This window comes from Coregonus lavaretus, assembly GCF_964263955.1.
Source record: "Coregonus lavaretus genome assembly, chromosome: 6".
Classification (NCBI taxonomy): Eukaryota; Metazoa; Chordata; class Actinopteri; order Salmoniformes; family Salmonidae; genus Coregonus; species Coregonus lavaretus.
In genome coordinates this window covers 25,704,227-25,848,405 of record NC_139993.1, presented here as the reverse complement: position 1 = coordinate 25,848,405, position 144,179 = coordinate 25,704,227, and the positions used below count along the sequence as shown (strand labels likewise).

Genomic DNA, 144,179 nt, shown 5'->3' with positions numbered 1-144,179 from the left:
GGATTTTTAAGCTTTGATACAAATGAGACATGGATTGTGTATGTGTACGAGGGTGAATGGGCAAGACAAAGATTTAAGTGCCTTTGAACGGGTTATGGTAGTAGGTGCCAAGCTGCTAGGTTTTTCACGCTCAACAGTTTCCCATGTGTATCAAGAATGGTCTACCACTCAAAGGACATCCAGCCAACTTGACACAACTGTGGGAAGCATTGGGCCAGCATCCCTGTGGAACTCCGACGAATTGAGACTGTTCTGAGGGTAAAAGGGGGTGCAACTCAATATTAGGAAGATGTTCCTAATGTTTTGTACACTCAGTGTATAGTAAGAATGGAATATAACAGAATAAATTCAAAAGATAATATATTCTTCCCACACAAACTTTTGTCTTGCCAGTGCTCACTTGAGGATTCCTGGTTATTTTCCAAAAAAGTGATCTTTTGAAATAGAGCACAGAAGCTTATTTTGTAGTTGTTTAGCAAGAGTAGGTGTTTTGAAAACATCAGAATCTACATAGAAATCAAAACGTCTTACCTGCATGTGACTCTGTGGGAGGATTTTAAAAAGATGCTATTAAAGAATGGGCTCCCTTTCGCTGCCTCTGTGTCAATTCCACCTTTTGCTATTAATAATCAGTCTCTTTTTATTCACAATTTGACAATAATATATGATAATATTGTCAGACAGATTCACAGACAGAACAAGGCCATGTGGGCCTCCCGAGTGGCGCAGCGGTCTAAGGCAGTGCTAGAGGTGTCACTACAGATCCGGGTTCGATCCCTGACTGTGTCGCAGCTGGCCGCGAACGGGAGACCCATGAGGCGGCGCACAATTGGCCCAGCATTGTCCGGGTTAGGGCACGGTTTGGCCGGCGCGCTCTAGCGACTCCTGTGGCGGGCTGTCCGCATGCACGCTGACATGGTCACTAGTTGGACGGTGTTTCCTCCGACACATTGGTGCAGCTGGCTTCCGGGTTAAGCGAGCAGTGTGTTAAGAAGCAGTGCAGCTTGGCAGGGTCGTGTTTCGGAAGACGCATGGCTCTCGTCCTTCGCCTCTCCCGAGTCCTTACGGGAGCTGCAGCGATGGGACAAGACTGTAACTGCCAATTGGGGAGAAAAAGGGATCAAAATTAAATAATGAGGCCACGTCTTAATTCATACTGGTCTCATTGACTAGACATAACATAGTAAACATAAATCCGGGACAATCAAATTAGTATGATATGTTATGTTTGGTATGGTTACATAACACAGAAGGTTACTTAAGGCAAAAATGAAAGTACGGTGGTTGTTCAGGGTGGATATGTGTGCGTTCAAATCTCATCACGGACAACTTTTGCATTTTAGCTAATTAGCTACTTTGCAACTACTTCCTGCCTTTTAGCTACTTTGCATATACTTAACATGTTAGCTAACACTTCTCCTAACCCTAACCTTAACCCTTTAACCTTATTCCTAACCCTAACCTTAACTGTAACCTTAACCCTAACCATAACCCCTAATCCCTAGCCTAGCTAACGTTAGCCACAACAAATTGGATTCGTAACATATTGTACGAATTGCAATTTGTAACATATCATACCAATTGTAATTCCTAACATATCATACGAAATGGATGATGGACATCCAAATGTTAGTACAACCTGTACTCAGGGGTAGACGTAACATAGTAAATGTAAATCTGAGACACTCCAATTTGCTTGATATGTTAGGTTTCGTATGATATCCACAAATTAATACATACCATACGAAACGTAACATATTATACTAGTTTGAGTAGCCAGGATTTACATTTACTATGTTACGTCTACCCCTGAGTCCAGGTTGCTTAATTTCGAGATGATGATTGAATAATTCCAAGCAGAATGAAAATAAAGTGTGATCAGGCCTCACTGTGACAACAGCTTGTAGGCTAATAAAACACCAACACATGAGATACTTTTTGTTCTTCAAAGCGGGGAAGAAATGTTTTCTAACCTTTCCAAAATAGCCTGAACTAAAGGCTACCATACAGGGTTACTTGCAGCCTCGAAATGAAATAAACCATACAAATAAATAACAACATTAGAAGGCCATATCAACTATGAATTTACTTACTGTGAAGACATTGTTTTAGAACATAAGGCCCATCTTTTCAGTAAGGCTACTTAGAGCAATCAATTTATAAGACAACAGGAAACGAGTTATAGCATGAATTCTGTAGAGACAAGGCTTTTCTTTTAATATAACATGCCGGTAGAGTTATGATTCTGAAAGTAACGCACTTGAAAAAGTAACTGTAATAATATTACCCAATTTAAATTTTGTAACGCATTACCCCCCGAACACTGTGTGTGTGTGTGTGTGTGTGTGCGTGCGCGTGTGCACATGTAATATCTATTTGAAGTAATGCAATATAGAGGCTTGATCCATAAAAGCCCAAGCTCAGCTTGACGGAGACCTCCCCAGTGTCTCTCTATGGGCCCTGAGGAATTTTTCCATTAAGAGACCAACACAATTGCCATAAAATTACCTCACAGATTAAGGCCCCATTGTCCCTACTTTAATCTAACCTTTAATGTCCTTAATCATTATTGTGCCTCTCAACCTCACAGTCTGAATTGGAGCAACAGAGACATAAAGCCACGCTCAGCAAGCTAGCCCAACACCCTGTGATGGCTTCCACTTTCTTTGTAGGATTACAGATTATAGATTCATTTTTGCGAGACGTGGTCGATTCCTCACTGAGAACCTTCCTCCCCTTCCTCCTTATTCTTCCTTTCATCTCCTCCTCATTTAGGGAATATTTAAGTGTCATAATCAACTTGGTCATGCTGAGAGGATTTGAAGAATCAGCCAAGGAGCCTGTAATCCCACACATTTCGGTAAGGTGCCCCATACCAGAATTGGTTTTGATGGTGAGTGCAGAGGGTGTGTGAGCCTCTGAAAGTGTGAGCCTTTGAAACCCTGCTCACATACACATAAAAGTACACACACACATACACATAACACACATATATAACACACACATATAACACACACATAACACACACACACACACACACACACACACACACACACACATCTGCAGTGGCAAACTATGGATTTAACTCCTGTTTAGTTGAGTCTGGTGAGAATCAGCTCCCAGAGACTGGCAGCATAATAGCTGGGGGACATTTCTATACAGGGATTTCATGAGTGAATTAATGTAAGAGAAAACCCATCAGACAGATGGGGTACCGTTTTCAAACAAGTGGCCGCTTTCACTTCGGCTTAGTTCAATGGCCGGCCAGGCTCCATTGTAGCAGAGGTGGTCGTTTCGTTATAAATGTATGGCTGAAGATTAATGAAAGTTAATGAAACACATACAATGCATTTGAACTTATTTCAATGCCGCTTGTGTGTACAAATATTTTTAAAACTCAACAATATCCATTTGTACTGTAGATAAAACCTGTATTATCCATACAATAATCATATTAGATTCACAAAGATCTATAAATGTAAGACATTAAAGTCGGCTCCTCATAAGTGGACAAATTATTTTAATGGGTTTTGCCGTTCTCCAGTCCCTATTCAAACAAATTATTTTTCATCTGCTTTGGATATCTGCATGACCCAGTTTACAGTCCCAAGCCATGGCATATATTGGGAGTTGTTGTGATGTATTCAAAAACAATGTTTTTTAATCAGGGTTGGGGTCAATTCGAATTGAAGGCAGTCAATTATTCAGGAAGTGATTTGAATTCAAAATAGAAAAATTGGCAACTTTTGAAATAAATATCTTCTACTTTTCAAAATAGATACCCTTTTTTCAATTACCGAATTGAAATTTCAGTTTACTTCCTGAATTGATTGACTTCGAATTGACCTGACCCTGTTACCAATAACCACACACTACATTTGACACAATATATTGGATCTTGGATGTAGATTTTTCTCCTAGCTGTCTGAGCCACAACTGTGCTGTTAAATAACCCCAAAATATGCCTAAAAGAACCCTTAAAGAACCTTTCCAGAACCCCTCCAGTCTGTACCCAGAAGATAATCCCAGGGAGTCAAGTGTAGCTGCTCGGAACTCCAGACTGACTCCTCTCCCTCTAACAGAAGGGACGAGAGCAAGAGGCCAAGCCACCCTGGACCGTGAGAGCACCACACAAAAAGCCAGCCTCTCTCAGTGAAGATGGCCTCTCCAGTCTCCATCTCAGAGCCCAGGGGCCCTCGCCAGACAGTGGCAGTGGAGGGGTCCGCCGTTGCCCCCTGTGGCCCCCCGCACTCTACCCTCAGGCATGGGAGTCTCCCCAGTGCTCACGTTCGCCCTCTCCAGCCGCACCTGGCCCCTCAGCCCCTCAGATACAGGCCGCTTCTCACACTCTGAAGAAAGGGAGACGAGATATTGTGCTCCCAGAGGCCTCCTCCTCCTCACTGCTCTATCACACAGGAGAGGAGAAGAGAGGAGAGGAGAGGGGCAGGGAAAAGGTAGGGTGAATTACCCCCAGACAGTGACAAGTAGAGAATGAGGGAGGAAGACAACAACTTCCAGGGGCCTCTTGTGAAAGAGAAGCAGATAGATAGGCCAGATGTGGGACGAGTAGAGGGATAGAGGGATGGAGGGATGGGGATATAGGGGTGGAGGGAGGGAGTGGGGTTTAGTAGCGGTTCTGCTAACCCCTTCAGTGAGTGGGCTCTCCCGTTGTTGTCATTCTCCCGTGTTCTCTCTCTCACTATCAAGCTTTAGCTTTCTTTGAGAGTGCTTTTCCGAGAGTGGGTAACTTCCCATAGCAACCTCTGAGGTGGGCCCGACTGCACCGGACCCTCCTCCCCCCTCTTCCTCCCCCCACCTCCCGGTGGCTCGGGCCTGCCCGGGTGAGCGTTTCTGCTCCAGCGGCCCTGGACAAGGGCACCATTAACTGCGGGGCTGTGTGGAGGGCACGTGGGACAATGGGCCCAACACGCTGTCCCGGCCCTCAGACAAGCCTGGAAACAAATGTTACAGGGCTGGCACAGAATAGAATCATCCGGCCAGTGTCACTGAATACATTTACCTACCTCAGAGCCCTTTCAGCACCCCGCTTTGTTTTACCCAGGGTAGAAGGGAAGACGTGAATGGAGGGCGGGAAGGGGCGTCAACCGGGAGCCGAGTGATGAGAAAGAGGGGGAAGAGCGGAAAAAGTGGAAAGAAGGGCTCCCAGGTCTCCACAGAGACGGACATAGCCCAGCAAAAACCCACAGCGTTTCTGAAGACAGGAGAGGGGAGGAGGAGGGAAGGATGAGAGGAGGGGGGGTTCCTCTATAACAATGACGCAGAGGTTTTGTTTATTGTTTTGTTTTTCTTTGGGACTCTTCTCTTCTCCTTTGTCTCTCCTCTATTCTTCCTCTTGCCCTTTTAGGCTAATTAGAAGATGTGGAGAGCAGTGCAAACTCAGGAGAAGTGCTGGTCTAATCTTCTCAACAAGAGTTTGGACAAATAATTAGGAGGTGAAAACCATTTGGTCAACAGGAATGACCAGAAGGCTCCTCTGTGGAGTGGACAGGTGTTGTGTCTTAATGTTTGTCCTGAGTTTGGACTCTTCAGTGATACAACAGAGACAGAGTGGCCAAACAGATATTGATCAGGAATTAGTATCAAAAGCAACTCATTCAAAAGTTTGCAGTGTTTGTCTTGGTATTGAAAAAGGTTAAATCCATTTTGGTTAGTAAAAAAGAAAGACTGGAAATTTGTCTGGAGTGTTTGGATATTTCTATGGTTGCCATTATAGATGTTTTTCTCTGACGATGCAACAAAAGTGCTTTGCTGACGATTTGTTGGTGTTGCTTCCTAAAGTGTTTGTTCCTAAATGTCATTATCAACAAACTAGGTTGAATACAGCACTGGACTAGAACAGAAGAGGATCTTGTAAAAAAAAAACAGATGTAAAAGCTTTCAGTCTTTTATAATCTGTGGGAGAAATTCAATCACTTTTATGCTGTATCGCCTGCATAACCAAGACAGTGTACATTTTTCACCACATAAACAAACATCAACTATTAATTGGAAAATAGGAAAGAAAACATTTATTTAAATCCAAATAAAAATAAATATTTGACAAAAACAAATGTATTTCTCCAAAATACATAGTGATGTTGTTAAAAACACAGAGGTCGAGAAAGCCCTTGAAAAAGTAACTTATAAATGTAACTCCACTCCCAAAGCAATAGATAGTAATTACTGTGTCATTGCTCATGTGAGCCCTTTCTCTCCCTCTAATCTCCCCAATCCACTGGGTTTGATTCAGTCATCTTTTCACTCATATTCTAATCCATTTTGCCTTTGAGTTTTTGTGTTGGTCGCAGTGCGCCGCCCAAGCCACAAAGAGAGGGCACTGGGCTATGACATTAAAGGTATTGTTAACCAGCCCTCATCCGAAATACACCTCCCCCCACCCCCCTATATAGGGTTTCTACCCAAGGAAGTTGAATGTTTTCATTCTTGTTGTCATGGAGATGTTTTTACCCCCTCCTCCCTCCTCCTCTCCCCCGCATCACCCTTCCCTTGTACAGATCTGGGTGACATAAATTCATTGTTTGTGTGTGACATGGCTGGCTATCTGCTATCTCCCACCAAGCAGCTTCTTTCACCACCTGTACTTTGAAATATGAACTGGGTAAGAGAGCACTATGTTTCTTTAATAGGGGGGTGAGAGAAGGTGAAATATGCTTCATGTTCTATTGCCTGGGGAGAGGAAGGTCTACAGTATAACTTAACGGTGCCAACGTAAACCACAAGCACTGTTCATCAGGCCCTTCAGCAGTCACAGGGCACAGATGGGGAATGGAGGAGAGTGCCACCCAACCGCAGTGCACGACTCATGCCCAAACCTCAGAAAAACATTCTCATGCACACACACACACACACACACACACACACACACACACACACACACACACACACACACACACACACACACACACACACACACACACACACACACACACACACACACACACACACACACACACACACACACACACACATACACATACACATACACATACACTTACACTTACACTTACACTTACACTTACACTTACACATACACATACACATACACATTCACACACACACACACACACACACACAGCCTTGGGACATGGGAGAAACCTCTTTACCACTGCCACACAGCTATAATGTTTCTGTAAATCTTATAGGGAAAAAACATCCATAGTGAAAGAACACAGGGTGTTTGAATGATCTTCTCTCCAGAGCTGGAAGGGGAACCCAACACTGACCCAACATTGAGGCTTATGTTGAACATGGTCTACATTTCTTAGGAATGCAAACCGAACCAGACGGCCACAAGTGCCTGTGATCTTCTGTCTCAGTCTCAGTCTCAGTCTCAGTCTCAGTCTCAGTCTCAGTCTCAGTCTCAGTCTCAGTCTCCCACTGTCTCTGTCTCAGTCTCAGTCTCTGTCTCCCACTGTCTCTGTCTCTGTCTCCCACTGTCTCTGTCTCCCACTGTCTCTGTCTCAGTCTCTCTCCCACTGTCTCTGTCTCTGTCTCAGTCTCTAATATGTAGAGCACACACAATCAGCTGGTAGAGATAGCTGGCATACATTTAGTTGCCTTTGACACCTCCTTCAAATCTTGATGCTTTCTAATTAAGTTTGTCTCTCTGAACGTGCATTCATCTGACAAACAGAGAGCTGCGTTCGAGACAGCAAAACCAGCGCCTCGTCATTCTTACCCCTGTGTCAACACCCAGGCAGACACGTCCCTGTCCCACTCTGTCCTACCCTCTCCCCCCCTCTCTCTGGTGACAATACACAGCTGAGGGGGATGAGGTACTCCTGCAGCTGACATCCTGCCCTGGCTTAATGGCCCTTGTGTCACTAAGAACAAATTAGGGCCCTTTTAGCCGAGGCTACCTGTGTGGGATCTGAATGTCCACGGTTTACTTTGGTGGCTAATTGGTTTTGTGTTGTCTTTGGGTTGTTTGGGTTGTGTCACGACTTCCTCTGAAGCTGCCTCCCCTCCTTGTTCGGGCAGGCTTTGGCGTTTGTCGTCACCGGCCTTCTAGCCACTGCCGCTCCATATCTCATCATTCCATTTGTCTTGTCTTGTCAATTACACACTCATGGTTCATATTCCCCTCATTAGTACGTGTTTAAGTGTTCCCTCTGCCCCCTTGTCCTTGTGGGTGATTGTTTATTGTGAGGATTAGTAGCTCGGTTGAGCTCAGTATTTTGTATTGCCGGGGTATTTTTCCCCGTGTGCGTGTTTGTTCCAGTGCGCCTGTTTTGCGCACTGGACTGGTTACGCTGTATTACGGAATAAACTCTGTATACTGTGATTTACCCTCCTGCGCCTGACTCCTTCAAATCACGCATCACAGGTTGTTTGGGTTGTTTGGGTTGTTTGGGCACTGTCTCGTCCTTCCCTTTCCCTTGCCCTCCTGTCTGTTGTGTTGTGCCTGGAGTGAGTTGGCTGGGGCTGGGTTGGCTGGATGTGTCCTGGGAACCTGACTGGTACAGCCTTGGCCCATGGCGCTGTATGACGGGGGACCCTTTAAAGACCAGCCCCATGAACTAGCCCTTATTAGTCTGCTGTCTGACACCCCGACTCACCGCAGCCTGTCAGGGAAGCACACACACCACACACTCACACACAGTTGACAATGGCAGCACTTAACAAGTAGAGCGCCAGCGAAGTCAGGAGGCATGGGAAGAGAGAAATTTGCCAAGAGACTGAGCATCCTCCCCACACAGACAGAAAGACACACACACAGTTCCGCTCACACACAGTTCCACACACACCCTCAAGCCTGAGTGCCTCTGCTCTGAGTGGTATACTATGAAGCTAGCCACCTTCAGTTAGCTTCACATTCCAGCTCAGGCTACATTCATATTATGATGGTGGATACTGCTTGTCCGCCTGCCGCTAAATCTAGCAGGTTTGTAACTGCGCATAAATGTCGGACGTGGCTAGTCGAATGCCGAACTCTTCATTGAGACAATGCGTAAATATTAATCCATGGGCGAGAGTGCCACATTTTCATATTTTCAGAAATCAACATGAAAGAAAAGTTATCTTGCAAATTCAGAAGGCTATGGTGTAAAATAGGCTATTAAAAGTGCCATCTTTATTTTATTACGTATCGTTAATGCCGTCTTTGGTGTGGTTTGGTGTGCTTATCAATGCACAAGCACATTTTTTCTCACTTCTATCGATCCTTTGTTTTATAAAGTCATACAAATGTTTTACTGTGCGTGAAGTTGAAAATGCTTCCTGTCACTATTTAATGTGTAATGTCATAGGGATTTTAATAAGGGGGTAATACCCAAAAAAGTGTTAAACAAATCAAAATATATTTTATATTTGAGATTCTTCAAAGTAGCCACCATTTGCCTTGATGACAGCTTTGCAGACTCTTGGCATTCTCTCAACCAGCTTCATGAGGTAGTCACCTGGAATGCATTTCAATTAACAGATGTGCCTTGTTTATTTGTGGAATTTCTTTCCTTCTTAATGCGTTTGAGCCAATCAGTTAGGTAGGGGTAGGGGTGGTATACAGAAGATAGACTTATTTGGTAAAAGACCAAGTCCATATTATGGCAAGAACAGCTCAAATAATCAAAGAGAAATGACAGTCCATCATTACTTTAAGACATGAAGGTCTGGGCAATTTCAAGAACTTTGAAAGTTTCTTCAAGTGCAATCGCAAAAACCATCAAGCGCTATGATGAAACTGGCTCTCATGAGGACTGCCACAAGAAAGGAAGACCCAGAGTTACCTCTGCTGCAGAGGATAAGTTAATTAGAGTTACCAGCCTCAGAAATTGCAGCCCAAATAAATGCTTCACAGAGTTCAAGTAACAGACACATCTCAACATCAACTGTTCAGAGGAGACTGTGTGAATCAGGCCTTCATGGTTGAATTGCAGCAAAGAAACCACTACTATAGGGCACCAATAAGAAGAAGAGACTTGCTTGGGCCAAGAAACACGAGTAATGGACATTATACGGTGGAAATCTGTCCTTTGGCCTTGTCTTTGTGAGATGCAGAGCTGGTCACTGTCGGTGATTATTTAAAAATTCAAGGCACACTTAACCAGCATGGCTACCACAGCATTCTGCAGCGATACGCCATCCCATCTGGTTTGTGGGATTCATTTGTTTTTCAACAGGACAATGACCCAACCCACCTCCAGGCTGTGTAAGGGCTATTTGACCAAGAAGGAGAGTGATGGAGTGCTGCTTCAGATGACCTGGCTTCCACAATTACCCGACCTCAACCCAATTGAGATGGTTTGGGATGAGTTGGACCGCAGAGTGAAGGAAAAGCAGCCAACAAGTGCTCAGCATATGTGGGAACTCCTTACATTTTACATTACATTTACGTCATTTAGCAGACGCTCTTATCCAGAGCGACTTACAAATTGGTGCATTCACCTTATAGCCAGTGGGATAACCACTTTACAATATGTTTTTTTCTTTCTTTGGGGTGGGGTAAGGGGGGGGTAGAAGGATTACTTTATCCTATCCCAGGTATTCCTTAAAGAGGTGGGGTTTCAAGTGTCTCCGGAAGGTGGTGAGTGACTCCGCTGTCCTGGCGTCGTGAGGGAGCTTGTTCCACCATTGGGGTGCCAGAGCAGCGAACAGTTTTGACTGGGCTGAGCAGGAACTGTACTTCCGCAGAGGTAGGGGGGCCAGCAGGCCAGAGGTGGATGAACGCAATGCCCTCGTTTGGGTGTAGGGACTGATCAGAGCCTGAAGGTACGGAGGTGCCGTTCCCCTCACAGCTCCGTAGGCAAGCACCATGGTCTTGTAGCAGATGCAAGCTTCAACTGGAAGCCAGTGGAGTGTGCGGAGGAGCGGGGTGACGTGAGAGAACTTGGGAAGGTTGAACACCAGAAGGGCTGCGGCATTCTGGATGAGTTGTAGGGGTTTAATGGCACAGGCAGGGAGCCCAGCCAACAGCGAGTTGCAGTAATCCAGACGGGAGATGACAAGTGCCTGAATTAGGACCTGTGCCGCTTCCTGTGTAAGGCAGGGTCGTACTCTCCGATTGTTGTAGAGCATGAACCTACAGGATCGGGTCACCGCCTTGATGTTAGCGGAGAACGACAGGGTGTTGTCCAGGGTCACACCAAGGCTCTTCGCACTCTGGGAGGAGGACACAATGGAGTTGTCAACCGTGATGGCGAGATCATGGAACGGGCAGTCCTTCCCCGGGAGGAAGAGCAGCTCCGTCTTGCCGAGGTTCAGCTTGAGGTGGTGATCCGTCATCCACACTGATATGTCTGCCAGACATGCAGAGATGCGATTCGCCACCTGGTTATCAGAAGGGGGAAAGGAGAAGATTAGTTGTGTGTCGTCTGCGTAGCAATGATAGGAGAGGCCATGTGAGGATATGACAGAGCCAAGTGACTTGGTTTATAGCGAGAATAGGAGAGGGCCTAGAACTGAGCCCTGGGGGACACCAGTGGTGAGAGCACGTGGTGCGGAGATTCTCGCCACGCCACTTGGTAGGAGCGACCGGTCAGGTAGGACGCAATCCAAGAGTGAGCCACGCCGGAGCCACGCCGGAGATGCCCAACTCGGAGAGGGTGGAGAGGAGGATCTGATGGTTCACAGTATCAAAGGCAGCAGACAGGTCTAGAAGGACAAGAGCAGAGGAGAGAGAGTTAGCTTTAGCAGTGGGGAGAGCCTCCGTGACACAGAGTAGAGCAGTCTCAGTTGAATGACCAGTCTTGAAACCTGACTGGTTTGGATCAAGAAGGTCATTCTGAGAGACATAGCAAGAGAGTTGGCTAAAGACGGCACGCTCAAGAGTTTTGGAGAGGAAAGAAAGAAGGGATACTGGTCTGTAGTTGTTGACATCGGAGGGATAGAGTGTTGGTTTTTTGAGAAGGGGTGCAACTCTCGCTCTCTTGAAGACGGAAGGGACATAGCCATCGGTCAAGGATGAGTTGATGAGCGAGGTGAGGTAAGGGAGATGGTCTGGAGAAGAGAGGATGGGATAGGGTCAAGCGTGCAGGTTGTTGGGTGGCCAGCCGTCACAAGTCGTAAGATTTCATCTGGAGAGAGAGGGGAGAAAGAAGTCAAAGCATAGGGTAGGGCAGTGTGAGCAGGACCAGCAGTGTCATTTGACTTAACAAACGAGGGTCGGATGTCGTCAACCTTCTTTTCAAAATGGTTGACGAAGTCATCCACAGATGACAGCAGGGAGGAGATGGTGGCAAAGAGCTTCCTAGGGTTAGAGGCAGATGCTTGGAATTTAGAGTGGTAGAAAGTGGCTTTAGCAGCAGTAACAGATGAAGAAAATGTAGAGAGGAGGGAGTGAAAAGATGCCAGGTCCGCAGGGAGTCTAGTTTTCCTCAATTTCCGCTCGGCTGCCCGGAGCCCTGTTCTGTGAGCTCGCAATGAGTCATCAAGCCACGGAGCAGGAGGGGAGGACCGAGCCGGCCGGGAGGATAGGGGACATAGAGAGTCAAAGGATGCAGAAAGGGAGGAGAGGAGGGTTGAGGAGGCAGAATCAGGAGATTGGAGGGAGAAGGATTGAGCAGAGGGAAGAGATGATAGGATGGAAGAGGAGAGAGTAGCGGGAGAGAGAGAGCGAAGGTTGCGACGGCGCATTACCATCTGAGTAGGGGCAGAGTGAGTAGTGTTGGAGAGCGAGAGAGAAAAGGATACAAAGTAGTGGTCGGAGACATGGAGGGGAGTTGCAGTGAGATTAGTAGAAGAACAGCATCTAGTAAAGATGAGGTCAAGCGTATTGCCTGCCTTGTGAGTAGGGGGGGACGGTGAGAGGGTGAGGTCAAAAGAGGAGAGGAGTGGAAAGAAGGAGGCAGAGAGAAATGAGTCAAAGGTAGACGTAGGGAGGTTGAAGTCACCCAGAACTGTGAGGGGTGAGCCATCCTCAGGAAAGGAACTTATCAAGGCGTCAAGCTCTCCAAGGGAACCTGGAGGGTGATAAATGACAAGGATGTTAAGCTTGAATGGGCTAGTGACTGTGATAGCATGGAATTCAAATGAGGAGATAGACAGATGGGTCAGGGGAAAAAGAGAGAATGTCCACTTGGGAGAGATGAGGATTCCTGTGCCACCACCCCGCTGACCAGATGCTCTCGGGGTATGCGAGAACACATGGTCAGACGAGGAGAGAGCAGTAGGAGTAGCAGTGTTTTCAGTGGTAATCCATGTTTCCGTCAGCGCCAAGAAGTCGAGGGACTGGAGTTTAGCATAGGCTGAGATGAACTCTGCCTTGTTGGCCGCAGAACGGCAGTTCCAGAGGCTGCCGGAGACCTGGAACTCCACGTGGGTCGTGCGTGCAGGGACCACCAGGTTAGAGAGGCAGCAGCCACGCGGTGTGAGGCGTTTGTATAGCCTGTGCGGAGAGGAGAGAACAGGGATAGACAGAGGCATAGTTGACAGGCTACAGAAAATGGCTACAATAATGCAAAGGATATCGGAATGAAATGAACTAAACATCTGGGAAAGCGAGAGAGTGGGGCCTACCTCACTTACGTTTCACTGAAACACCCAAATATAACTCTCCCAACTTCCACCTCAGAAACTATAATTGTTGTAAACTACAGCGGTTCAATGTTTTCTAGGAATAGACTAACTTAGTTTATTCAGCTAGCTAACTTGGTACAGTATTCTTCCGTGAAAACCGTCCAGGGCACCTAGTCATATGACGCCACAGCCAACTAGCATGCCGGGCTCCAACAACACGGTTTAGCACCAATACTCAGCCACAACAAACCACTAGTGTGTCAACACGCCAAGCAGATCATTCGTGTCCGTGTCTAACGTTGTGGGTTAGTCCCGACAGCTTGAGCGAGTCCGTCGTCAACTTATTCAGCTGTTAGTTAGCTAGAATAGTTAGCATACTAGCTAGCCATTGCTTTCTGCCAACGAAGAAACCCGTCCTCCCACGGCACGAACACACAGAGAGAGCCAAGCTAACGTTAACTAGTCACCCATGTCCCGAATTCCCTTGAACAACTCTGGCTACCAGTATGTAAAAACAAAACACAAATGTAGGTTATAACTTACCCCTAGCAGCTACTGTTAGCTAGCCAATTGCAAAGCTAGCCACTGAATCGATTCAGCCAGTTCGCGTCTGTTCGCTAGGTCGTTCCAGCTATTGTTTAGTAGCTATCTAGGTAGCAACAAGCTAGCTACATTTAGAGCACAGTAGCTACTTACTACCTAACGTTAACGCTTCAGACATGAGGTTAGAAAAACAGCTGAATGGTAGGCATTATTGTATGTAATTATTGTAGGCAGCTAGCTGGCGTAAATACAGGTACTCTCAAGCGTGAAACAACTATCCACAGTTGCTAATAGTTACCAGTAGCTACCCGCTAGCTAGTCCAGGTACTGGGTTAGCTAGCCTCGTGCAATACAATACCTAAAATAATTACATACAATAACCCACGATAACTACCTACGATAACTACCTACAATACCTAACTACAATCTAACTACATAGTTTAAGCTTTACTCGACACCATATAAGCCATATAAGCCAAGCTTACCTCCCGCCAGAGACACAACCTCACCCGACGACGACCTCAAAGCATTCCAGGTGAAGCTGGTTGAGAGAATGCTAAGAGTGTGCAAAGCTGTCATCAAGACAAAGGGTGGCTATTTGAAGAATCTCAAATATAAAATATATTTTGATATGTTTAACACTTTTTTGGTTGCTACATGATTCCATATGTGTTATTTCATAGCTCTGATGTCTTCATTATTCTACAATGTAGAAAATAGTAAAAATAAAGAAAAACCCTTGAATGAGTAAGTGTGTCCAAACTTTTGACTGGTACTGTATATAACAACAAATAGCTAAATATATATCACATATATTTAGCTCTTTAATTTTGAATTTTAGGACCCATGTTGCTATAATTGTTTTTGTAAAAAAAGATTTGATGAAATATTGAATTTGGTCTTTGAATAATACATTCATACATCACAAAACAGAAAAGGAAGTATGTTTTGAAGTGTCTGTCCTATATCTGAGAGATATAAGAAAGCAAAAAAATAGATAATAAGAATTATTATTATTATTAACCCCTTTGTTTTTGGCACATTCTACACACCATTCATTTTTGTTAATTTTTACCACCCAGAACCAGGTTACCTTCAGACAACTTGTGGAGGTCGAAGAGCAAAACAGCCCACATCTGCAGATTCTCATCTTTCAATAGTGGGGTCCAAATAGTTTGTAGCTCAAACCGTTTGGACTAGAAAGATATAATAGACAATAAAACAAACTATATATACTATCTACTTCTATGATGCCTATTCATGTTATAACATCTTTCATAAAACATTTCAGTGTGTTCAGTGTTTGTATAAATAACCCCAGGGTCATTCTCCAGGGGTGACAGCTGAGGCCCTGATAGATCCAGCTGGAATGTGGACAACACAATGAGGCTTGTTTCTCTGTTTCACTGCCCTCAGGTTCCAAGGTTCCCACAGGTTAACATACCTGGGTGTGGTGGTTGGACTGGGGGGACATAAACCATAAATCAGCAGGGGACCATTGGGGTAATCAGGGAGGAGGAGGTTGAACCGTGGACGCTATGCGTAGCGAGCAAGGGGGCGGTCGGGGACGGCTGCGTGCTGGGAGCGTGCCGGCCAGTAGGCCAGGAATCCCCCTGAGGCTGGTACTCATTACCCAGGGGTCACAGCCCATGCCTGGCCGCTTCCTGCCTGACGTCCCGCATGCAGCACGGCATGCTGGGCCATGGAACACACACGGGCCCCTGTCACAGAACAATCCCACATCCTGTCCCTGGGTTGCTGCTGGGGCCGGGGCCTGCTGCTACCTTCTCTACCGCTGCTTGCTGTGCTCACTTCCCCTGCTCTCACACGCTCTCCCTCTCTCTCTCTCTTTCATTCATTAAGCGCCCATTCATTCACCCTAGTCCAGTCCGGCACTGGTAACAGACTGAGGGCCTGTCGCAAATGGTTGATTATTCACCCACCACCAGGGAGGTGAGTCACGCTTCTCCAGCCACTATGAGAGGTCTTATACAGGAGACTGTGGTTCCTTTATGAACTTACAATAAATTATTTTAGTAGATGCTCTCCTACCCAGAATAACTTGTGGTCAGTGTGTATACAATAGAAACGTCACTAGACTAGAGTTCACTGGGTTTCCTGGATATGTCGAAAGCGTGGTTCTATATGAGTTGCAAAAATGCAACCTATGACTTGTGGGTAGTTGCTATAATAAATGCTTATGAGTGCACAGTGGTGAAAATATTTCTTACAGCCCTTCAAAGTCTTATATTTTGCAGTATTATGCAGATAAATAGTTTATGTACGTTCCAAAGAGTCTAGTTCATGTCATACTGATGACTGATTCATTAGTCTGTTACTGTTATATGGGATATACAGTATGTGGTTTACACAGTATGTGGTATTTCCATAGATGACAGTTACCGCACTCCTCAAGACTGAGAGACTCACTGAAACAACCATGAACAAAGGATGCCACAGGGATACATCATCACATTCTGACGATCTCCAATCTGAAGCATCTGTCACTCATGCAGATTCCGACAGTCATCTGGAAGGAATGTACGAACACACAGAGGGCCTTGTATCAAAAGACGCATTAAATGAAGACTGATGTTCTCAATAGCATCTCAGAATAGCTCATTCAGTCCAGATGGGCCCTGAGAGTGCTGGATCGGCCCCCAGAAAGGCCCCTGCACAAACATTATTGTGTGCCTGTGTGCCCGGCCATTGTTGGGCCCTGCCTCTGTGGACGCCAGGCCGGCATCCTGCCAAATTAGGCCCAAGCCACAGGGGTGCCCCGATCCCCTCGCTTTCACTCACTCTGGCCCACTTGGCCCCCTCGTCTTGACCACTGGCCCCCGAGGGCTTTTGTCAGTGGTCAGCGGCAGCTAACCAGCTACAATGATCCTCCATGAGCCCTAGTGGGCCCCCTCACAGCAGGGTGCCAGCCAGGCATGCAGAGGGCTGGGAGGAGAACACGGGGGGCGCGGGCTGGTGTGGAGCCCGTTCCTGGGTTGTTGACACTGGGGCCTGACCCTGGCCTCCCCCCCTGCGTGCGGGTCAGGCCTGGTGCTCCAGGCCGGTCTCTCCTGTGGCGAGCAGAGGGATCAGGTCGTATTCAACATAGGCTAACTAGAGCCCTGGACGGATGAGTGCTGATGGATGGGGACTCGACGGGTCATTCGGGCAATTCTCCAGCTGCTGTCCAGAGCTCTGGACGTGAAAGGAATCACACTCATTTGTAGCCGCGTCCAGACTGGAAATATGTGTGAAAAGTCCCAATTAGGTGCAATTATGTATCAAGTGAGAATATGGCCTCAGTGGTCCCAATATGGCCTCTTATTCATTGTGTTCATCGGGATTGATCACATTGATCCATATAAAAGTCCCAATTAGAAGGTATTACAACATGGTTGTGTGTGGGGTTGTTTGGTATGAAGTTATGGCCTACAGAGTGAAGAGCAGGCTGATTAGGCTGCCCTAATGGGGCTATGAACTGGGCCTTTGGTGTAAATAGAAGAGAAGTTCCATCTTTGGATGAAGGGAAACATAGTGATTGTGGAATTTGTTCATTAGACAATTGTAATGGTGAACAGAAAATGCCAATGCAACCCTTGGCTTACTATAGTTATGAGGCTGTGGTGTGGGCTATGGTCATGCACTGCTGGCTGAGGATGACCCTGGTAGAGAATAGAGAGGGAGAGGATGGAAGAGGCCTGCCTGATAAGAGTATGACTAGGACGGGTTTCACCTTGCCCCCTCGGCCCCCTCTTCAACCCCCCTCCTATACATCCATCTATCCCTGCCGACAGACAGTGTTTGACTGGGCTCAAACATTGGGAGGAAGCTGCTGTCGATATATGGCTGTTATCAGTACTGGGCCTTGCTGCCTACCTAGCTCCCTGCCTCCATCCATCAGCCAGAAAGCCGCCAGGAAGACTGAGTGCATCTCACCTCACCTTAGAAAGGCTCAACCTTGATTGGACTACCCATATCACAGAGAGAGACATGGGGAAAAAGAGAGAAGTGCAGGTCTGGTAGGCATTATACATGTATATACGAATACATACAGTGAGCTCCAAAAGTATTGGGACAGTGACACATTTTTTGATGTTTTGACTGTACTCCAGCACTTTGGATTTGAAATGATACAATGACGATGAGGTTAAACTAACCTGTACCCCCGCACATTGACTCGGTACCGGTACCCCCTGTATATAGCCTCATTATTGTTCTTTAATTTTTACTTTAGTTTATTTAGTATAAATATTACAGCACTTTTTGTACAGTGGGGAAAAAAAGTATTTAGTCAGCCACCAATTGTGCAAGTTCTCCCACTTAAAAAGATGAGAGAGGCCTGTAATTTTCATCAAAGGTACACGTCAACTATGACAGACAAAATGAGAAAAAGAAATCCAGAAAATCACATTGTAGGATTTTTAATGAATTTATTTGCAAATTATGGTGGAAAATAAGTATTTGGTCACCTACAAACAAGCAAGATTTCTGGCTCTCACAGACCTGTAACTTCTTCTTTAAGAGGCTCCTCTGTCCTCCACTCGTTACCTGTATTAATGGCACCTGTTTGAACTTGTTATCAGTATAAAAGACACCTGTCCACAACCTCAAACAGTCACACTCCAAACTCCACTATGGCCAAGACCAAAGAGCTGTCAAAGGACACCAGAAACAAAATTGTAGACCTGCACCAGGCTGGGAAGACTGAATCTGCAATAGGTAAGCAGCTTGGTTTGAAGAAATCAACTGTGGGAGCAATTATTAGGAAATGGAAGACATACATGATAATCTCCCTCGATCTGGGGCTCCACGCAAGATCTCACCCCGTGGGGTCAAAAAAAATCCCAGAACCACACGGGGGGACCTAGTGAATGACCTGCAGAGAGCTGGGAGACCAAAGTAACAAAGCCTACCATCAGTAACACACTACGCCGCCAGGGACTCAAATCCTGCAGTGCCAGACGTGTCCCCCTGCTTAAGCCAGTACATGTCCAGGCCCGTCTGAAGTTTGCTAGAGTGCATTTGGATGATCCAGAAGAGGATTGTGAGAATGTCATATGGTCAGATGAAACCAAAATAGAACGTTTTTGGTAAAAACTCAACTCGTCTTGTTTGGAGGACAAAGAATGCTGAGTTGCATCCAAAGAACACCATACCTACTGTGAAGCATGGGGGTGGAAACATCATGCTTTGGGGCTGTTTTTCTGCAAAGGGACCAGGACGACTGATCCGTGTAAAGGAAAGAATGAATGGGGCCATGTATCGTGAGATTTTGAGTGAAAACCTCCTTCCATCAGCAAGGGCATTGAAGATGAAACATGGCTGGGTCTTTCAGCATGACAATGATCCCAAACACACCGCCCGGGCAACGAAGGAGAGGCTTCGTAAGAAGCATTTCAAGGTCCTGGAGTGGCCTAGGCACTATCCAGATATCAATCCCATAGAAAATCTTTGGAGGGAGTTGAAAGTCCGTGTTGCCCAGCGACAGCCCCAAAACATCACTGCTCTAGAGGAGATCTGCATGGAGGAATGGGCCAAAATACCAGCAACAGTGTGTGAAAACCTTGTGAAGACTTACAGAAAACGTTTGACCTGTGTCATTGCCAACAAATGGTATATAACAAAGTATTGAGAAACTTTTGTTATTGACCAAATACTTATTTTCCACCATAATTTGCAAATAAATTCATTAAAAATCCTACAATGTGATTTCTGGATTTTTTTTCCCTCATTTTGTCTGTCATAGTTGACGTGTACCTATGATGAAAATTACAGGCCTCTCTCATCTTTTTAAGTGGGAGAACTTGCACAATTGGTGGCTGACTAAATACTTTTTTCCCCACTGTACATAGTCCCCCCATTTTAAGGGACCAAAAGTATTGGGACAAATTCTAAGTTTAGTATTTGGTCCCATATTCCTAGCACGCAATGATTACATCAAGCTTGTGACTCTAGTAGTGAGAAAGCTACAGACGCACCAATATCATACCCCCCAAAAAATGCTAACTTCTCCTGTTATTGTAATGGTGAGAGGTTAGCATGTCTTAGGGGTATGATATTTGTGCGTCTGTAACTTTCTCACTCATCATTATTCACCATTCATTCAGGACTATCTGTAATCATGGTAGCATCCACATTAATGTAGAAGTGTTTAATGTAGAAGTGACTCTGAAATGACACAATACATTATTTACCATTCATTTCTATTGGACACAAAATAAACAGCAAATGCATCCAACAAGTTTGTAGAGTCACAAGCTTGGTGTAATCATTGCGTGCTAGGAATATGGGACCATATACTAAACTTTAATACATATATGTAATAATTTTGTCACAATACTTTTGGTCCCATAAAATGGGGGGACAATATACAAAAAGTGCTTTAATTTCTAAACGGTTTAACCCGTTATGGATGAAAATACCCACAAATTAAAGCTGACAGTCTGCACTTTAACCTCATAGTCATTGTATCATTTCAAATCCAAAGTGCTGAAGTACAGAGCCAAAACAACACAACATTTGTCACTGTCCCAGTACTTTTGGAGCTCACTGTAGATGGAGATACACACACAACCTACACAATAATCATTAGATATACAATATACAATATACTCAACAAAATCTGTACAGCCACATAAACAATAGGCCAGGGGTACTCAAGTACTATTTGAGAAGGTCCAGTCACACAAATTACCTAGGTGGCAAAGGTCTGAATGGATATTGTCATTTCTCTGCATAGAATCAAACCCCCACCACGCAACCGATGCAACCCCAAACTGTTCAAACGGTTCACAACCCTCTTGTTGGCGGAGAGAACATTTTACAGTTTTAAAGCCCTTTCCTGTATTCTACACATTTTTGCCATGGGGCGGAGAGAACATTTGCCACTTTAAAGCAGATTTCCTGCAATTCTACACGTTACGATGTCTTATGTGTGTTCATATGATACTAGGGGTCAAAGCCCGATTGAGTTCTAAAAATATACATGTACAGTACCAGTCAAAAGTTTGGACACACCTACTCATTCAAGGGTTTTTCTTTATTTTATACATTGTAGAATAATAGTGAAGACATCAAAACTATGAAATAACACATATGGAATCAGGTAGTAAACAAAAAAGTGTTAAACAAATCAAAATATATTTTCTATTTGAGATTCTTCAAAGTAGCCACCCTTTGCCTTGATGACAGCTTTGCACACTCTTGGCATTCTCTCAACCAGCTTCACCTGGAATGCTTTTCCAACGGTCTTGAAGGAGTTCCCACATGTGCTGAGCACTTGTTGGCTGCTTTTCCTTCACTCTGCGGTCCAACTCATCCCAAACCATCTCAATTGGGTTGAGGTCGGGTGATTGTGGAGGCCAGGTCATCTAATGCGGTTATGGAACCCCTACCTGTCCCAGACCTGCTGTTTTAAACTCTAATGATCGGCTATGAAAAGCCAACTGAGATTTATTCCTGATTATTATTTGACCATGCTTGTCACTTATGAACATTTTTGAACATCTTGGCATGGTTCTGTTATAATCTCCACCCGGCACAGCCAGAAGAGGACTGGCCACCCCTCATAGCCTGGTTCCTCTCTAGGTTTCTTCCTAGGTTTTGCCTTTCTAGGGAGTTTTTCCTAGCCACCGTGCTTCTACACCTGCATTACTAGCTGTTTGGGGTTTTAGGCTGGGTTTCTGTACAGCACTTCGAGATATTAGCTGATGTAAGAAGGGCTATATAAAATAAAATTGATTGATTGATTGACTCCATCACTCTCCTTCTTGGTCAAATAGCCCTTACACAGCCTGGAGTTGTGTTGGGTCATTGTACTATTGAAAAACAAATGATAGTCCCACTAAGCCCAAACCAGATGGAATGGCATATCGCTGCAGAATGCTGTGGTAGCCATGCTGGTTAAGTGTGCCTTGAATACTAAATAAATCACTGACAGTGTCACCAGCAAAGCACCCACACACCATCACACCTCCATGCTTCATGGTGGGAACCACACATGCAGAGATCATCCGTTCACCTACTCTGCGTCTCACAAAGACACGACGGTTGGAACCAAAAATCTCAAATTTGGACTCATCAGACCAAAGGACAGATTTCCACCGGTCTAATGTCCATTGATTGTGTTTCTTGGCCCAAGCAAGTCTCTTCTTCTTCTTGGTGTCCTTTAGTAGTGGTTTCTTTGCAGCAATTCGACAGCGTTTCAAGAAATTCTACAAAATTAATAACGGAAAAGTGGTGAGTGCATATGTATTCACCCCCTTTGCTATGAAGCCCCTAAATAAGATCTGGTGCAACCAATTACCTTCAGAAGTCACCTAATTAGATAAATAAAGTCCACCTGTGTGCAATCTAAGTGTCACATGATCTGTCACATGATCTCAGTGTATATAAACCAGTTCTGAAAGGCCCCAGAGTCTGCAACACCACTAAGCAAGGGGCACCACCAACCAAGCGGCACCGTGACGACCAAGGAGCTCTCCAAACAGGTCAGGGACAAAGTTGTGGAGAAGTACAGATCAAGGTTGGGTTATAAAAAAATATCAAAAACGTTGAACATCCCACGGAACACCATTAAATCCATTATTAAAAAATGGAAAGAATATGGCACCACAACAAACCTGCCAAGAGAGGGCCGCCCACCAAAACTCAAGGACCAGGCAAGGAGGGCATTAATCAGAGAGGCAACAAAGACACCAAAGATAACCCTGAAGGAGCTGCAGAGCTCCACAGCGGAGATTGGAGTATCTGTCCATAGGACCACTTTAAGCCGTACACTCCACAGAGCTGGGCTTTACGGAAGAGTGGCCAGAAAAAAAGCCATTGCTTAAAGAAAAAAATAAGCAAACACGTTTGGTGTTCGCCAAAAGGCATGTGGGAGACTCTCCAAACATATGGAAGAAGGTACTCTGGTCAGATGAGCTTTTTGGCCATCAAGGAAAACACTATGTCTGGCGCAAACCCAACACCTCTCATTACCCCAGAGAACACCATCCCCACAGTGAAGCATGGTGGTGGCAGCATCATGCTGTGGGGATGTTTTTCATCGTCAGGGACTGGGAAACTGGTCAGAATTGAAGGAATGATGGATGGCGCTAAATACAGGGAAATTCTTGAGGGAAACCTGTTTCAGTCTTCCAGAGATTTGAGACTGGGACGGAGGTTCACCTTCCAGCAGGACAATGGCCCTAAGCATACTGCTAAAGCAACACTTGAGTGGTTTAAGGGGAAACATTGAAATGTCTTGGAATGGCCTAGTCAAAGCCCAGACCTCAATCCAATTGAGAATCTGTGGTATGACTTAAAGATTGCTGTACACCAGCGGAACCCATCCAACTTGAAGGAGCTGGAGCAGTTTTGCCTTGAAGAATGGGCAAAAATCCCAGTGGCTAGATGTGCCAAGTTTATAGAGACATACCCCAAGAGACTTGCAGCTGTAATTGCTGCAAAAGGTGGCTCTACAAAGTATTGACTTTGGGGGGGTGAATAGTTATGCACACTCAAGTTTTTGTCTTATTTCTTGTTTGTTTCACCCAAAAAAATATTTTGCATATTCCAAGTGGTAGGGATGTTGTGTAACTCAAATGATACAAACCCCCCAAAAATCTATTTTAATTCCAGGTTGTAAGGCAACAAAATAGGAAAAATGCCAAGGGGGGTGAATACTTTCACAAGCCACTGTACATAGGGCAGCAGTCTCTAAGGTGCAGAGTAGAGTACCGGGTGGTAGCCGGCTAGCAACAGTGACTAAAGTTCAGGGCAGGGTACTGGGCGGAGGCCGGCTATTGGAGACTGTTTAACAGTCTGATGGCCTGGAGATAGAAGCTGTTTTTCAGTCTCTTGTCCCAGCTTTGATGCACCTGTACTGTCTCCATCTTCTAGATGGTAGCGAGGTGAACAGGCCGTGGCTAAGATGGCTGAAGTCCTTCCTGTGACAGCGGGTGCTGCAGGCAGTGTGCCCCCGGTGATGCGTTGGGCTGACCACACACCCCTCTGGAGAGCCCTGCGGTTGCAGACGGTGCAGTTGCCGTACCAGGCAGTGATACAGCCCGACAGGATGCTCTCATTGGTGCATCTGTAGAAGTTCATGAGGGTCTTAGGGGCCAAGACAAATTTCTTCAGCCTCGTGAGGTTGAAGAGGCGCTGTTGTGACTTCTTCACCACACTGTCTGTGTGGATGGACCATTTCAGGTTGTCAGTGATGTGCATGCCGAGGAACTTGAAGCTTTTCGCCCTCTCCACTGCGGCCTTGTCGATGTGGATGGGGGCATGCTCCCTCTGCTGTCTCTACAATCAGCTCCTTCGTTTTGTTGACGTTGAGGGAGAGGTTATTTTCCTGGCACCACTCCTCCAGGGCCCTCAACCTCCTCACTGTAGACTGTCTCGTTGTTGTTGGTAATCAGGCCTACCACTGTTGTGTCATCTGCAAACTTGATGATTGAGTTGGAGACTTGCGTGGCCACGCAGTCATGGGTGAACAGGGAGTACCGGAGGTGTCTGAGCACTGACCCTTGTGGGGCCCCCGTGTTGAGAATCAGTGTAGCGGAGGTGTTTTTGCCTACTTTCACCAACTGGGGTCAGCCCGTCAGGATGTCCAGGACCCAGTTGCACAGGGTGTGATTCAGACCCAAGGTCCCGAGCTTAGTGATGAGCTTGGAAGGCACTATAGTGTTGAAGGCTGAGCTGTCGTCAACAAACAGCATTCTTACATACAGTAGGTATTCCTCTTGTCAAGATTGGATAGGACAGTGTGCAGTGCGATGGTGACTGCGTCATCCGTGGATCTGTTGGGGCGGTATGCAAATTGTAGTGGGTGTCAGGTAAGGTGGAGGTGATATGATCCTTAACTAGCCTCTCAAAGCACTTCATGATGACAGAAGTGAGTGCTAAGGGGCGATAGTCATTTAATTCAGTTACCTTCGCTTTCTTGGGTACAGGAACAATGATGGACATCTTGAAGCAAGCGGGGACAACAGACTGGGATAGGGAGAGTTTAAATATGTCCGTAAACACTCCAGCCAGCTGGTCTGCACATGCTTTAAGGACTCTGCTAGGCATGCTGTCTGGGCCGTCAGCCTTGCGAGGGTTCACACACTTAAAAGTCTTACTCATGTCAGCCACGGAGAATGAGAGCTCACAGTGTGTTTTCATCGATGCGGTCGAAGAAGGGGTTTAGCTTGTCTGGGAGCAAGGCATCGGTGTCTGTGATGTAGCTGGTTTTCCCTTTACAACCTCTTCCTGACCCAGTATGTAATACCCACATGTTTCAAGTAGACCATTATAGTCCCTGTGCCCAAGAACACCAAGGTAACCCGTCTAAATGACTACTGCACCGTAGCACTCACATCTGTAGCCATGAAATGCTTTGAAAGGCTGGTCATGGCTCACATCAACACCATCATCCCAGACATCCTGGACCCACTCCAATTTGCATACCGCCCCAACAGATCCACAGATGATGGAATCTCTATTGTACTCCTGTCACGATCGTCTTGACGAGAAGTAGACCAATACGCAGCGTGTTGAGTGAACATTATACTTTATTACCGTCAGTGATAATAAGCACACTAAACAAAACAATAAACGACTCGTGAAGTCCACGGTGACAAAGACCGACAAGGAACAAAAACCCACAAACACAAAGTGAAACACAGACAGTTAAATATGGCTCCCAATCAGAGACAACCAGCCAAACAGCTGACACTCGTTGCCTCTGATTGGGAGTCACTCAGGCAAACATAGAAACAGACTAACCAGAACCCCCAACAAAGAAACAGAACACATAGAATGAACACACCCTGGCTCAACATATAGAGTCCCAGAGCCAGGGTGTGACAGTACCCCCCCTAAAGGCGCGGACTGCGACCGCGCCTAAATACGAGCAAAACAGGGGAGGGCTGGGTGGGCATCCTCCTCGGCGGCGGCTCCGGCTCCGGGCTTGCCCACCACCCTCCAACAAACCCCCCATAGCGCCCCTGGTCCGGTCTGGCCCCGCTGGCTGGAGCTGGACTGGACGTAGCAGGAGCGGTAGGCTTCAGCTCCTTAGTGGAGCAGTTGAGCGGTACCTGAATTGGCACCGATGACCCAGGCACGGGTTGTGCCGGACTGACGACTCGCACCCCTGGCTTGGTGCGAGTGGCAGGAACGGGCCGGGCCGGGCTGGCGACGCGCACCGTAGACTTGGTGCGAGTGGCAGGAACAGGCCGGACCGGGCTGGCGACGCGCACCGTAGACTTGGTGCGTGGAGCAGGGACAGGCCGGGCCGGGCTGGCGACGCACCCCGTAGGCTTGGTGCGTGGAGCAGGGACAGGCCGGGCTGGGCTGGCGACGCACACCGTAGGCTTGGTGCGTGGAGCAGGGACAGGCCGGGCTGGGCTGGCGACGCACACCGTAGGCTTGGTGCGTGGAGCAGGGACAGGCCGGGCTGGGCTGGCGACGCACACCGTAGGCTTGGTGCGTGGAGCAGCAACTGGCCGGACTGGGCTGGCGACGCACACCGTAGGCTTGGTGCGTGGAGCAGGAACAGGCCGGGCTGGGCTGGCGACGCACACCGTAGGCTTGGTGCGTGGAGCAGGGACAGGCCGGGCTGGGCTGGCGACGCACACCGTAGGCTTGGTGCGTGGAGCAGCAACTGGCCGGACTGGGCTGGCGACGCACACCGTAGGCTTGGTGCGTGGAGCAGCAACTGGCCGGACTGGGCTGGCGACGCACACCGTAGGCTTGGTGCGTGGAGCAGGAACAGGCCGGGCTGGGCTGGCGACGCACACCGTAGGCTTGGTGCGTGGAGCAGGGACAGGCCGGGCTGGGCTGGCGACGCACACCGTAGGCTTGGTGCGTGGAGCAGCAACTGGCCGGACTGGGCTGGCGACGCACACCGTAGGCTTGGTGCGTGGAGCAGGAACAGGCCGGGCTGGGCTGGCGACGCACACCGTAGGCTTGGTGCGTGGAGCAGGGACAGGCCGGGCTGGGCTGGCGACGCACACCGTAGGCTTGGTGCGTGGAGCAGCAACTGGCCGGACTGGGCTGGCGGCGCACACCGTAGGCTTGGTGCGAGTGGCAGGAACAGGCCGGGCCGGGCTGGCGACGCACACCGTAGGCTTGGTGCGAGGGGCAGGAACATGCCGGGCTGGGCTGGCGGCGTGCACCTTACACTTAGTGCGGGAAGCAGGAACGGGCCGGACCGGACTGGTGACGCACACCACTTGCTTGGTGTGAGGAGCGGGACTGGGTTTCGTCATAACCCCCCGCTCCCTCAGCTGCCTACCGAGTTCCTCTCGCCGTGCCTCATTTCTCACCCTTTCCCTTATCGCCTCCAAATGCTCCATCCTCTGCAACACTACCTCCTGCTCCCTCGTCGTCCCTGCCGTGTGCCCCCCCCTAAAATTTTTTGGGGGTTGCCTCTCGCCTGTCCGACGTTGACCCTGCTGACGCCGCTGCTCCTCTCTCCGTCGCCTCTCCACCGTCTCAATCCATGGCCGGCGATCCATCCCGGCCAGGATCTCCTCCCAGGTCCAGGACCCTTTCCCGTCTAATATCTCCTCCCATGACCAGGCTGCCTGCTCCTGGACACGCTGCTTGGTCCTGGTATGGTGGGTTTTTCTGTCACGATCGTCTTGACGAGAAGTAGACCAATACGCAGCGTGTTGAGTGAACATGATACTTTATTACCGTCAGTGATAATAAGCACACTAAACAAAACAATAAACGACTCGTGAAGTCCACGGTGACAAAGACCGACAAGGAACAAAAACCCACAAACACAAAGTGAAACACAGACAGTTAAATATGGCTCCCAATCAGAGACAACCAGCCAAACAGCTGACACTCGTTGCCTCTGATTGGGAGTCACTCAGGCAAACATAGAAACAGACTAACCAGAACCCCCAACAAAGAAACAGAACACATAGAATGAACACACCCTGGCTCAACATATAGAGTCCCAGAGCCAGGGTGTGACAACTCCACACTAGAGGTCTTCACGGGTCCAGAAAGTTGGACCTGTTCTGAAATTAACCTGTGGCTTTCACACCCAAACCCAATATGCATAAATAACATTTCTAAATATAGAGACCCGTTCCGAACGTACCCGAGCACAACAAGACCCATTCCGTATAGACCTAATCAGATCCAGACCCGGGCCGATCCAAGTGAGGGAAGCAGCAGAAAATTATTTTTTGAAGCTACTTTATTAACCGGATCTGATAAAGCGCGAGAAGCGGGAGAGAGGTGACGCTCTAGCAGGTGGGGGAGGGGCCGTTCTGTGATTATGTCTTGACTGCATCAAACCAGGAGAAGCTAGTTAAGCTCGCTAATGTTAGCTAGCTAGGCTAATTAGGTTCCAGCGCATGCACTTTCTCATCCTACAGTTACAAATAACAACAACTCCATTCAGAATATTAAGTAGCAACCTACCTGTTGGCTCTTGGTTGTTGTAGCCTATCCTTCTCCTTTAACTTTTAATTATGTCATTTTACACTGACAAAAATACGCAACATGTAACGTGTTGGTCCCATGTTTCATGAGCTGAAATAAAAGATCCCTGAAATGTTCCATACGCACAAAAAGCCTATTTCTCTCAAATTTTGTGCACATCTCTGTTAGTGAGCCTTTCTCCTTGGCCAAGATAGTCCATCCACCTGACAGGTGTGGCACATCAAGAAGCTGCTTAAACAGTATGATCATTACACAGGTGCACCTTGTGCTGGGGACAATAAAAGGCCACTTTAAAATGTGCATTTTTGTCACACAACACAATGCCACAGATGTCTCAAGTTTTGAGGTAGCGTGCAATTGGCATGCTGACTGCAGGAATGTTTATCAGAGCTGTTGCCAGAGAATGTAATGTTTATTTCACTACCATAAGCTGCCTCCAACGTCGTTTTAGAGAATTTGGCAGTGCGTCCAACCGGCCTCACAACCGCAGACCACGTGTACTGTAACCACACCAGCCCTTGATCTCCACATCTGGTTTCTTCACCTGCGGTATTGTCTGAAGGGGGTGGAGGGGGGTGCTGAGGAGTATTTCTGTCTATAATAAAGCCCTTTTGTGGGAAGAAAATAATTCTGATCGGCTGGGTCTGGCTCCCCAGTGGGTGGGCCTGGCTGTCAAGTGGTTGGGCCTATGCCCTCCAAGGCCCATCCATGGCTGCACCTCTAAAATCGTAGAAATTGATGCATGTTGCATTTATATTTCTGTTCAGTATATTTCAATTTTCCATTGATTAGATATCTCCTAACTTTTGCCCCACACGGAGGCTCTTTGACTGTAGCCTATTGCCGCTTTGATGACTTATGATTGGCCAACAACAAGCTACACCCGCCATGTGAAAAGCAAGAGCAGCAACATAAATGATAACATTTCTCTCTCTCTCTCGGCTGCAGCTGTCGCATTCGGATCTGAAACTGTCAGTTAAAATTAAAATTACACATACCCGAGACCCATGACAATCATATCAGAGCTAACCAAATTAAAGACAGAGTAAAAAAATTAAGATATATCACTGTCCCAATACTTTTGGAGCTTGCTGTATCTACCTCAATTACCTCGTACCCCTGCATATCGACTCAGTACTGCTACCCCGTGTATATGGCCAAGTTATCGTTGCTCATTGTGTATTTATTATGACGGGTTATTACTTTTCTATTATTTCTCTATTTTCTATCTCTCTGCATTGTTGTGAAGGGCCTGTAAGTAAGCATTTCACTGTTAGTCTACACCTGTCGTTTACGAAGCATGTGACGAATAACATTTTATTTTATTTTTCTTCCGAGGCAACCTGGTGTCTGTTCCTTACATGCTGCCCTGGAACATATTTTCACAACCATGAGGTGCGGAAACCCTCGGATTCCTGGAGAGGCGCCCTCTCCTCTTCCTCATCCTCCCGCTCATCTCCCTCTCTGTTTATTTCCCTTCATCAGAACCTCAGTTGGCCGAAATATGGATCTCCCAAGCAACATCCATCTCCATCTAGCCTTTCCCTCCAAAAGTTGCCAATTAACGCCAAGATGGCCGTGTGCTGTTGTCCTGATCTGACTGTAGATTAATGACCGGCGAACAGTTTCCCTCCCCAGGCCCATTTATCAGGCAACTAGGTCACCTCATGATTAAACGTTGGGCCCCGAGGCCTCCAGGGGCCCATAGTCCCAAGCAAAAGGCTCCAATTGGATTTAATTGCTCCTCTTGGTTGTGTGAGTGGAGAGAAAAGGAGAGAAAAGCCTTCCATTGGCAGATCCTATTAGCCTGTCCGGGCTCTCGCACATCCTCTGTAGAGCCGAGAGGCCCATCATTGTGCACTTCATTAGAGGAGAAACACTGAAGTACAGTAGGGCTCTTCCTCCTCGGGGTGGCTGCAATGTCAGCCATTTTGCGTCTGACTGGGGATGGGTTTCTGTTGGCGTTTAGAAAGCAGGGAGGATGCCATCTCATTAGGGTAATGAAGAGTGTTACTGGGAACCTTGGTGTGTGTGAATTCCAGGAAAGCATCTATTTAGGGGAGAGGTTGTTGATTGAGACATCAGATCAATTTGAAAATATGATAATTTTAACTTGCAGCCTATAGTCATTCAACCATCATCAGTTCATATGACAGAGCCACAAAAATTGCAATCCTCTGTAGTAAGGACTACTGACAGACAATAAGCTACTGTAACCAGTGTGAAATGGCTAGCTAGTTAGTGGTGCGCGCTAGTAGCGTTTCAATCGGTGACGTCACTCACTCTGAGACCTTAAAGTAGTTGTTTCCCTTGCTCTGCAAGGACTGCAGCTTTTGTGGAGCAGTAGGTAATGATGCTTCGTGGGAGGCAGTTGTTGATGTGTTCATAGGGTCCCTGGTTCAAGCCCAGGGTGGGGTGAGGGGAGGGATGGAAGGAAGGAAGCAACACTGTTACATTGATGCTGTTGACCCGGATCACTGGTTGCTGCGGAGAAGGAGGAGGCCAAAGGGGGGTGAGTGTAATCGGTGTGAAATGGATACAGTGGGGGAAAAAAGTATTTAGTCAGCCACCAATTGTGCAAGTTCTCCCACTTAAAAAGATGAGAGAGGCCTGTAATTTTCATCATAGGTACACGTCAACTATGACAGACAAATTGAGAAAAAATTATCCAGAAAATCACATTGTAGGATTTTTAATGAATTTATTTGCAAAATATGGTGGAAAATAAGTATTTGGTCACCTACAAACAAGCAAGATTTCTGGCTCTCACAGACCTGTAACTTCTTCTTTAAGAGGCTCCTCTGTCCTCCACTCGTTACCTGTATTAATGGCACCTGTTTGAACTTGTTATCAGTATAAAAGACACCTGTCCACAACCTCAAACAGTCACACTCCAAACTCCACTATGGCCAAGACCAAAGAGCTGTCAAAGGACACCAGAAACAAAATTGTAGACCTGCACCAGGCTGGGAAGACTGAATCTGCAATAGGTAAGCAGCTTGGTTTGAATAAATCAACTGTGGGAGCAATTATTAGGAAATGGAAGACATACAAGACCACTGATAATCTCCCTCAATCTGGGGCTCCACGCAAGATCTCACCCTGTGGGGTCAAAATGATCACAAGAACGGTGAGCAAAAATCCCAGAACCACACGGGGGGACCTAGTGAATGACCTGCAGAGAGCTGGGACAAAAGTAACAAAGCCTACCATCAGTAACACACTACGCCGCCAGGGACTCAAATCCTGCAGTGCCAGACGTGTCCCCCTGCTTAAGCCAGTACATGTCCAGGCCAGTCTGAAGTTTGCTAGAGTGCATTTGGATGATCCAGAAGAGGATTGGGAGAATGTTATATGGTCAGATGAAACCAAAATATAACTTTTTGGTAAAAACTCAACTCGTCGTGTTTGGAGGACAAAGAATGCTGAGTTGCATCCAAAGAACACCATACCTACTGTGAAGCATGGGGGTGGAAACATCATGCTTTGGGGCTGTTCTTCTGCAAAGGGACCAGGACGACTGATCCGTGTAAAGGAAAGAATGAATGGGGCCATGTATTGTGAGATTTTGAGTGAAAACCTCCTTCCATCAGCAAGGGCATTGAAGATGAAACGTGGCTGGGTCTTTCAGCATGACAATGATCCCAAACACACCGCCCGGGCAACGAAGGAGTAGCATTTCAAGGTCCGGGAGTGGCCTAGCCAGTCTCCAGATCTCAACCCCATAGAAAATCTTTGGAGGGAGTTGAAAGTCTGTGTTGCCCAGCGACAGCCCCAAAACATCACTGCTCTAGAGGAGATCTGCGTGGAGGAATGGGCCAAAATACCAGCAACAGTGTGTGAAAACCTTGTGAAGACTTACAGAAAACGTTTGACCTGTGTCATTGCCAACAAAGGTTATATAACAAAGTATTGAGAAACTTTTGTTATTGACCAAATACTTATTTTCCACCATAATTTGCTAATAAATTCATTAAAAATCCTACAATGTGATTTTCTGGATTTTTTTTCTTCTCATTTTGTCTGTCATAGTTGACGTGTACCTATGATGAAAATTACAGGCCTCTCTCATCTTTTTAAGTGGGAGAACTTGCACAATTGGTGGCTGACTAAATTCTTTCCCCCCCCACTGTAGCTAGTTAGTGGTGCGCGCTAGTAGCATTTCAATTGCTGATGTCGCTTGCTTCGAGACCTTGATCTGCAAGGACCGTGACTTTTGTGGAGCGATAGGTAATGATTCTTCGAGGGTGACTTTTGTTGACGTGTTCAGTGGGTCCCTGGTTCGAGCCCAGTTGGGGCAAGGAGAGGGACGGAAGCAACACTGTTGCACTACACTAATTGACCTTCAGATCCAAATATCTTAATCCCCCAAACTGTGCTCCACAAATATCTGCCACAAATCAAACCTCCAAACATAGAATGTTGTGGTTCAACCTAATGTTCCCTCTCCCTGTGGAATGTGTGTAAAAACAGTCAGTCCCTTTAGCTGCCCGCCTGCTGCCTGACTTCTCCCTGACTACTTTATCTCTCTGGGCAGCTCCATTGATTACTATTAGTTCTACTGAAATGTGATTAGTATGTGTAAGTTAACACGGGACACTTGATGGAATTACCAGACGCTGTGGAGCAGACAGCTCTAACATAATTAGCTTTTCTAGGCTAGCTCTCTGAGGGGAGGCTAAAGACATTAGCGGCTGTGTTCAACCGACTTAGCCCTGTGCGTTTATCAGCCCTAATTGAGTTCTGTGTCAACAGATGGAGCACATATCTGGAGTGTGGAGGGATTGGGGACTCCTTACCTAGCTAGGGCTGCACTCAATTAGGACACCTCTAAAAACCTGTATAAGGATACTGATGGACTTCTGGTATTTGGAGGTATCTTTATGTCCTGTACAGACTGTGAATCCAATATAAACCCATTTTGATTTACCTTCTGTCATAAGAATGATATGTTTTAGTTATAGAATTATATTTTGCTGATGGATACACATCAATGTAACTATATGTGAAGTAACTATTGTCCATAGTGTTTGTAACAACTAGTGTCCATGGATACTGTCGTTGCAGAGCAGACCGGAGCAGGGCAGGGCGGTGGGTAAGGAGCGTGAGGGCCGAGGAGGGGGTATCGATGGCATTTCAAAGGCAGTGGAGCGCTGCGGCCAGTCTGACCTTTCCCTGCCCTCCCATTCAGCGCCAGGCCTTTGAGAGGGCAGCTAGACAAAGCCAGCCGGGCCTAGACCAGCCTCTGAGCACATTACAGACTGGACCTGCCACGGAGAGAGGACCCAGCTATGAGGCCCCCTGCCCTCGCTAGATCCCTACTACGCCCTGACGCTCCCAGGACGCCCTCTCACCCGGGGGCCGCCAAGGCCAGCGGCTAAAGCGACCTCTGACCTCCTACCATGTTTGGACACGTCCGGAGACAAAGCAGCACTGGCCCTAATCCAGCAGATTATAATATGTGGGGGATGAAAGAGGGCAGAGGGCTCCGGACCCTCGGTGGCGATGTGGGGAGGAGAGAAGGAGGGAAAGGGTTTGAGCAGGGTTGGCATGGATACGTGGTCAGAGAATGACCACCATCTCCGGTCTGACTGGCTTTCTTTGTGGGGGCGGTAGGGGAGGCGGTAGGACGGTATTACAGCAGGGATGATCCCATATTACTGGGCCCTCTCTGTCCTTCACTGCTCTTTCAGGTTGGACTTAGTTTTGTTGTCTAGCCTCAGTAGTCTTATCCTCCTTCCTATGTCTTCACCACTGAGCTGGGAGCTTTGATGTCCTGATACACTGACCAACAGGGTGGGATTGAACAGAAAGCTACAATACATATTTACCAGTGATGGAATTTACCAGTGATGGAATGGTATCCAGCAGAGCATGTGAGCAGAGTTGAGTGGTTGGAAATCCCGCTCATGAGCGGTGCACATGTCCTTTCCAACCGCTCCGCTAAAAACCGCTCCACGCTCACAGGAAGAAAATTTGCTCCATTCATTAAAATCACAATTTAACCAACCCATCTATTTTTGTGACTACCAGGACCTACCATTTGGTTTTGAAGTATTGAAACCAAACCATATGGATCTGAATGAAAAGTATTTGAATAGACATGAAAAGGTGAATGTAAGAAAATAACATCATTTCAAATAGGCTACATGTCATATTAAACAGCATATAAACACTCTAAATAGGTCAGGAGCCAGACAGCAAGCAAGGACCGAAAATGAATTATTTAGGCTATATTACTTCAAGTATTTAAACACTGTAGCCTACAAAGAAATACATCGTGAAGCATTTGTGAGAGCGATACAATAGGCTGGTAGGGACATAAAGGGCTCAGCATTTAATGTTGTAGTAAATCATTATAGTCTATAAATTGTGCATATAGGCTGTGACTTACTTAGAATGAAATACAAATTAAACGTAAAGTGACGTATTAGTGCCTTTGAATTATTTTTAGAATTCATTTTTAGAAACCAGTCTGTGGCTTCAGGCTCATGCGATGGTGCCTGGAGAGCAGGCCAGCAGCGGAGAATATCCTCTCCACACTTGCAGAGCCACTGGGGATGCTAAATACCCTTTTGGCCACTCTTGCCAGGCTGGGCAGAGATGCAGAGTTGTTTTTTAATTTTTCTATAGGTAGGCCTAAAGGTTTTTAGGCAAAATAACCCAATCAAAACGGAAAGCTCCTTGAACGTGGGAAAATGCCAGGCCTATTGGGCCAAAATCAATCATGGCCTATTGTATAGATAATAGAACAAAAATAAACGAAACGTTTAAGAGATCTGATTTTTAATGTATAAATACTTTGCTACAATGACACATTTACAGTAGTTATCTACCCACCTCGTTCCTTTCTTTTAGCATGTGCACGTAGTAAGTACACCATCACGCTTTCGGGATACGTGTCTTTTCAGATTCCACAATGATTATTTAGTTGTGGACACTACATTACATGCCTTAAAATGTAATTAAAAAATTGATTAAATTAGATTTTTGTGAAGACTGTGCAAGGGGTGTGTAGACTTTCACTAGGCACTGTAAGTGTATGCGCCCTTTAATAATGTCCTATTTTAGGGCTCCCATAATCTTGTCCCCCATCCTCATGACCTGTGGGCTGCAGTGTATCATGGCTGCTGTATGTTCCTGAGCCGCTGTCTCCCCCAGTCTGCAGCTGTCCTGAGTCCTGACCGCCCAATTTAGACTGTATTGACCTATGGCCCTCACTAACCCCTCACCTCTCTCTGTCTGGGTGGCTGGTGTGTGTGTGCGTGCATGTGTGTTAGGTGGAGGGGGAGGGGTAAATGGCCTCAGGCAGGTAGACACCCTCTTAATTGGTCCCTGGAGACCTCAGAAGAATTTTGTGCCTGTCGGGTGTGTGTGTTTGTGAGGGGGGGTCATCTTGACGGACATGGAGCAGACTAGGGAGAGTAAAGATGTGTGTGTGTGTGTGTGTTTGTGTGTTGGGAGAGGGAATGGTTAGGGGGCGAGTGGAGTAGGATTGTCAAGAGGTCAACATTTTAACAGGGGAAAAGAGGCCTGCAGGGAAACTCTGCATCCGTCTCCACCTCGACACTACGCTGGAGGTCAGGGTGTGTAGAGGTGGAACTAGTGGAAACGTTCTCAAAAGAAGACAGCTTATCTGGAGACAGTCAAGCCATGATGAATGTGTCCAGCCTAGAGGTGTGTGTGTGTGTATACGTGACAGAATGCATGAGAGCAAGAAAGATATTTAACTCCAAGGCGCCAATTGACTGATTGATTGATGGATCATTTTACTTCATGACAATCTTTCAACAGCATCAACATGATAAGATAGTCCTGAAAATACACTCTGACAAAGACAAGGCAACAGTTCACCACTGACAATGCCTTTACCCAGAGGCTATGGGCAGTTAGCCAACCAGGTCAATGTCCCCAAGCCAAGTGTTCAGCATGTGAGGAGCCACCAGGTTACAAAATGCTGTAGGTCTATGATGGGGTCCCATCCTGTCTGCTAGCATGGGAGATAGTAAAACTTTAAGGCCAGTTTCCTGGACTCAGATTAAGACTAGTCTTGGACTAAGAAGCACTTTCAATGGAGAATCTCCTTTGAACATCCATTTTAGTATAGGACTAGGCTTAATCTGTGGCAGGTAAACTGGGCCGAATTGGTCTACTTCAGAACAATTTTGGTTAAGATATAAAAGTTATCTTGCTTGTTTTGCTGAATTTAACGAACTATAATGCACAAAATGGATAAAGTTTGAATGAATAAACTGAACTGCAATTAATTTTTGTCTTTATTTGAGTATGAATTCATCACAAGCCCTCTTTGAGCAATATAATCCCACTGTGCCAGTCACACAGACTTGCCTCAACCAACAAAACCAATACAAAGACCAAACTCCCCATCTTTCATTATGTGTGTGTGTGTTTCAGATGAAAGCCCAGAATGTGTGTGTTTCAGATCTTTAAATCTCCCCGCAGTCAGATCTCTTTGGTCAGTGTAGAGGGAACGTGCTATATCCCCCTGGTCAGAGGATGGGCCTGTTTGCACAGTCCCAGTCAGTCCCTGTCAGCCTCTGCACCCTGAGACCACATTATCCACCTATTAAAGCCCCGTCATTATTTACCTTCCTCTTCTTAAAGGAAGAGCCACGTCTGGGAGATAAAGGGGCCTCCTCTCGGCTCTCGCCAAGCCAGTGTCTGTTTGACTTGAGGCTGGAGAGGGGAGCGGCAGGGAGACGGGACTACAGTTGCTCTGTAGTGTCTGAGCAAACATTCCTGAGCGCTGGATCACAGTGACAGAGACATTGTGACAACACACACACGCAGTAAACACACACGCACGTGCACAAACACACTAGTGAACACAAACACACAACCATGCACACACACAGATTTGTGTACACACACACACACAGGTGTATGCACACACACATTCTCTCCCCTGGTTTCTGAGGGCAGGTCCTGGCTTGGAGAGGCCAAGGGGCCATGCTGGACAATAGGGACAAAGCTGTTAGCCAGCAACTGTCAACCACAACAGGCAGTATAACAGCCTGCCCCAAGACACTGACCCAATATTTGAGGAAGCTAAGGGATACCCTGGTCTAAGAATGGGCGTGTGGAGGCCAGAGAGGGCAGGCATTGGACCTTTCAGAGAGAACACATGCAGGCCAGAGCTGAAAGGCAGGTGAGCAAGCAGGCCCAAGACGAGAGAGAGAGAGAGAGAGAGAGAGAGAGAGAGAGAGAGAGAGAGAGAGAGAGAGAGAGAGGAGAGAGAGAGAGAGAGAGAGAGAGAGAGAGAGAGAGAGAGAGAGAGAGAGAGAGAGAGAGAGAGAGAGAGAGAGAGAGAGAGAGAGGAGAGGAGAGAGAGAGAGAGAGAGAGAGAGAGAGAGAGAGAGATAATGTGAGGATTATAGGGAGAGATGGAAGAGATAGAGATAGAAAGAAAGGTGACATAGGGGACCAGATTGAATGTGATGCAGCATTTCTACACACATCTTTCTCTGTGTGAGAGATAGTACCTTATTGTGTCCTGAAGACTGTCTGAATCCTGCATTGGATCAGATAAGATTTAGGAATGCGGAATTCCAGTAACTTAAAAATAAAATCCCCAGGGTTCCCAGAAATCTTGGTTGGAGGATTTCCTCCTGATTCCGTGAATCTTCCAACCAGGATTTCTGGAAAAAAGTACCAGATTGTGTGTACAAACCATCTAATATTGAGTTGCACTCAGAACAGCCTCAATTCGTCAGGGCATGGACTCTACAAGGTGTCGAAAGCGTTCCACAGGGATGCTGGCCCATGTTGACCCCAATTCTGTTCCCAGTTATGTCAAGTTGGCTGGATGTCCTTTGGGTGGTGGACCATTCTTTTTTGTGTGAAATTTCCCCCTTTTTTCTCCCCAATTGGTAGTTACAATCTTGTCACATCGCTGCAACTCCCCAACGGGCTCAGGAGAGCCGAAGGTCGAGTCATGCGTCCTCTGAAACATGATCCGCCAAGCCGTTCAGCTACTTAACCCTGAATCTCCCTGGCCAAACCCTCCCTTAACCCGGACGATGCTGGGCCAATTGTACACTGCTCTATGGGGCTCCCGGCTGCGACACAGCCTGGGATCAAACCCAAGGATGTAGTGGCGCCTCAGCACTGCGATGTGATGCTGCGCCACTCAGGAGGCCCGGGTGGTGGACATTTTTGATACAAACGGGAAACTGTTCAGCGTGAAAAACCCAGCAGCATTGCAGTTCTTGACACAATGGCACCTACTACCATACACCGTTCAAAGGCACTTAAATGTTTAGTCTTGCCCATTCAGCCTCTGAATGGCACACATACACAATCCATGTTTCAATTGTCTCAAGGCTTAAAAATCCTTCTTTAACCTGTCTCTTCCTCTTAATCTACACTGATTGAAATGGATTTAAAAGGTGACATCAATAAGGGATCAACAGACATGAATTATGTATTAATGGGGTCCCGTGTGGCTCAGTTGGTAGAGCATGGCACTTGCAACGCCTGGGTTGTGGGTTTGATTCCCACGGGGGACCAGTATGAAAAAGTACAAAAAAGGTATGCACTCATTACTGTAAGTCATTCTGGATAAGAGCATCTGCTAAATTACAGAAATGTAAAAATGGTACATAGCTTTCACCTGGTCAGTCTATGTCATGGAAAGAGCAGGTGTTCCGAATGTTTTGTATACTCAGTGTATATGACCCATTGATTCGCAGTAAAGGGTCAGTCTGAGAGATGCCTATGTGTTTGTGGTTGATTTATTTCTTGCTGTTGCTGTATGCTCGACCAAGTATGTCCAGACACTCTGGTTCAGTACTCAAGGCCTAAGACTGATAAAAATAACGGACCGCATTATTCAGTCAGTGATATGTATTCACCAAATAGACAAATCAAATCAAATTTTATTTGTCACATACACGTGTTTAGCAGATGTTATAGCGGGTGTAGCGAAACGCTTGTGCTTCTAGCTCCGACAGTGCAGTAATATCTAACAAGTATATCTAACAATTTCACAACATATACCCAATACACACAAAACTAGTAAGGAATGGGATTTAAGAATATATACATATATGGACAAGCAATGACAGAGCGGCATGGACTAAGACACAGTAGAATATTATAGAATAGAACGCAGTATATACATATGAGATGAGTAGTGCAAGATATGTAAACATTATTAAAGTGACTAGTGTTCCATTTCTTAAAGTGGCCAGTGATTTCAATAGGCAGCAGCAGCCTCTAATGTGCTATTGATGGCTATTTAACAGTCTGATGGCCTTGAGATAGCTGTTTTTCATTCTCTCGGTCCCAGCTTTGATGCACCTGTACTGACCTCGCCTTCTGGATGATAGCGGGGTGAACAGGCAATGGCTCGGGTGGTTGATGTCCTTGATGATCTTTTTGGCCTTCCTGTGACATCGGGTGCTGTATGTGTCTTGGAGGGCGGGTAGTTTGCCATGGTAATGCGTTCGGCAGACAGCACCACCCTTTGGAGAGCCCTGTGGTTGCGAGCGGTGCAGTTTCCGGTGCCGTGAATAATGTACTAATGTATAAAAACAGATTCTTATACGAGAAAATGCACAAAAGTCATATTTACAAATTCACTGTAACCAAGGGAAAGAAATTGTACATGTACAAAAGACATTCACAAAAAAGGAAACACGATTCTCAAGACACATAATGGCCATATCTGAATACTCGTACTTGCGTTCTAAATAGTAAGCATTTTGGATATGCGAAAAACTAAAGTTTATAGTATGTGAAATAATGCCAGGATGTCATACTCATTTCGGCTTTCCATCTAGTAGAATTCGCTGCACACTATTGAGGAAGAGAATCGTCTTTCGAGACCCACGTGCGTCTGACAACAGCTGACAAAGCGCTGTACGAAAATTTATGAATGGTGGGTATCAACACAATCACGCATTAGATTAAGCATTCTCAGCAGGATGAGCCTAGTATGCTGATATTTGTTGTGTACTGCATTTGTTTTCACTAAACTGTACGTTCTAAATAGCACGTAGTACGATTAGTACACAGTATGCAGTTTTAGTAAGTAGTAGGCAAGCCAGATTTCGGCCACATGGCTCTGATTTATCCTAGTCTGAGGGAAAAAAGCTTCCCATTTTCTCAATGAAAGGTTGTCTATTTTATGCTTGACAGTTCCTGTAAAAACACATAACACACCAGTCCTTTCAGGAATGCAAAGCCAATTAAGAGTATCAGCTCCATCTAAATCAGCTCAGCATTTCCTAAAAGGAAATTCACTTTACCAGCCGAGCTGTCACCTCTACTCGACTTTACCCCATGTCAACCCTACCATGCTATAGAAGAACTCTACTCAACTTTACCCAATGTCAACGCTGCCATGCTATAGAAGCCAGTCAGAAAACCCTAGCATTGAGCCTGTGTATTGACTCCGAGTCCCCCTGTTTGCATAAGGTTTTAGAGCCTGCTAAGATACCATTCTGGCCAGTCAAGTAATGTCGCCAGACCCTTTTTGCTGTGGCCACACTATGCCACTTAGACAGTGAAAGTGGGTCCTCAGTGTCCCCATTCCAGGACAAGTGTTGGCCCCCTGTCAGAGCAACTCTACCAGGAGGGATCAGCCTTCTGCCTCCCTCCCGCCACTGTGGACACAGAAACACTTTCATCCTGGCAACGCAGCCTGGACATGGCAACCCACCCCATCCTCCAAACCTGGCAACGCCAGCACCACCAGAGCTGTTTACCTAAAGGATGAGCTAGCTGAGCCTAGACCTCACCTGCTGGCCCCCGGGTTTCCATGAATGCCGGTCATAATCCCTCTAAGTCCATGCAAACCCGTTACCCCATGCACTAAAAAGCTCAGGCCAGCCCTCTCTTCCTCCTCTCGCTTTAAGAAACACTTTGTGTGGCGATGTGTTTTTCCATGGCAACTCCTTATCAACACATGAAAGTCCCTGGTCCCTGTCATGAGCAGTCTTTCTCCCTCCCTCTCCATCTCTGCTGTTTCAATGTGTTTCATTGGGTCTGTTTCTATATTACTGTTTACCCTCTATCCTGGTAGACGGCGGGTGTCTTGTTAATTGAATTCTAACAGTGTGTTAGCGTGGCTATTGAAAGGGTGAACAAGGCCTGTGTTTTGTGCGTTGGGGCGACCCTGTGCGTGAGAGTGGACAACAGCGGTCTGGGGAGAGATTAAGGCAGAAATATAGATCAGCCATTGGGAATCCATTAAACGGACCTATTTCCCTCACAAAGCGCTAATTCATTTATGGCTTTCCCTGCTGCGAGACGGTGAGGTCATTTTATGGATTTTTTCCCATTCTTTTCATCCGGCCCATAGGGATGAATGGTGAGAAAAAAATGTGGCAGAGATACTCCCTCCGTTATACACTGCCACCCTTGTGCTATCAGTGTCGGACACACACACACAACCTCAGGATTCACACGTGTTCACTGTTTTTGCAATGCAGCCATCAGATGGTAAAATATAAACTCTAGGCACTTAGCGTATTTTATAGCTTACCCAGAATCTGAGGACAGGGGTGATAGGATACTGTGTGTTTGGAGGGTCGCTGACCTCTGTGACTTGGCCGAAATCCCCATGGGCCCAATTCAGCATTGGAATAGACCCCACAGCGCAATGGGAAGATGCCTGGGACATAAGCACAATAGCCAATTGTGACATCTTTTCTCCGCTGCACAGAAAGCACTGGGCCCTGGGGACAGTAAAGAGTTTGTTGCTGAAAATTGAGAATAAAGGCTGTTGCTTCTCTTCAGCCCTCTGTCTGATTAGATACAGACTGTGTCAGTTTGCCTGGAAGGGTGCAAAGAAATTAAATACTTACTGTCCAATTGAAAGTGACACATACATGTGCTAAGGTTTTTATTACAAGAAATCAGTTTTTTTTTAAACATTAGAAAAACCTCTAATAGCAGATAGAATTAAAAATTAGGATCTGAGGCCAAACACTAAACATTTTCAAAAATAGTTTTGGGGATTTGAATTCTTGAATGGACCCCTTAAAAGCAGATGGCAGTTTGCTCAACACCTCTTCCCTGATCTCCCGTCCATTGGTGGCCCAGTGTGAGTGTGGGCTTCTCAGTACAAGCGCTCTCCCACCCTGTCCCTCAGCCTCTCCATCTCCATCCTTCGCTCTCTAACCCAGGACACAGAGAGAGGAGGAACAAAGCAATCCTCTCCAACAAGCCGGCAAACAAATGCTAACATGACCCAAACTGCCAGAAACCACCCAACCTCTGAAATTTATCTCTTTCTCCCCAGGACTCATTCACAGTAGTGCTGTCCATACCCACCCCTCACCCTGACCTCCATATCCCGCCAAAAGGCAGGGGAGGGAGGGGTGCGAGTGAGGGGAGGATTAAAAAAAAGAACAAGACTACTCTTTTGGGAAGAGGAGAAATTAAGCTTTGTGAGCGTCTGCTGCAGTAGCACATTTGACAGGTCTTTACCAGTCTTCCATCCCCTTTGTGTCAGGCGCATAATGGAGGGGGGTGGGGGGGAACAAACTGAGTCACTGTGCCGTTGTGTGGCCGACTATTAGTCAACGTGACAGCCTTTGGAGATGCTAATGGTTGTATAGTGTGTCCTCCCTCCTCCTCTGAACATGGTTATCTGATAGCACAAAGGCATTTTCGTCTGGAGGTTGACTTTTTCCCCATTCTTTTGAGACCTTGTACAGAGTCATTAGGTTAAAGCTTTTTTTCTTCTTCTTTACAAACAGGGTATATAGCCGCCCACGAATAAAAAATACTTTTAAAAAAGGCAGTTAACGCAGATGTGTGTGTATGCCCCCCTCAGGTGTTGGCAGCGAGCAGGCCCCTAACGTCCCACCACCACCGCCCCCCTTTTGCCCCCTGGCGACGTGGAGATGCAGTAACAATCAGGTCCTTGTGAAAGAGGAGAGGATGCCCAGGAGAGGAGGAACTCTAGCCCCTTAGTTATTAATCAGCCTTACACCTCAGCTCCCTGCCTCCCCACATCTCCCTCGCCCACACTACCTCGGGGTAGGCCGCATCCAGGAGTCAAGAGAGACCTGGACATGCAGGCTGTCGGGCCAGACCAGGAGCAGCGAGGGCTCGACTACACAGGTCACCAGCACCGAGATACACTACAGTACTGTAGCTTAAAGATAGGCTTGAGCAACAAAAACACACACTGAACCCCGCAGTCTAAAGAAAAGACAGTACTGTATACAAATGTGGACATTTAAGTGACTCTCCAACAAGCACTAGTCACTTTGTTTTATTTTTCATTTCCATTCAAGTTCTACATTATTCAATGTCTAAGAATGAAGACCTGAAGGAGGGATTACCCCAACTGTATGGGGGTTTCTATAGGTGAGGAGGATGCATACTATGTCTGCAACGTTTTTAGAAAGGTCAGATAAATAATAATAATAATAATAAAATATTTAGCAGACGCTTTTATCCAAAGCGACTTACAGTCATGTGTGCATACATTTTTACGTATGGGTGGTCCCGGGGATCGAACCCACTACCCTGGCGTTACAAGCGCCATGCTCTACCAATTGAGCTACAGAGGACCACAAGAACGTCGGCCGTGCGCAGAAGATCGCCTGCTGGGTATTAACAAACGGTGGAAGTTCAACATGTAGAATCGTTGGGAAATTAACAGAAAATGACGACCGATGTTCTGGGGTCAGAGGCGATCGGACGGCCACCCCGCTGCACATGGCCTAGGTTTGTGTTAGTTTGTCTTGTCCTCAACATTTCTACAACACTGTGGTAGAAGGTAGACGGATGTAGTCAACAGAACAAAGTGGAAATAACTTCATGGAAAATGCCATTTTTATTAACGTCAATTTGATTTTCACTTATTTGCTTAAACACAATCAAATCTGTAATAAATAAAGCACATCTGAAGGGGTATAACATGCAAACACCTCATTCTACAACATAAAAGAGAACTATACGTGTTGAACCAACCGATGGATATACTGTTACAAGCACATTGAACTCTGATATTCCTCCCATAAGCAATAACAGATCCATGATTTGTATTAACTTTACATGTACACAATGTACGGTATACATACCCATATACACAATATGAATGACCAGGTTTATAGTATGCCACAAACCCCTTCAGTCCATCTTATCATGAGATACGCTTTAGAGCCGGGAGTAAAGAGTGAAAGAGAGAGGTGAAAGAGAGAGAGGATGAGGTGGACAGAGAAGAAGAGAAGAGAGAGGGCTTGACAGAGGAGCGAGAATAAAGAGGCAGAAGATCATGGAGAAGCAGAGGCAGAAATAGTGAAAGGACAAGTCAAAGAAGGGGAGAATAGTGTGGTTGAGTCCAGTACCAGGAACCCAAACCATGCTGTATCACCACTTTTGAATCGAGCGAGGTCACTAGCATCTTTCCCCCACCGTGATTGGACAATGTGGTTCCATCCACTGCAGGTTGAACTCGATTATAGTCCAATAGAAACCAAAGCTGGATCTTTGCCAGAACTAACATCATATAGAGGTTGCTTAGTCCCATTGTGAAACTAAATGCTATCATATAAACCCTTGTGATGATGAGGTGCACACACAGTAGGTCACAGAGAGAGGTACATAGTGGGCTCGTGCACACTTCCTATCAATAGCAGACATAACTCTCAAATCAAGTCTGCTTCTACGAAATAAAAATCTATATTATATTGTGTGGTATAGATGACCCACTGTTAATATACTCTAGTTTTGGGAGGATGGAGGTTGACTGTTGTGACAGTGTGGGTTAAGAGAGTTCTGTAGCTATAGGGTTAAGTGACGTCGATAAGCTGCAAGTGTAGAGTTGGGCTAGAGCTACCTAAAGTGCATTAGCATTAAGAAGTCCTAATTGGGGCTAGGGCTATGGGTATGGCGAGGGCTAACAATAGGCAGGAGAATAGTGCATGCAAAATAGTGCACTACATAGGGAATAGGGTGCCATTTGGGAAGCAACCCTCTGACAAGTGCTGAAGCCGATTAAACACATTCCCAACCAAAGGAAAGGAAGTGGGAAGAGAGAGAGAGAACCTGTACAACATCCTCATTTATAAGAAACGAGGGAGCAAGGAGAGAGAGAGAGAGGACGACATGTGACATCGCTCGGTCAGTCAGGTGGTGTGTAACGTCAAGCTTGTCTTTTCCCATCTCTTAGTCTTCCGTGCCGAAAACGTGGAAAGACGAGCAAAAAAGCCGGAGACAGTTGTTGGATTCCTGTGTGAGGAGGACACATCTGGTGAACACATCCAGGGCCTTTAAAGCCCTATGGAGAAGGCATGTGGCTGTGATAGGGAGCCCACTCGGATCTGAGGAAGTGCTCTATGCTCTGCCACGCTGATAAACGGACCCAGCTCAGTCAAAGGGCTCCGTCTGACACACTCCACTTCTCTTCCCTGGGCGGCTTCTCTTCCCTGGGCTGCAGTTCCTTCTTTCCTTTCATTTCGGTGAGGTGTGTAAGGGGGGCGGGTAAGCTAAGCCATAGACATTAAAATCAGATGTGGGGGTGGGTTGGTGGGCATCATGGGGGGTGGGTGAGCAGTCATTTACAGAGGGGGGAATTCGTTTTCTTTGATCAGTGCATTGCTTCTGTGATCCGCAGGTTTGCTTCCAATGGTTTCTGCAAAGAGGAAAGGGTGAGATGGGTTAGTGTATATTTTCTAATACAGTTAAAAGTATTCAACATAACTCTTTACTGGTGGGACAGTGACACTATGAACCAGCGCTGAGCTGCATCATTTGAATAGAAGCAAAGCAGCAAAAATATAATAAAATATTAGGGATGTGCATATCTCCTTACCAGCACGATTCGATCGAACGATCAACAGCACATTTGGTAACAATGACCCAGCAAATGACATTGGTTGTCTCTCAATTAATAAAGCCTAATATTGCAAAAGCTATTTCACAAATACCTGAATGCTGAAGGTGGCGTGCAGATGTAGCCTACTAATATTAGAACAGGGATAGGGTAGGCCTACCTCTCGTTGCCGTGAACAGCTGTTATCTGACTTGTAGATCAATGTCATACGTAGTTACATGCATAAAGGTTTGATAGGCTGAAGGAGAAGACGCATCAATTCAGCCACAACAGATTAGAGCTATTTTCAGAATAAGGCAAAAAAAAATTATGAGTAAAAACGTTAGTGAAGCAGCAATTCGTAACGTTTGAATCGGTTTTCTTACAAATGCCTGCTTCATTTAGATCGATTTGGGCTCCCGCGGACCGATGCAGTCGCATCTTAAACAGTGAAGAGGTGACTCCGGGATGCTGACCTTCTAGGCAGAGTTGCAAAGAAAAAGCCATATCTCAGACTGCCCATCTTAATCTTTTCTTTTTATTGGCCAGTCTGAGATATGGCTTTTCTTTTTGCAACTCTGCCTAGAAGGTCAGCATCCCAGAGTCGCCTCTTCACTGTTGACGTTGAGACTGGTGTTTTGCGGGTACTATTTAATGAAGCTGCCAGTTGAGGACCTGTGAGGCGTCTGTTTCTCAAACTAGACACTAATGTATTTGTCCTCTTGCGCAGTTGTGCACCGGGGCCTCCCACTCCTCTTTCTATTCTGGTTAGAGCCAGTTTGCGCTGTTCTGTGAAGGGAGTAGTACACAGCGTTGTACGAGATCTTCAGTTTCTTGGCAATTTCTCGCATCGAATAGCCTTCATTTCTCAGAACAAGGATAGACTGACGAGTTTCGGAAGAAAGTTCTTTGTTTCTGGCCATTTTGAGCCTGTAATGGAACCCACAATTGCTGATGCTCCAGATACTCAACTAGTCTCAAGAAGGCCAATTTTATTGCTTCTTTAATCAGCACAACAGTTTTCAGCTGTGCTAACATAATTGCAAAAGGGTTTTCTAATGATCAATTAGCCTTTTAAAATGATAAACTTGGATTAGCAAACACAACGTGCCATTGAAACACAGGACTGATGGTTTCTGATAATGGGCCTCTGTATGCCTATGTAGATATTCCATTAAAAATCAGCCGTTTCCAGCTACAATAGCCATTTACAACATAAAAAATGTCTACACTGTATTTCTGATCAATTTGATGTTATTTTAAATGGACAAAAAAATTGCTTTTCTTTCGAAAACAAGGACATTTCTAAGTGACCCCAAACTTTTGAACGGTAGTGTATGTATTTACATAATACAGAAGGTATATTAGATAAATGTCTGTACAATGCTGGCCACTAATAGTCAATGTACTGTAGCACGTGTGATATCTACAATGAGATCATTGAGAGTCAGATACCTGATGCTCTACTTCTCCTTGTGAAGAGCTTCTATGAAGGCTTCAAGTTTCTCCTGAATCTCACGGACTTTCTCTGCAGAGGAGGAAAGACAAAAGAGAGTGGGTTAGATTAGTATTTGCAAAACCAAAACAAACAGTGGATATGGAGCAGGGTTGGGGTCAATTCCAAAAAATTGAAGACAGTCAATTCAAACTAAAATTCCGACTTCATGGTTGTAAAAATGTCATCTATTTTCAATGATTTCTCAATAAATTGAAAAGGAGAACCTATTTATTTTGATTTTTTTAGAATTTTAAATTCAAATCACTTCCTGAGTTGACGGACTTCGAATTGACACCTACCCTGATACGCAGCATCCAAGATGCCTAATTTCATACAGTACAACACAGAAAACCACTTATCATGTGAATGGTTGAGTCTGCTAAAAGAGGCCTATTCCATTGTGTTTCTATATGCGAGAGGACCCAAGGAGACTTGAGATGTTTCTCAGACCCGTGGCCTCCAGTGCTTCCAACTACCAGTAACACCAGTTACAGATATATACTGAACAAAAATCTAAAAAACGCAACATGCAACAATTCCTACAATTTTACTGAGTTACAGTATAAGGAAATCAGTCAATTGAAATAAATTCATTCGGGCCTAATCTATGGATTTTACGACTGGGAATACAGATATGCATCTGTTGGCGACATCGGGCCGCCATGACAATGGGCCTCAGGATCTCGTAACGATATCTCTGTGCATTCAAACTGCCATCGATAAAATGCAATTGTGTTCGTTGTCCGTAACTTATGCCTGCCCATACCATAACCCACCAGTGGGCACGCTGTTCACAGCGTTGACATCACCCACACGACAACATCTGCCCAGTACAGTTGAAACCAGGATTAATCCGTGAAGAGCACACTTCTACAGCGTTCCAGTGGCCATGGAAGGTGAGCATTTGCCCAATGAAGTGGGTTACGATGCCAAACTGCAGTCAGGTCAAGACCCTGGTGAGGACGACGAGCACGGAGATGAGCTTCCCTGAGACAGTTTCTGACAGTTTATGTAGAAATTCTTTGGTTGTGCGAACCCACAGTTTCATCAGCTGTCTGGGTAGCTGGTCTAAGACGATCCCGCAGGTGAAGAAGCCGGATGTAGAAGTCCTGAGCTGGCGTGGTTACACATGGTATGCGGTTGTGAGGCCGGTTGGATGTAATGACAAATTCTCTAAAACATAATTGGAGCCTACTTATGGTAGAGAAATGAACATTTAAAAAAAACGCTCCCTCAAAACTTGAGACATCTGTGGCATTGTGTTGTGTGACAAAACTGCACATTTTAGAGTGGCATTTTATTGTCCCCAGCACAAGTTGCACCTGTGTAATGATCATGCTGTTTAATCAGCTTCTTGATATGCCACACCTGTCAGGCGGATGGATTATCTTGGCAAAGTAGAAAAGCACACTAACAGGGATGTAAACAAATTTGTGCACAAAATTGGAGCGAAATACGCTTTTGTGCATATGGAAAATTTCTGGGATCTTTTATTTCAGCTCATGAAACATGGGACCAACACTCTACATGTTGCGTTTATATTTTTGTTCAGTATACATAATAGCCCATGGCATACCTTCACAGTACGAGTGTGAATTGTGAAACCAATGCCCTGAAATTCTGTATGTTTTTACTAGCAGAATAACAGACTTGTCACAGGCCATTGTGCCTCCACTGTCACCTCTTATTTCAGCCCAACAGCAGATGGTCCCCACTGACAGCACTCAAACATAAAAAAAGGACCACTTCAGTGAAATATTCTGATGAAGAGGAGAGTTGTGGGCCATTTCCAGTAAGCTCACAGACACCACATCAAAGATCCCGCCCTCAGAACCGATGACATGTTATGTCCCTCCAGGCACACGTCTAGCTAATGGACGGGAGATACCATAACAACATTCCACATGAAAGGGAAAATATACTGGAGAAATGTCGAGTCACCACGTCCCGCCGTTGGGGTCCTTTTGAGGAGAATTCCGTCCGTATGACAACATGTACTGTCACACGATGGGCTGCAGTAACAGAGACTCTTTAATCACTGATTTAACAATGGCAAGTGTAAGTCTATGGGCCAGCGAGAAAGAAAAGGAGGCCTATAGGGGAATAGCAGTGCCAGTTGCACCCATCCTTGGCCCCGTCTCTCCGTCGCTCTCTATTCCAGTAGACTAATCCGACTGGAGCTGCCCCAAGCACAAACTCAAACAAAACTCTGAGGCACTAACTGCAACTCAACTACTTTCAATCAGCCTCACGAGATACAATCAGAAGAGTATCTTCAAATGCTTTTGACTCAAGAAACTTAAAAAGACACAAAGGTCTGAAAGCTTCAAAACCGTAAGACTCCTTGATTTCCACGGGACAATAAATCATAGCGGTTTAGACCTGGGAACAACAGTGTCTTAAGTGTCCATTTCAGGTCAACACAAAGGTGGGAGCTGCATGCGTGCTTTAGAGGGTAACCTTATCCTAGAGTGAGGGGCTCGTGCGAGACCCTTTGATGGGGGAACGGGTGTAGAGGTATCCCTTTCTGACGGATGAAAGGCACACGGCAGCCTTTGAGGACGTGCGCACACACCTTGGAGTCCTGAAATATAACACTAAAAGTGCTGAGAAAACACTGACCTTGCACACACACACACCCCAAGCCGTGGTAGAAAAACACCTATCCCCTCCTCTCTCCCTCCCCACACACACACTCCTGGCAGGTGGCAAAAAGAAATTCCCCAGCCTTTGATACTCAGTTAACACGTCAGGGCACAATAGGGAGGCGGTAAGGGGAGATTACAACACCTAATGGAGGCATTAGGGCTGGGAGAGCGAGGGCACGCTGACACGGTTCCACGGCTCCACTACCACGGCAGGTGTGGCGAGGCTGAAACCTAACCCGGCTGTAGCCCCACTCTAGAACCACACCGCTCAAATAAAGTTAAGGAGCACACATACCGGGAGGAGGGGTATGGGCCGGGCTCCGGCCGCAAAACATCATAACTCAATCGGAGCCAATCGGATCAGGATTACTAGCAACATCTGTCTGACCCAGACCCATGGAGGAGAAGAGAAAAGAGGAGGAGGAGGGGGGACATCTCTGTCACATCAAAACAAGCCAGGGAATACCCCTGGCTCACCTTCGAAGCGTCACTGTTGAGCGGAGTCTAGATGTGATACTGATCAGGGAGCTACTGTGTAGAGTTAATTGCTCGATGTGGACCACTTACTGCAACAGGTCAACCACAGAGGATAACCTTACCTGAAGTTCATTTTACAGTTTTATAGCAGTTCTCATACCTTATGGCTGCAGGAGGTCTCAATATTTTTTTAACCAGAATTTGATAGGCAAAACGGTTCGCAATTCACTTATGCAAATTCATTTATAATGGTGTTAAAATGAAGCCCCTGCCATCTTGTGGGAGAAAAGCGAGGGCACGCACAGCTCTGAATGGCAGCTTTCAGAAAAAGCCAATATTCTGGGCAGCAACAGTGAGAAACATATTTATTTCTCTTCCGCCATCTGTTTGTCCTACAAGACGACAAGGGAAAGAAAAGGCCACAAGGCAGCTTTCCTTTAGAGGCGCGCGGAAATGCAACACACGAAGTGGACAGAGTCGCCGTTCCTTGCCTGTTGCCTCAGAGCCTCGGAGGAATCTAAAATAATCAATATAGGCGCATGTTTACCTAAGAGATGAGCCCTGAGACACTGCTATTCAGCCGCCCTCCCCTTTATCTGGTCATGAATATTCCCATAATCCTTTGGCCTCTATCCCAGAGGCCCCTTTTCAGGTGGTGGGCTGTGGGGGGGGACGGGGGACTCCGGGCATTTCCCAATCCCCTCTTTCAGGTCCCTCTCTCGGCTGATCTCCACATGAAATGATATCTCTTTCACTCCCACTCTGCTGAGCTGTAAAGGCTGTAAGCCTTCGGTTGCCGGAGCAGGAGCAGCAGAAGGGACTGAGGGAAAAGCCTTTAATTGACCTGTAATTAGACTGTGAAACAGTGTGGCCCCGGCCGAACAACCGCTCCATACAGATGGAGAGAAGAGTAGAGAGGACAGAGAGACCTTAATCTCTTTAATATGGGGGATGCCCCTCTCTAGAGTTTGACGTGAAAGGAGAAAGGCAGCCGTCAGAAAAGGCAGACTGTATTAAAAAGTGTCAACGGAAGGCTTTCTGTGGGTAACATTCAGTGCCAAGACCAGCCCCTGTTGTTTTTGCATGGTGCTCCAGTCCAGCACCAGCCAACTCAAGACAGGACCGAGTTCACTGCCTGGTCAGGAGGCTCCCGTCCCAAACTGTCATCATTCAAAAAAAATAACAATTTAACTTCTCTTGTCACAAGCAAGGTTACAGTCGGGGGGGGGGGGGGGGGGGAATCCGACTCTTTGAACGTCTGCATGCGCGATCCTGTCCTGACTGAAAGCCGATCTCTTAATGCAACAAACAGAAGAAGAGGCCGCCGCCATGTCACTTGACTTGTCTCTAAATCTGTATTGTAACACGCTATAAAAACATAAGGACTGTAGGAGGTGGACGCAGAAAGCAGAACGTCGTCGGCAAAACGCCCCGTCAGTGGCAAAGCCATGAATCAGGGCTGGCTCTGGAGGGCTCATCTAGGAACCAGATGCTTGAGAAGAGCAGAACTAAGGAGTCGAGCCCTGGGACGGAACAATTTCAACCTGGGGTCACCAAGGGGGCCAGACTAAACAAAAAAGCAAAGCGGGGAAAACAAAGTGTGAAAACGCCAGGTGAAGATGTGTTGTGTAGTTTCCTGGGCAGTTTTATTGACAGACATTGCCACACCTTTAAATGGTGAGATGTCAACAACTTTGTGCATGCAGGGGATTGTAAAATTGGGTTAACGAGCAAAATCTGGAGATTTAATTTCCTAAGTGGATTTATCGTAGCTAGTGGCGCACTTTTGCATTCAAGAGGTTTCATGTTGGAAAACAGCAGTATGATCAAACACAGAGCACGATGAATCTGAGAGGGTTTTAAGAAAAAAGGAACCCATACACATCCCATATTTCTTAAGCCTTCCAACAAAATCATAACATCACTGGTCTTACTTTACCTGTACAAGATTGAGACTGTATTTCACTTTACAAGCGCAGAGTAATGACAAGTCTTTATACCGTAAAAGCTGTGCAAGACACTCAAGCTGTAAATTCAGAAAACGTCTATGCAATTTGTGAGTTGTTTTGGGGGGTTGTAAATCATGGTAAAATCACAGAGAGCCAGAGTTCCCAGGCTTCTAAAGCCAACCTTTTGCACTCAGATGGTCTGTACTGCAGCTAAGTAGCCTGGACAATCAATCTTACGGGGTAACGTCGGCCTGATAATCTCAGGGTGACAGAGTGTTTATGTTAAATCACTGTCATAATCCTTCAGAGCCACAGGTGTGTGTGTGGACTGCCAGCTGCTGAACTCTGGTCGGGCATGCACACCACGCCACGCGCACATAAGCAGGCAAACAGACACACTGAACAGAATCAACTGTAATGTGTTCAATTCCAAGGCATAGTCTGATTGTGGCACACAGCACATCCATACCAGGGTCCCACCTTGGAAGAGCCCCTGTCTGTCTCCATGACTTCTATCACACACAGATGAATCTGGAGGTCCGACTCATGACATACCCTAAAGAACGCATGTCAGTCAGTCCCATGAAGGTAAGTACCATGAAGGCACAGCGCTGATCCCAAACGAACCACAGAGACGGCTGATGACACCCGACACGTCATAGTCTGCACATCAGCCCCCCAATAAGAACACCCAACACTCCAACTCCATCAGGTAAATACAGGTCTCCAGCTGGTCTAGAGCCCACAAACCTGTCCCATTGACACATAGTACAGCAGGAACAGCAAACACACTGAATTCCTTAATGCCACCACTAGAGTGAAATATGTCATTGCAAGCACATAAAAACTCGATCTCTGAAAACGTACATCAAGTTTCTTTATCTATAACCAGGTTTCCATCCAATCATTTAATGCGAGGAATTACCTGATGCATGAAAAAAGTCAGAACCGGCCTGATGGAAACAGGAAATCTTCATAAAAGTCGACAGACAATTTATTAGTTCGACATGGTGGGATTTTTTTTTATGTTTGTACAATTAATTATGCAATAAATGGCGGTGGAAACGCATTTATGCACAAATATTGATACAATAACCATCATTTTCGAAGTAAACTTGGAGTCACGCGGGATGATTTGTTCTGTGATCCTCCCACTACGACTCGGGAAAGCATGCAATTTATTAGGCTACAGATGACATGGTGATGAGGTTGATGCTCCTTTCCAATAAATATTGAGGGTCTTATTCTGGTGACATGATGATCGATGCATGGCTGCTATTTGACAAATAAAAAATAATCTTGTTCTAACCCATAATAATCTCATAAGCCTAGCCTACCCGAACTGTATCTGCGAGCTGTTGGCTAGAGCACACGTGCCAAGACCAAAGTGGGCACATTTTCCATATAACGCAACAGGTTTTGTGACAAAACCATTGGTAGAGTTGAAAATACGTCTGGAAACCCATTTAACTTGTATTTTTCGGTAGATTTAAAATCGCAAAAGTAGTTATGTGCACTACGTCATCACAAAAAGCCTTTTATCCGCAAAAAGTCAGTTTGATGGAAACATCTCTGGTAGGAAAATGTTTTTATGCAGATTTTAGAATTTGCATGAAAATCGGTCGCCAATTGGATGGAAACCTAGCTATTGTCTGTGGGCGACGGGAAAAAGTCTGATAAAATATCTAATACACAAAACTAGAAGACCTGCCAACTTTAAACATTAAGCACTAAACTTAATCAAAATCTTAGCTATGAATCTAACCCCTGGTAGCCCATGTGTAGGGAAGACATTGAGAAAATCCCCCATTTCATCTGTTCAAAACACTAAAACAAGAGAGAACTCTTAAAACAGCCTGCTCTATTTTTACCATGTGAGGGAGGAAGTGTATGGTTTTCCTATTACCTCATCATCTTATCCGAGCAGTGGACAGCTAACAGGGGCCTAGTGTGTGAACAGTAACAGTGCTGTCTGAGACTGTGGATGCATCCCAAATGGCATTCTATTCTCTATATAGCGCACAACTTTTGACCAGAGCTCTATGGGGCCATGGTCAAAAGTAGTGCACTACATAGGGAATAGAGTGCCATTTGGGAGACAGATGGTGTCTGAGTGACAAGAGGATCTGCAGGAATGGGCCCCAGGGGGCCCTGCTGGGATGGAAACAGACGGACGGAAGCCTCACTGGTCGCTCCTCTGTCCCACATCACATGACTTTCTCCACTTCCTCTTTTCCCACTGATGGATCACTCTCTCAGGAGCACCGGAGACGTGTCTCAATACTTCTCAGCGGCTTCCATTCCTCGTAACCTTTTCTTGATGATCACTGATAGGTGACAGGTAAGGTTGCGTAAACGTGTCCCCCAATGGCCTGAAACAGCTTCCGTTGCCCATTACTTCTTTCACACAGATGAGTGCTTTCACCTGTTGCCTTTAGCGGTCTTGGAGGAGACAAGGAGAGGAGGCTAGAAGAGGAGTATTGAGACAGGGCCTGGGAAAGGCATATCCAACAGCCTAGCCCTAGCGTACACCCCTTCTCTTTCTGGCTGGGTCTCTGACAGTGTGGTCAGTCTCCCAAAACGTCCCCTGCACCTCTTTCCTCCACACACTCAGGCAGAGCGAGGAGAGATTTACAACCATCCGGGGACTGCTGTTGCGGGGCTGTGAAACAGATGCAGGGGAATAGGGGATATGGAGAGGGCGCAGGGGGGTCACCAAAACACCAGAGATGTGTCGGAGGGAGCGTGGACAGCCCCCACTGGCTCCCAGCCTCAGCGAGGAAGGAGGGGACGGGGGGAGGAAAGGAGAGAGGGATGAGGGAGGAGTGTAGGGGGTCGTGAGTGGGACTGGGAGCGGCTGGCTGGCTGGCCGGGTGTGGGGAGGGGAGGAGGAGAGATGTAGGGAGGGAAGGAGGGAAGGAGGGCCTCTGATCCAGCTGTTGGGAAGATGGAAGTCGTTTCCTCCACTGGCTGTCAGGAAGGGGTATAAACAGTCCTCTGTCAGAGAGGAGGGGATTGGTTGGGGGCCAGACCCACAGGTGCTTTTAACATCAGCCATGCTCCCCGTTCCTTCTATGTAAAAACACACACACACAAATATGTGTACGCATGTGTTGCGTGTGAGCTTGTGCATGTTGGGTGTGTGTGTGCAAGAGCCCAACCATGTTGGGAGTTGGTGTGTGTGAGAGAGTTAAGACAGGAAGAGAGCTGGCTGCAGATGAAAGAAAAGACAGAGCAGTTTGTTTTAAAGCGGCGTTATGACAACTCTAAATGTAGTGTTTGTCTACTCTCAGCCCCGGAGAAAATGGACAAGTTGGCCCAGAGTCAATCCTTGATGTTTCCTCTTCATGAGAAAACTTCTAAACTAGCACTACATTTAAAGCCAGAGTCTGCATCCCAAATAACACCCTATTCCCTATGTAGTGCACTACTTTTGACCAGGGCCCATAGGGTTTCCCATAGGGCTCTGGTTAAAAGTAGTGCACTAAATAGGAAATAGGGTGCCATTTGGGGCACAGCCGGAGTATATACACTCAAGAAAAATACCTCAGCTTTGAAAATATAGCCTCTAACGTCCATTTATAATAAAAGCACTTATTTCACCATCTATTTGTCTATGTGAGACCATGAGAGGGGAAAGCCAACTAAATGCTTTTAAAAAACACCAAAATAGATGTAGAGAGATAGTGAAGAGAATAAAAGTTTAACCTAAAGGGTCAGCCAATTCATTTACCAACTCATTCAAATGCAACAGGGCCCTTGAGAGAGCGAGAGCAGCATCAAATGGCCCCTAAGTGATTAAAGGGACAATCCGAGATCCGAAAAACAAGACAGTGGTCATCCCACCACTGTAGCTCCAAAGCAAACATATAGCCCAAACGTCCTCCCATGTAAAACGCAACAGTGTGATTAAATGTTATCCAAACCTCTATTATTCCCACAAACAGCCAACAGTACAGCACATACATCTAATGGACATGCTACAGTACATTGCTCCATATACAAGCAACAGACAAGTGCCATCTTGTCCTATGGCAGATGCTTAGGCTTTCTCTAAGAGGAGAGAGCAAACATATAAAGTGTGTGTATGTGTGGGGGGGGGGGGGGGGGGTTGGTAGGAGTGCCTGTGCAGGCTACTAGAGCCATTTCCGCTGTGACCTGCCGTCCAGAGCAAACACAGTAAACACAGTAAAACCTTGAGCACACACACACACACCTAAGACTCCTATACGTCATCCACTACAGCAGGAGGAAACAGAGGAGCACTTCTCACTGAGCCTCACTAATCACTCTAGAGGAAGAGCTGCTCAAAGGAGAGGAGAGGAGGGGAGGGGGGGGAACGAGAGATAAAAGGGATAGAGGGAGAAGATGTGAGATTGAGGTTTGTGTGAGGGCATTCCACAGAGCAGGTCCAGACAACCAAGAGTGCTATTGTACACACACACACACACACAATACCAGTGCTAAGCTCACAGGGAGAGCTAGAGAAGACCTGGGAAAAAAGGTGAAGAGAAGTGTGTATGGTGTGTGTGTGCACGTGTGGTGTGGTGTGTGTAAGAAGCAGTGTATAAAAAACGGACTCCTCCGCCTGCCTGTGTGTACTGTAAGACAAGCTGTATAAACACCCACAACTTCCCTTTCAGGTCCACAACTTCATGACATCTGAAAAGCAAAGATTTATGCTTTCAGAGAGGAGGAAGACTGATGGCGTTTACACAGCAATTTTCTCCCATCATGTGGAGTCAAAGGGGTGTCAGTCTGTCACAAGGCAAGAGATGGCGGCAAGAGAGAGAGATGGGGAAGAGGGAGAGAGAGGAATAGAAAAAGTGAGAGCGAGAGGAACAGAGAGAGAGAGAGACACAGAGAGAGAGATGGGGAAAGAGAGAGATGGAAAAAACAGCCAGGGTTAAAAGAGAGGCACGTAGACAGAGGGAGAGAGAGTATATTCTTGGGATGTTGTAATTGAGTTGTGTATTACTGGAATTAAGGCAGCAGCCCACATCGTCAGTAGTCTCCTGACGGGCTTGCAGTTCCATATTAGCACTGGGCTCCTTTCCAGGGAGAGAAGAGGCATCCTGCCATGCAGCTGCTCTGGCCTGTGGTACGCTCCTCTTCTCTCCCCCCTCACCCACACACAAACGCATGCACGTGCCCCCCCCCTTACATATACAAACACACGTTGCTTCACCTCCACACACCCTGCACCACACGTTAATACTCCTACAATCTGCCTCCTACACACACACACCTCCCCCGTGTGAAACCTGAGTGGTGCTGGGCTCTGCCCGTCTTCTGCGAGTAGGGGCAAATCGCTCTTAACAGGGAGCACATTTCTGCCTTTGTTAAGAGAAGTGTGTCTCTCCCTCCTCTCTCTCTCCCCCTCCTTATCCCCATCTCCACCATAAAGCAGGCAGCCAGGTGAGGCTCAGGTCGCTTTGAGCGAGAGAGAGTGCGAGAGCGAGAGCATTGAAATAAAGTTTCCCTGCCATCCATTAACGAGATGACCACTGGTCTAACCTAATATCTTTATGAGGGGCAGTCATCTCCCGCCTCCCAGCCTTCAGATGAGGAGTGTGTAACAACATTTCGAGAGCCACCGTGTTCAGTTTCTCTCACACACCTCCCCACCCAGCTAAACTGGTGGAATCTCCTCCTGTCGAGTCTTGCAGGGGGAGGGCCAAACAGCACACAGGTGTGTGAGAGGAGAGGCTTACGTCGCAGTTTAGCCAAACATCACAAGACGTTCACTTGTATCATGTCTAATACAGCCATTAAAAACATTAACTTGACATTATCTACACTACCGTTCAAAAGTTCAAAAGTTTCGAAAGAAAAGCAATTTTTTTGTCCATTAAAATAACATCAAATTGATCGGAAATACAGTGTAGACATTGTTAATGTTGTAAATGGCTATTGTAGCTAGAAACGGCTGATTTTTTATGGAATATCTACATAGGCGTACAGAGGCCCATTATCAGCAACCATCAGTCCTGTGTTCCAATGGCACGTTGTGTTTGCTAATCCAAGTTTATCATTTTAAAAAGGCTAATTGATCATTAGAAAACCCTTTTTAAATTATGTTAGCACAGCTGAAAACTGTTGTGCTGATTAAAGAAGCAATAAAACTGGCCTTCTTGAGACTAGTTGAGTATCTGGAGCATCAGCAATTGTGGGTTCGATTACAGGCTCAAAATGGCCAGAAACAAATAACTTTCTTCTGAAACTCGTCAGTCTATTCTTGTTCTGAGAAATGAAGGCTATTCCATGCGAGAAATTTCCAAGAAACTGAAGATCTCGTACAACGCTGTATACTACTCCCTTCACAGAACAGCGCAAACTGGCTCTAACCAGAATAGAAAGAGGAGTGGACAACTGAGCAAGTGGACAAATACATCAGTGTCTAGTTTGAGAAACAGACGCCTCACAGGTCCTCAACTGGCAGCTTCATTAAATAGTACCCGCAAAAACCCAGTCTCAACGTCAACAGTGAAGAGGCGACTCCGGGATGCTGACCTTCTAGGCAGAGTTGCAAAGAAAAAGCCATATCTCAGACTGGCCAATAAAAAGAAAAGATTAAGATGGGCAGTCTGAGATATGGATTTTTCTTTCCAACTCTGCCTAGAAGGTCAGCATCCCGGAGTCGCCTCTTCACTGTTGACGTTGAGACTGGTGTTAAATGGACAAAAAAAAAATCGCTTTTCTTTCGAAAACAAGGACATTTCTAAGTGACCCCAAACTTTTGAACGGTAGTGTATCTACCAGGAAAATGTTTTTTTGGCATATCTCAGATAGTTAACTTAATATGGTTTACGCCGCCCCAAAACCAAAATAAATACATATTTAAAAAAAGAAACTATTGAAAATCATACCCTCAGTATTTAAAAATACCCCAGTATATATGGTATACCGCCCAAGCATAATTCCAAACTTCCTTTATAGAGAACTCCAAACACTTAGTCTCGTGGCTGTGCTTTGAGGTGTATCTCGGAGCCCAGTAGAGTCTGTCTGGTCATTTAGAGTGATGGGCTCCACTGCCCTTCTGAGACCTCCAGGCTGAATCCCAAATGGTACCCTATTCCCTATATAGTGCACTACTTTTGAACAGGGCCCATAGGGCTCTGGTCAAAAGTAGTTCACTATGTAGGGAATAGAATGCTATTTGGGACGCAGCCCTTTAGCCCCCTGCACACGTCTAGGTCTACAATACATAGACAGACAACCACCTCCGCACTGTCACAGGGCTAACCAGCACGATCCTCATCTCTCACTACATCTAGCTGACTGACAACCTTACATGAATGCATTGAACCCATTTGACCTAATGTAGCTAGGGTCTTAAAAGTGCTTCGTAAACTGCTAGGTTGGAGCGCGGAAGCGTCGGAAAGTTCAAATGAACATTAATTGAACCTTTGAGTTCAGGAGCACCATGCCTCGAAGCCTTGTTACACAAGGTAGTGTAGCCTACACCCCCTTGATAGTGTATCCTACATCGCTTCAAAATCTCAACCCTTCTGCTAAACAGCTTGTGTTAGCAAACACGTTTTTATAAAACTACTCTGAAATCAGCCTCTACTTCTGAAGCTTCACTCCTCTCTGGTTCCTCTGAGTGCCAAGGGGGTGTTGGAGGAGGACAAGCCCAGGCAGGGATAATCTCTGTGGGGTGTCTGGTTTGCAGGTACCCTCCCTTCCCTCTCTGGAAGTGTGCAGCACCCGCAGCCATGGGCAGAGTCAACGTGGTGTGTAACCATTGTGTTCCCAGCCCCACCACGCTCCCTCATCAGACACTATGGGAAGGAAAAGGAGGAGGATGGCTGCATCCCAAATGGCAGCCTATTCCCTATAAAGGTCTAGGAATTCCTCTACCGAGAAGCAGAGGATGAAGAGAGGAGTTTTGTTTTATCTATCCCTCTCTGTTTCACCTCTGGTGGTTTGGTGAGAGAATATGACCCCCATAGGAGGAAGTGAAGTCATCCCCTTTTAAACTCAACCTAACAAATGATGTATGTGTGTGTGTGAGAGAGAGAGTACATGTGTCAGTGCTTCCCCTAGGACTTTTTTCAGCAGCAGTGGCAAAGTTAGTGGGTGGGTGGGGGAGATTGTAGAACAACCGCGAGGTCACTTCTGCTGACTTTTTTAAAAGACATTCTACTCCAAAATGCATGAAAATTGAATTAGGTTGACACCATCTGAAATAGAAGTGATGCACACCCATGCACTGTAGGGAGATGAGCAAGTGGTGGCTCATTTGTGCCACTGTTCACCCTGTTTGCTACAAATAAACATTGTAACTTATCTTAAAGGGATAGTGCGAGATTTCAATTATTTTTTAACAGATACCATTTGTATGTCTTTTTGTGCAGTTTGAAGGGAGTTGAAGGCAGTTTTGCGAGCTATTGCTAACTAGCATTAGCACAATGAAAGGAACTCTGGGAACAGCTAGCATGCTAGACTTCAGTCATTGCTTTAATGCTAGTTTGCAGCTAGCATGCGGTCCTCTGTAGCTCAGCTGGTAGAGCACGGCGCTTGTAACGCCAAGGTAGTGGGTTCGATCCCCGGGACCACCCATACACAAAAATAATAATAATGTATGCACGCATGACTGTAAGTCGCTTTGGATAAAAGCGTCTGCTAAATGGCATCTTATTATTATTATTATTATTATTAAATGTTACCATAGACCTCCAGTCATTGCGCTAAGGCAAGTTAGCAATTGGGCTAACGCCTGTTCGAAAATTCCTTCAAAACTGCACGCTGTTTCAAAAATGGTATCCATGCGTTCATCTGACTCTGGGTATGTAGAAAAAGGGCTTAATTGACAAAATCTCGCAATATCCCTTTAAAAGCAGAAATATATAAAAACATTGTAGAGTGGCGGCAATGATTTAGCAGCCACGGGGCTATAGGGGAAACACAGTGTGTGTTTGTGAGAGTTTGCTGTGTGTGTTGAAGGGTCATACAGTCAAAGAGAGGTGTGTATGTGTGTTCAAGGCAACACCTGAATGCCAGTCTAGCTGGCACAACGATAGGAGCCAGACACAGCAACAACCATATCATTGCTGCATGTGGAAAGCTTTATCAATGCACACACCTTTAACAAACTAAAGGAGGAACTAACAATAGGATAGCGCGTGTGTGTGTGTGTGTGTGTGGGGGGGGGGGGGGGGGTGGATTAGCCTAAACACTGACTCGTGATGTATAAGGGTGCGCCCTGACTCATTTTCAAACTGTGTGCATGTGTGCGTCATGGTAAATGGTGTGTATTTGTGTACGCATACGCATGCACGAAACCGAGACAAGGCCCTGGGAGGCTGGCAGCCCGCCTCTCTCGTGCTGCTCTACTAATGCACTTAGCAGGGCTTCACTAAATAAGCAGGCTACTGTAGTGTGGACGCCTCAGTCTGTCACTACACAATAGCCTGTTATTATGGACCTCTCTCTCTGCCTACCAACAAAGAATTACCAACACTGAGCCAGTTAGCAACGACCCAAACACACCCAAGTGAATACAAGTACACACACAGAAATATATAGGCTACTGTAAATGAACACAAACTTTAATGCAAGTTAGCAACAACCCCAACACACACACTGTCAGCAGGCCTGGACTTGTCTTAAATGGTATAGTCTTCTGTATGACTAACGGTCAGTTCCTGGGGGGTCACAGTGTGTATGTGTTACGGCCAACAGCACATTAATTCTCTCCCAGGATCTCCCGTTAACACGGTGGCAGGCAGGCAGGCAGGCACAAACAGATAGCAACAAGGCCTAGCGACGCATTGCAGTCCCACTGGTAAACAGGAAACACACACACAGGCACACGACTGTGACTATGCCTGCTCCTCAAGGGTAGGTATTGTATTGACCACGAGTCGAGACAGAAGTACATGCGAATACGCACAGAAACACATACGGTGCAAACAGACAGGTATTGTGTCGACCACGAAACACACACCTCTGAATATGCATGAAGGCATAAACAGATACAAACGGGGAACTAAGCTATATCACACACCAACGCGCACACACCCACCCAAGGAGGTGTTCTTAAATTCACAAACGCTGCATCCTCTAATCTCTTTCCTTTCACTCCTAGGTCTGCGTCCCAAATGGCACCCAATCAGGGTTGCCTGGGCTACTTTGAAGCAAGGTAAGACATGCCTCATAATATGAAGTAAAACGTTCAGGGTTCAAACAATTAAGTATCCATTTTCAAAATACATACTGCCTCCAGCTCTTATTGCAAAGTGGTGCGTGACGCGCTGATAGCCTGCCTACCGTTGCCTATGCACTTGAAAGGCGAATGAGAGGCGTGTTTCAATGACCAGTTGAGAAAAAAAATAGCAATTTTTTAATCGTGGCCTTCAAAACTGTTGTAAACACGTGACTGCATTTAGAATAGTTGCGCAATGACTGGGCTTATAAAAGCACATGCTTCACTCCAGCAGCAACGAGCTGAGGAGCTATAGTGCTGAGGTGGTATACAGGAGATAGCCCTATTTGGTAAAAGACCAAGTCCATATTATGGCAAGAACAGCTCAAATAAGCAAAGAGAAATGACAGTCCATCATTACTTTAAGACATGAAGGTCAGTAAATCCAGATAATTTCAAGAACTTTGAAAGTTTCTTCAAGTGCAGTCGCAAAAAACATCAAGCGCTATGATGAAACTGGCTCTGAGAGCCGCCACAGGAAAGGAAGACGCAGCGTTACTTCTGCTGCAGAGGATAAGTTCAGTAGAGTTAACTGCACCACAAATTGCAGCCCAAATAAATGCTTCACAGAGTTCAAGTAACATCTCAACATCAACTGCTCAGAGGGGACTGTGTGAATCAGGCCTTCATGGTCGAATTGCTGCAAAGAAACCACTACTAAAGGACACCTATAAGAAGAAGAGACCTGCTTGGGCCAAGAAACACGAGCAATGGACATTAGACCGGTGGAAATGTGTCCTTTGGTCTGGAGTCCAAATTAGAGATTTTTTGTTCCAACCGCTGTGTCTTTCTGAAATGTGGTATGGGTGAACGGATGATCTCCGCATGTGTATTTCCAAATGTAAAGCATGGAGGAGGTTGTTTATGGTGTGGGGGTGCATTGCTGGTGAGACTGTTGGTGATATATTTAGAATTCAAGGCACAATTAACCAGCATGGCTACCACAGCATTCTGCAGCGATACGCCATCCCATCTTGTTTGGGCTTAGTGGGACTGTCATTTGTTTTTCAACAGGACAATGCCCCAACACACCTCCAGGCTGTGTAGGGGCTATTTTACCAAGAAGGAGAGTGATGGAGTGCTGCATCAGATGGCCTGGCCTCCACAATCCCCTGACCTCAACCCAATTGAGATGGTTTGGGAGGAGTCGGACCGCAGAGTGAAGTAAAAGCAGCCAACAAGTGCTCAGCATATGTGGGAACTCCTTCAAGACTGTTGGAAAAGCATTCCAGGTGAAGCTGGTTGAGAGAATGCCAAGAGTGTGCAAAGTTGTCATCAAGGCAAAGGGTTGCTATTTGAAGAATCAAATATAAAATATATTTCGATTTGTTTAACACTTTTTTGTGTTATTTCATAGTTTTGATGTCCTCACTATTATTCTACAATGTAAAAAATAGTAAAAATAAAGAAAATACCTTGAATGAGTAGGTGTGTCCAACCTTTTGACTGGTAGTGTGTGTGTGTGTGTGTGTGTGTGTATATATATATATATATATATATATATATATACACACAGTGGGGGAAAAAAGTATTTAGTCAGCCACCAATTGTGCAAGTTCTCCCACTTAAAAAGATGAGAGAGGCCTGCAATTTTCATTATAGGTACACGTCAACTATGACAGACAAATTGAGATTTTTTTTCTCCAGAAAATCACATTGTAGGATTTTTAATGAATTTATTTGCAAATTATGATGGAAAATAAGTATTTGGTCACCTACAAAAAAGCAAGATTTCTGGCTCTCACAGACCTGTAACTTCTTCTTTAAGAGGCTCCTCTGTCCTCCACTCGTTACCTGTATTAATGGCACCTGTTTGAACTTGTTATCAGTATAAAAGACACCTGTCCACAACCTCAAACAGTCACACTCCAAACTCCACTATGGCCAAGACCAAAGAGCTGACAAAGGACACCAGAAACAAAATTGTAGACCTGCACCAGGCTGGGAAGACTGAATCTGCAATAGGTAAGCAGCTTGGTTTGAAGAAATCAACTGTGGGAGCAATTATTAGGAAATGGAAGACATACAAGACCACTGATAATCTCCCTCGATCTGGGGCTCCACGCAAGATCTCACCCCGTGGGGTCAAAATGATCACAAGAACGGTGAGCAAAAATCACAGAACCACACGGGGGGACCTAGTGAATGACCTGCAGAGAGCTGGGACCAAAGTAACAAAGCCTACCATCAATAACACACTACGCCGCCAGGGACTCAAATCCTGCAGTGCCAGACGTGTCCCCCTGCTTAAGCCAGTACATGTCCAGGCCCGTATGAAGTTTGCTAGAGTGCATTTGGATGATCCAGAAGAGGATTGGGAGAATGTCATATGGTCAGATGAAACCAAAATAGAACCTTTTTTGATTGAAAACCTCCTTCCATCAGCAAGGGCATTGAAGATGAAACGTGGCTGGGTCTTTCAGCATGACAATGATCCCAAACACACCGCCCGGGCAACGAAGGAGTGGCTTCGTAAGAAGCATTTCAAGGTCCTGGAGTGGCCTAGCCAGTCTCCAGATCTCAACCCCATAGAAAATCTTTGGAGGGAGTTGAAAGTCCGTGTTGCCCAGCGACAGCCCCAAAACATCACTGCTCTAGAGGAGATCTGCATGGAGGAATGGGCCAAAATACCAGCAACAGTGTGTGAAAACCTTGTGAAGACTTACAGAAAACGTTTGACCTGTGTCATTGCCATATATAACAAAGTATTGAGAAACTTTTGTTATTGACCAAATAATTATTTTCCACCATAATTTGCAAATAAATTCATTAAAAATCCTACAATGTGATTTTCTGGAGAAAAAAAAATCTCATTTTGTCTGTCATAGTTGACGTGTACCTATGATGAAAATTACAGGCCTCTCATCTTTTTAAGTGGGAGAACTTGCACAATTGGTGGCTGACTAAATACTTTTTTCCCCCACTGTATATATATATATATATATATATATATATATTCAGTTTTCATATTTCACAAATATAATGGGCCTTAATCTATGAATTTCACGTGACTGGGTAGGGGCATGGAAAACCAGTCAGTATCTGGTGTGACCACCATTTGCCTCATGCAGCGTGACATCTCCTTTGCATAGATATTGGCGGGAACTGGAACACGCTGTCATAAACGTCAATCCAGAGCACCCCAAACCTGCTCGCTGAATGGGTGACATGTCTGGTGAGTACGCAGGCCATGGAAGAACTGGGACATTTTCAGCTTCCAGGAATTGTGTACAATTGTGGTGATGGCGGCGGATGAATGGCATGACAATGGGACTCAGGATCTCGTCACCATATCTCTATGCATTCAAATTTCCATTGATAAAATGACATTGTGTTCGTTGTCCATAGCTTATGCCTGCCCATACCATAACCCCACCACCACATGGGGCACTCTGTTCACAACATTGACATCTGCAAACCGCTCGCCAACACGACGCCATACAAGTGGTCTGCAGTTGTGAGGCTGGTTGGACGTACTGCCAAATTCTTTAAAACAATTATCTGCTGGACATTCCTGCAGTCAGCATGCTCACTCAAAACTTGAGACATCTGTGTTGTGACCAAACTGCACATTTTAGAGTGGCGTTTTATTGTCCCCCAGCACAAGGTGCACCCGTGTAATGATCATTCTGTTTAATCAGCTTCTTAATATGCCACACCTGTCAGGTGGATGGATTATCTTGGCAAAAGAGAAATGCTCACTAACAGGAATGTAAAAAAATGTGCGCACAAAATTTAAGAGGAATATGCTTTTTGTGTGTATGGAACATTTCTGGGATCTTTTATTTTAGCTCATGAAACATGGGACCAACACTTTACATGTTGCGTTTATGTTTTTGTTCAGTGTACATTCCATGGTATACAATATCAGATCACTTCATATAGTCATATATATTCAGATGGGTTATATAGTGCACTACTTTTGACCATAGTAAAATGATACGACCACATTGAAAGTTATAGACGCACACGCACTTATTGAGGTGGCAGCACTGTCACTTTGCTTCCTCTGTTATCAGTGTGTGAGAGGACGGGTGGTGTGTGTGTGGCTCGTGAGTGTGAGAGAGAGCTAGTCTGGACTTGTCGGCACTCCACATATTGCTGTGTTTAATCAGCGGCGCCTCTTACCAGAGAGCAGGGCTGGTGGACATGACAGGCGGCGGGCAGCACACTGTTAGCTATTGCTGCTGCCAGACACTCTCTCTTTCCCGCTCTTTTGCTTTCCTCCTCCTCTCCTGAGAGGAGCAATTAAAGTCTCAAGCCCCATGGAGAGATAAAGAGAGTAAGAGAGAGCATGCGAGAGTGTGTCTGTGTGTATGCATTCACGTATCCTGAAGTAGAGAGTGTGTGTCTGCTAAGTTACTAAAATGTAATGTAAATGTGTGTCTAGCCCAATGGAAGGCACATGCATGTGGAGGTATACAGTAACTTAAGCTACACAGTGGTCAGACTGTGTCTAAGACGTCACTGCTACGAAGCAGACATCCCATTGTTAGCTGTCAATCTGTAGCAGTAACAGACACAGGAGACTCAACCTTTTCCAATGCACTGAAATATAGTGAATGAGAAGACTTCACCTTTCCTTTACCACCACTGCCATCTAGTGGCGTCTGGTATATTGCAAAACCACACAGTGTCTTCAAATCAGCGAAAGGGAAACCCACAGCAAATCCATCATATTCAAAACAATATTTTCTACATAAAAATATTTGTTCTTCCTCTAGATACCATAATATAAGTGATCTATTCACTAGTAAGGCATAAACAGGAGGGACCACAAATGTGACTGTACCATTCTGGTTAAACCAAAGTGTGTGTATGTAGCTGGTGTGTGTGTAACAAGTGTGTGTGTGTGTGTGGTGACTCACTGAGGTCCTCTGCCAGCTGTACTCTGCGTCCGGTGATGAGGTGGACCTTCCTCTCGTTGTCCTCACCAAAGTCCTCTAGTACCTCCTTCACGTTCTTCTCCAGGCGCCGCACTGAATATGCAAAACACACACACACACAGGCACACACACAGGGGCACAAATACACACACCACAAAATGTCAGAGATCAAAGATACAGGGAACATAAACCTACACCGAGCAACAATCTTACAAAGGTGTTCCTAATGTTTGGTATACTCAATGTATATAGATATGCCTAGAAATATGGTGCAAGTGCTCTTTGAACAAGACAGTTGAGCTACAATAGGGCTGCGTGATATATCTAATTCACTGTATTAATTCAAATCTATATTTTTGCGTGACATTCCAAATGCCCGTTTTGTTTTTATGAGCGTTTATGTCCGCTTGTTCTAATGTTGTCTTTTTGGTCTAGTCTCCTTCGTTCCTTCTGTGCTGTGTGCACCTAACCATTTACACCAGATATCTATATAATGATGAGATGCTCATGTCTCCGCCCTAACAACGGGAGTCGTTGTCCCAAAGGCGGGAAGGAAGACGACAAGCTGAGGTCCAAAATAAGTCCATAGAAACGCATTGTCTTATTTTAGACGAGAGTGAAACCTCGCCCGTCGCCTCTTCCTCTGTTTACACACCAAGCCCCTACCCCTGCCACTCACATCAACAAAGATGAGAGATCACTTCTTACTCTCTGACAAGCGGTTTCAACTCACTATTTGCATTTGAGATTTGTTCCAACAGAATCGGTCATATGGACACCGATACACAGAGACATTATTTTACTGTAATAGAGGAGAAGTTAAACCTTTCTAACAATACCCTTTTTATGTCTCAACTCTTCAAATTGCACGCTGAGCCAGACACTACTAAAGCGGGAGTATCAATGAACAATGATTCTTGAAAATACTCAGTTTGTCGAGCACGGCATTGCAGTACCATGTACCGCCAGCAGCATTTTAGCCAAAGACTGTTACACTAGCTGTCTAGTCTTTTATAAATGTGCAATAAGCATAAAGAACATTTGTATAAGGAATTGGCAAGTCGTTTTCATTCTGAGAAATAAGGTAGGCCACTTGATTTCAACATCTGAACAAAGTGGACAGGTTAGCATGCTGTTCAAACAGTTGGAGATGGACAGGGTGATCTCATAACAATTCAACTGTTCTGCCTTGTTAGCTAGCAAATACAGTGGGGAAAAAAGGATTTAGTCAGCCACCAATTGTGCAAGTTCTCCCACTTAAGATGAGAGAGGCCTGTAATTTTCATCATAGGTACACGTCAAATATGACAGACAAAATGAGAAAAAAATATCCAGAAAATCACATTGTAGGATTTTTAATGAATTTATTTGCAAATTATGGTGGAAAATAAGTATTTGGTCACCTACAAACAAGCTAGATTTCTGGCTCTCACAGACCTGTAACTTCTTCTTTAAGAGGCTCCTCTGTCCTCCACTCGTTACCTGTATTAATGGCACCTGTTTGAACTTGTTATCAGTATAAAAGACACCTGTCCACAACCTCAAACAGTCACACTCCAAACTCCACTATGGCCAAGACCAAAGAGCTATCAAAGGACACCAGAAACAAAATTGTAGACCTGCACCAGGCTGGGAAGACTGAATCTGCAATAGGTAAGCAGCTTGGTTTGAAGAAATCAACTGTGGGAGCAATTATTAGGAAATGGAAGACATACAAGACCACTGATAATTTCCCTCGATCTGGGGCTCCACGCAAGATCTCATCCCGTGGGGTCAAAATGATCACAAGAACGGTGAGCAAAAATCCCAGAACCACACGGGGGGACCTAGTGAATGACCTGCAGAGAGCTGGGACCAAAGTAACAAAGCCTACCATCAGTAACACACTACGCCGCCAGGGACTCAAATCCTGCAGTGCCAGACGTGTCCCCCTGCTTAAGCCAGTACATGTCCAGGCCCGTCTGAAGTTTGCTAGAGTGCATTTGGATGATCCAGAAGAGGATTGGGAGAATGTCATATGGTCAGATGAAACCAAAATAGAACTTTTTGGTAAAAACTCAACTCGTCGTGTTTGGAGGACAAAGAATGCTGAGTTGCATCCAAAGAACACCATACCTACTGTGAAGCATGGGGGTAGAAACATCATGCTTTGGGGCTGTTTTTCTGCAAAGGGACCAGGACGACTGATCCGTGTAAAGGAAAGAATGAATGGGGCCATGTATCGTGAGATTTTGAGTGAAAACCTCCTTCCATCAGCAAGGGCATTGAAGATGAAACGTGGCTGGGTCTTTCAGCATGACAATGATCCCAAACACACCGCCCGGGCAACGAAGGAGTGGCTTTGTAAGAAGCATTTCAAGGTCCTGGAGTGGCCTAGCCAGTCTCGAGATCTCAACCCCATAGAAAATCTTTGGAGGGAGTTGAAAGTCCGTGTTGCCCAGCGACGGCCCCAAAACATCACTGCTCTAGAGGAGATCTGCATGGAGGAATGGGCCAAAATACCAGCAACAGTGTGTGAAAACCGTTTGACCTGTGCCATTGCCAACAAAGGGTATATAACAAAGTATTGAGAAACTTTTGTTATTGACCAAATACTTATTTTCCACCATAATTTGCAAATAAATTCATTAAAAATCCTACAATGTGATTTTCTGGATTTTTTTTCCTAATTTTGTCTGTCATAGTTGACGTGTACCTATGATGAAAATTACAGGCCTCATCTTTTTAAGTGGGAGAACTTGCACAATTGGTGGCTGACTAAATATTTTTTTCCCCACTGTAGATCCAAGTTGGCTAAACTTGAAATATAAAGATTAGCTGTCTACTCACTAGCACGTGGGCTTGTGCTAGAGAGATCGTTCATGAGACCTGTGTTAATTTTCTAAATGCCTGCTACAAGAAGTTATTCATTAGTAGTGAATGTATTATGCATGGTTCTGATTAAATTTGTAACAAAAAGGGCATTTTCATAGACCGACATGAAAGCCATTATATAATTATATTATTACATTTTACATTTTAGTCATTTAGCAGACGCTCTTATCCAAAAAAAATCTGCAGCATTGAAGGTCCCCAAGAACACAGTGACCTCGATCATTCTTAAATGGAAGAAGTTTGGAACCACCAAGACTGGCTGAGCAATCAGTGGAGAAGGGCCTTGGTCAGGGAGGTGACCAAGAACCTGATGGTCACTCTGACAGAGCTCCAGAGTTCCTCTGTGGAGATGGGAGAACCTTCCAGAAGGACAACCATCTCTGCAGCACTCCACCAATCAGGCCTTTATGGTAGAGTGGCCAGATGGATGTGACTCCTAGGCACATGACAGCCCACTTGGAGTTTGCCAAAAGGCACCTATAAAAGGACTCTCAGACCATGAGAAACAAGATTTTCTGGTCTGATGAAACCAAGATTTAACTCTTTGGCCTGAATGCCAAGTGTCACGTCTGGAGGAAACCTTCTAGCGTCATACCCAAGAAGACTTGAGGCTGTAATCGCTGCCAAAAGGTGCTTCAACAAAGTACTGAGTACTAAAAAAAATACAAACCTGTTTTTGCTTTGTCATTATGGGGTTTTGTGTGTAGATTGATGAGAGAAAACTAACAATTTCATCAATTTTAGAATAAGGCCGTAACATAACAAAATGTGGAAAAGGTCAAGGGGTCTGAATACTTCTGAATGCACTGTAAATTTAGCCTAGGTATAATTTCACACGCCCTGAATTCATTAGATTATTGCTGTCTGTTTGAAGTGCAGTGTATTTGCCCTTTAAATTGTACAACAAAGCTTATTTAGAGAAAACATGAAAACACTTTAGATATATTGTGAAGTCAGATGTTCTTTTAGATATGACTTTTAGGCCATATCGCCTAGCCCTAGATACAGCACACCTGGTTCCACCCTGTAGCTCAGCTAGTGTCCCAAATGGCACCCTATTCACTATGGGCACGGTTAAAAACAATAATGCACTAGGTCAAAAGTAGTGCACTATGTACGGAATAGGGTACCATTTGGGGCACAACCAATAATTCTGCTGCCTAGCTCCCCAGGACACAGTAGCTCACTCAGGGTCAGACTGAGGGCAGACGTTCTCCGCTCAAACTCTATGACTCAACGGACTGTTTACCGCCCCTCTCATTTAAACCAGTTAAGAGCTATAAAGCCTTCAATTTCAGGCCGGTGGGGCTGGTATGCAGCTGCCTGCCTGTATGCTCTGGTGAGGGCTTGGCAGTTCTCGCCTCCTGGAGAGGGAGAAACCCACAGTTAAAACTGTCCAGATCTGGAATGACAACAGTATCACTTGTCTCCAGGGGTGTTTTGACTGTACAATGTGGGAGGTATTTGAGGACAGCAGCTCTGATCTGGATGAACTCACAGAGGTTATTTCAGACTATGTAAACTTCTGTGTTGAGTCAGTTGTGCCTACTAAGACCTGTAAAATCTTCCCTAACAACAAGCCTTGGGTATCAAAACATCTAAAATCACTACTTGATAGGAAGAAGGCAGTTTATGCTGGGGGTGATAGACAGGCTTTAAGAGATGTACAACGTGAGATAAAAAAGACAGATACTGGTGGACAAGGAGGCATACAAGCAAAGGGTGGAGAGGACCCTCTCCTCAGGAAACGCAAGGGTGGCCTGGCAAGGGATTAAATCCATGGCTAGTGCCCCCCATATAGGCAGGGGAAAAACCAGTGCTGACCTTGGGGGATATGAGGGCCAGAACATGGCTAATGAACTGAATGTTTTCTTCTCAAGATTTGAATCAGACAACTTCGTGTCAGAGGTAAAACAAATGAAAGCATCATTACAAATGTTTGAGAGAGTTGTTGTTCAACAGTCTGATGTTCTAAAGTTGTTCAGGGGATGTAACACATACAAAAGCCCAGGCCCAGACAAAATAAGTGGGCATGTGTTAAAGCACTGTGCTGAACAACTGGCTGGTGTTTTTACAGACATTTTCCAATCTTCACTCAACCAGCAACACGTTCCAGTATTGTGGAAAAAATCAATAATTATACCAATTCCTAAAGTATCAAATCCCTCTGTGCTGAATGACTATCGCCCTGTCGCTTTGACATCCTTAGTTATGAAATGCCTTGAGAAAATTGTGAAAAGTCATATTCTCAGTGTCACCCAGAAGCTCCTCGACCCATTTCAGTTTGCCTATCAGACCAGCAGAGGAGTTGATGATGCCATTCTTACCCTCCTTAACATGGTCTATAGACATCTAGAAGGTGCCAAATCTCATGTCAGGGTTCTGTTTGTTGACTTTTCTTCTGCCTTCAACACAATCCAGCCTTACATTCTGGCACAGAGACTCATTCGGGACTTTTCCTTAGATGGGGGGCTGGTTTTGTGGCTGTTGGACTTCCTGAGCCAACGCTCACAGCGAGTCAAAATAGGTCCCCATGTGTCGGATATACGCAATACCAACACAGGCTCTCCTCAGGGATGTGTTTTGTCCCCACTTCTGTACATCTTGTACACTAATAGTTGTACTAGTTCCCATACTGACAGACACCTCGTTAAGTTCGCTGATGACACTGCCTTGATCAGCCTGTTGCATGATGACGAGGAACATCATGGCCCGGTCCTAGATGACTTTGTAGAGTGGTGTGAGGAATCACACTTGGTCCTCAATACTAACAAGACCAAAGAGATGTGCATAGACTTCAGGAAGCGTACAACACCTACCTCTGCAACATCTATCAGAGGCCAGAATATAGAAATTGTAGAGGAATATAAATATCTGGGTGTCTTTTTGGACAGTAAGCTTCAGTGGAGTAAATGTACAGACCAGATCTACAAAAAGAGCCAACAGAGACTGTACTTTCTAAAAAAAGTTGGGTTCTTTTAATATAGACTGTACTATATTGACTCTGTTTTACAAATCCTTTATTGAGAGTATTTTAACTTTTTGTATTGTTTGTTGGTTTGGCAATGCCACTGTCAGTCAGAGAAACATGCTGAGAAGGATTATTACCACAGCAAGTAAGGTACTTGGAGTCAAACAGACAGGCCTGGATGAGATCTTTAAGGTCAGGGCCCTCCGTAAGGCTCACAAAATCATTTTAGACCCAAGTCACCCCCTGTACCTGGACTTTGAATTACTCCCCTCTGGGCGTAGGTATAGGGCACCCCTCAGCAGGAAAAATAGAACGAGACAATCATTTGTGCCAGGTGTGATATCCCTCTTAAATAGCTCGGGCAAATGTTCCCATTGACCCCGTAAGGCCAGCAGGCTAGTCTTTGTTTTAAATGTTTTAAATGTTTTATTTCTTATTTCTTACTTTTATTGGTGGGTGACTGTTATTGAAAGTTGTATTGTCAATCTTGTTTTGTATTTAACGCCACTTTAAATGTGTACATGACACTGCAACAAAATTTCCCCTTGGGGACAATAAAGTAAGTAAGTAAGTAAGTAAGTAAGTTGGCAGACTGAGATGGTACAGACGTGGGTTCATCCCAGCTAAGCCCCAGTTCAGTGTAGCTCAGTCTTATATGACTCCGCCCAGTTCTGCCTAGCCCCAACATTAGCTAACTCATGATAATCAAGCTAACCATGAAGCCTATGCTAGTATAGCTAGTATGAATTTCAGGGGAACGCAATCTCTGCAACGACGAACACAACAGGAAGTCTGTTCCACTGGTTTCCGGTTTGATTTCCACTTTTTGTAATGGCTGAAAACCCCATTACCAGCTCTATACTCCATTACCAGGCCATACCCTATACCCAGTCTCAGCCCCAACCCTATACCCCAGTCTCAGTCCCAGCCCTATAGCCCAGTCTCAGCCCCAGCCCTATAGCCCAGCCCTATACCCCAGTCCTATACCCCAGTCTCAGCCCCAGCCCTATACCCCAGTCCCAGTCCCAGCCCTATACCCCAGTCTCAGTCCCAGCCCTATACCTCAGCCCCATACCCAACCCTATACCCCAATCCCAGCCCTATACCCCAGTCCCAGCCCTATAACTCAGTCCCAGCCCTATACCTCAGTCCCAGCCCCATTCCTATACCCCAATCCCATACCCCAATCCCAGTCCCATACCTCAGTCCCAGCCCTATACCCCAGTCCCAGCCCTATACCCCAGCCCCATACCCCAGCCCAATTCCTATACCCCAGTCTCAGCCCTACACCCCAGTCCCAGCCCTATACCCCAGTCCCAGCCCTATACACAAGTCCCAGCCCCATACCCCAGTCCCAGCCCCATACCCCAGTCCCATACCCCAGTCCCAGCCCTGTAACCCAGCCCTATTCCCCAGTCTCAGTCCCAGCCCTATACCCCAGTCCCAGCCCTATACCCTAGTCCCAGCATACCCTCTGTGTTGGTTAGCTGCTGTCTGAGTGTGTTGGCTGTGATAAGCAGCATCCTCTGGATCCTCCAGAACAGCACTACGTCATTGCACTCCAGCTACAAAGAAAGATAAACAAGATACTTTTAAACTGAGATAGGGTCAAACTTACATGCAGTATTAGTCAGAGATAATTGGGGGGGTAGTGTAGATGAAATCCAAAAAATGACAGGTGAATTGTATTTAAAAAATGTAAAGTATTTTTCCATGGTTTTTACTGCAGGCAGGGGAAAGGGTAGTGTAGATGGATGGACAACGTACTACAGTCCAAAGGTGTGTTCAACAAGGGAAATAACACATTCCATTTATTTTGTGTTAACCACAGCGTCAATGCATCAATGCTGCGTAATAAATTCTGCAGCCAAACGTAAATTTGATGCATATGTTGGATATATCCAACATATGCACCACACAGAACGCATTGCGACTGCCTCTGCAACGCTGCAAGGCAAACGCAGCTTCCACTGGAAATACACTTCTGGTGTACCGAAACGCAAATGGGGCTGTCGGTCTGATCGAGGCATAACATCTGAGAAGGTAGGCAAACTTAAGTGTATGTTGCAGGTATTCCCGAGTGGCGCTGTGGTCTAAGGCACTGCATTGCAGTGCTAGCTGTGCCACTAGATATCCTGGTTCGAATCCAGGCTCTGTCGTAGCCGGCCGCGACCGGGAGACCCATGGGGCGGCGCACAATTGGCCCAGGGTAGGGGAGGGAATGGCCGGCAGGGATGTAGCTCAGTTGGTAGAGCATGGCGTTTGCAACGCCAGGGTTGTGGGTTAGATTCCCACGGGGGGGCCAGTATGAAAAAATATAAATAATGTATGCACTCACTAACTGTAAGTCGCTCTGGATAAGAGCTTCTGCTAAATGACTAAAATGTAAATGATTAACTGCCACTACAAATAATCATGTGGCGATTTAGGCTTTCTATTTCATCTAGTGAGAATGAATAATCCTTACAAAAATTAGCTATTTGTGGCTTCACCATAACATTTTGGAATGTTCATTTAAATCATTCAACTGAAATTGTGGTAACATGTTCGCCAAAACGGAAGCCTTGTTGAACTCAAATCATAATGTGTCACTAAAACCTTAGTTGAGAACAGCTATCACTGGCAGCTTACATCGGAGCCTAGGTCACTTACCTCTGAGTCAACAAAGTGTCTCTGGTAGTAGTAGAAGCCTCGTCTACACAGGTTACAGTGCTGCAGGGCCTTCTGCAGGAAGTGACGTCTATACAGTTGGTGCCACGTGTCCTTGATCTGGAACACAGGAAGTAGTAGAGGAGGGACAGAATGAGAGAGGGGCAGGCTCTGCTTCATGGTGTCTGGGGTAGTGTGTGTGCGTTTGTATGTGCGCCTGCGTGCGTGCATCTAAATACTTGTGTCTTTGAGTACTCATCTCCTCTATCGAGATAATGATCTGAAAACACAATATGGTGGGTACCTACTGGAGAGATACTTCCACCTGCCCAGTTCTTCAATAAATGCATACATACTTATTGCAAAGTTATTACATGTTTACTCCATTGGAGTTCCTAAGACTTGTGACCAGAAAATGTGACCAGAGTTGGTCTCCCTCACCAGGGCAGGGTCCACCTCCACCCCTCGGCCCTCCAGATTCTTGCGGACAGTGGTGACCTCGTCGTTTGCCAGGTAGGCTGTGTGGTCCTCGTGGAGCTTCAGCAGGCGCTCCAGCTCGTTTTTGGTTTCGTTGCGGGTGTGCTGCTCGGGCGAGCGGTTCTTCCAGCTCATCCAGCGCTGCTTCCAGTCAGGACCCACCATGTCATTTATCACTGATTCAGCTAGGAGACACACAGAGGTAGTAAGATTGTAGTAATAGAGATAGACAGGTGCAAGGGGGGGGGGGGGGGGATTAGGGTTGTCACGATACCTGTATCGCGATCCTGGGAAGTATCGTGGCAAGAAAACAAAACATGAAGCGGATTTCATTTCTTGAGGAAAACAGTCCTAATGTTAGAAACAAACAGCATTATGTTGTGACCTAGAATCACATGTCTAATTTGCAAGCTATAGCACACACAATTTTACGTAAAGTAGGTTTTTATAGGACCATAGAGTTCAAACTAATTCCGGTTTTCTTTTTTGCCATGGAAAATCTGGTATCGTAGTATAGCAACACTGGTATCGTGACAACCCTAACAGAGATAGACAGGTGCAGAGAGAAGGAGACAAATATACAGTTGAAGTCGGAAGTTTACATACACTTAGGTTGGAGTCATTAAAACGTGTTTTTCAACCACTCCACAAATGTCTTGTTAACAAACTATAGTTTTGTCAAGTCGGATAGGACATCGACTTTGTTTACAGACAGATTATTTCACTTATAATTCACTGTATCACAAAAAGTTGACTGTGCCTTTAAACGGCTTGGAAAATTCCAGAAAATGATGTTTCTGGCTTTAGAAGCTTCTGATAGGCTAATCATTTGAGTCAATTGGAGGTATACCTGTGGATGTATTTCAAGTCCTACCTTCAAACTCAGTGCCTCTTTGCTTGACATCATGGGAAAATAAAAACAAATCAGCCAAGACCTCAGAAAGAAAATTGAAGACCTCCACAAGTCTGGTTCATCCTTGGGAGCAATTTCCAAACGCCTGAAGCTACCACGTTCATCTGTACAAACAATAGTACGCAAGTATAAACATCATGGGACCACGCAGCCATCATACCGCTCAGGAAGGAGACGCGTTCTGTCTCCTAGAGATGAACGTACTTTGGTGCGGAAAGTGCAAACCAATCCCAGAACAACAGCAAAGGACCTTGTGAAGATGCTGGAAGAAACAGGCACAAAAGTATCTATATCCACAGAAAAACGAGTCCTATATCGACATAACCTGAAAGGCCGCTCAGCAAGGAAGAAGTCACTGCTCCAAAACCGCCATAAAAAGCCAGACTACAGTTTGCAACTGCACATGGGGACAAAGATCTTACTTTTAGGAGACATGTCCTCTGGTCTGATTAAACAAAAATAGAACTGTTTGGCCATAATGACCATCGTTATGTTTGGAGGAAAAAGGGGGTGGCTTGCAAGCCGAAGAACACCATCCCAACCGTGAAGCACGGGGGTGGCAGCATCATGCTGTGGGGGTGCTTTGCTGCAGGAGGGACTGGTGCCCCTCACAAAATAGATGGCATCATGAGGAAGGAAAATTATGTGGATATATTGAAGCAACGTCTCAAGACATCAGTCAGGAAGTTAAAGCTTGGTCGCAAATGGGTCTTCCAAATGGACAATGACCCCAAGCATACTTCCAAAGTTGTGGCAAAACAGCTTAAGGACAACAATGTCATGGTATTGGAGTTGCCATGACAAAGCCCTGACCTCAGTCCTATAGAACATTTGTGGGCAGAACTGAAAAAGCGTGTGCGAGCAAGGAGGCCTACAAACCTGACTCAGTTACACCAGCTCGATCAGGACCAATGGGCCAAAATTCACCCAACTTATTGTGGGAAGTTTGTGGAAGGCTACCCGAAACGTTTGACCCAAGTTAAACAATTTAAAGGCAATGCTACCAAATACTAATTGAGTGTATGTAAACTTCTGAACCTCTGGGAATGTGATGAAATAAATAAAAGCTGAAATAAATCATTCTCTCTACTATTATTCTGACATTTAACATTCTTAAAATAAAGTGGTGATCCTAACAGACCTAAAACAGGGAATTTTTACTGGGATTAAATGTCAGGAATTGTGAAAAACTGAGTTTAAATGTATTTGGCTAAGGTGTATGTAAACTTCCGACTTCAACTGTACATCAGCAACTCAGTAAGTGAAAGTTCAAGAAAGTGGTTGATACTAAAGGGGGTAAGCCATGTTGAAGGTGGGTGTGTAACGTACTGTCTTTGAGGCGCGCCTGCAGGGTCTCCTCCATGAACTGGATGGCTGCATCCCACTGGGGCTTGTCTGTGATGGAGCGGTCCTCCAGAGCATTGTGCTGGATCACCCTCTGACAACACACACAGACAGGAGAAATGACATTACGCACAAGGCAAGGGGAGACAGGAAACCTGAATGTATAACAATGTTTGCCTGCTGTATATGTGGTTGAATATGAGAAAGAGTAAAGAGTATCGCAATGTCAGTGTCTTTTTACTGTGTGTGTGCCCATGTTTAATTACCAGGCTGTCCATGGCCCTCTCGTTCCACTTGTGCCTCTTGATGCTCTCGTCCTTCACTGCCTCCTTGAGCTTGTCAAAGATGTCGTCCTGGTCCTTCCCTTTATACTCGGCCATGAAGCGGGCAAACTCCTCCTGCAGCGTCTCCCAGGCAACCTGTGAGGAACAGAGAAGAAGATGGGGCCTTGTGTCAACACAGCACAATGGCCGGCTACAGACTACTGTGACAACGCTACAATATCTGCATACCATTACTGTCATACCAATTAGTGATTGCGAGGAAAACGCAAATGTGGAACAAAAGGACATAATTGACTACAACAGTAAAACCATTCATCTCCAATAATAATTATTGAAATAATCAAAACAGAGTCCTGACATGAACATTTCCTTAAGACATTTACAGTGCATTCGGAAAGAATTCAGACCACTTGACTTTTCCCACATTTTGTTATGTTACAGCCTTATTCCAAAATGGTTTAAACAGTTTTTCCCCCCTCATGAATCTACACAAAATACCACATAATGACAAAGTAAAAACAGGTTTTTCTTCATTTTTGCAAATATATCACATTTACATACGTATTCAGACCCTTTACTCAGTACTTTGTTGAAGCACCTTTGGCAGCGATTACAGACTCGAGTCTTCTTGGGTATGACGCTACAAGCTTGGCACAGCTGTATTTGGAGAGTTTCTCCCATTCTTCTCTGAAGATCCTCTCAAGCTCTGTCAGGTTGGATGGGGAGCATCGCTGCACAGCTATTTTCTGGTCTCTCAAGAGTTGTTTGATCGGGTTCAAGTCTGGGCTCTGGCTGGGCCACTCAAGGATATTCAGAGACTTGTCCCAAAGCCACTCCTATGTTGTCTTGGTTGTGTGCTTAGGGTCATTGTCCTGTTGGAAGGTGAACCTTCGCCCAAGTCTGAGGTCATGAGCGCTCTGGAGCAGGTTTTCAACCAGGATCTCTCTGTACTTGCTCTGTTCATCTTTCCCTCGATCCTAACTAGTCTCCCTGTCCCTGCCACTAAAAAACATCTCCACAGCATGATGCTGCCACCACCATGCTTCACCGTAGGGATGGTGCCAGGTTTCCTCCAGACGTGACGCTTGGCATTCAGGCCAAAGAGTTCAATCTTGGTTTCATCAAACCAGAGATTCTTGTTTCTCATGGTCTGAGAGTCCTTTAGGTGCCATTTGGCAAACTCCAATTGGGCTGTCATGTGCCTTTTACTTAGGAGTGGCTTCCGTCTAGCCACTCTACCATAAAGACCTGATTGGTAGAGTGCTGCAGAGATGGTTGTCCTTATGGAAGGTTCTCCCATCTCCACAGAGGAACTCTAGAGCTCTGTCAGAGTGACCATTGGGTTCTTGGTCACCTCCCTGACCAAGGCCCTTCTCCCCCGATTGTTCAGTTTGGCCAGGCGGCCAGCTCTAGGAAGAGTCTTGGTGGTTCCAAACTTCTTCCATTTAAGAATGATGGAGGCCACTGTGTTCTTGGGGACCGTCAATGCTGCAGAAATGTGTTGCTACCCTTCCCCAGATCTGTCTCGACTCAATCCTGTCTCGGAGCTCTATGGCCAATTCCTTCGACCTCATGGCTTGGTTATTGCTCTGAAATACACTGTCAACTGTGGGACCTTATATAGACAGGTGTGTGCCTTTCCAAATCATGTCCAATCAATTGAATTTAACACAGGTGGACTCCAATCAAGTTGTAGAAACATCTCAAGGATGATCAATTGAAACAGGACGCACCTGAGCTCAATTTCGAGTCTCATGGCAAAGGGGCTGAATACTTATGTAAATAAGGTATTTTTTAAAATATTTTTTTTAATACATTTGCAAAACATTCTAAAAACCTGTTTTTACTTTGTCATTATGGGGTGTAGATTGATGAGGGTGGAAAAAGGGAAGGGGTGTGAATACTTTCCGAAAGCACTGTAGCTCCACAGTTAGCCATGAAGAGATTTAAAGAGATTGAGGCAGCAGTAATAGTGTAACTCCACCTCTAATGCTTTGTGAGGCAGCTGCTTGTCTGTCCACTGTTTGAGCTTGATGTCCACGGTGGTGTTGAAGGTGCCAGAGTTCATGGTCTGGGCTGCCGGCAGGTAGATGTTCTCGATGACGTGTGTGGACACCCGCTCCCACAGCTTCTTCTGTAGGATGGCCTCCCTGCAGGGGCAAAGGGCAGATAGGGGAAATACAACCAAGTGAGATTTTTTTTTTTTTACACCTTTATTTAACCAGGTAAGCCAGTTGAGAACAAGTTCTCATTTACAACTGCGACCTGGCCAAGATAAAGTAAAGCAGTGCGATAAAAACAACAACAACACAGAGTTACATATGGAATAAACAAAAACGTACAGTCAATAACACAATAGAAAATAGAAAATGTATATACATTATGTGCAAATGTAGTAAGATATGGAGGTAAGGCAATAAATAGGCCATAGTGCAAAATAATTACAATTTAGTATTAACACTGGAGTGATAGATGTGCAGATAGAGATACTGGGGTGCAAATGAGAAAAATAAATAATGTAAATAACAATATGGGGATGAGGTAGTTGGGTGGGCTAATTACAGATGGGCTGTGTACAGGTACAGTGATCGATAAGCTGCTCTGACAACTGATGCTTACAGTTAATGAGGGAGATAAGTGTCTCCAGCTTCAGAGATTTTTGTAGTTAGTTCCAGTCATTTGTGGCAGAGAACTGGAAGGAATGGCGGCCAAAGGAGGTGTTGGCTTTGGGGATGACCAGTGAGATATACATGCTGGAGTGCATACTACGGGTGGGTGTTGCTATGGTGACCAATGAGCTAAGATAAGGCGGGGATTTCCCTAGAAGTGATTTATAGATGACCTGGAGCCAGTGGGTTTAGCGACGAATATGTAGTGAGGGCCAGCCAACAAGAGCGTACAGGTCACAATGGTGGGTAGTATATGGGGCTTTGGTGACAAAACGGATGGCACTGTGATAGACTACATCCAATTTGCTGAGTTGAGTGTTGGAAGCTATTTTGTAAATGACATCACCAAAGTCAAGGATCGGTAGGATAGTCAGTTTTACGAGGGCATGTTTAGCAGCATGAGTGAAGGAAGCTTTGTTGCGAAACAGGAAGCCGATTCTAGATTTAACTTTGGATTGGAGTTGCTTAATGTGAGTCTGGAAGGAGAGTTTACGGTCTAACCCGACACCTAGGTATTTGTGGTTGGACATCGCTTTGGAGACAACACTATGTGGGTGAATCCCAAAATGACACCCTATTCCTGATATAATGCACTACTTTTGGGACAAATCCCCATGAAAGCCCAGCAGCTTGTTAACTAAAGCTAGGCTCTTTATCTGACCAGGGCTGTACGACAATGGGACAAACCCCTACTCAATCCCCCTGGGCTGCTGGTGAAAACTCATTTATCACAAAACACACACTCATATTTCATCCACAACCCTTTGTTTTTGCTCCCAGCACCACTCATATCAATACAACACACTTCTCAGATGCTTCGATTGCGTTGCTGGTTAACAGGGCCATCTTGGCTCCCCCACCACCCCCAGTCACACCGTAGCCCATTCATCAGGCCATTGATCCAGTGCTACAGATGGGGCTCGGAGGGGCTCTCAGCCTCTCACCAACCACTGGACATCCATCTCATTTAGCCTACTGCTAACCTCTGGGGGGGGGGGGGCTGAGACCAATACACGTATGCACACAGACAGGCACACACGCTAGCCACCTGCACCATTCAGAGCTTCTACAGCAAAGCCGGCTAACTGCCGGGGAATTTCTGAATTAATTTAATGATCTTTGAATATGAAGCATAAGTTGATGTTGGCCATAATAAAATCATAACATCTTTAAAAAACTAAATAATAGTCACTAATCATGTACATAAAGCTGCAGGTGATACAACATAATTTGAAGGGGAACATGTTCATCACGGGAAACATGAGTGCAAACACTAACCAGTGTTTCGGTGTCACTTGACTCAAGCTAATAACTTCATCCAAGATTTCGTTCTTGGCTTTTTCGAAGAGTTCATTCTGGAGGATAAGATGAACAGAAAACTAATGATTAGCGGGTGGAATCTGGCACTGTTGACCATTCTCTCAAAATTTCAGAAAAAGCCCAATAGACAGACATGAACACTGGACTGGTGAAGGATATTATTGTGGACAGAAGCAGACAGAGTCCTAACTAGACTAGAGTTAACTATAATTAAGTAAAACAATATATAGGCCTATAGAATTATAATGGAACACAAGATATATATAGATATAGATATACACTACCAGTCGAAAGTTTGGACACTCCTACTCATTCAAGGGTTTTTCTTTATTTTTACTATTTTCTACATTGTAGAATAATAGTGAAGACATCAAAACTATGAAATAACACATATGGAATCATGTAGTAACCAGAAAAGTGTTAAACAAATCAAAATATATTTTATTTTTGAGATTCTTCAAATAGCCACCCTTTGCCTTGATGACAGCTTTGCACACTCTTGGCATTCTCTCAACAAGCTTCATGAGGTAGTCACCTGGAATGCATTTCAATTAACAGGTGTGCCTTCTTAAAATATAATTTGTGGAATGTATTTCCTTCTTAATGCTTTTCAGCCAATCAGTTGTGTTGTGACAAGTTAGGGGGGGTATACATAAGATAGCCCTATTTGGTAAAAGACCCAAGTCCATGTTAATGGCAAGAACAGCTCAAATAAGCAAAGAGAAATTACAGTCCATCATTACTTTAAGACATGAAGGTGAGTCGCAAAAACCATCAAGCGCTATGATGAAACTGACTCATGAGGACCGCCACAGGAAAGGAAGACCCAGAGTTACCTCTGCTGCAGAGGATAAGTTCATTAGCATTACCAGCCTCAGAAATTGCAGCCCAAATAAATGCTTCACAGAGTTCAAGTAACAGACACATCTCAACATCAACTGTTCAGAGGAGACTGTGTGAATCAGGCCTCGAATTAATGATCGAATTGCTGCAAAGAAACCACAACCAAAGGACACCAATATGAAGAAGAGACTTGCTTGGGCCAAGAAACACGAGCAATGGACATTAGACCGGTGGAAATGTGTCCTTTGGTCAGAGTCCAAATTGGAGATATTTGGTTCCAACCGCCGTGGCTTTGTGAGACGCGGTGTGGGTGAACGGATGATCTCCGCATGTGTATTTCCCACCGTAAAGCATGGAGGAGGTGGTGTTATGGTGTGGGGGTGCTTTGCTGGTTACACTGTCTGTGATTTATTTAGAATTCAAGGCACACTTAACCAGCACGGCTACCACAGCATTCTGCAGTGATACGCCATCCCATCTGGTTTGGGCTTAGTGGGACTATCATTTGTTTTTGAACCGGACAATGACCCAACACACCTCCAGGCTGTGTAAGGGCTATTTTACCAAGAAGGAGAGTGATGGAGTGCCGCATCAGATGACCTGGCCTCCACAATCCCCCGACCTAAACCCAATTGAGATGGTTTGGGATGAGTCGGACCATAAAGTGAAGGAAAAGCAGCCAACAAGTGCTCATGTGGGAACTCCTTCAAGACTGTTGGAAAAGCATTCCAGGTGAAGCTGGTTGAGAGAATGCCTAGATTTGTTTAACACTTTTTTGGTTATTACATGATTCCATATGTGTTATTTCATAGTTCTACAATGTAGAAAATAGTAAAAATAAAGAAAAACCCTTGAATGAGTAGGTGTGTCCAAACTTTTGACTGGTACTGTATATGGATCTCGATGGTCCTTACCCTGTCCAGCTCTCTCAGACGGGGGTAGTTGTTCTTCCACTCTGTCTCCAGGTTGAAGCGGGACGCTGAGGGAGGAGAGGACAGACAGCTCTGTCATAGTACAGGCAATTCAAATAATAATAATAATACCATGCTAGGGCTGTCCCTGACAAAAAAAGATATTCGTCAACGGAGAGTCGTCTGTTCTTTCGACCAATCGATTGATTTAAATTTTAAAACAGGTATTTTTTCCATATATAGACACACTCCATGTTTGAATAAAATCAACTATATGTAGGATACTGAGCTTGTCTGATACTTTAAGCACTGCGATTAAAAATGAAGACACACAAATTACTATAGAGGGAGTCAGAGATCAATATAGCCTAACCCCCCAAAAAACTGTTCCCGACCCCCTCCTCCCGCTGCTGCTGGCCTTCACAGATTCTGCCGTTGCCAGTAATAGGCTATACCAGCGGTCGGCAACGCTTTCCATTTCGCGTGCCAAGTTATCGTACCATTTCTACTGTTCTGCGTGCTGATGATTAATCTACTGATGATTTTCCTATGCACATTTTCGTGGAACAGTTTCATTTAATTCATAATAAATTCATCAAATCTGAAAATAAATATCATGTGGTTAATCAAATTTATATCTAAATGAAAATGATACAAATCTAAAAGTAACTTTTATTGCCAATATGTAAAAATAGCCTACATAAAGCCAACAAATAAAAACATTGCAGCCCGTAGGTAGAAAATATCCTGATAAAAATAAATATCCTATAAATCACGTAGCCTACAGTGAGGGAAAACAGTATTTGATCCCCTGCTGATTTTGTAAGTTTGCCCACTGACAAAGAAATGATCAGTCTATAATTTTAATGGTAGGTTTATTTGAACAGTGAGAGACAGAATAACAAAAAAATCCAGAAAAACGCATGTGAAAAATGTTATAAATTGATTTGCATTTTAATGAGGGAAATAAGTATTTAACCCCCTCTCAATCAGAAAGATTTCTGGCTCCGAGGTGTCTTTTATACAGGTAACGAGCTGAGATTAGGAGCACACTCTTAAAGGGAGTGCTCCTAATCTCAGCGTGTAACCTGTATAAAAGACACCTGTCCACAGAAGCAATCAATCAATCAGATTCCAAACGCTCCACCATGGCCAAGACCAAAGAGCTCTCCAAGGATGTCAAGGGACAAGATTGTAGACCTACACAAGGCTGGAATGGGCTACAAGACCATCGCCAAGCAGCTTGGTGAGAAGGTGACAACAGTTGGTGCGATTATTTGCAAATGGAAGAAACACAAATGAACTGTCAATCTCCCTCGGCCTAGGGCTCCATGCAAGATCTCACCTTGTGGAGTTGCAATGATCATGAGAACGCTGAGGAATCAGCCAAAAACTACACGGGAGGATCTTGTCAATGATCTCAAGGCAGCTGGGACCATAAACACCAAGAAAACAATTGGTAACACACTACACCGTGAAGGACTAAAATCCTGCAGCGCCCGCAAGCTCCCCCTGCTCAAGAAAGCACATATACAGGCCCGTCTGAAGTTTGCCAATGAACATCTGAATGATTCAGAGAAGAACTCTTTGGCATCAACTCAACTCGCCGTGTTTGGAGGAGGAGGAATGCTGCCTATGACCCCAAGAACACCATTCCCACCGTCAAACATGGAGGTGGAAACATTATGCTTTGGGGGTGGACAGGACAACTTCACCGCATCAAAGGGACGATGGACGGGGCCATGTACCGTCAAATCTTGGGTGAGAACCACCTTCCCTCAACCAGGGCATTGAAAATGGGTCGTGGATGGGTATTCCAGCATGACAATGACCCAAAACACACGGCCAAGGCAACAAAGGAGTGGCTCAAGAAGGAGCACATTAAGGTGCTGGAGTGGCCTAGCCAGTCTCCAGACCTTAATCCCATAGAAAATCTGTGGAGGGAGCTGAAGGTTCGAGTTGCCAAACGTCAGCCTCGAAACCTTAATGACTTGGAGAAGATCTGCAAAGAGGAGTGGGACAAAATCCCTCCTGAGATGTGTGCAAACCTTGTGGCCAACTACAAGAAACGTCTGACCTCTGTGATTGCCAACAAGGGTTTTGCAGAGGGGTGAAATACTTAATTCCCTCATTAAAATGCAAATCAATTCATAACATTTTTGACATGTGTTTTTCTGGATTTTTTTGTTGTTATTCTGTCTCTCACTGTTCAAATAAACCTACCATTAAAATTATAGACTGATCATTTCTTTGTCAGTGGGCAAACGTACAAAATCAGCAGGGGATCAAATACTTTTTTCCCCTCACTGTATGCATGGCCTGTCTGCAAGGAACTTTAAACATTGTATAAACTATTAACTTGGTCAGACCTAAGCTAGTTCTAGCAAACTTGCAACATTGAATAACATATTCTGGGCCCTCAAGAGTTTCCTGAGCCAGTGAGCTCCGGACAAACAGACACATCTGTAGGCTATTTGCGCAAGGGATAATCAGGTACACCTTTTTTATGACGTTTCCACCGGATCAGAGCATGTTATTCCCCTTTCATGCTGAGTGGTTATCGAAAGGGAGAGATGCAAAGATCTTTCAAATAGGCTACGTTGAGGAACTATTGTCATTCTCAATGGATGTAAAAACAGACTTTGTTTACTTGCTGTTTGAGGCGAAGACAAAATTACTTTGAGAAGCTACAAAGTGATGGTGAGTTAAGACAATCAGAAATAGTATCAGATCCCCAAATGGGCACATTTATAAGCCTACATTTGTGTGGAGGCCAGGTAGCCTAGGACAACCTCTATGTGTAATCAGGTGCGTGTCCTTACCAAAGATTGCCAGGAGCGCTCCAAACAAAAGACAATGAATAAATTGCCAACTCGTAAATGGAATGAAATAAACCAAAACTTTTTTCTCACAAGTGTAGCCTAGGTTGTGCGCTCTGTAAACAATGTGTCCACTCCTACAATGACAACGGTAAGACTGTAATAATAATAATAATAATAATATATTGAATGCATTAACAGAAATTACCGTAACCAAACAAACATTGTAGGTTAGAAATTATGGTAATTAACGGTAAATGTACTACTGGTGTGCCAGACCCGCGGCCTCCGCAATAGATTACGTAATCCACTCAGACAGGCGTGAATCAGACAGGTGTCTCGTGTGCCATAATTCTTTACAATATATTTGCCACTGCTTGACAAAATAAAAATCTTGGTCGACCAACAGCCTATCGACCAAACAATCGCCCAGTTGACTAAATGGGGCAGCCCTACAACATGCATATAGCAGATGCTTTTATCCAAAGCGACTTACTGTCAAACGTGAATCAGTTTTTTGCGTATGGTGGTCCCGGGAATTGAACCCACTATCCTGGTGTTGCAAGCGCCATTCTCTACCAACTGAGCTACAGAAGACAAAGGACAGAGGACAAATCTCCTCTCTAATCAAGGACTGATTTAGATCTGGGACACCAGGTGGATGCAATTAATTATCAGGTACAACAGAAAACGAGAAGTTTGGCCTAGGCTACTGTTGATTGCGAAGATGGAGGTGTTTTTCATTGCATTAAAACTAAAGTTAAAGAAAAAAGACTATGCCTAAAGTGAAAAGCCTACAAGTGGAATGTCCTCCATGTGGACAAGTTTTAATATTGTAGTAGACCAATATGAGAAGAACGTGGCGTGGCCAAATGCAGGCTACTGTGTGCTATTCAGTTATGATGCAATTTTGGAACTTTTATTTATTTATAATCATTAGTTTTATCATCATTATTATTATTGCATATCATTATTATTGTAGGCATACTTATTAATCTAAACCAGTTCTTTAAATATGCAACACGTGTTTTGTTTCATTCAGTAGAGATATTTCCGTTGGCTAAATTAAGTTTGTATGTCTTTCTAAATTGTGTGCTCCGTATTTACACTGAACAAAAATAAACCCAACATGAAACAATTTCAAAGATTTTACTGAGTTACAGTTCATATAAGGAAGTCAGTCAATTTAAATAAATTAAATTAGGCCCTAATCTATGGGGATTTCACATGACTGGGCAAGGGCACAACCATGGGTGGAGCCCAGCCCACCCACTGGGGAGCCAGGCCCAGCCAATCAGAATGAGTTTTTTCCCACAAAAGGGCTTTACTACAGACAGAAATACGCCTTAGCACCCCCTCAGATGATCCCACAGGTGAAGAAGCCAGATGTGGAGGTCCTGGGCTGGCGTGGTTACACGTGGTCTGCAGTTATAAGGCCGGTTGGACATACTACAAAATTCTCTAAAACGACATTGGAGGAGATTTATGGTAGAGAAACAAACAAATTATCTGACAACATATCTGGTAGAGATTCCTGCAGTCAGCATGCCAATTGCATGCTCCCTCAAAACTTGAGACATCTGTGACATTGTGTTGTGTGACAAAACTGCACATTTTAGGGGCTTTTAATTGTCCCCAGTGCAAGGTGCACCTGTGTAATGATCAAGCGGTTTAATCAGCTTCTTGATATGCCACACCTGTCAGGTGGATGGATTATATTGGCAAACAAGAATGTAAGCAAATTTGTGCACAAAATTTTAGAGAAATAAGCTTTTTGTGAGTATGGACAATTTCTGGGATCTTTTATTTCAGCTCATGAAAAATGGGACAAACACATTACCTGTTGCATTTTATATTTTTGTTCAGTATACTTTCGGATCTAAATGCATATGGATGTCCGGTAAATTTATCAAATGTCCTGTAAATTAAAATCTTCCCGGTCACGTTGTCCAGCGGCAAATATTCCTGTAGGAAACCCTGACACACACACACTCCCCGACATACACACTCCCCATTGTCCCTCTCCTACACAATGAAGATGACGCTAATTGCCAGTGGGTGGGATATTGGGCCAGAGTGGCGCCAGACTCTGGGCCTGTGAGGATGGTTTTTGACGTGCAGCAGATCAATACGCCACACAATGGGAAGGAGAGCCACACCACAGCCACAGGGCAATAAATCTAGTCCCTGCTGCTACTGTTAGTGAGGACCACCGGCTGTCTGGGATAATTGCAGCTGGGAAGCAGTGCCAGTCGAGGGGAGAAGTGTGGCAGGGTGGTCGAGAGCAGGAGGGGGGAGCGAGTAGAGAGGAAAAGTGTGCATCGCTCGCTAACAAAGGTGGGTGGTGGTGGTCAGCCATGGCTGTAAGAGTCTAGGACAGGAGTATCTAACTCATTCCATGGAGGGCAGAGTGTCTGCTGTATCTTTTTGGTGTCCAATTAAGACCTACACAACCAGGTGAGGGGAGTTCCTAACTAATCGATGACCTTAAGGCCAGGCACCACAGGCTGAAATGACATTTTTGCAACTACCTATCAATTGAGATTTTTTTGTATTTTGGTCCATTAATTAGTGTTTTCAAAAAGTTAACAAAATGTAAACAAAACATCATGAAAATGTATATTTTATTTAGTTTATCATACTACCGTCATCAACATTGCAATTCATTTTAACCACTTTGGACATACAGTTAGTCATTAAAAGCTTTGCACACCTGGATTGTATAATTTTTGCACATTATTCTTTTTTTTAAATGTCAAGCTCTGTCAAGTTGGTTGTTGATCATTGCTAGACAGCAATTTTCAAATCTTGCCATAGATTATCAAGCTGATTTAAGTCAAAACTGTAACTAGGCCACTCAGGAACATTCAATGTCGTCTTGGTAAGACAACTCCAGTGTGTACTTTAGGTTATCGTCCTGCTGACAGGTGAATGTCTCCCAGTGTCTGTTGGAAACCAGGTTTTCCTCTAGGATTTTGCCTGTGCTTAGCTCTAGTCCGTTTCTTTTTATCCTAAAAAACTCCTTAGTCCTTGCCGATGACAAGCATACCCATAACATGCTGCAGCCACCACCATGCTTGAAAATATGGAGAGTGGTACTCAGTGATGTGTTGTGTTGGATTTACCCCAAACATAACACTTTGTATTCAGGACATATAGTACATTTCTTTGACATATTTTTGCAGTTTTTCTTTAGTGCTTTATTGAAAACAGGATGCATGTTTTGGAATATTTTTATTCTGTACAGGCTTCCTTCTTTTCACTCTGTCATTTAGGTCAGTATTGTGGAGTAACTACAATGTTGTTGATCCATCCTCAGTTTTCTCCTATCACAGCCATTAAACTCTAACTGTTTTTAAGTCACAATTGGCCTCATGGTGAAATCCCTGAGTGGTTTCCTTCCTCTCTGGCAACTGATTTAGGAAGGACGCCTGTATCTTTGTAGTGACTGGGTGTATTGATACACCATCCGAAGTGTAATTAATAACTTCACCATGCTCAAAGGGATATTCAATGTTTTTTTGTTTTTTTTTTCATCTACCAATAGGTGCCCTTATTTGCGAGGCATTGGAAAACCTTCCTGGTTTTTGTGGTTGAATCAGAATTAGAAATTCACTGCTCAACTGAGGGACCATACAGATAATTGTATGTGTGGGGTACAGAGAGGAGGTAGTCATTCAGAAATCATATTAAAACACGATTACTGTTTAATCAAATTTTTTAAATCTAGATACGTATTTTACAGATTAAAAAATATTCATCCACAACCTGCTCTGGACAAGTCCGGTCCTGGAGTGTCTTAACAAAATGGAACTGAAATATTTATGCTGACTTCATCCAATGTCCAGAAAAACATAATGAGATGTTGCCTCCTTTGCATATGTCAATAAAATATTTCTGAAAGATTGTAATAAAAAAAAAAGTATTATATTTCTGTGTACATTCAACTGGTAAAAGTTGATTGTGATATGATTAAGGGGAAAAGTGACCCTATAAGGGTTAATTAATCAATCAAGTACAAGGGAGGAGTGAAAAACAGCAGACATTCGGCCCTCCGTGGAATGAGTTTGACACATGTAGGCTAGGAGGTAGATGCCTAGATGGCCTATCAGGAAGTAAAGGAAGAAGGCCATTTAAGCCTTTGGTGACCCAGCCTCATATTGAGGTGTATTTTGGGCTCCTAACCCGCCTGGTTACCTTTGAAGGCGTCGGCCTGCTGCTCCACTGACTCCCTGACCATCTTCCAGAAGCAGTCGGACACGGCCAGACTGAGGTTCTTAGTGGTCACCTGATGGGCTTTCAGCATGCCATCTCTTTGAAGGAGAGGGGGACACAGGTAAGGATAACGTGTTACAGGTCAGTTCCATTTCAGCTGGATTTAAAAAATGATCATTGAAAACCATGGCCTTTCACCAAATTAATGAATTTACTGGAAATTCATTTTCTAAACCGAATGTGCAATGATAGGGAGTCAGGACACCCACCTAAGAAGTCTAGAGTTCTGGAAGAAGTCCTCTTCGTAGTCTTTGATGGAGTCAATGCTTTCACCGGCACTGCCTAGGGAAGAGGGGACAATAGATTCACATGTCAGTGATTAAAGACCTGACTAACTCTGGACAGATTCAACTACTTTACATTATTGTAATGAGGGTGGCAAAATCCCAGTAACTTTCCCAAAATTCGCTGAAATCCTGGTGGCATGTTACTGGAATTTTGCAACCCTAATTGTAATGCAGCTTACCTTTCCCCGTCACCACAGCAAAGTAGCCCAAGGCCTTCATAGGGAACAGTTTTCCTTCAACAATCTGTTGAATCTGTAGGGAGAGAAATACATAAAATCCAAGATGAGAGGGCAAATTGCAATCATGTGTCATTGGATTTCTTCCAGTCTGTACCTCGTGACTATTTTAGTGTACATCCAGCTTTTAAAACTAATGAAAGGGCGCCCCCTTTTGGCTAAAGAGGATTATAATTGTTTTCAGACCATTTGAACTTGTCAAATGCATTTCGTCCATGCTCATTGACCCTCTGTTTCGGGACTACCTGGACTTGTCCAACTGTCATTTCTGCTTCACGTTGCAAAAGTTTCAAATCAAACGTTTTGAACGTGTGTGTGTGCGCAAATCTCACCCGGTTAGGGCTGGCCAGGTTCTTCTCTGCCAGGTCTACTTTGGTCAGGACAAAGATGGTCCTCTTCCCCTGCGGGTCCATCTGACTGACCAGGTCTGTGACGATGCTGCGCTCTGCATCCACTGACCCATCTGAGGACGAGAAAGAGAGATGGAGGGTTAGGGAAGAGCATGTGAGGTAAAGGAAGAGAGGAGGAGGCGGCAGTAGAAAGGAGAGCTGAGACAGAAGAGAAGGGAACAGAGGAGCAAAGGGGAGGTGAGGATGAAGAGAAGGAAAGGAGCTCAAGGATGATCTGTTCATATTTGATCATGAGGTGACTCCAGTGTTGACTCACCCTGGATGCAGAGGATGATGGCATTGGGGTTCTGCATGTAGTTCTTGCTGATGCTGAAGATGGTCTCCTTGGTGTCGGCTGCCATGCCTGCTGTCACAGTCTGAGAGGAATACACAGAATCACATCACCTTAGAATCACTGCACCTACCACTGTATGGTCACAGTTTTCATACACAAGCGTGTGTGAGTGTGTTTCTGTACACGCCTCTGTGTGTGTGTGGGTGTGTGTGTGAATATACACTCACACTAATGACTCCTGGTAGGTCCACTAGTACCATCCTCTGGATGCCTGGTCCTTTGACACTCAGAGAGATCGTCTGTCATACGGAAATAAACAAACATTTAGTCAGAGACATTTAGGTCAGACATTAGGCACAAACTGAAGTACACATTTGCAAGCTGAAAGCTATGGAGGTTCTGTTCTCACCTCAGGGCTGACTGTCTGTCCCTCCTTGACACTCTTCCTCATCCTCAGCTCGATCTCATGTCTCAGGGCAGCCAGCTTCAGGGACGAAAGAATGAAAGGATTAATGAATGAATGAATAAATAAACAAGTGAATGGACATGATGGTAGAAGGAGAGAAAAAGATATAGAGAATGCGACAGATTGAAAGAGGCAGATCCAGTCATCCCTTCCACACATATCTATGCTGTATAAAACGTACGTCCTCCTCTTTGCCCAGGTCGAACTCTCGGCTGCTGTCCTTGAAAATGGCTACGTGGTGCGGACCCTCGCTTAGCGTCACCTAGTGGAGGGGGAGAGAACAGCAGGCGGCAACATGTAATTGACCACTTTCAAAGTCCCCAGGCCAAAACCACAACACTAGTCTGGTAATGCTGCCCATCCATCCAGACCACACAGGCCTCATTCAACCACTCAAACTGAGGACTAGAACGTCCCATATGGAACCGTGTAGACCTACAGAGCCTAAGAGGAGATCCATCAAGGTGTAGCCACAGCAGTAGGAAAGGTTTGGACATGTTGCCTTAAAAAGAGGCAATCTGGGATTCAAACAACAAAGCGGTCACCCCGCCACTTAATAAGTTATATTCTTCAAGACTCAATGGCTATACATCAAGTCCAAAATGGATGTAACAAATCCCAGATTGCCCCTTTAAAATAAGAACATAAATCAACACTACTGTGTCAAGTAAAAGTTGGCTCCTATATATATCTTTGATATCTTTACAGCTACAGTATAGGAAGGTAGGGGTCTTGAGGGGGTTAAGGTAGTCTAGTAAATGAGTTCCTCTACCTTGACAGGAGAGCGGGTCATCATTTCTCCAGAGCCCCGGGGGAAGATCCTAGCCTGGGCGATCATCTCCAACACACTGGTCTTCCCTGCACTCTGGTCTCCCACCACCACCACCTATAGTATAGCACAAAGGAGGGAGGGAAGGAGGAAGATGAAATGGGTGTGATAGATAGTAGAGACCTACCATCTCATAGCAATGCCTTTACAAGAGGAAATAATAGGGCCATACTTGCGAACATAAGCAACCATTTAAATTTAAACAGTTTCTCTGGGTCCTAACCACCAAACCAGACAGGCAAATTCAGGCCATCAAATACTTTCAAAATCCAGAAATCATCTCTGTACGGGGATGATTTCTGTATTTTGAAAGTTACATATCTTGAAAACTTGATTGCTGACAGCAAAACATTTTGGGACTATTTCAACAATGGACTAATGAAACAAATACCAAAAGATAGTTTTTGGGTGAAATGTTCCTTTAAATGTTTGTAATGTCTTAATGTTAATTGTAATTGCTTGTAATGTCTTTTTAGTTCTGTGTTGGACCCTAGGAAGATTAGCTGACGTTATGTCGTCAGCTAACGGGAATCGTAATAAAATTTAAATGCAATATTGACACAACATTTTGTTACAGACCAAGGAACAAAAGTAAACCTTGAATTTGTAGTTTTAAAATATCCTTCAGTGGTCAGGGTTGACCTATTTTAAGAAATGCCATTGGTTGGTGGATATAAAGTCTACGATCTTTGATAGGCTGATGAAGAATTTGTTCCAGGATATAATCACCACCACCTGGTGAGGTTAGCATAGGGCTAATGTGTGCCATCTTATCTAATGGGACCAGCTCCAATTTAGCGTTCTGTCATAAATCTATGATTTTAATTGGCTGATACACATTTTGAGCCGAAGGAAACTGTTTAAATTTAAATGGTTACTTCTGTTGGCAAGTATGGCCCTAATATTTCTGGTATCTACTAAAGAAAAGGTTTGCATGTACATAAAAAATTATGTCTCCCTATTTTGACTGCATTTCCAGACAGCCATGACCCTTTGGGTTATCCTTACCCTGGGTAGGTGGTCCTGGGTGTTGTAGTTGGAGTCGAAATCTGAGAGGATGTCCAGGACCTCAGAGTACATGTCAATCAGAGACTTCTGTAGAAGGAATACAGATGGAAAAATACTTAGAGCAACGCCTGATGGGAGAATGAGTCGATTTCTTCAGGAGACAATGTTTTGAAACAAACTCATTGATTAACTTTTACTACCATGCAGAACACTGGTGTGTGTGTGTGCATGACTGTGTGTGTGTGGTGTGCGTGACTCACACACACCTTGATCTTCCTCTGGTGGATGCCCTTCTCGTCTTTCTGCAGCACCACTTTCCTCAGCTCCTTGTTCTCTTTCTCCAGTCTCTCCAGCATGCGCTGGTACTTCATCTATGTAAAAGAGAGAAAGAAATTCCAGCTTTAAAAACAAATCCTCTTTCACTCAGTCCATTTATCAAAGTAAACTGGATTTTTGTAAACCTGACATTACAACGTCAATGTGGTACCTTACAAGTGGAGCCTATTTAAGGAAAGATATGGACCATTCAGTCCATTTACCAAAGTAAACTGGAATTATTTATTTTAATTGGCCCATCCACCCTGCTCTTCAGACGACAAAACTAACTATGTTTTACTATGGCTTTCCAAAATCGCCTAACACCGCTATTTGTAGGGATAATGTTTGCCTCCAGAACAGCCTGAATTATTCGGGGAATTCTACAATGTGTCGGAAACATTCCACAGGGATGTTGGTCCATGCTGATGCGATGGCATCACGCAGTTGCTGCAGTTGGACGGCGGTACATTCATGCGGCGAACAGCCCGTTCCATCTCATCCCAAAGATGCCCTATTGGGTTGAGGTCTAGGGACTGCGCAGACCACTCAAGTAAACTGAACTCGCCGTCATGTTCCAGGCGATGTTTTTCCACTCCTCAATTGTCCAGTGTTGGTGATCATGTGCCCACTGGAGCCGGTTCTTCTTGTTTTTAGCTGATAGGAGTGGAACCCGGTGTGGTCATCTGCTGCAATAACCCATCCGTGACAAGGATCGACGAGTTGTGTGTTCCGAGATGCCATTCTGCACACCACTGTTGTACTGCACCGTTATTTGTCTGTTTGTGGCCCACCTGTTAGCTTGCATGATTCTTGCCATTCTCCTTCGACCTCTCTCATTAACAAGCTGCTTTCGCCCAAAGGATTGCCGCTGACTGGATGTTTGTTTGTCGCACCATTCTCAGTAAACCCTAGACACTGTCGTGCGTGAAAAGCCCACGAGGGCGTCGGTTTCTGAAATACTGAATCCGGCGCGCCTGGCACCGACAATCATACAACACTAAAAGTTGCTTAGGTCACTTGTTTTGCCCATTCTAACGTTCAATCGAACAGTAACTGAACGCCTCGATGCCTATCTGGCAGCTTTGTATGGCAAGCCATGGCCATGTGACTCCATTTTTGTGAACGGGGTGGTGTACCTAATAAACTGGCCGGTGAGTGTATATAACATTCTGTTGATGGCAAGAATTTTGTATAATAATTTAAACTGAAAAAGTGTTGAATCAAGGGTTGTTTTGTGTATCAGTTCATACACAATGTGCCATGGAATCGTTATCGAAAATATCTTCCCAGCTATTTTGCAACCAGTAAACAGGATTTTTACTATGTGGTATAAAACTTGGGGTCTATTGAACAAGGAAGGATATGGACCATATTGTGCTCTACCTGAGTTCGGAGCAGTTCCTCTTGAAGCTGGTCCACCTTCTCCTTGTCTGAAGACTGGAGACAGAGAGCAGTCACAGAGCAGGTTTATTAACCCTCTCTCTCTCACATCTGGGACATTTTTAACCCATCACCCTCTGTGAGCCACTCTAAACCCACATCACAGACATCTAACGTGCACGTTACATTACACAGACCAGTGGGCACCACAGTGAACGAAAGTCAAGTTTATAGAAAAAAGGGGGAAAACTGATTCAATTCCAGGTTGTAGTCATTTGTTTGGTCTTAATATGTAATACAGTAAATCACAGTGCAAAATCACAGGCACAAGTCAAATCAGGCCCTGGAAAAGATTTGAATTACAGCAATCATCAATCAAGAGATCATTATCAAGATCATTACAGCATGATTAACAGTTCCACTCCTGCAATGCATTTTTGACAGGGGGAGATCACAAAGCACAGAGAGAGGGAGACAGAGCACCAGTGAGCGGATGGATAGGGACAGCAACAAGGGACAACAGATTAAACGCACACACACACTAACACACAAACATGTACAGTACACACACTGACAGGGGCTGTAGCAAAGATGATTGTGCTAACTACGTGCAAATTGCAATGTCGTGATAATAGTCTACAGCAGTTAATCTGATTAGTGGACTAAGAAGAAAGATCTAGTATTGATTCCTATATCCTGATATAGTCCTGACATAGGCCTATACCCAATTAGATAGATTTCACTGTATAACTGACATTTAGGTTCATTCCAGAAGTGCACAGCACACCATGCAGCGGGGTGTCCCTCCACTCCATGCAGTGTAGGTTGTCTGTACGTTAGTGGAGTGTTACGGGAGGAGCGTTGGCCGTAGTCCAGCAGTTCGCATGAGAGAGGGAGCCTAGGGTATGTTACTGCGGTACTAAACTGGCGACAGGTGATTCTGAGATTTCCAGGCATCAGACATGCCATTCCACCAGTGGCACAACACACTGCCCTGAGGGACACCATGTGGATGGATGATGTTTTCCAATGTCTCGTTCACACTAATGGGAAGTTTGAGGGGGATGACAGGGTACTATGTTTGGGTGGGTTGAATAAAGCAATGTGTGCAACTGTAATGCAGCATATGTAGGCTAACTAGCATATGCAGACTTAGTAAGACAAAAGCAGCTAGACCAGAATGAATTAAACTGACCAGAAATGTGCAAAGTGATAAAAATTTTGTTAATGAAATATTTGCCAATTATCATTGCATTATATTCAGAGATCGGAAAGTAACACTGCACAATACAATTTGTTGCTTGTAGCATACAGCCTAGGCTATAAAAAGACTGCGGTATAAATCAACAATGACTAGAGTCAATAAAGTACACTACAGTGCCTTGTCCACTTTACATATGGTGAGCTAGGAAGGAGCTCTAGGCTTGCTCAATGAGACAAATCCAAACAGCATAGGACCATAGGAATATCATCCACCAATCCACCAAACTAAATGCATGCTCTTCAATCGAACGCTGCTGGCACCCGCCCACCCGACTAGAATCACTACTCTCGACAGGTCTGACCTAGAGTATGTGGACAAATACATAGGTGTCTGGTTAGACTGTAAACTCTCCTTCCAGACTCACATTAAGCATCTCCAATCCAAAGTTAAATCTAGAATCGGCTTCCTGTTTCGCAACAAAGCCTCCTTCACTCATGCTGCCAAACATGCTCTCGTAAAACTGATTATCCTACCGATCCTTGACTTCGGCGATGTCATTTACAAAATAGCCTCCAACACTCTACTCAGCAAATTGGATGTAGTCTATCACAGTGCCATCCGTTTTGTCACCAAAGCCCCATATACTACCCACCACTGTGACCTGTACGCTCTTGTTGGCTGGTCCTCACTATTCGTCGCCAAACCCACTGGCTCCAGGCCATCTATAAATCACTGCTACGCAAATCCCCGCCTTATCTTAGCTCATTGGTCACCATAGCAACACCTACCCGTAGTATGCGCTCCAGCAGGTATATCTCACTGGTCATCCCCAAAGCCAACACCTCCTTTGGCCGCAATTCCTTCCAGTTCTTTGCTGCCAATGACTGGAACGAACTGCAAAAATCTCTGAAGCTGGAGACACTTATCTCCCTCACTAACTTTAAGCATCAGTTGTCAGAGCACCTTACCGATCACTGCACCTGTACACAGCCCATCTGAAATTAGCCCACCCAACTACCTCATCCCCATATTGTTATTTATTTTGCTCATTTGCACCCCAGTATATATATTTGCACATCAATCATTCCAGTGTTAATACTAATTGTAATTATTTTGCACTATGGCCTATTTATTGCCTTACCTCCATAACTTGCTACATTTGCACACACTGTATATATATATTTATGTTGTATTTTTTTAAACATTGTTTTACCCCATATGTAACTCTGTGTTGTTGTTTTTATCGCACTGCTTTGCTTTATCTTGGCCAGGTCGCAGTTGTAAATGAGAACTTGTTCTCAACTGGCTTACCTGGTTAAATAAAGGTGAAATAAAAAATAAAAAAATTACAATAATCTCATAAGCAGTATTCCTTATAAAATTTCTCAGCAAATCTCTGTTAGTGTGAATTTAAACGGCAAAGGGGTTTGTCCTTCCTGAGGAGGGTGGGTGGGTGGGTGGGTTTGGGGGAAGTTCTACTGTTTACGTTCTGAAGGGGGCTTCTACAGATGAGGGCTTGGTGGTGGCGGGAGGTGGGGGGTAGGACCTTCACCTTGCGTTTCTGCTGAGGGGGGCTGGGGCTGGGGTTCGGGGCGGTGGTTGGCATTGGCTCGGGTATCTGGCGCGGGGGCGGGCTCGGAGGCGGCGGTAGAGGCGGGCGTGGGGGTGGGCTGGGGGCAGGCTCTGGGCTTGGCCGTGCGTTTTTGGCTGCGGCAGCCCGCCGGACCTCCTCCTCGGCCTGCTGGATCTGCTGCTGAATGAGAATGAGCTCGCCGAGCAGACCCTGAGGGACGTCACAGTGAGAGAGGCAGGAGCAACACAGCCGTCAACACAACCTACTGTACTTGTCAGTCCAGCAACCCACTGACCAACCAACTGGAGCTGGGGCCAGGGCTGACCCCATGTTGATCTATGCCCAGCCTATGCCCATCATCATCATCATCATCTCGACGGTCACCAATCTGTCAAAGCTTGTGGGTAAACTGAATCAACGTCTAGCTCCTAGATCTTGCCACCATCATTGGTACTCAACAAAGTCAGTCTTTCTCTGTCACAAACTGAGACTCCAGAACAGACTTTGCCAGTCCGGAGATCTGAAAGCGGACGAGGCAACTGATACCACAACCAGTGTCTCTCAGCCAGTGGCACATGGGAAAGGATTCTGTACAGTAATGGTTTCTTAGCAGTCTTCCATCACTATGCCTTTTATAGTCATACTAAAACACAACTGATACCCTGCAACTTAAAGAATGATCATGCTCTACGAGGCAATGTAAATATGACACATGAACACTCAAGATTATGATGGATTGAGGTCTTGAAGAAGAAAAAACGTCAATGTGTAGATGTACTGGATACATTATTGAAAGTGGATAAACTATTTAAAGTGTTCCTGATATTCAACACAAAAAAAGAGGGGATTTTGGTCCGAATCATAAAATGATATTATTTGCTCAAAATCAACCTGATTGTTGCAAAGCAAGCTGCACTGGGAATAGGTTTGCAAAATTCTCAGGTTTTCCAGAAATCCCATTTGGAAGATTGATGGAATCAGGAGGGAATAAGCAGGACATCTGTGAATCCTCTCACCAGGATTTCTGGAAAACCTGGTAAATTTTGCAACCCTAGCTTGGAATGAGTGATCTGTCAAGGATGGAGCGATCTGTCAAGGATGGAGCAGAAAGCTTGCTGCAGGCCTGTGGAAGATGAGCTAAGCCTCAGCCCAATGGTCCCCAAGTTGGTCTATGATGATGTATATATTTTTTAAATCACATTGGGGACCACTGCTTTAGACTAAAAGCCGGGTAGAGGATATGGATGCCATAGATTGTCTAATATTCAGGCTATTGTTCTACAATAGTTCCCTATTTTTAACATATGAAAGTCACTAGGGTTGAACAGTGTAGCAGGACTATTCCATTGAACGTGAGGACAACAGTGGAAGAGCCCTTGAGAGCAGAGGAACAATACAAAATGGACAGTATGAGAAGACAATGGGAATGGAACAGAGGTAGATACAAAAGCGCTGTTCAGAAGCTAAAGAGTATTATCTCCTGAATGCAGCATGAGACTTCCGGAAAAACAACACACATTGAGGAGCATGAGGGGGGAAAAAGCAAGGGCAAATATCAGCATAAGTAAGTATAGCCTATATGGTTTTCTAGCCATGATGATGTAATTACTCTGTAAGATTGAGGACTGAACGATCACCTCCATGTCACAAATGGTAACAAAAAACATACCTGCATTCCCTAGCAAGAAAAATATATTATTGTACATGAGACAAAATAATAGCTGGTATACGAACCTGTCGTAAAGAGTACAAATCTCTGCTATTTTCATGGTCAACAACATTTATGAAAAACCACTTATCCATAAACAGGCAGCTATAATAGGGGTCAAGTCCATTCTCAGCCCAGTAAACATTAACTGAAATTCAGTTAATAACCTGAATACTGCCCTTTACCTCTAGTAGTTTTCAACTCAAGAACTGAATCTCACTTAATTTCCCAAATAGCCTGGAGCTGAAATGGAATTGACCCAAACTGCGAACTCCAACAAGCTGCAGTTTCTTTCTACAATGAGACCCAGCTATGTCACAGGGAGGGAGGCTGAGCTAGTAAGGCGGTGCAGAGCAGACTTGCCTTCTTGAACTGTTTTTCGCTGGCCTCTGGTGTGGCGGTGACCGGGACCTCTGTGGCTGCTTTCACTGGAGTATCCCCAGGGGCTTCTGCTAGGAGACACAACAACAAAAACAGTCAATTATAACACTTGACAAACATAAGGTTACCCATACATGATAATACATTATCTTTAATAGTTTATTAGCAATAAGCAATAATGAGTCAAAAGTATTGGCATGCCCAACATTAGAGAGGCCTTCATCAATCTATGCCCCAGATCAGAAGCAGCACCCGGTCCCACGTGACAGAATCTCAAATGTTTGGAGAATATTGCTCGCAGTAGAATTTGTGCTTCTCAGTGGATCTCCGATCAGTTATATCTGATATGGTACGATGAAATAATGACGTAATGAATTCATGAATTAATTGCCGTCAAATTGGCAAAGCTTATACAGCAGTAATGAAAGGCTTGTTGCTCTACTCTACAACACTGTCCTTCATTGGCCTATGTACAGTAGCAGGCTTTATAGGCCAGCATGTCGTTAGTTAAGTATTGGTATGTGCTACACAGAGCCAGCTGGAGCCATAGCAAAAAATCAGTGAATATATTTATTTATAAACTGGGTGGTTTGATCCCTGAATGCTGATTGGCTGAAAGCCGTGGTATATCAGACCGTATACCATGGGTATGACAAAACATTTATTGTACTGCTCTAATTACTTTGGTAACCAGTTTATAATAGCAATAAGGCACCTTGGGTGTTTGTGGTACATTGCAAATATACCACGGCTAAGGGCTGTATCCAGGCACTCCACGTTGTGTCGTGCTTTAGAACAGCACTTAGCCGTGGTGTATTGGCCATAAACCACAACCCCTCGGGCCTTATTGCTTAAATACTGCCCTTGAGAGCGTCATGGAACAACAATCTCTCATCCAGCCAATGAAAGACCTGTCAATAACAAGCCGTCCCAAATGGAACCCTATTCCCTATATAGTGCCCTACTTTTGACCAGAGCCCTATGGGCCCATGTCAAAAGTAGTGCACTACATAGGAAATAGGGTACCACTTGGGATATCGCTAGGAATAAACCTATTGTTTTAGCAAGTCAAAGAAGAGGGATGGATGGGGTTCGAGGTGTTTCCACAATCCAAAGACAATGTTTTTTCCAAACATTTGAGAAGCATCAGCTACCAGTAGACAAGGAGAGCCCTCTAAGCCAAGGATTAGGGATCCCATTATGTAAGTACAGGTGGGGAGAGCCCAGGGAAGCCAGGGAGAGAGGAGGAGGAACTTGAAAGTTAAAAAAATACAGAAACACACAAGCAGGACAGACAAAAGGCACAGTCAGATTAAACTACACGACATGGGAGAAGAGTAGATAATGCAAAAAAACACACTGTATCTGTTGTTAAGAGCACTGTAGACCAGAAGGATAAAGATTGTCATTATCACATCCAATTAAATTCAATCCAATCGAAGTATGTCCAATTCAGTGGTCAATTTTGTTTTTAGAGGAATTCAATTACATAATGAGACAGTAAACAAAATGCCCATCTCTGCACCCTTTTGATATCAGTATGACAAGGATAAATCCTCTGCATCAATTAAAGCCTTTGTGTCAATCAAAGCACACTCTGGTACTATTGCCACCCAAAAGACAAATCCTTCCATTATTAATTTGTCATTGGTGTCTCAAACAGCAGCATAGTGTAGCACAGTATGAGTCATAATACCCATAAAACCTAGCAGTCAAACAGGGAAATGGTTCCAAATGTTTTTCCACCTTTAATTTTTCCCATTGGGGATTTTAGAAACACTTAAAATAAGGGTTGTTTCTTGTAGGCTTACCCTGGTGTGACGTTTTGATAACCGTGTAAATCTCTCTAGGACAAGGTGACTTTTATCAATATATTCACTTGTATTTACCCGCAAAAAAAGAAACGCTTATTAGCTTCTAATGTGGCTATCATAAAGACCTACAAATACCATGGTGATCTGGACGAGATTGCCGAATCGAGGCAAAGGTAAGAATCTCTGGATTAACTATCAAATGTTAGCTAAATGTAGTAATGAATAAATTGGATAAAAAAATGTTTTATTGACAATTCTGTGGAGGTTTTAAATTGACACAATACCTGTTTAGCAAAGGTTTCAGCTAGAGATGATGTGCAGGAGCTAGCAGGGATTTGTAGCCTTGCATGTCGTCTACTTTTATGCTAATTAGCATTTTCAAATATATTAATAAAAGTCACCTTGTCCGAGAGAGATTTACATGGTTATCAAAACATCACGCCATGGTAAGCCTACATGAAACACAGCCCTTATTTTTAAGTGTTTTTAAATCCCCTATGGGAAAAATGAATGGTGTAAAAACAATTGGAACCATTTCCCTGTTTGACCGCTAGGTTTTATGGGTATAATGACACCTCCACTGTGAAGCTCTATTGGACAAAGACAATCAGTTGGTAGTCTGGAAGCCAATCGTGTTGAGTTAGGAGGTGCCAATCCAGGAACACTTGACATCGTCTTTGGCTCCAAACCACTGTTAACCACGTCTGCATGGGTGCTGCTGCACACACACCAATGTTGGGTATTCAAACTGCGCCAGGGCGGAGAGTGGGGGGGGGCTGAGTGTGGGGTGTACACACCTAACAACAGATGCAGACCAGAAGTTCCTTCACTACCCACACTCACACCTGTGAAGATTGCGGAGGGGGAGGGGGGGGAGGAGAAAGGAAAAATACAAAAATCAAAAGAATGAAGCAAAAGGGGTCAGAGCAGGGTCACTGCTAGACATGTGTCAAGGCCCTGCTGACAGACTGTGAGCTTGTTGTTGTGGCTGCATCCTGCAAGTCCAGAGGGTTTATCATTGACTACTTGTGCAATCTGGGCACGTAATTGTGACACTACTCATAATGCAGGATAATTAATCGATTGGCCTAATTTGACTGTGGGAAATCAATGGATTGGGACCGTTCACTTATGCTCATCACATGCATACAAAAGTAACATTGTCAAATTACTAATATTGACCCAAATTAGACCTAGTTACTTTGGAAATTATACTTAGCCCATAGCGATCCTATTAAATTACTAGAGGGGCAATGTCATAAACCCTAAAAGTTCCAGAATGGGGTGAAAATGGCAGCCATATTGGTCAGGGAGAAATTCAAACTAGTCTAATAATTGGAATGAATGGCAGGAGAGGCCAAATCCTGCTTTTACTTTTGCAGGACAATAAAAGGCATGTGATATCAAAAATTGCGTAATACAATTATTGTCGACCTAAAATATTGTCATATAATTAATTATAAATACAATCTATATGGGTTTTATACAAATTTGTTGCATAAATAGCCTCTAAAATATATGTAAACAGACCATAAATGTCTCCATATTATATGTTGCATTTACAACTTATCTAAGTCCTATCATCAACTGATTCCAGCCAGTGTATGGCTGTGGACTGACTGCATTGTTTGAATGGAATGTTGGCATATTGGCAGTTCATTTGAAACATTTCTGGAATCATTCCTCTAAAACTGCCTGGCTAGCTAGCTAACAAACATACAGTGCAGATAAATAGAAAATGCATTATTTTACACAATATCTTATCACAGCACTGGCAAACCATGGATGACCAACTCCCTTACCAAAATGGCTGAGCTTGATCCCATCATAAGAAGGTTAATGTCCATTCTAGTATTCTAATTCCTAATTCTCTGACTTTGCCTATAAAACGTCCACTGTCAGTACATAATTATAGTATCCTTTGAAAAATGTCAATCATAAAGGTGGGTGGAAATTGCGCCATAGATCTCTTGAGGTGTATTCATTAGTGCACACAGTAGCAAAATGTTTTTCAAGGGAAAACATTTAGCAACGAAGACAATAGTTTCTTATTGGACAAATTCAGGTAGGTCCCTCCCCATTTCAGCCCATTTGCTTCCTAGTGAATACACCCTAGGTCACCTCTCTCCTCACTTCCTCTGGACTTCCTGCATGCAGCATATTGAGGACACTAGCGCCAATGGAACTCTAGCTCACACAACTCAGCCAAAACATTGGAAGCCGCACTATTTCAACACAAAGCAGCCCAATTGTGGTTTTAGATACAATTTACAAGAACATCAATGATGCAAAAGCCCATGTAGGAGGCTGGAAAGTGAAAAGTGGTTGTTAGCTAAAATAAAAAATGTAACCCTTTTCTTGCTGGAAAGTAGATTACTACAGTAGGTGATGCAGGTGTGATTAGATTGCTACAGTAGGTAATGCAGGTGTGATTAGATAAGGATTGACAAAAGAAGCCCACTTCAAGTTCAGACTACCAATGACGTGAACTGTAATTTTCTACCACTTGGAGCAGGTGCTATAGCTATTGTGGATTCATAAAGCTCAAAACGTTTAGCACTTTTGCCACTTCACCTAAGATTTATAAAAAATAAATTATCCTGGCCAAAAAGAGTTGATTAACTGCTTTGTCCGACATTGCCATTTTATGCTTCAGTATGCCCATCTATTTTTATCTGACAAGATTGTGTACTCACCGGTGGAGAGGATGCTCTTGAGGAAGGTGAAGTTCTCTCCTATCTTATCAAAGTCAGGTAATTCGGGTAGCAGCTTGGCAATCTCCTCTAACTCAGGCAGAATTTTGGTTAGTTTATCTGTGTAGAAAAGTGAGATACGGTTAGTGGAGTTTACCATTTGAACAAATGTTGCGCTCCTTGCACGAGACTCAAATTAACCAAACTAACTAAGCAGCCTGAAAGACGGAATCCGCAGTAGGGGAAACATTGCCACTGTCTGCCCCACGGCCATTGATATTGTTTTGTTGACAAAGCAGAGCTGGGGAGCGTTGTGCATTGAAATTCCAGTACATATGCTGCTGTTCTATCGCTCATGCAATGATGTGTGGGGGGGGGGGGGGGGGGGGGGGGGTTGGGGGGACAATGTTCATTATTGCAGCAACTTAGTTGTTGGATTATCGCAAAACGGACGTGGCAGTTTCACCATTAAGGATTCCAGCTTTAAGAGAAAGATAGCAATGGCTCAGTCTGATAAAAAAATTATATATACAATTCACATCTGATTAACCACACACTGCATTGATTGACAGGGAATAAACAAACATGACAAGGTATTTAACAGCGGTAAATCTTGATCAGAGTTTCAAGTTCACAGACTTCTAATGAGGCATTTCATAGCAAAAAGGGGACACACCTACCTAGGTCAATTTGATCACTCAGCTCCCAGACAAAATCAGGTATTACCCAATTGTATGCACTCATATCAGGCAGCATATCCTTCCACTCCTCATAGGTCTGGAAGAACAGAACATAAGTGGCATGCAATCATATGGTTAACTTACAATTCTAGATGTGATAATGGGCCAGAAAAATACCTCAGTTAAAGACTAACAAGAACAATACTTCAAGGGATGGGCTAGGAGACAATAAGTAAGGGATAATCAACAAGGGGCTATGCACTCTTGCAGAGTGGCACTAACCATCCACGGAATTGCATTATTTTCCAGAGAATGCATAGAGCCCAGAGTTGACTATCCAGCTTATACCACGACTATAATTTAACTATGGCTGTGACGGTCATGGAATTGTGGATGACGGTAATTGGCCAACCAAATGACCGCGGTCACCGTAACTATTAGAATAGCAAAACAATGCATGTCCTGCCATTGAAATACAATGAATACAACGGGCATCCCCATTCAAGCCAATTATGACATAATGGGTGGACTGGCGGCCATTGCGAGTTTACGCATAGGAGCAAAGCAGGAAGTTTCATCACGTTGTTAAGAGTCCATGTTACGGCAGAAACGGACTCAACCGCACGAATACCCAGCCGTCCCATCTTCAAGCATCTGTTCGTTCCACAAAAAATAAATAATTTTTAACGATTCTTTTATTTTCATGACAGTCTTCATCCATAACCATCGGTTACACAGTTTTTTGTAATTAACTGTGATCGGAATACATTTATTTTCAGCTGCCAGCACCCATCTCTCTTTCACTGAAACAGTGTGAAGCGCTATTTGCTAGTTCTGTCTGTAAAGAAACGGGCAGGTTATCGGTTGAGCCTGCTGCAACGATTGGATTAGAACAAGCTGCTCTCATTTCCCGCAGGCAGTCAAGCAGGCGTCAAGCAGGTGTAATCCAGCCACAGATTAAGCCTAGTCCTGGACTACAAAGCACTTTCAATGGAAAATCTGTGTCTGGGAAACTGGCTCTTAACGTTCAACCCTCTCTCCTCCACCTCAAATGTGCGGTACCTTTTTAGCGGTGTACCCGCCTCCCACTGCTGAGCCCAGCACAATGTACCGGAGCTTGAGCAGCCTAGAGGCCAGGCGCAGCATCCAGAAGTTGCGGTGCTGCTGGTGGCGCCAGCCACCATGGCCACCCGGGGGAGGCCTGGGAGGCCGCATGGGCAGCCGGGACATGGAGGTGAAGTGGCGGGCTGCCGAACGGTGCGGGGGCCGCTGGGGGTTGGCACTGGCGTTGTACCGGTGGTGGATGGCACGGGACAGCGGGTGCAGCTTCTGCAAGGGCATCCTGAACCTCACCCCCATGTTGGTGGAGACCAGGTTCTTGCAGGCCATGCTGACAGGACAGAGAAAACGGCTCAGGAATTAAGACCCACAAGTAAGTTCAACACTGTACCTTCTGCAGATCAGTTTGGTGTGATTAGTTGAAAGATTGATTATACTGTACATTACAACATGATGATGAACAATGGCATGACAGTGTTGATTGAACGAAAGCGAAGGGGGGAAATTATGATAGCTAGCTTAACACCTGCCTGGCTAAATACACTACAGTAGCTAGGTAATTGACTTCGTTAACTGGCTAACGTTAACTGGCTACCAGCATGTCAGCCTTTTGTTTTGCAGATGGCTAGCACACACCCCATCCAACGTTAGCTACTGGTAGCTAGCTGGAAAACTATGGAGGAGCGGGCCGCTTGTCAGTGATTGCCATTTGTTTTACAACTAACGTAACTACCTAATTGCTGGCTAACCAGCTTCTTGACCATCAACAGAGGAATAACAACCTTTTCGTAATCAGCCGCTACCGGCTCTAGCCAACTATCTAAGCTAGCCAGTCATTTAATTAGGAGTTGTACATCACTGTCATTAACTATTGCTGTTTGAAAACTTGTATTTATGTATAATTGTTTAACTTGTCTAGCTTGTATTGTGGTCAACATTGCTAACTAGCTCGATATAGCACAGTTAGCTAGCTAGCTAAACTAGTCAGCTGGCGCTAAAGGTTGAGCTTTTGAAAATATTATTACCCCACTTACCAGGCCACTGCTCTTCCAACTCGTAGCATACCTAGTTATTGCTATTACCAACAAGGGGTGAATTCAAATGTTTTATAAATTCGCGCTTAGGCACAATTTAAATCATCCTTCCAAATGGTACACATTGGTTAGCTTTCTAGCTAGCTAACAAGGACACGGCAAGAAATCGGAATGACAGGTCTACTTCCTGGAGTCCAACATCCAAATCTGCACTACCAAAACACAGTCTATGGTGGTTTAAGTTCCCACACAGTATCTCAGTCACACATACTCAGTCACATCTCATATGATATTACATTTTCTCTAATTTGTCAACATATTAATCAATTGGATAAATTATAATTAAAACAATTATAGTAAGAATTTCCACGCTGTAATCTGATTAAAAACACCATTGTGTCTGAATTTTTCTTCCATGGAAGCTGTGGACCTCCCAGAAATGTGTAATTGCTCCACTCCAATGCTTGAGGGCATTAAAAAAGTAGCACACATCCACTACTACTCATACTCTGGGGTGTGGATGGTCTAATAATACACAATATCAACTTTATGACTCCTCAACGTTGTACAATTATGATGGATCATTAATTCACTCTCTGAGTCCTCCGCTTTTTACAATGATCAGTTGAACACTAAATAAGGTCAAAGTTTCAGACAATAAATACTTTCTGTTTGAAATATTATTACAGCTCAGTCTGTGATTCTTTATCATCAGAAAATTCTGTATTTCTGAGTGCACGCATTAACCACCCGAATTCTACCTACCTAATATGCTCAATATGAAAAATAAGAGATTCTGGGGTTGGGGTGGATGGCACACATACACACACACATGCACGCACGCAAGCACACACACACACACACTCACACACACATTGGTACACACAAACCAGTGGAGGCTCATCATAGGAGGAAGGGGAGGACCATCCTCCTCAGTGAATTTCATAAAAATACAAATGTTTAAAACATAAAAAAGGTTATCCTTTTTAGATAAAACTATACTAAATATATTCACGTCACCAAATAATTGATTAAAATACACTGTTTTGCAATGAAGGTTTACAGTAGCCTCAACAGCACTCTGTAGGGTAGAGCAATGGTGTAGGATAGCTAGCTTCCGTCCTCCTCTGGGTACATTAACTTCAATACAAAACCTAGGAGGCTCATGGTTCTCTCCCCCTTCCATAGACTTACACAGTAATTATGACAACTTCTGGAAGACGTCCTCCAACCTATCAGAGCTCTTGCCCACCCAATCTAAGGATCAGAGAATTAATCTAGTACTGAAAGCATAAGCTACAGCGAGTTAGCACTGCAGTGCATAAAATGTGGTGAGTAGTTGACTCAAAGAGAGAGAAAGACAATAGTTGAACAGTTTTTAACAAATACATTTCTTCCAAAATGAAAGAGAAGCAAGAGAGAGAGAGAGAGAGAGAGAGAGAGAGAGAGAGAGAGAGAGAGAGAGAGAGAGAGAGAGAGAGAGAGAGAGGCAGAGAGAGAGAGAAGGGCAGAGAGAGAGAGAAGGGCAGAGAGAAGGGCAGAGAGAGAGAGAGAGAGAGAGAGAGAGAGAGAGAGAGAGAGAGAGAGAGAGAGAGAGAGAGAGAGAGAGAGATTGTCATTCTTTTCACTTTCAGTTTCACTTACTTAGCTAGCAATTGCAGCTTACTCAAACACCATGCTCAAACAGAGGGATGCTATGTTAGCTAGCTGGCTATGACTGTCCAACACAACACTGGAACTCTTCCAAATCAAGGTAAGCTTTTGGTTTTACTAATTTATTGCCACTGGGGCCAGCCGGTGTAAGTGCTAAACTGCTTACTGACTGTACACTGTAACATTACTGCATGATTGTAGCAGGTTTACTAACGCGTTAGTAGTTCTATTACCTATGTTGACTATGACATTACCTTAGCTAATATGGTGACAACGATGTAGGCTGTGTGTAGCGGTTATGATATGGTTTGGCTTGGAACGTTTTTTTTGCCTGCTCACATACAGCTGATGTGTTGTGCATTGAAGTCCACAAGTGAAGGGAAAAGGTGAGAGGAGGATTGTTCATAGATGCGAGAAGGAATACAATGTGGCTGCTATGAAAGTGAACTGTGTTTACGCGTGATCAGGGGTGTATTCATTCTTCAGATTCAGTGGAAAAACGTTTCTTAAACGGAAGCAAATGGGATGAAACAGGGATAAACATACCTGAATTTGTCCAATAGAAACTCTTGTTTGCAACTGTTGGACTAATGATTACACCCTAGATCAGCTAGATGCAGGCAAGAGTGTGCAAGGCGGTATTGAATGTGTCACTGTCTGTCCATGTGTCACTGTCTGTCACCTCAAATTTTTCTCTCAACCTGCGTGCACCTACGTTGTAAACTTTCATTCATAGGCTAGGTTGTAGCAACCTCATGATGGGTATAGGGAAAATGTGAGTTTCATGTAGTAAGTAGCCTAAACCCATCGATGTTACGTTGATCTGGGTGAATGGAATATGAATGACAGTCATCCAATATGCTGTAATAGAAATAAGGCCATGCTCATGAAAAAAATTGTAAACGGCACCAACCACCACTGACACAAACACACACACACACACATAAATTTAGAAAAGGTTATCCTCAAAGATAGCCATCAGGTCTCTTTTGAAATTCATGTCAATGGTCGCCGCCATCTGTAGAGGGGAGAGGAAAGAGATCAAGGTGTCAGGAGAGCTCTATGTGCATCCCAAATTGATCTATCCCTAGGCCTTCCGGCCCTGGTTAAAAATAGTGCATTATAAAGGGACATTTGGGGCACAGCCCAAAAACCGAGCAGAATACAACAAACACATTTGGAAAAATTATTTAGTACTTCTCCCATTAAATAAAGGCCCCAACATGTGGATAATGTGTCTCACTACCTCTCTCCTCCTCCTTTCAGAATAAATATGAAAAGCATATGCACAAGCATGGTAGCAATTGAAATGGAACAGTTTGGAGATTATGGGAAAACGGTTCACCTGACACTGAATCTAAACATTACACTGTTGATTGTATATGAATTTTACATTTACTGTACATTCCGCGGCATTTGTTGATAACGAAATCTGAAAATACTCTGGATACATTTAGTAACATGATAAGAATATTTATGGAAAATGAAGGGGTAGGTGCAACATAAGACAAAACAAATGACAAGGGTTTGAGTGAGAGGGTTAACTGGTGTCTCCAAGTGGCCACACACCTCTCCAAAGTGTGCACAGTTCATAAATAATTTCAATGCACTTTTATGACTCAAAGAAGAGTCTTCAACTATAAGGTGCTTTTTTTTTTTGATATTCTAGCTGTGCCATTGAGGAACTAGAGCAGGCTTGTTTTGTTTCTAACACAACCCTGCATCCCCGCCGCCACACAAATACTGTTGTTGTTTACGCAATCTAAAAACTGCCCATTATAAATCGCAATCTGGGTCAGTTGGGCGTCATTTGAAAGCTTGTTCTATTGCCAACATAATATATCGTGGACAGATAAACGGGAATTGACCATTTTTCGAGAATTTTACTTCTGGGGAAACAAGATTATTGCCAACATGACTAGCTAAATTATAAAATACGATTTTACAGTGTTAGGCTTTCACAGAGAAATTCATAAACAGATTATAATGGTGCGCACAGAAATGAGTCATGAATGCATTCAGGTGCGTGTTCCGCAGTGAATTTCCTTCACAATAGACAAACAAAAGCTAATTCTGTTCAGAGAAAAACATAATATGGCTCCATATAATCTTGTAACTAACTATACATCAAACATAGTCATCATAAAGCTTGATATGGAAATGTGAAGTGCACATTTGGACTCACGGGTCAACAAAAAATCCCCCACTCAGAAGACAAAAAATTTGCAAAAATTGCACAATTAGTGGGAGGGATGGGGACAACTTATTTTCGCATGTGGTGCTCAAATTCAGAATGGCTGTCAGTCAAAACCAATGATGTATATAAACCCTGGATTACAAACGCTATGTATTGGCCACTGAGAAGCTTTGAAGCCACCGGTCAGCCATAATATTATTGGCACTCCCCAGTAGGAGCAGCCCTCCATAGGGATTAATGGAATTCTACAGTATTTCAATTAAATGTTTTAAGGACACAATTACATGTATTTAAGTATATTTTGTTGCAGTGGGGACAGTAACATTAGTCATTTAAAAATATATACTTTAACATACTTATTTTTTTATGTTTAGCTGACATAATATAATGTACAATTATGCATTAAGGTGTCTGTAATATAATACATGTGGCAAAAACGAATATATACATTAATAAATGCATTTCTATAGCTTCCAAAATATGTTTTACAGTGGTTTAGGAGTGCCAAGATGGAGCGGTGGCTTCAACACAAAACCCATACCAAAGATTTTTATACAATAACTCATTGTTCTATCTGTGCCCATACAGCGCTCTGAAGCTCTGACGTCATTTATAGCGTGTTACTGTACCGCCGCTGCATTCCAATTTAGGCGCTTATTAGTGCCCAAATCTGCCATTTTCAACCCCTATATGGGCACAAGTGTAAAGTGCTACTAAAGTGATGAAACTGCCGTGAGCCTGTGTTGTTACTGTGTCAGACTAAGTAAAACATCTTTAGAAACATTTAACCCTTTGGCCATTTTTGAAAAAATAACAAAAATATTATTGGCTATACCCACCCAGAAGTATCTATAACATTGCTGTGTTATATACTGATACTTTCTTAGACATCAATGACATACAGTCCACAGAAGCAGAACCAATATAATTGTATTAGTGACTCAATGTCTGAATGTGGGAGCAAGTCGACCAACCATGCAGGAGAGCCTTTTCAAACAGTAAAAATGTCATCAAAATGCATTCTGCTTCATAATCTTAATTACTAAACCTCTCAAAATTACTTTGTGATGCCTATTACCATTATTGCAGAATAATTCGTGTTTAATAACGACTCATGAAAGGAAACAAAATAAATGTGTACACTCCTTTTATTGACAATAAACAATAAAATAATTTCTCAACATTTATGAACAAGCCACTGACTTTAAAAAAGTATGTGACAGAAAATGAATGATGATGATTTTCTCAGCATATAACAAAAAACAATAGACATAAATATGAGAAAAGTGCTATAATCAAGCAATAAGGCGTGTGGCCAATATACCACGGCTAAGGGCTGTTCTTAGACACATTTTACATACATTTTAGTCATTTAGCAGACGCTCTTATCCAGAGCGACTTACAGTTAGTGAGTGCATACATTTTTTTATACTGGTCCCCCGTGGGAAACGAACCCACAACCCTGGCGTTGCAAACGCCATGCTCTACCAACTGAGCTACATCCCTGCCGGCCATTCCCTCCCTTACCCTGGACGACGCTGGGCCAATTGTGCGCCGCCCCATGGGTCTCCCGGTCGCAGCCGGCTACGACAGAGCCTGGATGCAACGTGGAGTGCCTGGATACAGCCCTTAGCCGTGGTATATTGGACATACAGTGGGGAAAAAAAGTATTTAGTCAGCCACCAATTGTGCAAGTTCTCCCACTTAAAAAGATGAGAGAGGCCTGTAATTTTCATCATAGGTACAAGTCAACTAGGACAGACAAAATGAGGAAAAAAAATCCAGAAAATCACATTGTAGGATTTTTTATGAATTTATTTGCAAATTATGGTGGAAAATAAGTATTTGGTCAATAACAAAAGTTTCTCAATACTTTGTTATATACCCTTTGTTGGCAATGACACAGGTCAAACGTTTTCTGTAAGTCTTCACAAGGTTGTCACACACTGTTGCTGGTATTTTGGCCCATTCCTCCATGCAGATCTCCTCTAGAGCAGTGATGTTTTGGGGCTGTCGCTGGGCAACACAGACTTTCAACTCCCTCCAAAGATTTTCTATGGGGTTGAGATCTGGAGACTGGCTAGGCCACTCCAGGACCTTGAAATGCTTCGTACGAAGCCACTCCTTCGTTGTCCGGGCGGTGTGTTTGGGATCATTGTCATGCTGAAAGACCCAGCCACGTTTCATCTTCAATGCCCTTGCTGACGGAAGGAGGTTTTCACTCAAAATCTCACGATACATGGCCCCATTAATTCTTTCCTTTACACTGATCAGTCGTCCTGGTCCCTTTGCTGAAAAACAGCCCCAAAGCATGATGTTTCCACCCCCATGCTTCACAGTAGGTATGGTGTTCTTTGGATGCAACTCAGCATTCTTTGTCCTCCAAACACGACGAGTTGAGTTTTTACCAAAAAGTTATATTTTGGTTTCATATGACATTCTCCCAATCCTCTTCTGGATCATACAAATGCACTCTAGCAAACTTCAGACGGGCCTGGACATGTACTGGCTTAAGCAGGGGGACACGTCTTGCACTGCAGGATTTGAGTCCCTGGCGGCGTAGTGTGTTACTGATAGTAGGCTTTGTTACTTTGGTCCCAGCTCTCTGCAGGTCATTCACTAGGTCCCCCTGTGTGGTTCTGGGATTTTTGCTCACCGTTCTTGTGATCATTTTGACCCCACGGGGTGAGATCTTGCGTGGAGCCCCAGATCGAGGGAGATTATCAGTGGTCTTGTATGTCTTCCATTTCCTAATAATTGCTCCCACAGTTGATTTCTTCAAACCAAGCTGCTTACCTATTGCAGATTCAGTCTTCCCAGCCTGGTGCAGGTCTACAATTTTGTTTCTGGTGTCCTTTGACAGCTCTTTGGTCTTCGCCATAGTGGAGTTTGGAGTGTGACTGTTTGAGGTTGTGAACAGGTGTCTTTTATACTGATAACAAGTTCAAACAGGTGCCATTAATACAGGTAACAAGTGGAGGACAGAGGAGCCTCTTAAAGAAGAAGTTACAGGTCTGTGAGAGCCAGAAATCTTGCTTGTTTGTAGGTGACCAAATACTTATTTTCCACCATAATTTGCAAATAAATTCATAAAAAATCCTACAATTTGATTTTCTGGATATTTTTTTCTCAATTTGTCTGTCATAGTTGACGTGTACCTATGATGAAAATTACAGGCCTCTCTCATCTTTTTAAGTGGGAGAACTTGCACAATTGGTGGCTGACTAAATACTTTTTTTCCCCACTGTATACCACAAACCCCTGAGGTGCCTTATTGTTATTATAAACTGGTTACCAACGTAATTAGAGCAGTAAAAATAAATGTTTTGTCATACCCGTGATACGGTCTGATATACCACGGCTGTCAGCCAATCAGCATTCAGGGCTTTAACCACCCAGTTTATAATATAAGATAGCATTCATTATGCTCTTTATAAGCACCATAATGAAAAGAAAACCCATGTGAAACCCATCGTTGAAAGACAACAAAGACTTTATTGAAGAGTCCGTACTGTTGACCAATCACCGACGAAGGGGTGAAGACTTCTGCTCCGAACTTCGGAAGTCCAAAACGAACAAAAACGTAAAAAAATGTTGTCAGAATATATGCACAAACTCTACCGAACTGCTTCGGCTGGGAAGCATGCGGACGCCTTAAGGCTAAGCATTTTTTATGGTCCTGGGTCTGCAGACGGTCTGGCACCTTGTCTGGCAGAGCCTCCGACAGACCCTCCGAGGAGCAGTTCCCTCGAGGTCGGTTGCGGACTCACCCTATAATATTAGAAACAATGGAATGTGTCAATTGATCCTGCAGTAAGCATTTGCATTGTATATTAGTGGTGCATTCAAAAGCATAGGGAAAGAGCGCCGCTTTGCACCCCTCGCCCCCATGCTTTTGAATGTCCCGCTAACTGATACAATCTGCTTCCACTACAGAAACACTAACCAGTAGTGATGTGCATGCAGTTCACGAAAAATCTGTTATTTTTGAACAACTGTTTTTACTGACTCGTTTTTCTGAGTGACTTCTTCATTTTAATCGTTCGCAATGAGTCCTACAGCAGGATTGAGACACGCTCCTCCAGCTCAGCAACTCCAGAAATGTGCTCCGACCAACAACTGTCTGTCAAACTGTATATGCGCACAGGAACATAGATCATGCTGCAGGAGCAGTGGCGATTCTCGCATGTAAATCTTGGTGGGGCAAACTCAACAACAAAAAAATTTGATGCATGCCAGCAAATACACTACACAACACAACACTAAACAATACATTAATTGCACTATAATGGTGACAAACGGTGCCCACAAACTGTTAGGGCCTACATAAAGCTGTCCCAACAGCAGAGTCCCAACAGCAGTCCCAACACCTTATCACTGCTACACCTGGCTATCACCTGAGCCTTGTCTGGCAGCAAAACAGTTCATTCAGCCTCATTTACTGCCTTTTTTAAAAACATAGCTGATATGGCTGACTTGCTTAAACAAATGTGGTTTCTACAAACAATTGAGATGTACAAACTATGGCATAAGAGGACTTTGAGCGGATAAGTGGCAATCCGTAATTTCGATTAAGACATTAATGAACGAGCTAGGACGGATGTAGTCAATATAACTATTTGTTCAGCACTTTTGAAATGTACATCAACAGAATTCAGAACATGAGCCATTCTTACAGTATTCTCCTTGTACACCAAGTCATAACCATATGATAAATAAAGGGGGCATATAAGCAGACAATGAAAGCTCTTACAATATTTGATGATGACATTTCTCTAAAACAGTTCTATATCGTGGAGCTCCGCCCCATAGGGGAGCTCTGCTCCTAATGGTTTACCCTCTGCCCTAAGGCAGCAGCAGCCTGAGACAAAATTATGCACACACCTACAGCCAATAGGAGTACAGGTGTCCCTATAAGAGGGGGTGCCTCCCCTCAATCAGCCTCCCTTTTTCTTCAGCGACTGGACTAGACTGAAGAAGCCAAGAAGAGACGAAGAGAAGACTCAGGACGAAGAAAACGCAGTCGATTTTCCAGATCATCGACGTCGTCCTACAATGAGCACACCAAGCTTATCCATAGGGTAAGTATTTAACAAAAGCTCTTTTCAGAGCTCAATGTCGCTGTTCCCCTTGGCGGCTGTCGACCCCCCCGACATATGTTTCGTGGGTTGAGGGACACAGCATGCCAGGGACAGCTTCATTAATCCCCCACTATGCGCCAGCTGCGCCCTCCTTTTTTGAAGGAGTGGAAGCAGCGTTGGGCATTTTTAGGGAGGATATTCCTCTTGAGGATGTGCTATCAGTGTTAGTCTCAGCTTCTGAGGCATCATCTGAAGGCGCTGACTCAGGAGATGACAGGGCTATTGGGGAAGAAATGAATATTCTATTGGAACAATTCATTACACTGACCCAGATGTTTAACACCCCTTTTCCTTCGGGAAATTGTGAGGTCATTACATCCCTGGATGATGACGCCACAGCCTCTCTGTGCCTGAATTCTCAGGTCTCATTGAGTGGGCTGCTAAACAGCGGGAGATTAAGCTGCCCCCCATTCCCTCCAACCCGGAAGTGGATATGAGGAAGGGCGGCCGTTACTCTTGCTACAGCTTGGCGTCAGACGGCGGCCTCCAGCAGCAAGGGAGCGGGCCTCGCCCCCCCCTGCAGCGCCAGAGGTGCCGGCGAGAGAGGTCATTAAAGCGTCATCCTGGCATCACCCGAAGGGCGGCCAGAAGAGACACCGTTTATGACAGGCGAGGGGGAGAGAACGGAAGACGGCACAGCGCCTGCTGTGACCGAGCCCACTGTCCCCCCCCACTCTACCGTTGAGTGTATGGAGGAGAATGTTTTTTGTTGATGTGTGTAATAAAGAGTTGGCTCTACTTGACACTGTCAAAAAAGAGCCCCTTTTCCATAATACATCCGAGAGCGTTCGACCTTCCTCACTCTCGCTCTCTCTCTTACCACTATGAGTGCAGCTCAGCCCACCATGGTGCGTTGCTGAATGCACACATAAGGCAGGTATATAAAAGGTATTAACTGTACCTTATAAAGACCTCACTTTACAGACTCCTAGGAGTGCTGTAGTGAGTGTCTCACATAGCAGGCTGCAGTCTCAGCCAGATAATGGCATGATGACGCGACCGCTATTCGGGACGGCGCTCTGTCTCAGGCTAACGCCTCAGTCAGTGCAGTTCAGACCCGTGCTGCGTTCACGGAGGGCCTGATTACTACGGTTACGGGCGTAACCAAAGTATCGGCGCCCCCGTTTTCTCTTAGAACGCGCTGATAATAACCACATTGGGGATGGCGCACTATCACAGACTAAGGTCTCTGTTAGTACGACCCAGACCCATGCTGCGTTCAAGAAGGGCCCGATTACCACGGTCACGAAGGTGCCCAGTGTATCGGTGCCCCCACCTTTTTCTGAACGCGCCCAGGCTCACCACACTGAGTGTAGTTCAGCCCACCAGAGGTGCAGAGCTGAACGCACACAGGAGGTGAAAGGAGGAAATAATACCTAGACGCCGTCTTGGTTTATCTCAAAGAGACCTCACATTACAGACTCCAAGGAGTACTGTAGTGAGTGCCTCTCATAGCAGGCTGCAGTCTCAGTCAGGAGACATGATGACGCAGCCGCTAGTTGGGGATGGCGCACTATCGCAGACTAAGGTCTCGGTTAGTGCGATTCAGACCCATGCTGCATTCACGGAGGGCCCGATTACCACGGTCACGAAGGTGCCCAGTGTATCGGCGCCCCCACTTCCCTTTGAACGCGCTAATACTCACCACACTGAGCGTGACTCAACCCACCAGGGGTGCAGAGTTGAACACACACAGAAGGTGAAAGTTAAGAAGGTATCAAGGCGCCGCCTTGTTTTACCTCATAGAGACCTCATACTACAGACTTCTAGGAGTACTGTAGTGAAGGGCTCTGATAGCGAATTGCAGTCACCTAAGATGACGCAATCGCTTGCTGGGGATGGTGCCCTGCCGCAGGCTGTGGCCTCGGTCAGCGCAATTCAGACCCGCGATGCGTTCAAGGAGGGCAGGAATACAACGGTTACGGGTTTAACCGATGTCCCTACTCCTCTTTCTTTCTCAGAACGCATTTCCTCTCCCTTTCACGGGAGGCCCACCTTGGGCTGTTCCACCACTTTAATGTTGGGGAACAGTGGCGGTAAGGGCCATAGAGGAATACAGGTCCTCCCTACTGGATGCACCACAGCTTCGCGCCCAGCCACTTTCTCTGCATTGCTGGCAGTGGCGAAGAAGCTGCACCCTCTCACGCTGGCTAGAACAGACGTTGCAGAAGGGTTATGCTCTCCAATTCCACCGGACCCCACCCCCGTTCAGGGGAGTGGTGGAGACGGTGATGAAAACGCCAGACAAAGTGGCCGCTCTGATGACAGAGATTACGGAACTTTTGGCGAAGGAGGCGTGACAGTAGTTCCCCGGGAGCAATGGAACAAAGGGCTATATTCGCCTTATTTCCTAGTGCCCAAAAAGACGGGGGGAGTGAGGCAGATTTTGGATTCACGCATTCTCAACGAGAGCATAACCAAACGGCCCTTCCGAATGCTAACGACAAAACGTCTGCTGGAATGTGTCCAGAGAGGGGACTTTTGTACGAGCATAGACCTAAAGGACGCGTACTTTCATGTGCCGGTTCAGCCGCGTCACAGGAAGTTTCTGCGGTTCGCCTTTCAAGGGGTGGCGTACGAATACACGAGGATGCCATTTGGGTACACCCTGGCACCTCGCACATTTTCCAAGTGTGTGGAGGCGGCATTGGAACCGTTGCGTCATCAGGGAATACGGCTACTAGCCTACCTGGACGACCTACTGGTTCTCGCCCCGTCAGCAGAGCTGGCGATCACTCACACAACACAGACAGTGATGCATCTCACAAGTCTGGGGTTCGCTGTGAATTGGAAAAACAGCGCGCACTGGCCCACTCATCAGATTGTCTACCTGGGGATACAGCTAGACACTGTGAGGATGAGGGCTCGAATTTCGGACCCCCGAAGGGTAGCCTTGTTGCTAGCCCTAAGGAAGTGTCGTCCGAATCACACGGTGACGGCGCTGTCGATCATGTCACTTTTGGGTCTCATGTCGTCAGCCCACTCTGTGGTTCCGCTGGGACTCCTGCACATGCGCAGGACGCAGCGATGGTTCGCCCAACTAAGACTAGACCCATTGCGTCAACGTCATCGGTTGGTGGTGGTTCCCCTCTCGCTCAGTGCAGACCTAAACTATTGGAGAAACTCGCGCGTTCTCACGCACGGAGTCCCGATAGGAAAGGTGTCCTCTCACATCCCAGTATTCACGGATGCGTCCCTGACGGGATGGGGAAGGACATGTCAGACACAAGCGATAGGAGGTGTGTGGCCTCAATCAGGTCGTCACATCAACCTCCTGGAGTTGGAAACGGTTCGACTGGTTCTGACCCACTTCGCGTCTACCCTTCGGGGTCGCGATGTGCTGGTCTGGTCAGACAACCGGACCACAGTAGCCCACATAAATCGCCAGGGTGGAGTCAGGTCTCCTGCTCTCCATCGGGCGGCAGAGGAATTGTGGCTGTGGGCTCACGAGCACCTTCGCTCATTGAGAGCAGCACACATTCCGGGCTACTTGAACATAGGAGCAGACCTCATGTCAAGAGGGGGTCCTCGAGACGACGAGTGGTGTCTGCATCCAGACATTGTTCTCCAGATTTGGGAACAATTCGGGAGAGCCGAGGTGGACCTATTCGCGTCACGCGTGAACGCGCAGGGTTTATGTCTCCTCCTGCTCGGTGTGCGCCCAGTGTAAGGTGCCTAGACATTTTCCCAGGGGAAAGTTACATCCCCTGCCCGTTCCACAACGACCATGGTCCCACCTCTCGGTGGATTTTGTGACCGACCTACCCCCCTCCCAGGGGAATACCACCATTTTGGTCGTTGTGGATCGGTTTTCCAAGGCCTGTCGTCTCCTCCAATGCCGGGTCTCCCTACTGCCCTACAGACCGCTGAGGCCCTATTTACCCACGTGTTCCGGCACTATGGGGTCCCCGAGGATATTGTGTCTGACCGAGGTCCCCAGTTCACCTCCAGAGTCTGGGGGGCGTTCATGGAACGCTTGGGGGTCTCGGTGAGCCTTACCTCGGGGTACCACCCAGAAAGCAATGGGCAGGTTGAACGAGTCAACCAGGATGTGGGTAGGTTTCTGAGGTCCTATTGCCAGGACCGGCCGGAGGAGTGGTCTAGGTATATCCCCTGGGCAGAGATGGCCCAGAACTCTCTCCGCCACTCCTCCACCAATTTAACACCTTTCCAGTGTGTTTTAGGTTATCAGCCGGTCCTGGCACCATGGCACGAGAGCCAGATCGAGGCCCCTGCGGTGGATGAGTGGATTCGGCGCTCGGAGGAGACGTGGGACGCTGCCCATGTCCATCTGCAGCGGGCCATCCGTCAACAAAAGGCGAGCGCCGAGCGCCACCGCAGTGAGGGACTGGTATACGCACCGGGAGATCGAGTCTGGCTCTCGACTCGAAACCTGCCCCTCCGCCTGCCCTGCCGGAAGCTGGGTCGGCGGTTTGTGGGGCCCTTTAAAGTCCTGAGAAGATTGAACGAGGTGTGTTACAGGTTACAACTGCCTATTGAGTACAAGAATATTAACCCCTCGTTCCATGTGTCTCTTCTCAGGCCGGTGGTAGCTGGCCCACTCCAAGAACATGAGATAGGAGAGACCCCTCCGCCCCCTTTGGACATCGAGGGGGCCCCGGCGTACAGGGTCCGGACCATCTTGGACTCGAGGCGCCGGATGGGTGGTCTCCAGTATCTCGTGGAGTGGGAGGGATACGGTCCGGAGGAACGGTGCTGGGTGCCTAGGAGGGACATCCTAGATCCATCCCTCCTGAAGAGAGTTCCACCGTGGGCATCCCATGCGCCCGGGTCCGCATCCTCCTGGCCGTCCCCGAGGCCGGGGTCGGCGCACGGCTGGAGCCGCGCGTCAAGGGGGGGGTACTGTCACGGATTCTGCCGAGGCTGCTCCTCCTCCTAGTTCGGGCAGGCTTCGGCGTTCGTCGTCCCCGGAGTACTAGCTGCCACCGTTGAATGTTTCTATGTGTGATTGCTTTTGTCTGTCTGTCACACCTGTGTCCGTTTGTGTCTGATTACGTGTTCTATAAGTTGCCTGTGTTGTATTGTTTAGGTTGTGTGTTGTTTTTCGCCTGTCCGTAGTGCTGCGTGTTTTGTATCTGTTTCATTGTTTATTGTTTTACGCATAGTTTGCGTATAGCTCGTCTCTGGTTTTCTTGAGGCCGTTTACTGTATCTTTGCCTTGTAGTTTCACCAGTAAACTTTGTTGGACTAAGCTTCGGTGTCCTGCGCCTGACTCCCACACCACATACACCTCAGCCTTGACATGCTGAGAGGGACAGGCTAGAGCGCCGTGGGTTATCTGATGCAGTGATCAGGACCATACAGGGTTCACGTGCCAGTTCCACTTCTAAGATGTATGCCAGTAGATGGAACGTGTTTTCACGATGGTGTGTCACACAAGGTGTGGACCCCATGAGCTGTCAGGTGGAGAGTATTCTCTCTTTTCTGCAGCTCATGTTTGATAAGCAAAAATCGCCTACCACGATTAGAGTGTTTGCAGCAGCGATTTCAGCTTGTCATGAGGGTTTTGGCAGAGACAATGTCTTTAGTCACCCTCTAGTGAAACGCTTCCTATTAGGAACGCGGCGACTTAGGCCAACACCTAGAGTCACGCTTCCTCAGTGGGATTTGGCTTTGGTACTCGAAGCGCTATGTAAGTCGCCGTTCGAGCCATTGAATCAAATACCCCTCAAGATGCTGTCTATCAAGACAGCACTGTTGCTCGCTTTGACTACAGCTAAGCGGGTCAGTGATTTGTGTGCTCTTTCGACGAGACCTGACTGCCTGGCCATCAATGGTGACCTGAGCAGAGCAGTGTTACGTCCTAACCCGGCATTTGTGCCGAAGGTTATTAAGAGTTCATATAGGTCACAGACCGTGGAGCTGTGGGCTTTTTCTCCTCCTCCTCATAGAGAGAGGAGTGAGGAGAAGCTCCATCGCCTGTGCCCGGTACGCGCTTTGGCGTGTTACGTTGAGCGCACAGCAGCGATTAGGTCATCGCCTCAGTTGTTTGTGTGTCACGGTGCGGCTGCACTAGGTAGACCACTTTCAAAACAGAGGCTGTCTCACTGGCTTTGTGAAGGCATTGAGACAGCTTATGAGGTAGCAGGGCGGCAATTGCCTCAGGGTATCAGAGCTCACTCCACTCGTGGAGTAGCGGCTTCTACTGCCCTTTTTAGAGGAACAGGAGTAGAGGATATCTGTAGAGCAGCATCCTGGTCGACGCCGTCTCCATTTATCCGTTTCTATCTCTTAGATATGTCTTCTAATTCTCTGGCTCGATCTGTACTCAGCGTGGCTGAAGGGAGATCTTGAGCAAGAAAGAGAGGAGAAGCAGGACTGTGGACACAGGTTTCCATCAGGTCCGCTTTGGTTAGGAAGACGTGTTTTTGACAGATGTGTTTTCTAACTCTTTGGCTCGGTCTGTACTCAGCATAGCTGAAGGGAGATCTGGAGCTAGGAAGAGAGGGAAAAGCAGGACTATGGACTGGGTTTCCATCAGGTCCGCTTTGGATAAGAAAACATATTTTGTGGCATGAATCCTGACTGACAGGGTCAGTACAGTAGAGGCATGCGTTGATTAACAGAGTATGAGGTCATCTATCTGCTTGTTCAGTTAGTATGACTCATGTTTTTGTTCCTGCCCACTAATCTCTGGGATTCCATTGAGTGAGTGAGGCGGTCTAACGCGTTCATAATGTAGAGTGACACTTGATGTCATTCCATTAGTGGTCGGTAGTGTTTTCACAGGATATTGAGGCACATCTATCTGCTAATACAGATTAGTATGGCTTCTATTCTGGTGATCTGCCCACTAGTCATTGGCATTGCCATTGGACTAGGTGGGGCGGGTCTTTTAACCGATGACGCGGTATATTGTGACGCCCGTAGGGGTTTTTAGTTGCAGTACTGCGGGACTCGGTTGCAGCCATTGCTAGGCTTGACTTTCTCGTTTCGATGGGAAGTGTTAGGCTCGGCAGGGAGTACATTTTGGAGCGCTACGCTCCGCCTTAAACCATTAGGAGCAGAGCTCCCCTATGGGGCGGAGCTCCACGATATAGAACGATTAGTTACCGGAGTGTAACTCCAGTTCTATGAGTGGAGCGGAGCCCCATAGGACTTAAGGCCCTGCCGACCCTCTCTAGTCTCGCTGAAGAAAAATATCTCGGGAGGCTGATTGAGGGGAGGCACCCCCTCTTATAGGGACACCTGTACTCCTATTGGCTGTAGGTGTGTGCATAATTTTGTCTCAGGCTGCTGCTGCCTTAGGGCAGAGGGTAAACCATTAGGAGCAGAGCTCCCCTATGGGGCTCCGCTCCACTCATAGAACTGGAGTTACACTCCGGTAACTAATCGGCTATAGGCTACATGTGCACCACCAAGTCAGAACAGTAGGCTAAATTATGAGGGTGAGGCACATGGGCTACTAACAGCTTACTACACAACATACACTTAGTATTACTTTCATAGCTACAGTATACATATCTCCCTGGCATATTACATCATTTATGCAACAGCATACAATACATTGTTTGACTCACCTTGTTGTACTGTGCTCACTTGAACAGGAAGGTGGCGCGGCAGTCCTTCGTGGGCAAATTTTGTCATCAAACTTTGTCATCAAAGTCTGGCATTCTAGTCCGGTGCTTTCAAGACAACTGGGAACTCTTAAAAAAACAAGGTCGAATCATGACGTCGGTGATCTTCAGGTCAGAGCACTAGAAAGACTTGGAATTCCGAGTTGGATGACCGTTCAAAATGTATTTTCCTTGTCGGAGTTCGTTTTATTCAGAGTTCCCAGTTGTCTTGAACTCACTGAAGTCAGAGATTTCCCAGTTCCGAGTTTCCAGTTGTTATGAACGTGGCAGAAGTCATGCTGGATTGACAGCATGGCCATGTTAAATATTTATCCTTTTAAGCTTGGAAAAGAGACCCTTAAACCCAGACGTGGACCATTTACATTTTAGTCATTTAGCAGACGCTCTTATCCAGAGCGACTTACAGTTAGTGAGTGCATACATTTTTTTTTTTCATAACACACACCCATTCCACTGAATAGTAGGCTAGTGATTGCTTTAAAATGCTTGCAGTTAGCCACTGATTCCTTCCAAACCACTCATTGTTGAATTTGCGATTTCCAATTTGCTGTGTAATGTTTTATGTCCAATGGCCAATGAGCACCGATACATTTTATCTACAAATCTCTTCATAATTTCTCTTCATATGACAAGGATTGAAAAGGATTTGCCAGTAGATTGTCGACTTGATTCATGATGATGACTGCTAGCTTGCTAGCTAAGATTTTGAAAGTATGATGTTGACATGAACAGTCCAATCAAAGCTACGGTAGATATAATGTGATTTGACTTCATTTAATCAGTGTCAAATGACCATGAACCTTCTTGGATGGGCACTTCTAATGTACAGTGCCTTCGGAAAGTATTCAGACCCATTGACCTTTTCCACATTTTGTTACGTTACAGCCTTATTCTAAAATTGATCAAATTAGTTTTTTTCCTCATGAATCTACACATAATACCCCATAATGACAAAGCAAAAACAGGTTTGTACAATTTTTTCAAATTTATTAAAATAAAAAAACGGAAATATCACATTTACATAAGTATTCAGACCTTTTACTCAGTACTTTGTTGAAGCACCTTTGGCAGCGATTACAGCCTCGATTCTTCTAGTGTATGACGCTACAAGCTTGGCACACCTGTATATGGGGAGTTTATTCCATTCTTCTCTGCAGATCCTCTCAAGCTCTGTCAGGTTGGATGGGGATCGTTGCTGCACAGCTATTTTCAGGTCTCTCCAGAGATGTTCGATCGGGTTCAAGTACGGCCTCTGGCTGGGCCACTCAAGGACATTCAAAGACTTGTCACGCAGCCACTCCTGCATTGTCTTGGCTGTGTGCTTAGGGTTGTTGTCCTGTTGGAAGGTGAATCTTTGCCCCAGTCTGAGGTCCTGAGCTCTCTGGAGCAGGTTTTCAACAAGAATCTCTCTGTACTATGCTCCGTTCATCTTTCCCTCGATCCTGACTAGTCTCCCAGTCCCTGCCGCTGAAAAACATCCCCACATCATGATGCTGCCACCACCATGCTTCACGGTAGGGATGGTGCCAGGTTTCCTCCAGACGTGACGCTTGGCATTCAGGCCAAATAGTTCAATCTTGGTTTCATCAGACCAGAGAATCTTGTTTCTCATGGTCTGAGTCCTTTAGGTGCCTTTTGGCATACTCCAACCGGGCTGTCATGTGCCTTTTACTGAGGAGTGGCTTCTGTCTGGCCACTCTACCATAAAGGCCTGATTGGTGGAGTGCTGCAGAGATGGTTTTCCTTCTGGAAGATACCTGTCAGAGTGACATTTGGGTTCTTGGTCACCTCCCTGACCAAGGCCCTTCTTCCACGATTGCTCAGTTTGGCTGGGCGGCCAGCTCTAGGAAGAGTCTTGTTGGTTCCAAACGTCTTCCATTTAAGAATGATGGAGACCACTGTGTTCTTCGGGACCATCAATGCTGCTTAAATGTTTTGGTACCCTTCCCCAGATCTGTGCCTCGACACAATCCTGTCTCTGAGCTCTACGGCCAATTCCTTCGACCTCATGGCTTGGTTATTGCTCTGACATGCACTGTCAACTGTGGGACCTTACATAAACAGGTGTGTGCCTTTCCAAATCATGTCCAATCAATTGCATTTAACACAAGTGGACTCCAATCAAGTTGTAGAAACATCTCAAGGATGATCAATGGAAACAGGATGCACCTGAGCTCAATTTCGGGTCTCATAGCAAAGGGTCTGAATACTTATGTAAATAAGGTATTTCTGTTTTTGTATTTTTAATACATTTGCAAACATTTCTAAAAACCTGATTTCACTTTGTCATTATGGGATGCCCTGAATGACGGGTCGTCACTGCGCAGGAGGCATAAAGAAGAAAAATACATGTTTAGAACTGATAATTGATCGAATGGTGCAAGAATGAATTCAATTAATTGATTATGGAATGCTTTTTTTGTAAGAATGTTTATTTTATTTTTTACAATAAAAAACTTACACATACAAACAACAACACAGGGACGCTCACAAACATCCACATCATCACTGCACAGACCCAACTGCTCACCCCCCCTTCTCCAGCGCCCGCATCATTCTCCACCACATGGCCATAAACTGCACACTTTTGTTTCTCTCCGTCACCCACACACTTTCAACATTTAGATAATAAAGCATTTGACCTTTCCATTGTGTTAATGATGGAGGATTGGTTGATTTCCAGTTAAGTATACGTTTTTTCAAGATGATTGACGAGAAGATTATCATCCAACCAATCGGGTATCTCATTGCACCCTCATATGCCATGTCTTGAAATAATATGATAAATATGATTATGGAATGTTATGATGGACACAGCTTTATAGAACTAAAACATACACCGCCTCTGCTCAGCAAACTCGAACTTGAAAACGATTTGTTTGGGGAGCTGCAGTTCGTGAAAAATATTGACCCAATATTGACTCAATATTGCTAAGAGTCGTTCACAATCTAGTCCGGTTCTGGCCACAACTAGGCCTCGTTTCAAATGTGTCAAGAAATAATCTTATTTGTACGCCTATCAATCACAAATGTACATTGTTTAAAGCACACCTTCACAAGTCTCAGTCATAAATGACAGCTCCAATAAGTCCCCTATGGTGAAAAACATGTGAACGAGAGGCTTGTAGAGTCACGAATCTTTCGAGTTTTCAGTTCATCGTTCTTCAGTAGGGGATCCTGCGTGCTCTGGGCATTACTGACTCAAATTAACTAAATTAGTCTAAAGATTTGTTCTTTTGACTGAACCAGTCAAAATGTTCTGAGCCAGTGAAAATAGCCGAACATCCCATCAGTACTAGCCAGAAGATTCTGGCTGTTGCTAAATAACATTTACATTTACATTTTCGTCATTTAGCAGACGCTCTTATCCAGAGCGACTTACAAATTGGTGCATTTACCTTATGATAGCCAGTGGGACAACCACTTTACAAAATGTTATATATATATATATTTTTTTTATTTTTTAAATATTTTTTATTTTTTTATTTTGTATATATATATATATATTATTATTTTCGATTTTTTTGGGGTGGGGTAAGGGGGGGGGGGGGGGTAGAAGGATTACTTTATCCTATCCCAGGTATTCCTTAAAGAGGTGGGGTTTCAAGTGTCTCCGGAAGGTGGTGAGTGACTCCGCTGTCCTGGCGTCGTGAGGGAGCTCGTTCCACCATTGGGGTGCCAGAGTAGCGAACAGTTTTGACTGGGCTGAGCGGGAACTGTGCTTCCGCAGAGGTAGGGGGGCCAGCAGGCCAGAGGTGGATGAATGCAATGCCCTCGTTTGGGTGTAGGGACTGATCAGAGCCTGAAGGTACGGAGGTGCCGTTCCCCTCACAGCTCCGTAGGCATCACCATGGTCTTGTAGCAGATGCGAGCTTCAACTGGAAGCCAGTGGAGTGTGCGGAGGAGCGGGGTGACGTGAGAGAACTTGGGAAGGTTGAACACCAGACGGGCTGCGGTGTTCTGGATGAGTTGTAGGGGTTTAATGGCACAGGCAGGGAGCCCAGCCAACAGCAAGTTGCAGTAATCCAGACGGGAGATGACAAGTGCCTGGATTAGGACCTGTGCCGCTTCCTGTGTAAGGCAGGGTCATACTCTGCGAATGTTGTAGAGCATGAACCTACAGATCGGGTCACCGCCTTGATGTTAGCAGAGAACGACAGGGTGTTGTCCAGGGTCACGCTAAGGCTCTTCGCACTCTGGGAGGAGGACACAACGGAGTTGTCAACCGTGATGGCGAGATCATGGAACGGGCAGTCCTTCCCCGGGAGGAAGAGCAGCTCCGTCTTGCCGAGGTTCAGCTTGAGGTGGTGATCCGTCATCCACACTGATATGTCTGCCAGACATGCAGAGATGCGATTCGCCACCTGGTTATCAGAAGGGGGAAAGGAGAAGAACTGAGCCCTGGGGGACACCAGTGGTGAGAGCACGTGGTGCGGAGACAGATTCTCGCCACGCCACCTGGTAGGAGCGACCTGTCAGGTAGGACGCAATCCAAGAGTGAGCCGCGCCGGAGATGCCCAACTCGGAGAGGGTGGAGAGGAGGATCTGATGGTTCACAGTATCAAATGCAGCAGATAGGTCTAGAAGGACGAGAGCAGAGGAGAGAGAGTTAGCTTTAGCAGTGCGGAGAGCCTCCGTGACACAGAGAAGAGCAGTCTCAGTTGAATGACCAGTCTTGAAACCTGACTGGTTTGGATCAAGAAGGTCATTCTGAGAGAGATAGCAAGAGAGTTGGTTAAAGGCGGCACGCTCAAGAGTTTTGGAGAGAAAAGAAAGAAGGGATACTGGTCTGTAGTTGTTGACATCGGAGGGATTGAGTGTAGGTTTTTTGAGAAGGGGTGCAACTCTCGCTCTCTTGAAGACGGAAGGGACAAGGATGAGTTGATGAGTGAGGTGAGGTAAGGGAGAAGGTCTCCGGAAATGGTCTAGAGAAGAGAGGAGGGGATAGGGTCAAGCAGGCAGGTTGTTGGGCGGCCGGCCGTCACAAGTCGCAAGATTTCATCTGGAGAGAGAGGGGAGAAAGAAGTCAAAGCATAGGGTAGGGCAGTGTGAGCAGGACCAGCAGTGTCATTTGACTTAACAAATGAGGATCAGATGTCGTCAACCTTCTTTTCAAAATGGTTGACGAAGTCATCCACAGAGAGGGAGGAGGGGGGGGGAGGGGGAGGAGGATTCAGCAGGGAGGAGAAGGTGGCAAAGAGCTTCCTAGGGTTAGAGGCAGATGCTTGGAATTTAGAGTGGTAGAAAGTGGCTTTAGCAGCAGAAACAGAGGAAGGAAATGTAGAGAGGAGGGAGTGAAAAGATGCCAGGTCCACAGGGAGTCTAGTTTTCCTCCATTTCCGCTCGGCTGCCCAGAGCCTTGTTCTGTGAGCTCGCAATGAGTTGTCAAGCCACGGAGCAGGAGGGGAGGACCGAGCCGGCCAGGAGGATAGGGGACATAGAGAGTCAAAGGATGCAGAAAGGGAGGAGAGGAGGGTTGAGGAGGCAGAATCAGGAGATTGGAGGGAGAAGGATTGAGCAGAGGGAAGAGATGATAGGATGGAAGAGGAGAGAGTAGCGGGAGAGAGAAAGCGAAGGTTGCGACGGCGCATTACCATCTGAGTAGGGGCAGAGTGAGTAGTGTTGGAGGAGAGCGAGAGAGAAAAGGATACAAAGTAGTGGTCGGAGACTTGGAGGGGAGTTGGAGTGAGATTAGTAGAAGAACAGCATCTAGTAAAGATGAGGTCAAGCGTATTGCCTGCCTTGTGAGTAGGGGGGGACAGTGAGAGGGTGAGGTCAAAAGAGGAGAGGAGTGGAAAGAAGGAGGCAGAGAGAAATGAGTCAAAGGTAGACGTAGGGAGGTTAAAGTCACCCAGAACTGTGAGGGGTGAGCCATCCTCAGGAAAGGAACTTATCAAGGTGTCAAGCTCATTGATGAACTCTCCAAGGGAACCTGGAGGGCGACAAATGATAAGGATGTTAAGCTTGAATGGGCTAGTGACTGTGTTTTTCCACCCTAGGTAAGTCGAAAATAAGCTGAAACATAAAAATAGGGAATTATCCCTTTAACCTGTGTCCTGTTGTTGGTTCCAATGTACAGGAATCCTGACCGATAAACAATCATACCTCTACTGCAGGCTCAGCCCAAGTCTTTTCAGTGATGCAGCTTGATCCGTATTTGGACCAGCCTGTGGGGCATCGCTGCGTGCTCTCTGCCCCCTCCTCTACGTCCTCTACATCCTCCTCTACGTCCTCCACATCCTCCTCTATGTCCTCCTCTGTCCGCTCAGTCACTGGGAGGAGGACAGACACAGGGTGTTCAGACAGACCTGTCATAGCAATGTTAACGCAGTGTCTTGTTTACACACGACTACCCACACACTTCTTTTTCTGACAACAGAAAGCATCTACTACTGAGGGGAGTCTACCTGGTACAGTCTTACCAAGAGGTGGGTTCTGTTCAAAGGTGTTTCCCTCATCATTCAGATCCTCTATAAAAACAGAGGAAAACACAGTGAGGAGGGACACTATTTGAGATGGGGAAACACAATTTGAGTGGAACCTCTACTAGCTGTATTCACTGATAAATAATCAACTAACCCATAGCAGGAACCTGTTCAATATAAGTCTCCAGAAAGGGCACTGTAAAAGGAAAGGTGTTGAATGAGCAGAATGGACAAAACATGCTAAAAGGTGGACAAGACAGTATAGACACTTACCAAGAGCAGGGATTTGTTCAATGTTTTCCTCTAGTAGGGGCTCTGAAAACAGAACAGAACAGGCAATGTTACAGTGATGGTTGGGCCTCAGCAACAACAAAAATTCAGATACCATAAGATTGACAGGTGAAAAGTGTCAATATTGTAAAGTGTGAAGTTTGCTGTGTGTCTTACCTGCTTTACCACAGTATAGCGAAGCAGGGAAATGGTCAACATCGCCATGGTGATGACGAACTTTTGATTATAATACGTAACAATCAGTTGACAATGATATTAGAAGCAATCGGAAAGAACTCACTGAAAAGAGATCAAAACAGAAACACAGTGTGGGGGTGAGAAGAGGACTTACCTGTTTAAGTGAAGCATAATTAAATAAAAAAAAATAAAAAAATGTAATTAATAACTAATTAATTCATAATTAAGTACTGCAGGTTCTGTTCAGCTGGAGAAAGAGGAGCACTTGTATACTGTTAACTCACATGGCCACAAGGAAACAATACAAAATACCTAAGTTGATCATAAAGGTTGATATTGTTACCTTTTAATGGCTTGTTTTTGTTTCTGCACCATAGATTAGGTTTATTGGTGTAATTTAAGATTGTAAAATGTGATCCCTTGATTTATTATTTGGGAGGTGACCTTGCTATCTGCCAGATCATTACATTTACATCATTTAGCAGACGCTCTTATCCAGAGCGACTTACAGTTAGTGAGTGCATACATTATAATTTTTTTTTTTTTTCATACTACCCCCCCGTGGGAAACGAACCCACAACCCTGGCGTTGCAAACACCATGCTCTACCAACTGAGATACATCCCTGCCGGCCATTCCCTCCCTACCCTGGACGAATTGTGCACCGCCCCATGGGTCTCCCGGTCACAGCCGTCTACGACAGAGCCTGGATTCGAACCAGGATCTCTAGTGGCACAGCTAGCACTGCGATGCAGTGCCTTAGACCACTGCGCCACTCAGGAGTCATGATAGAATGATCAAAACAAGCACTGGGTTAGAATTCATTAGAACAACGCCCACACATACAAGTCCATAAACTATGCACCTATGCATGATTCTTTATACATATCCATTAAACTGACTTGTATCGAACACATTCTGTACTGTATGTGTACGGTGTCGTACACAAATGCAAACATTTCCATTTAACCCACTTGCAATCCCTAAAGCGAAGGTATTAGTTTTAGAACTCCCAAAGATGACACTGTGTAATATGAATTAGGCAGCTCTTGATTGGATACTGCCAGTGGTGCAACTTTCACTGGGGACAGGGGGTCATGACCCCCTCACATTCTGAAATTGCATTTTTGTCCCCCCCCCCCAGTTTTATCATTGCACTGTGATACAAAAACCAGCATTGGTGTCCTTTAGGACCATGCAGTTGCCTCAGAGCGGTTGGGTAGGCTGTTCAGCGGTTAAACTGTCTGGGTCCAGCTGCGATGTCATCTCTCAGTGCAGTGCATCTCTCAGGAAAAGTGGGTGTATCGAAAGGAGTGGGCGTTTCGAAAGGAACCATATAAGGAGAAGTGGGTGTTTCAAACAAAAGTTCAACATTCACCTTCTGCTACCATTTCTGTCAAGCCATCTACGCATACAATTTGATGCATACGTTCGATAAATCCAACGTATGCACCATACAGAACGCACTGCAACTGCCAGAGTAACGCAATGCTGCAAGGCAAACACAGCGTTCCATTGGAAATTAATGTACTTCTGGTGTACCAAAACGCAATTACACTGTCGGTATAATCGAGGCGTTAGGACCGGCATGGGAGAGTTGAACAGAGGCAGCTGCTGTCAGTGTGTATGTATTGCGTTCTTTCTCTGAGTTGTAAAAGCAAGAAGAGCAGAAACTGGCTACTCTTTAGTTGACTGATGTAGCTGCCAAGGTAACTGCTGTTTGACTTAACAAAAAAAATGAGTGTTTATTCCCAGTGCTAAACTAGTAGTGTAACTGACATGTAACGTTAGTAATGTTTCATCCCCTCTCATTCAAGGTGAATAAATTTGCTAGCTAGTAGTAGCTACCACAGCCAGTTCAGCTCTAGCCTCTAGCTATCTGTCAGATAGTGCTATAATAATAGCCACCTCATATTGCTATCTAACAGCTGTTGTGTGTATGGAAATGTTTTGTGGCCTTTGTTTTGTCCCGTTTCAACGGAAGTAAATGAACTTGGCTAGTTTTTGCCAATGTGATGTACCGTTAGAGAGAGAGCTAGCCAAGAGTTGGCTAATGTTAGCTATTCTTTTTGCCTCAATCACACTAGACCTGAGTCAAACGATTAAACAAGTGGCCAAACGTTTTTTTCAGCATAATGTGAGTCAGTATAGCAATGTCACGTGGTTGATCTGTCACTTTCCCTAGCTAATTCCCTACTTTTCACACTGACACAGTAATAAAAAGCTCAGGCTTCACTGTCATGGTGCACAGTCAGTACACAATACAATGCTCATGTCTTAGCAGGATCAGATGGTGACAGGTGTCCCAGCAGGGTCAGACAGCCAGGGAAGACCAGTCCACGAAGCTCAGGTGAATTTTGCAGTATATTATAACAATATCAGTGAATGGATACAAAGTACAGTAGCTACACGACAGCAGGTTAAAGCTACAGTCTTGGATCTGGGAATAATGGCCATTTCAATTATTGAACCATTAATTTTATCATTGGATAGCTTAGTGGTTAAGAGCGTTGTGCCAGTAACTGAAAGGTCGCTGGTTCTAATCCCTGAGCTGACTAGGTGAAAAATCTGTCGATGTGCCCTTGAGCAAGGCACTGAACCCTAATTGCTCCTGTAAGTCGTATAAATGTACACCAAGGTGATTCTTTGTCATGCCTCATTTTAGCAGGATCAGATGGTGACAGCGGTCTCAGTAGGGTCAGGCTGCCAGGGAAGACCAGTCTGTGATGGAGCTGAGGTGAATTTTTGAAGATACAACACTTTATTCTCTTTGTGTAGCAAACACTGGACAAGCCCGAAGCTTCAAAGATTGAAACTATTTTAAGGCAGTCTGACAAACCTCCAAAGTTGATTTCCAAACTGTTTCAAGGGTTGATAGAGGCTTTTCCCGATGACACAAAACATGTAAAACAAAAATGTGAGGAAGACCTGGGAGAAGCTATTCATGATGATGAATGGATAAAAATATGTTTGAATGCCCAGTCATGTTCATATAATCTCATGCATAAATTACTGCAGTTTAAGACCACCCACAGAACGTACTATATGCCAGTGAAACTGAATAACATGCACTCAGAAATGTCATTCCTCTGCTAGAGTTGAAGGCTGTCTGAATTCTGGCAAAGAGTATGTGCTTTCATCTCAGCATGTCTACAGATTATCCCTTCTCCCTGTTGTTTGCTTGAACATTTTTATGCTGGACAGTGTAATAAGAAGAAATGGTGTTACCTAGTATTTATAGCGGCTAAGAAATGCATTGCTATTAATTGGAAGGTTGGTTATCCTCCCACAATGTTACAATGGATGTCAGAAATGTCAAGTTATTTATCACTTATTTTATTTATTTCTAGATTAAAGGTATGCTGGGCAACTGTTATAAGGTCTGGATGCCTTATATGGAATACAGCTGCTTGGCTGCTCAGTCCTTCCCTGTGGATCTGCCGTCCTGTGGGTTGTCACTCTGGCCTTGGCCTAACACACCTGAAACCAATAATAAATGTTTCACTAAGATCCTAAAGCTGAGTGGGGTGTGCTGGGTTGGGGCGCTGCAGGGCGGTGGACCCATAGTGACAGGACGGGGCGACCCAGCTATATTATGTGCAAGTAAAAATAGTTCTACAGTCCTATTAGGCCATATCAGATTAATTATATGGAGGATGTGCTGTTTCTGTGTGTTAATGTATGTGTAGGTGTTTCCAAACCTTTCCCTTTGGATTTTATATATTTTTAAAGTTGAGAAGGAAATTGTGTTGGGGAGAGAGTTGAGCTATTGACTAGACTGGTAGTGGTTGAGTGTGCAGGCGTCTCGGGTTGGCTGAAATGTGATATAGATTATGTCTTAATAAAGACAATCAAAAGTTAAGTCTTTGTACTTTATTTTTTTAAGAGTTGTTAATTATTATTGTGGGGGCGATAGCTTGATTGAAGCTCAATGTTAAATTAAAATCTCCCTACCGTCATATCTAAACCAATATGACACCAATCTCAATGAAGATTCACAAATCAACTTGATTGGAGGTACACAACACACTCCCCGCCTCTCGTCATGAACCGTCCGGCCACCATTACATTTACATTTTAGTAGACGCTCTTATCCAGAGCGACTTACAGTTAGTGAGTGCATACATTTTTCATATTGGCCCCCCGTGGGAAACGAACCCACAACCCTGGCGTTGCAAGTGCCATGCTCTACCAACTGAGCTACAGGGGTCATGGCATTAGCTATCGCTGAACACTGTTCCATGCTGGCATGTGATCACATTGGAGAAGCATGTAGAGCTGCTTTCTCAGACTCTACTGCTGCTACCCACTTCAAAATGCACAGGACAAAGTGCACAGAAATGATTATTGGTGTTCTAGCACCATACTTTCTGAAAAAGTTGGTCGCAGATGTGGGTGACCAGCGTTTCAGCCTCCTCCTCGATGAGTCCATGGATGTAAGTGTTTCTAAGTACCTGGGGGTTGTGATACGGTACTTTAGTGACACCAAGCAGACAATTGTATCAACATTTCTGGGGCTTGTTGAGTTGTAGGGAGGAGATGCCAAATCTATAGCCCGTGCTGTTGTGGCTTTCCTCGAGAAGTGTTGTCTTAAAAAAGAGAAACTCCTGGGGATAGGGACTGACAATGCCTCTGTTATGACGAGGATTAACAATGGGGTCCATAAAGTGCTGAAAGAGGAGTATGGCCTCAAATATCTGGTTCTTATTCGATGTGTGTGCCACTCTCTGCAGCTTGCTGTAAGTCATGCTTCCAATGACACCATCCCCCGTAGTGTGGAGTACTTGGTACGAGAGACTTACAACTGGTTTTCAGTGTCTCCAAAGCGCAGGGAGGCCTACAAGGCCATATATGAGACCATCAACTGTGGGGAGAAACCTTTACAGATAACCAAGGTGTGTGCCACATGTTGGCTCTCCATTGAACCTGTGGTTTCACGCATTTTGGACCAGTGGGAGGAGCTTAGGCTGCATTTCGCAGTCACCAAGTCCAGTGAACACTGCTACATGGCTGAGGTTTTATACTCCATGTACAGTGATGTAGCTCAAATTCTAGACGTCGGGTTAAAAAGAGACAATAGCCTCCATAAAGTGACCATTGGACTTAAAAAATGTGGGATTGACTAAGTTTGTAGGTGCTCATTTATGTCCGTTAAGAACCAATTGATCTGCTACATTTTTGTAGCATTTCTGACAATGCTAACATCTTTTTTAGCCGAAACTCAGTTCTAACACCGCATTGGTTGCTCGGCAACAACACAGCTGCTTGCACCATGCTGCCACTGCCAGTCATAAGAAGTGTATGCGAACAAACCTAGGCTACTGTATATAGTTAGCTATATGGTGGTATTGAAGCTGAGGTGAATCAATAAATTCAAACAGATATTTTGATTAGCTAGGTAGCTAACGTTACATAGCTCAATTTAGCTTGCTTGTACAAAGTCCAGCAGCTAGCCTCTGTAGCTAGCTAACAACAGTCAGCTGAAAGCTAGCTAGCTAACGAACAGGCAAGGTAGCTAGCCAATGAATGTGGTTTTGATTTGATTAGCTAGGTAGCTAGCTAACGTTATACAAGTCAGATGAGAGCTAACGTTGGCTAGGTAGCTAACCAACAAGCGAGGAAAGCAAGCTAGTTAGGTAGCTATATTTTTCCAAGCAAGGTTTTTCACATAAGGCTGAAGTCGTTGTGTAAAATGCTGATCTAGACACTTACGTGTAATCGGAGCACAAACAACTATGCACAAATAAATTAAGTTAGCCAATTAACTTTAGCTAGCTAAGTAACCGTAGCCAACATAAGATTGTAACGTTAGCTAACGTGTATGGCAAGTTCATGCACAACAATAGATCATACTTTCTTACACAAAACATAAGTAGTTAGTTAAGTTTAAACCACCAAACTTTGGGAAACTGCCACACTACTCACGTTCATTTGCATTGCACAGACCAAGCTACGGTAAGATAAGGTAGCCAGATTTCAGACAGAACAAACACTGCAGTTAGCTACGTTACATTTCCTCGAAGAACAACCAAGACCACACAAACCATAGCCGAGAAAACAAATTGTTTTGTTAAGAAACAGTAAGCTAGTTATGAACCGCATATAGTATATGGTTGAACTCCAAACGCACATGTAAACAGAATCTCAGTTGTGCACCCTAGCATCAATTTACCAGACTCGACTGACAGCATTGTAGAATAAATTCCAGCTCCAGCATAAACTCTTACTCCTGCTGTTTTGTCATTCTTATAATCCAAATATCTGCTGACTGATCAACAGTGTCAAGACTGCATGCCTGTAATGTTACAGCTAGCCACTGCCAGCTGTAGTGAAAGGTTTGTCCCCATTGTTAAAAAGACAAATGCTATTGCAACCTCATTGCAATAAGCTCAAGAGAAGTTTCAATTGTTTATTACCAAGGATGCCGTCAGCTGAGTGCATACATTTAGAAAGTTCACAACACATCTTATACTCTTCCCTCCTTTTGGTCACCACCCTCTTGTAGGTGTCACCTCCCCAGCTATACATTTTATGACCCCAATGAGTTTCCCTTATCTCCCCTGTGGAATGTCCATGGTCCTCTCTTTGGTTAGCTAGATGTCAGAATCACACCCCGTCCATCTTCATTGTCCTGGGCCTGACCCTACTCCCTGATCCGAGGAAATGTCCTCTTATCTGATTAGGTCATCCTTTCCAAATTAGCATAAACACAGTTTAATTGCCTAAACTCCATTAATACTCACAGTAATCATTCACTAAACAGGATACAAACAAACTACAGTTTAACTTGAAACATATTACATTTTAACAGAATCCATCATTATGTTTGCCCAGAGTAAGTGAGTGAGTGAGTGACAGCGTGTAAAACAGTGTCAACCCTAAATAGCTAGCTATTCCCATAACAATACCTGAAGCCTAGACCCAATCTTGCCTGATACCATGAAATGTATTGTATAAAGATACACTTAATACACTGAACAAAAATATCAACACAACATGCAACAATGTAATTGATTCTACTGAGTTACAGTTCAAGAGTAAATCAGTCAAGTTAAATAAATTAATTAGGCCCTAATCTTTGGATTTCACATGACTGGGAATACAGATATACATCTGTTGGTCACAGATACCTTAAAAAAAATGGGCCTCAGGATCTCGTACCAGTATTTTGTGCATTCAAATTGCCATAGATAAAATGCAATTGCGTTCGTTGTCTGTAGCTTATGCCTGCCCATACCATAACCCCATCACCCCCATGGGTCACTCTGTTCACAACGTTGACATCAGCAAACCGCTCACCCACACAATGCCATACACGTTGTCTGCGGTTGTGAGGACGGTTGGACATACTGCCAACACTCTTACATCATGAGATTGAAATCACATTTCACACTTTATGGACAACTACTTGGTCTACGGAAAGCATACGTTCAAACTAGTCATACATATCTGATTGTATCTGAATTACTCTTAGCAAAATGTTCTGGACTAGCTGGCTATTTAAACTAGAGACATTCAAATTTGGTCAAGTCGGTTAATGCTTTTCCCTTGTCCCTATATCCAGGTAATGTTCACTTTGTGTTCAGCAGAGAGAGTATTCAGAGGTTGTTTCGACCTCATCTCTGTGCTGACCCAGACTATTAATCAGGGTCAGAGTCCAGTGCCACCGCATCAGCAAGCTCAGGTGTATCAATTGCATGGTCAGGGGCATCATCAGCAGACAGAGGTGCAGGGACAGACCCAGAGACCGCTGCATTCCTCCAGTAACCAGGAGATGGACAGGTGCATATCAATGGTCCCAGAATACAGGAAATGTCATTTTGCTGTCTATACCCAACCCATCATAGGGTCTACCCACTGTTTTATCAATTAAGTCAATCATCAATTAAGTCAATTATGTTACTTTTCTCATTATCATATCTCTCTCACTCTCTCTCTCTCTCTCGCTCGCTCACTCACTCACTCACTCACTCACTCACTCACTCACTCACTCACTCACTCACTCACTCACTCACTCACTCACTCACTCACTCACTCACTCACTCACTCACTCACTCACTCACTCACTCACTCACTCACACACACACACACACACACACACACACACACACACACACACACACACACACACACACACACTTTGAAACTGTTATGCATCCAAAGTTGGTAGTTCTTATTTTAGTATTTGACACATTTGCAGACATGATTAATAGATATGCTCTCTCTGGTACATAGTGATGCACACTTCAAACTCTTGTTGTCACGCCCTGGCTCTGGGGACTCTAATATGTTGAGCCAGGGTGTGTATAGTCTATGTGTGTTCTAGGTTTCACTTTCTGGTTTGGTATATCTATGTTGGCCAGGGTGGCTCCCAATCAGAGACAGCTGTAGCTCGTTGTCTCTGATTGGGAGTCATACTTAGGTAGCCGTTAGGCATTCATTTGGTGTGGTTTCTTGTTCGTATTTGGTTTGTGTTTACCATTGACTGTCACGTCATCGTTTTGTTGTTTTTATCGTGTGATCATTAATATAATAAATATGTTCGCCTTCAACGCTGTGCCTTGGTCCTCCTCTCTCACCGATGATCGTGACAGAAGAAACCACCAAGACTTGACCAAGCAGCGTGTCCAGGAGCCATCGCCAGGGAGATCTCTAGCAGATCTCCTTCGCCTCCTCGACTGGGTCAAGCCGGGTGAGGAAGAGAAGGGCTTGACATTGAGGCAGAAGGGCGAAAGGCTGGCGAGGGACATGGAGACCTTGTCCACGGGTAGGAGAGACGCCCAGAAAATTTTTAGGGGGGGGCTAACGCCGTGGACGACGGGCCAGCAGGAGACCGCGGCAGAGCGGCCCAGCGGGTTGGCAGAGGAGGCCGCCAGGTTACGGGGGCCACTGGTCGAAGAGGGGGTGGAAGGTGTAGAGGCACGGCGAGAGGTACTGGGGTGTGTTACCAGTCCGGTCCGGCCCATTCCAGATCCCTGCGTAGGACCAGTGGTGTGTGTCCCCAGTACGGTCCGGCCTGTTCCTGCTCCCCGCACCAAGTCAGTGGTGCGCTTCGTCAGCCCGGCTCGACCCGTTCCTGCTCCCCGCACCAAGTCAGTGGTGCGCTTCGTCAGCCCGGCTCGGCCCGTTCCTGCTCCCCGCACCAAGTCAGTGGTGCGCTTCGTCAGCCCGGCTCGGCCCGTTCCTGCTCCCCGCACCAAGTCAGTGGTGCGCTTCGTCAGCCCGGCTCGGCCCGTTCCTGCTCCCCGCACCAAGTCAGTGGTGCGCTTCGTCAGCCCGGCTCGGCCCGTTCCTGCTCCCCGCACCAAGTCAGTGGTGCGCTTCGTCAGCCCGGCTCGGCCCGTTCCTGCTCCCCGCACCAAGTCAGTGGTGCGCTTCGTCAGCCCGGCTCGGCCCGTTCCTGCTCCCCGCACCAAGTCAGTGGTGCGCTTCGTCAGCCCGGCTCGGCCCGTTCCTGCTCCCCGCACCAAGTCAGTGGTGCGCTTCGTCAGCCCGGCTCGGCCCGTTCCTGCTCCCCGCACCAAGTCAGTGGTGCGCTTCGTCAGCCCGGCTCGGCCCGTTCCTGCTCCCCGCACCAAGTCAGTGGTGCGCTTCGTCAGCCCGGCTCGGCCCGTTCCTGCTCCCCGCACCAAGTCAGTGGTGCGTTTCGTCAGCCCGGTTTGGCCCGCTCCTGCTCCCCGCACCAAGCCAGTGGTGTGCGTCGTCAGTCCGGCACGGCCCGTGCCTGTTCCACCGGTGGCTGGTCCGGCACCGGTCAGATGCTTCACGCCGGAGCTAGAGCAATCCGCTCCACCAGTGTGCAGTCCAGCTCCGGCCAGCGGGGCCAGACCGGACCAGGGGTTCTTTGGGGGGTTGGAGAGGGAGCGGGGATCAGGCCCGGAGCCGGATCCGCCGCCTAAGCGGAGTGCCCACCCGGTCCCTCCCCTGTGGTATTTGGTGGGCGCGGTCGGAGTCCGCGCCTTTAGGGGGGGGTACTGTCACGCCCTGGCTCTGGGGACTCTAATATGTTGAGCCAGGGTGTGTATAGTCTATGTGTGTTCTAGGTTTCACTTTCTGGTTTGGTATAGCTGTAGCTCGTTGTCTCTGATTGGGAGTCATACTTAGGTAGCCGTTAGGCATTCATTTGGTGTGGTTTCTTGTTCGTATTTGGTTTGTGTTTACCATTGACTGTCACGTCATCATTTTGTTGTTTAAATCGTGTGATCATTAATATAATAAATATGTTCGCCTTCAACGCTGCGCCTTGGTCCTCCTCTCTCACCGACGATCGTGACACTTGTATACCTCTTTCCCACTAACCTACACTGTTTCTCATTACAATTTTGAGATGAAATAAACTGAAACGTAGACTTATCAATGTGAATTTTCTCCCTTTTACTTTCCAAACCTCTTCCGGAGGCAGGCTGAAGAATACACCTTCCAGAACAGGCAAGACTACAAAGGCCTGGAAACCTTTTATTTTCAGTGTATACTTCCTAAATAAATTGTACGGCTTCCTGGACGTCCTTCAGAAGCAGCCAAATCCCTGCAAGAGTCTATTTGTCCCTAGGTAAGATTGCACAGTTAGTGAATTTGTTTTATTACTAGTTATGTTGTACGACACAGTAAGATTTAATGTATCCTTTTTCAGCCTGATGCTGACTACGTAGTCAGCCTCATCGCTCCTGAAATGAGCGGGAGAGGAACCTCCATCCAGGGCTGACATAGAGAGTCAGATAATAAACTACTTTCAGGACTTTGTTCAAGATGTGGAAACTGCAGGTGAGCCTCAGCCTTGTATTTGTTTATTGTTGAAATTATTGGGAAAATAACGATGTGTTCAGTTGCTGATTACCTGTTTATAATGGTCAAATCTATTGGATTACTCACTCAGTAATATAGTCCAATTACTTTGTTACTTTTGACTTTTCCTTCAAAAGCCATAGAACATACTATGAACACAGCATTGTTTTTCACATTCTCACATTGTCACTATCACAAACACACCAGTAACTGTGTGTTTCAGGAGAAATGGAGGAAAAGGAAGCAGCAGTGCACGGTAAACAAGTAGGAGAGGAAGAAGATGGCCAAGAAGTGGAGCC

At 45.1% G+C, this 144,179-nt stretch overlaps 1 protein-coding gene across 7 annotated transcripts; it reads right to left on the bottom strand.

The window, feature by feature from the left end:
• Positions 1-44,247: 44,247 nt before the first annotated feature.
• On the bottom strand, positions 44,248-109,806 carry opa1 (OPA1 mitochondrial dynamin like GTPase). 7 transcript variants are annotated; one of them, XM_084164435.1, is made up of 30 exons: positions 109,618-109,731; positions 108,587-108,914; positions 107,525-107,621; positions 106,848-106,964; positions 104,949-104,996; positions 102,320-102,408; positions 100,228-100,458; positions 97,475-97,528; positions 96,040-96,144; positions 95,774-95,860; positions 94,709-94,822; positions 94,118-94,198; positions 93,880-93,954; positions 93,698-93,769; positions 93,453-93,552; positions 93,119-93,249; positions 92,730-92,802; positions 92,473-92,545; positions 92,186-92,301; positions 85,173-85,237; positions 83,374-83,450; positions 81,411-81,576; positions 79,409-79,561; positions 79,128-79,236; positions 76,850-77,070; positions 76,412-76,528; positions 75,231-75,324; positions 67,897-68,007; positions 47,702-47,774; positions 44,248-46,066 (listed from the first exon to the last, which is right to left on the bottom strand). In XM_084164435.1, exons 1-29 carry the CDS (start codon positions 109,644-109,646, stop codon positions 47,710-47,712), a joined length of 3,198 nt encoding a protein of 1,065 aa, XP_084020561.1. In that variant the 5' UTR covers positions 109,647-109,731; the 3' UTR covers positions 44,248-46,066; positions 47,702-47,709. The 7 variants fall into 7 exon arrangements, with proteins under 7 accessions (XP_084020561.1, XP_084020562.1, XP_084020566.1 ...); XM_084164436.1 differs by having other exon boundaries at positions 102,320-102,405; XM_084164440.1 differs by lacking the exon at positions 100,228-100,458 and having other exon boundaries at positions 102,320-102,405; positions 109,618-109,806.
• Between the last annotated feature and the right edge of the window lie 34,373 nt (positions 109,807-144,179).

Coding starts and splice junctions, on each gene's coding strand:
- opa1 (XM_084164435.1), bottom strand. CDS start 109,646: ATGCTACGAGTTGGAAGAGCAGTGGCCTG. Junction 92,302..92,472: donor CAGAACTCTAGACTTCTTAG/GTGGGTGTCCTG, acceptor TCTCCTTCAAAG/AGATGGCATGCTGAAAGCCC. Junction 77,071..79,127: donor GCAGGCGCGCCTCAAAGACA/GTACGTTACACA, acceptor TGTGTCTCCTAG/CTGAATCAGTGATAAATGAC.